The following is a 144,179-nucleotide window of genomic DNA, read 5'->3' as shown; positions in this document are numbered from 1 at the left end:
TGATGCAGCTGAGAGAGAAAGGAAAAGGTGATTCAAGTAAATGTGGGGAATGAACTTGCAACGCAAGAGGCAAAGTACACCCCCCCCCCCCCCCCCCCCCATTTTGGAAAATTACATTCAGGCACTCTCTTGAGTCCACATGTTTAAAGAAAATAATACCTCCATGGAATTTTGGCTCAAGAAATCCCATTTTATAGGGTATCGTCAGAACATCGTTATCTGGATATTTCAAAGAATTAGAGATATTTGATTTCGTCCATATCACACATTCTGAATCTATGGAGACGTGAGGAAACGGGATGTTGTGCCGTCCCTTGTGAACACTTACTTGGAGTTTCCCATGCTGTCCATCACCACTTTACCGCCACGACAAGAAGGGTAGCGGTTGTAGAAGAACTCATAGAGCATACCATCATCCACCTCTGGAGTCAGATCTCCCACAAACAGAGAGTACATCTGCCTGCAACACAAGTGAGAGGCTGCTGTCACCACACCGGAACCACTGACATCTATCCCGGAGCCTCTGACGCTACTGGACAAACAAACTGTCATTTAGAGTCCAATTAATACATGAGATGTGAGGGACAGTACAAAAAAAAGAAAGAAAGAAAGAAAACTGAACCAGAGAGTCGCAGCTGAAAACACCTCTTTTCATAAGTGTATTAAAGATGAAGAGAGCAGACCTCCTGTCCCTGAAAAGACATGACAGAGGAAACTGCTGCTTCAAAACCATGAAGCTCGATGGCGGGGCATCACGGGCTGCTCAGGACATCCTGCAGCACAATCACTGTGTTTGTCCACCAGGTCAGGTCAGGAGTTGTCGGACCAGCCAGATGCAATATGAACGAGCTAAATCCATTTCCTTATGGACGACTGCTGGATGACGTTGCTTCACCATGCTAATCTAAGGTTAAACTCTTTTTTTCCAGCATGACCCCAAATGTTTAATAAAGACATGAAAAGATGTTTGAGTGGTTTAAATGTTCCCACTCACCCTGTTTCCTGTTTTCCAAACGTGGCTCGGTTTATCTTGAATCTTGTGGGCTGTGAGGGAGACAGACGTTGTGTTATAGAATGACATCAAGAAGGATGTAGGGCTGGGCAAAAAAAATCCATTTAATTCATTTATTGAATTTGTAGCCAAAGCAGATTTTCATTTTGCAAATTCAAGCAAACCCCCCCCCACCCAGTTTTTCGGAATGTTTTGCATTCTGTTCTACCAATCCTTGTGAGTTTCCGTTGTTGCTGTTGCACTTTTGCCTAAACCTGGATTAAAGCTTGAATCTTTAATTCTTTAATTGACACAAATCCACCACCAATGCAAGTCTCCACCTTCACAACAGTCCAACAGGGGGATGGGGGGTGGGGGTGGGGCTCGGTGGAACAGACTGAACACAGGCAATATTTTTGCTGCTCAAACCAATTTAAGTAGCAGCAGCAGCTCCATTTCACGGCACTTTAAAGCAGCTGGCCTCCAGACGTCATTTGGACGGTTAAGCTTCGAGAAAGGCAGCCAACAAAACATCGTACACCTTGCTGAAAGCCGTCTAACTTGTGTGTACAGTAAAACCTCAGACGAGGGACCTGGTAAGAGCAGACAAATAGTCGAGCACGGACAGCTTTTAACTGTTAACGCACCTTAAACAGTGGACAGCCTCCAGCAGGGGGCGCTACTGTGAAGTTTACTTCAGTCAAACATGAGGGCCATGGACCAAGACAGGCCGCTAAAAGCTCCAATCAGCCCTACAAACCACCAAGCAAGTGGTTATATAGGATTTTTTTTAAACATTTCAATGGATTTTGCAGCAGACTGTTTCATTAAAATTGACTATGTTGAGATTGCTATTTTTAGTACCAATTGTGATCTGGAAAAACTCGTCCTGTACACTCTGGCCACAACAGAGAAACACTTTCAAGTGTAAATTCAAAGGTTATCGCATTATTTTACCAGCCCAGCCCACTGAAGATGAAATTGGACTGTATCTGGCTCATGAAGTTGCATTTCTTTTTGTATTTATTTTGTATACTGGCAAGTATGTTTCTTCCATAACGTATGATTTGGTGTTTGGTTTGTTCAATATCAACTAGTTCTACAATTTCTCACACTACAGTGTAGTATTTAATAGTACAGAATGCACCATTTAACAATAGTGCCCCCCCCCTCCCCCACCCCCGAGGCCAAATCGCCCAGCCCTTGAAGAAATAGAGAAGAGTATGACATGCTCTGTGTACCGGGTTGGCTCCAGGTAAGGATTTTCCATTGACTTTACGGAGACACCTCTCAGCTGTGGCCTCATCCGTCATCTCCACAAAACAGTAACCAAGAGCCCCCCTGGGTGAAGACGCACCGTTTAGTGTTACCACGCAAAGTTCACAAAAGTCTAGTAGGTGTTTTCAGGAGGAAGCTCTCACCCTGTCATCTTGTTGCGAATGATGCGCACACTCACCACCTGCTCCCCCATGGTGGAGAAGGCCCGAGTGATGAATTTTTCATCCATGTAGGTCTCCAGCTGCAAAGAAACATAGCTTCAGGCCGGAGCAGGAGGACAGTGTGTGAAGCGTGTGTGTGACAGATGAATGCTTAATTCCTTTAATCTCACACACACAGCAGATCAAACTCGAGAACCCAAAATTCAACATCAATTAACGGTAAACGGTTTGAGAACAAAATGGACTCAAAGTATCCGGATGAGGGCTGAAACAGGGTGCGAACTACGGGGAGCCGTAGCCCCTTTTAATGACACCTGAGCCCCCCCTGAAAACATGTTTGTGAAATTTTGTGGGATTCTCTAAAATATTGGCAAAATACTGTATTTTCCCATGCATTTCCTTTTTGTTTTGTCAAGATCATGAGTAAAATTACATCCGTTTTAACATACGATTTGCGCAAGAGGGTGAGTCATCGCTTTCACTTTAATAAAGTTGCTGGCCTGCATGCAATTCTTGTCCTCACCTTTGAAGCTTTGGGGCACTAGTCTTAAACAAACATTTAAATCGGACACCTGCTCAATTTCAAATGGGGAAACTCAGGGTACGTCCGAAAAGTCCCTATCGACTCTACTTAAACCCTGGAAGTGTTTTGTGTCGTGGCCATGATAAGGACTGTCCAAATTCTCAATAAGCAAAGAAATGGAGGCTCATTGCTTCCTTTAGATCTTCCTTTAGCATAGGAACCACTGATGCATCCTTTCACAAAGGAGATAAGCTCATGCTGCCCCACAAGTCCTTGTGGCGACAACATTTAAAAAGGGACCCACTCATCCGAGCAGCTCAGGCAGCAAAACACAAGGGATGGGTATCGTTAGGAGTTTTATGAATTAGATTCCGGTGCCGTCTATTGATTCCTTGCTTCGATTAAAAAAAACAATGAAAAAATAGGTCAATTGCTTATTTAACAAAACTAGCTTTATTCCTTTACGGTTGAAGAAACTGGTGAACAAAAGTAAAATCCTGTCTGAGCAGCATTAGTGCTAAAATACTAAAGTGCATTGTATTCACAGTAAAACAGCAATTAAATATCAAGAATTAACGTGCATTCGGTATATAACAGCTGCCTACAATCAGTAGATATCCCTGAGAAATAAGCTGAAATAAAATTATGTGTACCCATAAGTCATTTTTTATGGGTACGCGGTACCAGCTGTTTTTGAATTGGTTCCGACTCGGAATCGAATTTCGGTACCCAGCCCTACCAAGGACATGGCCCGGCTTTTCACCCATGTGGCCCGCTTGGGTCTAAGGGTGAACATGAAGAAGAGCTGTCTGGATCCCTCCCAGTGGGTTACATATCTGGGTATCGACCTGAATGCCGTCACCATGACAGCAAGCTTGGCAGCTGGATGGATGGACGACCTGCTCTCCCCCGGTCCCATTTCAGGATAGGCAGGATATTTCCTTATGGTCAGTTCCTGCGCCTCTCAGGCAAACTGACAGCGGCATCACAGGTTATCCCCCTGGGCCCGTTGGCTTGTTGGCCTTTCCAGATATGGATGAAAAGCCTCGACCTGGATGCCAGGTTACACAGACATTGGAGGGTCAGGGTTGCGCCCAACCTCCAACCCTGTGGAGAGGTTGTTTCTGGTTCAGATGCAGACTCTCGGGCCTCGTGGTCGGCCAGGGACAGCACCAGGCACATAAACGTGCTGGAGTTGCAGGCAGCTCACCTCGCCCTGGAATACTTTACACCCTTCATAATAGGAAGGCATGTCCTTGTCCGGTCGGACAACATGGCACAAATAAACCACCAGGGGGGCACCAGGTCACTGCAGTTACCGCGGGTGACAGGGTGCCTCCTAGGCTGGATGGGTCCCTGGCTGGCCAGCCAGTGAACAGTGCATCTGCTGGGGAGACAGAACCAGGTGGCAGATTTCCTTTCTCGACGGGGACCACCGCCTCGTGAATGGAGGCTTCACCCGGTGGTGGAAAACCTCTGGGAACTTTTTGAGAAGGCAGAGGTAGCCCCCTTCGCCTCGGAGGAGTGAACCCACTGCCCCATCTGGTTCTCTTGGACAGAGACCTCCAGCCCCCTCGGGCAAGACTGGCCACGGGGGTTGCTCTACGCGTTCCCCCCTCTGCCCTTGATCATACCAACACTACACAGGGTCTCCGAGCAGGGCCACAGCCTGCTGCTGGTGGCTCCTCAGTGGTCGGGGAGGACCTGGTTTCCCCTGCTGTGCAGGCTGTGTCAACACCAGCTATGACGCCTCCCCAACAGGAGAGATCTCCTCTCTCAATTGGGGGGTCAGATCTTCCACCCAGACCCTGGGCGTCTCCAGCTTTGGGCCTGGCCATTGCAAGGGCCAACCTGCTGCTGAATGACAGTAATGATGCTGTAAGAGCCACCACCCTGAATGTGGCGCCATCCACCCAAACTCAATATGAGAACAAGTTAAATGGTTCTCCGTCTGGTGTGCGGACAGGTGGCTGGACCCAGTCCACTGCTCAGTGAACGCCATCCTGGATTTTCTCCAGTCCCTTCTGGATAGTGGCTGCTCACAATCCACACTGAAGGTCTTTGTTGCCGCTACTTCCAGCAGATATGCCCAGGTGAACTTGGCCAGGGTGGGCTTCCACTAGTTGGTGACCCGCTTTCTAAAAGGGGTCTCAAGGCTCCGGCCTCCAAGGATTCAGAGATCTCCGGCATGGGATCTGCCCTTGGAACCATGTGAAAGTGTTGAAAATGTTGTGCAATATGTCCCTTTCAACAAACAGACCAATTGCATGCGAGTTTAGCCGTGACACATCATATAGCAATGGGGCCGATCCGAGCCAGTTCCGATTGGGTTCTGATATCAATGTATTTCAGGGATCGGAAATTTCAGACCCATGAGCCTCGTCTGTGCTTTACTGCTGCTGAAATGACTCTGCAAGTGTTTCCTTGCACTGCTCTGCTGACTGGCTGCAAACGGAGGCAGGCTTCAATGACACGCGGAGTAATGAGTCAGGAAATCCACAGATCGTGTAGTAGCACGATCTGTTTTTAAAGCGCCACTTTGCTGCTATTTTAAAACACCAGCTGGCTGAGAACAGCACTGACCGTGGCATCAAAACAATCAAAAGCTCACTCCTCTGGAGCAGCAGGCGATTCACGCCTCTTTGAAGGTGCGTCCTACTTAGTGTTGTCACGATACCAACATTTTGGTATTGATACAGATACCACCATGTATTTCAATACTTCTTAGAACTATATACATTAGTAAATAAAACACCACAAAGACAGGCTTTTAACACAAGACTTTTAACCGTGACACCGTGCTCATCTGTTTTGAAGCTAGACTACCTCCATATAGCACTTTGCGCACCTGTTTTTTTCTACAAGTAAGGGCCCTGTAGATGTAGCAGCAGCTATTATTTCCCTTCTGTCTCTCTCTCTTTTGCCAGACTCTTGCTCTTTGCTGCTCCGTTAGTGATGCACTCAATTTCTTTTCACAGAGTCTCAACAGGTAGTTTGAATCAGTAATGCACGCGCACACTCACATGGACGCGAACGCCATGTCATTTACGCATGCGCCTCCGGTAAAGTACAAGCTCGGTTGGGAGAAGATTGTTTTGAAAATATATTTTGAAATTGTGTCCAGGAATTTTGTTGGTAAATAGGGTCGATAAGAAGCACCTATTTAGATATGGATCTCGGGTCGGAGTAGAGGAGCATGCGCGCACCCCGTCTCAGCCAATTTTTCCACACTTCTGGGAAACGGGAGTGCAAAGAAAAATTAAAATTAAAAAAGAAACCGGAGCATTGTTTTCCGCACTTCTGATTGTCCAAAACATCTCATAACCACCCGCCGCACCCAGATCACATTAAGAGCTGTCAATATCTCGCGCGCACCCTCCTTCTCCGCTCTCCTAGAGGCATCCCCCGGTCATTCCCAACGCTCCCCCAGCTACAACATCTTAAGTGAATGAAAGAAAGCGGAGCAGCCAGCCGACGCCCACAGAGAGACGGATGACTCTCCGTGGTGCAAATGACAACACCGTGGCGCTATATGGTGACGTAAAAAGAAAAAAGAAAATACCGGTACCAGCCGTCAGTACCGCGATACCAATCCAGTACTGGTATACCCAACAACCCTAGTCCTACTCCACACAAAACTCCCTGAAAATAATCCCAATGGTTTGTGCTGCATTAGAGGTGGAAACATTGCAGTTTGTGCTGCGTTGATAAAAACATTTCCGCAGGGATTAATACAGTGATTGTGATATTTTAAGTACACAACTATTTTGAGATGATGTCACACAGATCCCTCACATTGTCCAAATTGAACAAAAATAGTTTGTACTGCTTCCTTTTCTGACCTATACTAACCTCAAGTTGCCTTTTGAGAGAGTTCATGCAAACATTTGTATATTTCATACTTGCCTGTAAAGAGGAGTTTATTACAGCCTCATAAAATCAACAATGATGATGATAACAACATTTAAAGCAAAGAAAGCTTTAGTATCGGAACAGTATCGGCAGATACGCAAATTCGGGTATCGAGATCGGATCAGAAGTGAAAAAAATCATGGACCGTGCATCTCCAACATGAGATCATGCAGCCAATGGGATCTGTGTATTCATATGTCATGACTGTGTATCGTGACAAATGAAAACTGTCGTTCCCTAGAAATGAACAAACTTTCTGTGGCCAACAATGTGGTCAACCATTTGAAGCTACTGGTAAGAATCTTTTTCTTTTCCTTCCATAAATTTATTGAGAAATTATTTTAAATTATTCTGTTTTCCAAGTTCATACACAGGTCACTTGAAAAAGTGTTTGTAATGGATCCACTTGCACTTGAGGAGATCAGAGAGTCAACAGTCGCTGAAGACAGAATTCAGTAAGGCAATGGTGAGCAGGTCGATCTAAATAGAAAGAGTTCTCATATATATATATATATATATATAGAACAGTTTTGAAACTAATGATTTTTAAATGCAATTTGTTATACTCAGAACTTTGTCAAACAAATAAGTGTTGTAAAGTCCTACAAACCAGGTTTCATTTATATGTTATTAATATGAATCAATATTTTGTGCTGCTGATTTCCTCATTCACAGGTTATTTGGAAGCAACAACCAAATGATCACAGGAGACAGATGCCATTATTGCCAAAAAGCATTATGTGAATTTTGTAAAGATTAACAATTGCAACATATGGTTGGATTGAGATTTTATTCATGTAAAATTAAAAGATCCGTTTTTATTTCAATACAGTCAGTACTTCAAAATGCGACAAAAGCCTGAAAAAGAAGGCGTGGACCAGTGTGAAGTGGCCGGCAGGGATGGTGAACCACAGCACACTAGACAGTTGTAGCTGTGAGGTATTTGTGATGCAGGTAAATGTCCTCAAGTTAATAAAACACTCATCTCAGTCAACCTACATGCCCCTCACTGTTTTTTCTACAGGGAAAAACTTGAGGGTATCAACCAAGTTATAGATTTATATGCATTTGTGATATTTTTCATTGAACGTGGTAGATGGCGATCAACAGCGCCAGGCAAAACATGAAGCGGCTCAGGGAGAACTCATCCTGCAATGCTCTGCTATGTTGCAAAAACTCTGTTTTCTCAAGAGCACAAACCATGTCCTGATCACGAGTTTACCATTTCAAATCGAACTGTGTTTTCAGTTTTACGTCCAAAAGACCCTTGTTCCAGCTGTGGTGAAGGAAGCACAGCTGGAACAAGCAAGGAGACCAAATGGGTAAGAGGCTATGACGAATACATATCAAAATGCATGTATGGAGGCTTTGCCTTGAGTGTTGATGTTCAAAGTGAAGAACGTTGTAGTACTCCAAAAAGCTATTGTGTATAATAATATTTGCGTTTACATTATTTCAGATAGAATGCACAAAGTGCAAGATGTGTTTCTGCTCCCAATGTGTCGATCAGGGCTGAAGAGTGGGCCATGGAAACGGAACTTTTAGTTCTTAACCTGAGACCAAAATCTTGTTTTCTGTTATTGTTTAATAGGTTTGTCTTTCTTTGTTAAGATAGATAGATAGATAGATAAATACTTTAATGATCTCCAAGAGAAATTCACAATGATGAAGTATTCCGGAATCTGACAAGAGTTCTTCATCCTTTTTCAGAAATCTTGAGTGATAATCATGGTAAGTCTGAGGTGATGCATGTAAGTAAGGCTGTGTGTTCACCTTGCATGTGAAGGATAAGACAAAAGATCACTTTACTGATCCCCTAAGGAGAAATCCAGGCATGGCGGCAGCAAGAGCAAGAAGTAGGTAATATGAAAATTAAAAGCATTAAGTATGAAGACTTTTTATTATTGCAATTTTTTATATATTTGCTCCAAGTTTAACAGCAGTTTACTCCAAATGTCTTAAGTAATTTTCTTTCATATTACTTGTAGTAATAAAGGAGTACGTCTAGTATTGCACTGAAGTGAAATTAGGCATAAACGTCTGAAAAATTATTTTTTATTTCAATTTGAAAACAGGTGAGAGACCATTATTTTCGATCAACAGATTCAAGTTTAACAGCAGTTTGCTCCAAATGTCTACAGTAATTTTCTTTCACATTACTTGTAGTAATAAAGGAGTATATCTAGTATTGCACTGAGGTGAAATTAGGCATAAACCTATGAAGGATTCTTATTTATTGCAATTTGAAAACAGTTGAGAGACCACGAGTTTTGAAGGCCAGATCCAAGTTTCACAGTACTTTACTGCAAATTTCTATAGTAATTTCTTTTCATATTACTTGTAGGAATGAAGGACTATGTCTAGTATTGCAGTGAGGTGAAATTAGGCATGAACCTATGAAGAATTCTTTTTTATTGTAATTTGAAAGCAGGTGAGAGCCCATTATTTGCGATCATTCAAGTTTAACAGCAGTTTACTCCAAATGTCTACAGTCATTTTCTTTCATATTACTTGTAGTACTAAAGGAGTATGTCTAGTATTGCACTGAAGTGAAGTCAGGCATCAACCTATGAAGGATTGTTTTTTATTGCAATTTTAAAATTGCCGAGAGACCACTAGTTTTGAAGGTCAGATCCAAGTTTAACAGTACTTTACTCCATGTCCGTCCCGAGTCACGTCTCTCACGCAGTACGCCTCGTAAAGAGACAGGCTACCTACACACACTAAAAACCAACGGTTTTTCCTTTTTTTTTTTAAAAAAACACAGAATATTCCGACATGGGCAAAATGACGTCTGCAATTTTCGGAAATTGCAGTATCTGTAAATTTTTGATTTATTGTCCAGGCCTAGGGCTGAGGTTATGCATGTAAATAAGACTGTTCACCTTGCATGTGAAAGATAAAACAATATATCACTTTATTGATCCCCTCAGGGGAAATTCAGGAATGACGGCAACAAGAGCAAGAAGTAGGCAATATGAAAATCAAGAGTATTAAGATCCAGTGACATTAGGAGCAAACCTATGAACACTTTTCTTTTTATGGCCAATTGAAAACAGGGGCAAGACCATTGTATTCGGTAATTTGCTCATTGCAAGTTTAACTGCACTTTACTCCAAATTTCTACAGTAATTTTTTCATATTGCTTGTAGTAATAGTATGTAGTATGTCTAGTATTGTACTGAAATGAAATTAGGCGTAAACCTATGAATACTTTTTTTCGTGACAAATTGAAACATACTATCTGTCTGTCGTTGCTTTCAGGGTTTTTATTTTGAAGGGTTTCCTTCCAGCGTTGCGGCCGTACGCTCTCTTATGTTTTACTGCAGGCGTTAATAAAAGGGCAGTTAAAATGAAGTGCTGGGCAGTGGATGTGCAGGACTGGAGGTGAAGCCAAAAGACAAATGTTTTCCGTTTTCAGACCGAGGCATGTTTATGTCCGTATGTGGAGAGATGGTCAGGTGATGTGATGATCAATAACCTATATCTTTGATATATATACATCTACGTCGAGACTCCTGGCCAGCTTTCTGGACGGGGCAAAGACACTGCTGGATTTCCTTTATCTTCGAAAAGGCAAAAGCCTATAACTTATTTGATACCAGTGTAATCCAGCAACGTGCTCCCTTGATTGGGAAGGTATATCTCAACAGTTTTACTCACACCAGGCTTCCAAGGTAACTAAAACATCGCTGATACTTTTCTGAACTGATGGGACTTCAGACTAATTCAATGGATTTCCCATTTTCTGTGTCTTCATCATGTTACGTTTGAACAATAGCTACCAGTTTAGCTTCTTCTCTAGCATCCGATGCTCGCTCAGGCTTTAGAATAAATATACTCACGTTTCCCATCCACAGCGTGCTCATCGTGCCAGGATCGGATGAACCGCGGAGACTTTCGGGATAAACGTGCCACAAAATATAAAAACCCTAGAAAACAAACAAAAACTCCCTAAACAATCATAGCAGTTAGCATAGTAGCAAAGAGATGCTAACCGGACGTCCTGCGTTGCCAAACGTACAGCTTGGCGCAATGACGTATTCGGCTTCTTCTTCTTCGTTCATTTATTGGCGGACTGCAAACTGCTTTCAGGTGTATACCGCCACCTACTGTACATGAGTGTGCAGCGTCACATACCCACCTTTATAGTCTACTGCAAACTGCTTTCAGGTGTATACCGCCACCTACTGTACATGAGTGTGTAGCGTCACATACCCACCTTTATAGTCTGCCTATCAGAGGACCCATATTTGTCTATATCTCATGTTCCAGTCCCTCCTCTGCTCATGAGGATAATAATGTGGCTGATCCAGTAGAAACACTCAAAACTTGTGAAATTCTAGTTATTTCTTGGACTGAGCTGAGGTCACCTCTCATGATGGTGGTTCTCAGCTCCTCCACCTCCTCCACCCTCACGGAGACTGCAGCCCAGCCCACAGCCGCCTCCTCCACCCCCTGGGTGACGTAGCCAGCAGCTCAGCTGGTAGTTGTAGTAATGTACTGACACATCTCGGCCCTCGTTAGTCTTTTATTGTGGGAATAGCAGCAGGTTTCAAGAGGAGCTTCTGAGGAAGTCCAGTTTCAAAGTACCGTAGTTCTGGAAGCTTCTTTGGTGAAGAGTCGCTCACAAACAAACATTGTTTGTGGAGAACAACAACAAGTCCAGACACATTGGCCACTGGGCTTCTTCTTCCACAAGACAAATAGTGAGGAACCATACTGGTACCTGAAAACACATTTTCTCCAGTGGACATGAAGGTGAAAACACATTTTCTCCAGTGGACATGAAGGTGAAAACACATTTTCTCCAGTGGACATGAAGGTGAAAACACATTTTGTCCAGTGGACATGAAGGTGAAAACACATTTTCTCCAGTGGACATGAAGGTGAAAACACATTTTGTCCAGTGGACATGAAGGTGAAAACACATTTTGTCCAGTGGACATGAAGGTGAAAACACATTTTGTCCAGTGGACATGATGGTGAAAACACATTTTCTCCAGTGGACGTGAAGGTGAAAACATATGTTCTCCAGTGGACATGAAGGTGAAAACACATTTTCTCCAGTGGACATGAAGGTGAAAACACATTTTCTCCAGTGGACATGAAGGTGAAAACACATTTTCTCCAGTGGACATGAAGGTGAAAACACATTTTCTCCAGTGGACATGAAGGTGAAAACACATTTTGTCCAGTGGACATGATGGTGAAAACACATTTTCTCCAGTGGACGTGAAGGTGAAAACATATGTTCTCCAGTGGACGTGAAGGTGAAAACATATGTTCTCCAGTGGACATGAAGGTGAAAACACATTTTCTCCAGTGGACATGAAGGTGAAAACACATTTTCTCCAGTGGACATGAAGGTGAAAACACATTTTCTCCAGTGGACATGAAGGTGAAAACACATTTTGTCCAGTGGACATGATGGTGAAAACACATTTTCTCCAGTGGACGTGAAGGTGAAAACATATGTTCTCCAGTGGACGTGAAGGTGAAAACATATGTTCTCCAGTGGACATGAAGGTGAAAACACATTTTCTCCAGTGGACATGATGGTGAAAACACATTTTCTCCAGTGGACGTGAAGGTGAAAACATATGTTCTCCAGTGGACGTGAAGGTGAAAACATATGTTCTCCAGTGGACATGAAGGTGAAAACACATTTTCTCCAGTGGACGTGAAGGTGAAAACACATTTTCTCCAGTGGACGTGAAGGTGAAAACACATTTTCTCCAGTGGACGTGAAAACACATTTTCTCCAGTGGACATGATGGTGAAAACACATTTTCTCCAGTGGACATGAAGGTGAAAACACATTTTCTCCAGTGGACATGATGGTGAAAACACATTTTCTCCAGTGGACATGAAGGTGAAAACACATTTTGTCCAGTGGACATGATGGTGAAAACACATTTTCTCCAGTGGACATGACAGTGAAAACACATTTTCTCCAGTGGACATGACGGTGAAAACACATTTTCTCCAGTGGACATGACAGTGAAAACACATTTTCTCCAGTGGACATGAAGGTGAAAACACATTTTCTCCAGTGGACGTGAAGGTGAAAACACATTTTCTCCAGTGGACATGATGGTGAAAACACATTTTGTCCAGTGGACATGATGGTGAAAACACATTTTCTCCAGTGGATGTGAAGGTGAAAACATATTTTCTCCAGTGGACATGAAGGTGAAAACACATTTTCTCCAGTGGACGTGAAGGTGAAAACACATTTTCTCCAGTGGACATGATGGTGAAAACATATTTTGTCCAGTGGACATGATGTTAAAAACACATTTTCTCCAGTGGACATGAAGGTGAAAACACATTTTGTCCAGTGGACATGATGGTGAAAACACATTTTCTCCAGTGGACATGAAGGTGAAAACACATTTTCTCCAGTGGACATGAAGGTGAAAACACATTTTCTCCAGTGGACATGAAGGTGAAAACACATTTTCTCCAGTGGACATGAAGGTGAAAACACATTTTCTCCAGTGGACATGATGGTGAAAACACATTTTGTCCAGTGGACATGAAGGTGAAAACACATTTTGTCCAGTGGACATGAAGGTGAAAACACATTTTGTCCAGTGGACATGAAGGTGAAAACACATTTTCTCCAGTGGACGTGAAGGTGAAAACACATTTTGTCCAGTGGACGTGATGGTGAAAACACATTTTCTCCAGTGGACGTGAAGGTGAAAACACATTTTCTCCAGTGGACGTGAAGGTGAAAACACATTTTCTCCAGTGGACGTGAAGGTGAAAACACATTTTCTCCAGTGGACGTGAAGGTGAAAACACATTTTCTCCAGTGGACGTGAAGGTGAAAACACATTTTCTCCAGTGGACGTGAAGGTGAAAACACATTTTCTCCAGTGGACGTGAAGGTGAAAACACATTTTCTCCAGTGGACGTGAAGGTGAAAACACATTTTCTCCAGTGGACGTGAAGGTGAAAACACATTTTCTCCAGTGGACGTGAAGCTGAAAACACATTTTCTCCAGTGGACGTGAAGGTGAAAACACATTTTCTCCAGTGGACGTGAAGGTGAAAACACATTTTCTCTAGTGGACGTGAAGGTGAAAACACATTTTCTCCAGTGGACGTGAAGGTGAAAACACATTTTCTCCAGTGGACGTGAAGGTGAAAACACATTTTCTCCAGTGGACGTGAAGGTGAAAACACATTTTCTCCAGTGGACGTGAAGGTGAAAACACATTTTCTCCAGTGGACATGAAGGTGAAAACACATTTTGTCCAGTGGACGTGAAGGTGAAAACACATTTTGTCCAGTGGACATGATGGTGAAAACACATTTTCTCCAGTGGACGTGAAGGTGAAAACATATGTTCTCCAGTGGACATGAAGGTGAAAACACATTTTCTCCAGTGGACATGAAGGTGAAAACACATTTTCTCCAGTGGACATGAAGGTGAAAACACATTTTCTCCAGTGGACATGAAGGTGAAAACACATTTTGTCCAGTGGACATGATGGTGAAAACACATTTTCTCCAGTGGACGTGAAGGTGAAAACATATGTTCTCCAGTGGACATGAAGGTGAAAACACATTTTCTCCAGTGGACGTGAAGGTGAAAACACATTTTCTCCAGTGGACGTGAAGGTGAAAACACATTTTCTCCAGTGGACGTGAAAACACATTTTCTCCAGTGGACATGATGGTGAAAACACATTTTCTCCAGTGGACATGAAGGTGAAAACACATTTTCTCCAGTGGACATGATGGTGAAAACACATTTTCTCCAGTGGACATGAAGGTGAAAACATATTTTGTCCAGTGGACATGATGGTGAAAACACATTTTCTCCAGTGGACATGACAGTGAAAACACATTTTCTCCAGTGGACATGACAGTGAAAACACATTTTCTCCAGTGGACATGAAGGTGAAAACACATTTTCTCCAGTGGACGTGAAGGTGAAAACACATTTTCTCCAGTGGACATGATGGTGAAAACACATTTTGTCCAGTGCACATGATGGTGAAAACACATTTTCTCCAGTGGACGTGAAGGTGAAAACATATTTTCTCCAGTGGACATGAAGGTGAAAACACATTTTCTCCAGTGGACGTGAAGGTGAAAACACATTTTCTCCAGTGGACATGATGGTGAAAACACATTTTGTCCAGTGGACATGATGTTGAAAACACATTTTCTCCAGTGGACATGAAGGTGAAAACACATTTTGTCCAGTGGACATGATGGTGAAAACACATTTTCTCCAGTGGACATGAAGGTGAAAACACATTTTCTCCAGTGGACATGAAGGTGAAAACACATTTTCTCCAGTGGACATGAAGGTGAAAACACATTTTCTCCAGTGGACATGAAGGTGAAAACACATTTTCTCCAGTGGACATGATGGTGAAAACACATTTTGTCCAGTGGACATGAAGGTGAAAACACATTTTCTCCAGTGGACATGAAGGTGAAAACACATTTTGTCCAGTGGACATGAAGGTGAAAACACATTTTCTCCAGTGGACATGAAGGTGAAAACACATTTTCTCCAGTGGACGTGAAGGTGAAAACACATTTTGTCCAGTGGACGTGATGGTGAAAACACATTTTCTCCAGTGGACGTGAAGGTGAAAACACATTTTCTCCAATGGACGTGAAGGTGAAAACACATTTTCTCCAGTGGACGTGAAGGTGAAAACACATTTTCTCCAGTGGACGTGAAGGTGAAAACACATTTTCTCCAGTGGACGTGAAGGTGAAAACACATTTTCTCCAGTGGACGTGAAGGTGAAAACACATTTTCTCCAGTGGACGTGAAGCTGACAACACATTTTCTCCAGTGGACGTGAAGGTTAAAACACATTTTCTCCAGTGGACGTGAAGGTGAAAACACATTTTCTCCAGTGGACGTGAAGGTGAAAACGCATTTTCTCCAGTGGACGTGAAGGTGAAAACACATTTTCTCCAGTGGACGTGACAGTGAAAACACATTTTCTCCAGTGGACATGACAGTGAAAACACATTTTCTCCAGTGGACATGAAGGTGAAAACACATTTTCTCCAGTGGACATGAAGGTGAAAACACATTTTCTCCAGTGGACATGATGGTGAAAACACATTTTCTCCAGTGGACATGAAGGTGAAAACACATTTTCTCCACTGGACATGAAGGTGAAAACAGATGTGGAACAACAAAAACAGCAGTTCAATGTGAAGCAGCAGAGACTGAGAGAGCAGAGAAGAGGCTCCTTGGCACATTGGTGGACGTGTCTTGTTTTGGTTTCTCCTCATGTCAATCTTCCTGGAGGCGGGGCTTCTCCAGCTCTGTGAGGTCATCAAATAGAATCAAGGTGTTGAGCTCCCCCACCAGGTAGAACAGAGAAAGATCACTGTGAACTCAAGCTGGAGGGAATCAATGAAAAACCACTGTGGGGATTATATGAACCCCAAATAGCACTTTGATCATGTTTAAAGACCAGAAAAGTCCATTTTGTAGAATATGGGTCCTTTAAACGAGCCTCTCAGAAAATTGAATAGTGTTTTCCTGACATTAGATACTTTTTCTGTCTCCCCTTCTGTTCCAATAATGCCAGCCACCTACCAGTCCCTAGTCCCAGTCAGGCTCCAGTCCCTAGTCCCAGCCAGGCTCCAGTCCCTAGTCCTAGCCAGGCTCTAGTCCCTAGTCCCAGCCAGGTTCTCGTCCCAGCCAGGCTCCAGCCCCTAGTCCCAGCCAGGCTCTAGTCCACAGTCCCAGCCAGGCTCCCGTCCCTAGTCCTAGCCAGGCTCTAGTCCCAGCCAGGCTCTAGTCCCTAGTCCCAGCCAGGTTCCAGTCCCTAGTCCCAGCCAGGCTCTAGTCCCTAGTCCCCTTCAGGCTCCAGTCCCTAGTCCCAGCCAGGCTCCAGTCCCTAGTCCTAGCCAGGCTCTAGTCCCTAGTCCCAGCCAGGTTCTCGTCCCAGCCAGGCTCCAGCCCCTAGTCCCAGCCAGGCTCTAGTCCACAGTCCCAGCCAGGCTCCCGTCCCTAGTCCTAGCCAGGCTCTAGTCCCAGCCAGGCTCTAGTCCCTAGTCCCAGCCAGGTTCCAGTCCCTAGTCCCAGCCAGGCTCTAGTCCCTAGTCCCCTTCAGGCTCCAGTCCCTAGTCCCAGCCAGGCTCCAGTCCCTAGTCCTAGCCAGGCTCTAGTCCCAGCCAGGCTCTAGTCCCTAGTCCCAGCCAGGTTCCAGTCCCTTGTCCCAGCCAGGCTCTAGTCCCTAGTCCCAGCCAGGCTCTAGTCCCAGCCAGGCTCTAGTCCCTAGTCCCAGCCAGGTTCCAGTCCCTTGTCCCAGTCAGGCTCCAGTCCCTAGTCCCAGCCAGGCTCCAGTCCCTAGTCCTAGCCAGGCTCTAGTCCCTAGTCCCAGCCAGGTTCTCGTCCCAGCCAGGCTCCAGTCCCTAGTCCCAGCCAGGCTCTAGTCCACAGTCCCAGCCAGGCTCCCGTCCCTAGTCCTAGCCAGGCTCTAGTCCCAGCCAGGCTCTAGTCCCTAGTCCCAGCCAGGTTCCAGTCCCTAGTCCCAGCCAGGCTCTAGTCCCTAGTCCCCTTCAGGCTCCAGTCCCTAGTCCCAGCCAGGCTCCAGTCCCTAGTCCAAGCCAGGCTTTAGTCCCCAGTCCCAGCCAGGCTCCAGTCCCTAGTCCCAGCCAGGCTCTAGTCCCTAGTCCCCTTCAGGCTCCAGTCCCTAGTCCCAGCCAGGCTCTAGTCCCCAGTCCCAGCCAGGCTCTAGTCCCTAGTCCCAGCCAGGCTTGAGTCCCTTGTCCCAGCCAGGCTCTAGTCCCTAGTCCCAGCCAGGCTCTTGTCCCTAGTCCCAGCAAGGCTCCAGTCCCTAGTCCTAGCCAGGTCCAGTCCCTAGTCCCAGCCAGGCTATAGTCCCTAGTCCCAGTCAGGCTCCAGACCCCAGTCCCAGCCAGGTCCCAGGCTCTAGTCCCAGCCAGGTTCTAGTCCCTAGTCCCAGCCAGGCTCTAGTCCCAGCCAGGTTCTAGTCCCTAGTCCCAGCCAGACTCTAGTCCCCAGTCCCAGCAAGGCTCCAGTCCCTAGTCCCAGCCAGGCTCCAGTCCCTAGTCCCAGCCAGGCTCTAGTCCCTAGTCCAGCCAGACTCCAGTCCCCAGTCCCAGCCAGACTCCAGTCCCTAGTCCCAGCCAGGCTCTAGTCCCTAGTCCCAGCCAGGCTCCAGTCCCTAGTCCCAGCCAGACTCCAGTCCCTAGTCCAGCCAGACTCCAGTCCCTAGTCCCAGCCAGACTCCAGTCCCTAGTCCCAGCCAGACTCCAGTCCCTAGTCCCAGCCAGGCTCTAGTCCCTAGTCCCAGCCAGACTCCAGTCCCTAGTCCCAGCCAGGCTCTAGTCCCTAGTCCCAGCCAGGCTCCAGTCCCTAGTCCCAGCCAGGCTCCAGTCCCTAGTCCCAGCCAGGCTCAAGTCCCTTGTCCCAGCCAGGCTCTAGTCCCTAGTCCCAGCCAGGCTCTAGTCCCAGCCAGGTTCTAGTCCCTAGTCCCAGCCAGGCTCTAGTCCCCAGTCCCAGCAAGGCTCCAGTCCCTAGTCCCAGCCAGGCTCCAGTCCCTAGTCCCAGCCAGGCTCTAGTCCCTAGTCCCAGCCAGGCTCAAGTCCCTTGTCCCAGCCAGGCTCTAGTCCCTAGTCCCAGCCAGGCTCCAGTCCCTAGTCCCAGCCAGGCTCTAGTCCCTAGTCCCAGCCAGGCTCCAGTCCCTAGTCCAGCCAGGCTCCAGTCCCTAGTCCAGCCAGACTCCAGTCCCTAGTCCCAGCCAGGCTCCAGTCCCTAGTCCCAGCCAGGCTCCAGTCCCTAGTCCAGCCAGGCTCCAGTCCCTAGTCCCAGCCAGACTCCAGTCCCTAGTCCAGCCAGACTCCAGTCCCTAGTCCCAGCCAGACTCCAGTCCCTAGTCCCAGCCAGGCTCTAGTCCCTAGTCCCAGCCAGACTCCAGTCCCTAGTCCCAGCCAGACTCCAGTCCCTAGTCCCAGCCAGGCTCTAGTCCCTAGTCCCAGCCAGACTCCAGTCCCTAGTCCCAGCCAGACTCCAGTCCCTAGTCCCAGCCAGGCTCTAGTCCCTAGTCCCAGCCAGGCTCCAGTCCCTAGTCCCAGCCAGGCTCCAGTTCCTAGTCCAGCCAGGCTCCAGTCCCTAGTCCAGCCAGAATCCAGTCCCTAGTCCCAGCCAGGCTCTAGTCCCTAGTCCCAGCCAGGCTCTAGTCCCTAGTCCCAGCCAGGCTCCAGTCCCTAGTCCAGCCAGGCTCCAGTCCCTAGTCCCAGCCAGACTCCAGTCCCTAGTCCAGCCAGACTCCAGTCCCTAGTCCCAGCCAGACTCCAGTCCCTAGTCCCAGCCAGACTCCAGTCCCTAGTCCCAGCCAGGCTCTAGTCCCTAGTCCCAGCCAGACTCCAGTCCCTAGTCCCAGCCAGACTCCAGTCCCTAGTCCCAGCCAGGCTCTAGTCCCTAGTCCCAGCCAGACTCCAGTCCCTAGTCCCAGCCAGGCTCTAGTCCCTAGTCCCAGCCAGGCTCCAGTCCCTAGTCCCACCCAGGCTCTAGTCCCTAGTCCCAGCCAGGCTCAAGTCCCTTGTCCCAGCCAGGCTCTAGTCCCTAGTCCCAGCCAGGCTCTAGTCCCAGCCAGGTTCTAGTCCCTAGTCCCAGCCAGGCTCCAGTCCCTAGTCCCAGCCAGGCTCTAGTCCCTAGTCCAGCCAGACTCCAGTCCCCAGTCCCAGCCAGGCTCCAGTCCCTAGTCCCAGCCAGGCTCTAGTCCCTAGTCCCAGCCAGACTCCAGTCCCTAGTCCCAGCCAGGCTCTAGTCCCTAGTCCCAGCCAGGCTCCAGTCCCTAGTCCCAGCCAGACTCCAGTCCCTAGTCCAGCCAGACTCCAGTCCCTAGTCCCAGCCAGACTCCAGTCCCTAGTCCCAGCCAGACTCCAGTCCCTAGTCCCAGCCAGGCTCTAGTCCCTAGTCCCAGCCAGACTCCAGTCCCTAGTCCCAGCCAGGCTCTAGTCCCTAGTCCCAGCCAGGCTCCAGTCCCTAGTCCCAGCCAGGCTCTAGTCCCTAGTCCCAGCCAGGCTCAAGTCCCTTGTCCCAGCCAGGCTCTAGTCCCTAGTCCCAGCCAGGCTCTAGTCCCAGCCAGGTTCTAGTCCCTAGTCCCAGCCAGGCTCTAGTCCCCAGTCCCAGCAAGGCTCCAGTCCCTAGTCCCAGCCCGGGTCCAGTCCCTAGTCCCAGCCAGGCTCTAGTCCCTAGTCCCAGCCAGGCTCAAGTCCCTTGTCCCAGCCAGGCTCTAGTCCCTAGTCCCAGCCAGGCTCCAGTCACTAGTCCCAGCCAGGCTCTAGTCCCAGCCAGGTTCTAGTCCCTAGTCCCAGCCAGGCTCTAGTCCCAGCCAGGTTCTAGTCCCCAGTCCCAGCAAGGCTCCAGTCCCTAGTCCCGGCCAGGCTCCAGTCCCTAGTCCCAGCCAGGCTCTAGTCCCTAGTCCCAGCCAGACTCCAGTCCCTAGTCCCAGCCAGGCTCTAGTCCCTAGTCCCAGCCAGGCTCCAGTCCCTAGTCCCAGCCAGGCTCTAGTCCCTAGTCCCAGCCAGGCTCCAGTCCCTAGTCCAGCCAGGCTCCAGTCCCTAGTCCAGCCAGACTCCAGTCCCTAGTCCCAGCCAGGCTCCAGTCCCTAGTCCCAGCCAGGCTCCAGTCCCTAGTCCAGCCAGGCTCCAGTCCCTAGTCCCAGCCAGACTCCAGTCCCTAGTCCAGCCAGACTCCAGTCCCTAGTCCCAGCCAGACTCCAGTCCCTAGTCCCAGCCAGGCTCTAGTCCCTAGTCCCAGCCAGACTCCAGTCCCTAGTCCCAGCCAGACTCCAGTCCCTAGTCCCAGCCAGGCTCTAGTCCCTAGTCCCAGCCAGACTCCAGTCCCTAGTCCCAGCCAGACTCCAGTCCCTAGTCCCAGCCAGGCTCTAGTCCCTAGTCCCAGCCAGGCTCCAGTCCCTAGTCCCAGCCAGGCTCCAGTTCCTAGTCCAGCCAGGCTCCAGTCCCTAGTCCAGCCAGACTCCAGTCCCTAGTCCCAGCCAGACTCCAGTCCCTAGTCCCAGCCAGGCTCTAGTCCCTAGTCCCAGCCAGGCTCTAGTCCCTAGTCCCAGCCAGGCTCCAGTCCCTAGTCCCAGCCAGGCTCCAGTCCCTAGTCCAGCCAGGCTCCAGTCCCTAGTCCAGCCAGACTCCAGTCCCTAGTCCCAGCCAGACTCCAGTCCCTAGTCCCAGCCAGACTCCAGTCCCTAGTCCCAGCCAGGCTCTAGTCCCTAGTCCCAGCCAGACTCCAGTCCCTAGTCCCAGCCAGACTCCAGTCCCTAGTCCCAGCCAGGCTCTAGTCCCTAGTCCCAGCCAGACTCCAGTCCCTAGTCCCAGCCAGGCTCTAGTCCCTAGTCCCAGCCAGGCTCCAGTCCCTAGTCCCAGCCAGGCTCTAGTCCCTAGTCCCAGCCAGGCTCAAGTCCCTTGTCCCAGCCAGGCTCTAGTCCCTAGTCCCAGCCAGGCTCTAGTCCCAGCCAGGTTCTAGTCCCTAGTCCCAGCCAGGCTCTAGTCCCCAGTCCCAGCAAGGCTCCAGTCCCTAGTCCCAGCCAGGCTCCAGTCCCTAGTCCCAGCCAGGCTCTAGTCCCTAGTCCCAGCCAGGCTCAAGTCCCTTGTCCCAGCCAGGCTCTAGTCCCTAGTCCCAGCCAGACTCCAGTCCCTAGTCCCAGCCAGGCTCTAGTCCCTAGTCCCAGCCAGGCTCCAGTCCCTAGTCCCAGCCAGGCTCTAGTCCCTAGTCCCAGCCAGGCTCCAGTCCCTAGTCCCAGCCAGGCTCCAGTCCCTAGTCCAGCCAGGCTCCAGTCCCTAGTCCAGCCAGACTCCAGTCCCTAGTCCCAGCCAGGCTCCAGTCCCTAGTCCCAGCCAGACTCCAGTCCCTAGTCCCAGCCAGGCTCTAGTCCCTAGTCCCAGCCAGGCTCTAGTCCCTAGTCTCAGCCAGACTCCAGTCCCTAGTCCCAGCCAGGTTTCAGTCCCTAGTCCAGCCAGGCTCCAGTCCCTAGTCCCAGCCAGACTCCAGTCCCTAGTCCAGCCAGACTCCAGTCCCTAGTCCCAGCCAGACTCCAGTCCCTAGTCCCAGCCAGGCTCTAGTCCCTAGTCCCAGCCAGACTCCAGTCCCTAGTCCCAGCCAGACTCCAGTCCCTAGTCCCAGCCAGGCTCTAGTCCCTAGTCCCAGCCAGACTCCAGTCCCTAGTCCCAGCCAGACTCCAGTCCCTAGTCCCAGCCAGGTTCTAGTCCCCAGTCCCAGCAAGGCTCCAGTCCCTAGTCCCGGCCAGGCTCCAGTCCCTAGTCCCAGCCAGGCTCTAGTCCCTAGTCCCAGCCAGACTCCAGTCCCTAGTCCCAGCCAGGCTCTAGTACCTAGTCCCAGCCAGGCTCCAGTTCCTAGTCCCAGCCAGGCTCCAGTCCCTAGTCCAGCCAGACTCCAGTCCCTAGTCCCAGCCAGACTCCAGTCCCTAGTCCCAGCCAGGCTCTAGTCCCTAGTCCAGCCAGACTCCAGTCCCTAGTCCCAGCCAGACTCCAGTCCCTAGTCCCAGCCAGGCTCTAGTCCCTAGTCCCAGCCAGGCTCTAGTCCCTAGTCCCAGCCAGACTCCAGTCCCTAGTCCCAGCCAGGCTCCAGTCCCTAGTCCAGCCAGGCTCCAGTCCCTAGTCCAGCCAGACTCCAGTCCCTAGTCCCAGCCAGACTCCAGTCCCTAGTCCCAGCCAGGCTCTAGTCCCTAGTCCCAGCCAGGCTCTAGTCCCTAGTCCCAGCCAGACTCCAGTCCCTAGTCCCAGCCAGGCTCCAGTCCCTAGTCCAGCCAGGCTCCAGTCCCTAGTCCCAGCCAGACTCCAGTCCCTAGTCCAGCCAGACTCCAGTCCCTAGTCCCAGCCAGACTCTAGTCCCTAGTCCCAGCCAGACTCCAGTCCCTAGTCCCAGCCAGACTCCAGTCCCTAGTCCCAGCCAGGCTCTAGTCCCTAGTTCTGCTCTCACTTCCCCTTCCAGCTTCTTTCCTGCTTCTATATATTTTACACAGTACATTAATATATGTTCCACATCGTCTTTCACACCACATCTCTCACTTGTCAGTATTATTTTTACCCTTAATATTCATTGTGTCATTCAGACCAGGACGTCCTACCCTCAGTCTCATCATGATCATGTCTTCTCATCTGTTCCTTTCTTTAAAAATGTTTGTTCCTACTGATTTTTGTATGTTGTAATATTTCCTTCCTTTATTATCTTTTTCCCATCTCTCCCATATTTTCATCCCCATTTCCCTCATCAACGTTTTACCCTCTCCTTTTCTATAGGGTATTGCAACTGTTCTATTCCTATCCAGAGGCTTGGTTTTCTGCCACCTCATTGCCCTTCAGCCCTGTGTGACCTGGCACCCAGCAGAACTGGACCTCAATGCCCCCCCTCCCCCCCCCCCCCTGTGAAGTCTGTGTAGATTGTGCTGCATTTCAATGAGCAAGAGGGGGATTTTTTTTTCTTCAAAATTGTAAAAGATTTGTTTTCGAGCTTTTATTGCTTTACAACATTCATTTGCCCACCATGGTGCTTGTCTCTCACTTAAGTTGTGGAGGCGGAGAAAGAGGAGTTGAGTCGCTTTTCTATATTTCCTCCAACAGCAACGACAGTTCACCGGTCAAACCAACCCCCTTGTGTCACTGCACCTCCCCTTATAACCCCTCCCACTACATCACCGACACACCCACTCCATTCTGTTTGGTATGGGGTTATATTTGTGCCAAAATTCTGAGCGAGCGATGGGAAAATTTGAGCGCAAAAAAATGTATTGTGCAGCACACTAATAACATTTTGAGGAAATATTTAAATTGCGCAAAGACAAACTTGAGATTGCGCGCTCAAAAATCATTTCTGCGCTCAGATTCTTCCTCTGTGCTCAACCTCTCTCTCTCTCGCGCTCAACCTCTCTCTCTCTCGCGCTCAACCTCTCTCTCTCTCGCTCGCTCAAATCTCTCCACCTCCGCTCAAGTTCTGCTGTGCGCTCGCTCAAAATGTGCAAAGCCCAAATGTGACAGACACGGTTGTCCACCAATCACAGAAATCTGGGGCGGGCGTTGAATTCTGATTGGTTACTTCGGTTTCTGGAAGTGCCTCATAACCAACAAAGAAGAAGTAGAGGGAAAAACAAACTGCGAGGGGAAACATGTTGTAATCCAGGATCGTTATCTTTAGTTTTCCTTATTTCTGTTTTCCTTCACAGTTTGTTTTTCCCTCTTCTTCTTCGTCGGTTATGAGGCACTTCCAGAATCCGAAGCAACCAATCAGAGTTCAACGCCCGCCCCAGATTTCTGTGATTGGTGGACAACTGTGTCTGTCACATTTGGGCTTTGCACATTTTGAGCGAGCGCACAGCAGGACTTGAGCGGAGGTGGAGAGATTTGAGCGAGCGAGAGAGAGAGGTTGAGCGCGAGAGAGAGAGAGGTTGAGCGCGAGAGAGAGAGAGGTTGAGCGCGAGAGAGAGAGGGGTTGAGCGAGAGAGAGAGAGGGGTTGAGCGAGAGAGAGAGAGGTTGAGCGCGAGAGAGAGAGGGGTTGAGCGAGAGAGAGAGAGGTTGAGTGCGAGAGAGAGAGGGGTTGAGCGAGAGAGAGAGAGAGGTTGAGCGCGAGAGAGAGAGGGGTTGAGCGAGCGAGAGAGAGAGAGGTTGAGCGCGAGAGAGAGAGGGGTTGAGCGAGAGAGAGAGAGAGGTTGAGCGCGCGAGAGAGAGAGGTTGAGCGCGAGAGAGAGAGAGGTTGAGCGAGCGAGAGAGAGAGAGAGAGGTTGAGCACGCAGAGGAAGAATCTGAGCGCAGAAATGATTTTTGAGCGCAATCTCAAGTTTGTCTTTGCGCAATTAAAATATTTCCTCAAAATGTTATTAGTGTGCTGCACAATTAATTTTTTTGCGCTCAAATTTTCCCATCGCTCGCTCAGAATTTTGGCACAAATAGAACCCCATACCAGCTCACCCAAGCACTGCTCTCTTCTCTGTGCGGCTGCTACTGATGGGTCAATTCCAAAAGGAATTTCCCCTCTGGGGATTAATACAGTGCTATAGAAAAATGATTCATATATTGAATTTAATTATTTATGTATGTACCTTTTACTAATTCAGACATTTCTCTTATTGATATCTACTTCATATTTTTGTTGAAATTTGGTTCATCGATTATTATGTTTTATTTGAATCAACTGAATCTACAGTAACTGTTATTGTCATCCTGTAGGAACTGATTTGAGTTATATTAACTCAACTTTTAATATAGCTGGATTTAATTAACAATACTGCATGCAAACACTGGCCTTAATTTTTTTTTTTTTTTAAACAAGGTTTGTTTATTCAAGATTCAGTTAAACAATGTTACATTGGAAATCACCTATAATTCTTCCCTCTTTTCTTCCCTCCCCAAACCCGTCAATACTTGCCTTCATTTTATTGAGTAGTTAATGTGTCTCTCTTTCTCCAGTGTAGCTGATGGTAGAATAACTGGAGCGTGTGTGAAGTCGTATATACAGACACATATTTAACTGGTAACGCACGTTAATGAGCGACAACCTGCCAAGTGTGGACAACGAAGAGGTTTTCCTGACAAATCTTCAGCTAAACAGATACCAAAATACTCTGGCTGCACCCGACTATTGGACCATGCAGACATTGTGGGGTCAGATTAGTTTTCAGATCTGAATTATTGCCGCTTCGCCGCAGCACGATGCTGCTCTGCTTTCCTCATTTCATGTCCGCAGACTGTGTGCATGACACTCTGGGCTCACTTCAGTGGGCGTCCCGTAACGTAACGGAACGATCCATAACATTCCATAACGTAACATAACGATCCTGAAAAGATCTCCACTTCTGCTGCCTGATGTTGTCCACATTTCCTCAAGTAGTTTATGTTTTACTTCAGGAATTCTGAGCCTCTGGCTCTTTATTTGCTTTTAAATTGTGATTGTTCAAGTCGCGGTATTGGTGGGAAACCTTGAAAACACAGGTCTGCAACTCTGAAATGACTTCCAGGGCAGCAAAGCGGCAACGTCATGAGGATTCTCTGCCCAAGGAAGGCCCAACGGATAGCAGGGCTAACATGGCAGCACTGACTAGCTTACTGAGTTCACGGTATATAACATTTGGCTCTATATTGAAAACACAATCAAGGTGAAGACTGGGGTGGTGAGATCAAAACATTTAATGAGGCAGCTGTCATCCTGTGCTCATACTTTCACTGTTCTACAGCTTGAACATGAATCCAGCAGATTGTAAAATTTCTGATTCCCTGGAATGTTTTTCCTTCAATGACTTCAAATTGCCATTAGTAGAAAAGTAGAAATGTGAAACATTTGCACTCTAAGAATGATTATATTCACATTTTTAGGAAACATAACAGGTTGCAAAAGTAATTCCAACTCAACTATCATCCAGGAACTCTATTGATAATTAAATACAATCAGCAGGAACACTTTATAAAATACATTCTAAAACTGAAACGCTAATAGTTGAATGGATTCAAAACTAAAATCCTAAAGGTTTGGTACAAAAAGGCTCCGTGTGCTGAGATTCATATATCTAAACAATATTTCTGACTTCATTGAACCAAAAATGCTGATGCAATTTTTAACTCCATTTAGGGAAAAACAATGTTTTACTCTAAAACTTGTCATGCACGTGAGAGTAAACCGCCACATGTTCATGATGAAGAAGACGTGTGTTTTCAGACTGCATGCAAACCATTGAGTCAACAGAATCCTTGTTAAAGTGAGTAGAAACACTCACAATTCCAGTCACGCTCAGTGAAATAATCACAAACACAGACCAAGAAAGAAAGAAAGAAAGAAAGAAAGAAGTCAAGTAAGTTCACATCAGACTCAGCAGTCCCAACCAACGTCTGTTTCAGTGACAGAACAAGGAAAACAAGCAGTGACGGCTCAACAAATACATTTTCAATAAGGTCAAAGGAAAAATGTGGTCAAATCAATTTTTTTTTGTACATAAATTGAAAAAAAAACTAAACTTTTTTCACATTGAGAGCGAAATAAAATATATACTGTACAAACAAAGACACAAAACACATGCTTTGATTTGAGAGTGATCTCTGAGTCTCAACATGGACAACCCCAAGACACACCACCCTTTGTCCACACTGTTTAAAACACTTGACTTCCAAGTTACGGAAAACCAATTCTGATGTAAGAAAAGCTGTAGAAAAATAAAGTACTAGTAATCTCCTGACTAAAAGACCAATTCTTAAAATCTCCACACAAATTGGAGGGGAATAAATCCACAATGTTTACTTTGTGTTCTTTCTTTTTTTTTTTTTTAATAGAGCAGTAGCTCGTTTAGCAGCCAGTGGAACAAGAGGGGGTTGTGGGGAATACTGAGAAGGATGTTGGGAGTCTTCTGGTGAGTCAGTGTCCTTGAGGAGGGTCAAAGTTCATGAAGCTGCAGGTGGTGTCCTGAGGTGGAGGTGGTGCATGTGGAGGGCAGGGCTTCTGGTACGACGGCTTGGTGCGCTGAGGTAACGGTGCGATGGACACACAAAGAGGAGGGAGGGGGAAGCTGAGAGGCCTGCACACACACACACACACACACACACAGAGGAAGGAGAAAGATCAATCTTCAGAACACAAATGCTGTTATTCAACGACACAAGTCCGGCTGTAAGTTTAACGTGGTATTATATTAGCCTTCTGAACAGAAGCCGTGGTCCTGCCCCACTGGTGGACTGCCAAACTACTGGTGTGGAATTCCAAACTACTGGGGTAGAATTCCAACTGGTGTGGAATTCCAAACTACTGGGGTAGAATTCCAACTGGTGTGGAATTCCAAACTACTGGTGTGGAATTCCAAACTACTGGTGCAGAATTCCAACTGGTGTGGAATTCCAAACTACTGGTGTGGAATTCCAAACTACTGGTGTGGAATTCCAAACTACTGGTGCAGAATTCCAACTGGTGCGGAATTCCAAACTACTGGTGTGGAATTCCAAACTACTGGTGTGGAATTCCAAACTACTGGTGTGGAATTCCAAACTACTGGTGCAGAATTCCAACTGGTGTGGAATTCCAAACTACTGGTGTGGAATTCCAAACTACTGGTGCAGAATTCCAACTGGTGTGGAATTCCAAACTACTGGTGTGGAATTCCAAACTACTGGTGTGGAATTCCAAACTACTGGTGCAGAATTCGAACTGGTGTGGAATTCCAAACTACTGGTGCAGAATTCCATCTGGTGTGGAATTCCAAACTACTGGTGTGGAATTCCAAACTACTGGTGCAGAATTCCAACTGGTGTGGAATTCCAAACTACTGGGGTAGAATTCCAACTGGTGTGGAATTCCAAACTACTGGTGTGGAATTCCTAACTACTGGTGCAGAATTCCAACTGGTGTGGAATTCCAAACTACTGGTGTGGAATTCCAAACTACTGGTGTGGAATTCCAAACTACTGGTGCAGAATTCCAACTGGTGTTGAATTCCAAACTGCTGGTGCAGAATTCCAACTGGTGTGGAATTCCAAACTACTGGTGTGGAATTCCAAACGACTGGTGCAGAATTCCAACTGGTGTGGAATTCCAAACTACTGGGGTAGAATTCCAACTGGTGTGGAATTCCAAACTACTGGTGTGGAATTCCTAACTACTGGTGCAGAATTCCAACTGGTGTGGAATTCCAAACTACTGGTGTGGAATTCCAAACTACTGGTGTGGAATTCCAAACTACTGGTGCAGAATTCCAACTGGTGTGGAATTTCAAACTACTGGTGCAGAATTCCAACTGGTGTGGAATTCCAAACTACTGGTGTGGAATTCCAAACTACTGGTGCAGAATTCCAACTGGTGTGGAATTCCAAACTGCTGGTGCAGAATTCCAACTGGTGTGGAATTCCAAACTACTGGTGTGGAATTCCAAACTACTGGGGTAGAATTCCAACTGGTGTGGAATTCCAAACTACTGGGGTAGAATTCCAACTGGTGTGGAATTCCAAACTACTGGTGTGGAATTCCAAACTACTGGTGCAGAATTCCAACTGGTGTGGAATTCCAAACTACTGGTGTGGAATTCCAAACTACTGGTGTGGAATTCCAAACTACTGGTGCAGAATTCCAACTGGTGTGGAATTCCAAACTACTGGTGTGGAATTCCAAACTACTGGTGTGGAATTCCAAACTACTGGTGTGGAATTCCAAACTACTGGTGCAGAATTCCAACTGGTGTGGAATTCCAAACTACTGGTGTGGAATTCCAAACTACTGGTGCAGAATTCCAACTGGTGTGGAATTCCAAACTACTGGTGTGGAATTCCAAACTACTGGTGTGGAATTCCAAACTACTGGTGCAGAATTCGAACTGGTGTGGAATTCCAAACTACTGGTGCAGAATTCCATCTGGTGTGGAATTCCAAACTACTGGTGTGGAATTCCAAACTACTGGTGCAGAATTCCAACTGGTGTGGAATTCCAAACTACTGGGGTAGAATTCCAACTGGTGTGGAATTCCAAACTACTGGTGTGGAATTCCTAATTACTGGTGCAGAATTCCAACTGGTGTGGAATTCCAAACTACTGGTGTGGAATTCCAAACTACTGGAGTGGAATTCCAAACTACTGGTGCAGAATTCCAACTGGTGTTGAATTCCAAACTGCTGGTGCAGAATTCCAACTGGTGTGGAATTCCAAACTACTGGTGTGGAATTCCAAACGACTGGTGCAGAATTCCAACTGGTGTGGAATTCCAAACTACTGGGGTAGAATTCCAACTGGTGTGGAATTCCAAACTACTGGTGTGGAATTCCTAACTACTGGTGCAGAATTCCAACTGGTGTGGAATTCCAAACTACTGGTGTGGAATTCCAAACTACTGGTGTGGAATTCCAAACTACTGGTGCAGAATTCCAACTGGTGTGGAATTTCAAACTACTGGTGCAGAATTCCAACTGGTGTGGAATTCCAAACTACTGGTGTGGAATTCCAAACTACTGGTGCAGAATTCCAACTGGTGTGGAATTCCAAACTGCTGGTGCAGAATTCCAACTGGTGTGGAATTCCAAACTACTGGTGTGGAATTCCAAACGACTGGTGTAGAATTCCAACTGGTGTGGAATTCCAAACTACTGGTGCAGAATTCCAACTGGTGTGGAATTCCAAACTACTGGGGTAGAATTCCAACTGATGTGGAATTCCAAACTACTGGGGTAGAATTCCAACTGGTGTGGAATTCCAAACTACTGGTGCAGAATTCCAACTGGTGTGGAATTCCAAACTACGAGTGCAGAATTCCAAACTTCTGATGTGGACATCCAAACCTCTGACGTGTCTTCTGGAACACTTCCGGTTGATAGATGAGGTGGAAGAGAAGATGAGAAAATGAACCGACATGATGGAGTGTTGACGAAGCCGCGGAGGAGAAAGAGGACACGTCAGAAAAATTCCTTGTTGGCTCGGCGGCGGCCGATCATCAGCACGTCATCCTGAGGCTCACTGCAATGACATTCCACTTCCTGTCTTTGGAGAACTTCCGGACATCAGTGAGGAAGACTTCTCCGGTGAACAAGTAATTGAGGAAGAAAAATTGATTCTCAACGATGATGCTCCACATCCTTTCTCCCAAAAAGAGTAAATGATCTCGTTTGCGGTCTCATCTTGTCAAAGTCCTCTGCTCGCATCACATTTGACCACAACAGGCATCAAGAGTACCTCCGTTTTTTTCCCCATGAATAGAAAGACTTTGTACTGTACAGCTACTGCTCAGCTTCTGCACAACCTTGGAGTGTCACTGTACCAACGCAGAGATTGGAGACAGGTCGTTCCAAAGGCGAGGGCCGGAATACTGGAAAGACGCCGGAAATACTGGAAAGATTTTTGCATCATACAAAGCAAACATGCAAACACAAACGTCAAAAAACATGTAACTGGCGGAGTTAAAAAGTTGACCTGATTGAGCGAACCAGACAGTCCAGACCAACTGATGTGTCGTTTTCATTACGCATTTTTTAACCGATGTGATAAATACATTTCTGGGAATTACTATTCATCCCAGGTCACTGAAATGTTATAAATAATTCACATAACATGCTTTTTTATTTTTACTTCCACGCGATTTTAAACCAAGTCGTCTCAATGGCAATCGTCTATCTGGGATAACACTGTTAAAAACTCAGCCCTACAGTGTGTTCTCATACTGGATGACATTGTGGACACAGTTTTTATAATGGCATCGGGGATACCATGTCCTCAGTTTGGGGCAACGGTGACATATTTCATAGAAATATTAGCTTCACGGGTTAGTAGAATTGTTTGCATCAGGTAATGCAAAGGATGCTAACCCTGGTGTATCGCAACTTGATGGCCAGGCGTCAGGGACTCTGGGTAATTCCAAGAATTACAAGGGCATGGTTTTTATAAATGTGTAAAAGTATGTTGTAGTTTAGGTTAGTAGTTGTCAGGCGATGTAAAAGACGCTTACCCGGGTTTATGGTGAATTGATCACAGGCCTCCGGGACACTGGGCCCACAGGTTGGGGGATCTCTGATGTAATTCCCCCAAAAATTACAGAGACGCTTTTTAGAGTATTAAGCATTTAACTTTTGCGCTTGGGCTGTGGAATCAGAACGTTTTTGAGACTAATAGATAAATAATAATACTGGTACTAAATAGAGATGCAGGCATGGTTCTGGAGTCAGCTTGGAGGTCAACTGTGTTGATTTGTTGCATGTGTGATGGTTTTATGTGGATGTGTTGCTGCAACTTATTGTCCCGAGTGATTAGATCACTCTGTTGTGTGAGTGTGAACGTTTTGTGTTGGCTAGCTGCATCGCTGCAACTTGCTGAGAGTGGTGGTGTTTGTGTGAATCAGTGTTTAGAAACAGGATTTGTTTCTTTAAGATGGCTGCAATGGTGAGAAAACGACAGTGCTGGGACAACTCGTCCACGGACAACATGTCCACGGACAACATGTCCACGGACAACTCGTCCACAGACAACTCGTCCACGGACAACATGTCCGCGGACAACTCGTCCACGGACAATTCCTCCACGGACAACTCGTCCACGGACAATTCGTCCACGGACAATTCGTCCACGGACAACTCGTCCACGGACAACTCGTCCACGGACAACTCGTCCACGGACAATTCCTCCACGGACAACTCGTCCACGGACAACTCGTCCACGGACAACTCGTCCACGAACAACATGTCCACGGACAACTCGTCCACAGACAACTCGTCCACGGACAACATGTCCGCGGACAACTCGTCCACGGACAACTCGTCCACGGACAACTCGTCCACAGACAACTCGTCCACGGACAATTCGTCCACAGACAACTCGTCCACAGACAACTCGTCCACGGACAACTCGTCCACGGACAACTCGTCCACGGACAATTCCTCCACGGACAACTCGTCCACGGACAATTCGTCCACGGACAACTCGTCCACGGACAATTCCTCCACGGACAACTCGTCCACGGACAACTCGTCCACGGACAACTCGTCCACGGACAACTCGTCCACGGACAACTCGTCCACGAACAACATGTCCACGGACAACTCGTCCACAGACAATTCGTCCACAGACAACTCGTCCACGGACAATTCGTCCACGGACAATTCGTCCACGGACAACTCGTCCACGGACAACTCGTCCACGGACAACTCGTCCACGGACAACTCGTCCACAGACAACTCGTCCACAGACAACTCGTCCACGGACAATTCGTCCACGGACAACTCGTCCACGGACAACTCGTCCACGGACAACTCGTCCACGGACAACTCGTCCACGGACAACTCGTCCACGGACAACTCGTCCACAGACAACTCGTCCACAGACAATTCGTCCACGGACAATTCGTCCACGGACAATTCGTCCACGGACAACTCGTCCACGGACAACTCGTCCACGGACAACTCGTCCACGGACAACTCGTCCACGGACAACTCGTCCACAGACAACTCGTCCACAGACAATTCGTCCAGGGACAACATGTCGTCCACGCAATTTCTGACAACTCGTCCATGACACTTTTCATGTTCAGCATTATTGATTTGAAGGATTGGATACCTTGAATTTCAAGGTATATTTGACACATTTGGAAGGATTATTAAGTGTATTTTACACGAAAACACAAGACATATCAATATATTTGACAGAATAATAAGCTGTAAAACGCTGCTTCATAGATGACGGCTTTGAGTGATGCGTTCAGGTGCTCGTTAACGTGTTGAAGCTGCAGGGCTCATACAGCAGCGACATTACATACTTTTTCAGCATTATTGATATCACTTCCATAAAGGCAGATTTTTGATGGCTTATTAAAGGTTTATGTCATGTTTTCCTCCTCTGAACTGCCATAAGATCTATTGTGGTCGCCACCATCTTGGATGTTTTGCGCGCTCCCATTGGACCAGCAGCTAACATGTGACTCAAACACGTCACGCATGACAACAACATCAGCTAGTAAAAATATTCCCGACTTTAAACAGTGGTTTAAAAATAAAACTGCGGGGTTACAAATTGAGGACTTTTGACATCTAGCTCAGGACTAATATATCTTTCTAATGGTGTAAAGACTTTGTAGTGTCCCGATGTCGTAACAGGACAACACGTCTTCGTAGTTGATTGCTGCGAGTGATACGTTCAGGTGCATCACGTAAGAGCAGCTTCCGACATGTTAACGGACGGCTCATTCAGTTGCGACATTACTTGATAAACATGATTAAATTATGACTGATAGTCATTAGTGAGCTGGATCATGCAGCACAGCACAGCAGTGCTTCAGTTCTGGGTGGGGTGGGGGGGGGGGGGCGTCATGTGCAAAGACAACAATTCTTCGTGAGAATAAATAGCCATATGATATCATGCTAAATATATATGGACATATACTAGCTATATGAAACATAAAATATCAATTGCAATAATATGTAAAAGTACATTGTACAGGATTTATTTTTTCCCCAAAATTGTGAAATCTTCTCCGTGGACAAGTTGTCCACTGAGGGTGTGTCCGGGGTTGTAGTTTTGTGGACGAGTTGTTCGTGGACAAGTTATCTATGAACGAGATGTCATAGAATCATTGGTTACTCAGTGGTGACTTGGTGCAAAAGTAAACGTTCTCTACACTGAGCACCATGCTGCCTGGAATTCATTGTGGCTTGAATTCCAGGCAGCAGGCGATGGCGAGAAAAATGAAGAAAAAGAAATGAATGGAATGTGTAAATCTTCAACAGGAGGCATTTTGGTATGAGGACTGAGGGAAAGAAAACCTTTTTTTTTTTAACTTTCTTACATAATGGAAATAAGTTTATTTAAGACGTTTTGCACAGATGGGACATAGACGGGGCCCATTCAGTGTGAAGAGGGTTCCAACACTGTTTTTGTGTAAATGAAGTGTTTTTGTGTCATTCTAAAAAAGTGCCATTTTTTTCAGTGATCATTGGGAGTTCAGTACGACATACGATGATCAAGTGAAAACTACAGCCTACAAAAGCTTGTTGAAAATTTAAAGAACTGTAAACTGTGAAATTAATCTTTGAAAATAGTGTTAAAGTTTTGCAAACTGAGTGGTTAACTTGGTAAACTTGGTAACTCATGGTAATCTCAGCAAATTATTCGATTTTTTAACTGGGATGAAATAAAAATGGTTAAAATAAGAATTGGATGACATAATTACAGTAAAATTGGATTTTTGTTTTGTTTTTGTTTGTTTGCAGATTCAAAAGTATGAGTTCACTTTGCAGCTCTCCGTGTGAAGCCGCTGAGGTGATAAAGAGGCTGAAACAACTGTTCTGATATACAGTCTAAAGCCCCATTCCCACCACACAAAAAGAGCGGGAATGGACTGGTATTGTCCTTTCAGGTTCAGGTTTCCACCGCAACAATTTGGGACGTTCTGGAAATAACTGCTCCAAAGGTTGACGCTTTTCTGTCGCCCTTCTGTTGAGGTACTTGGACCATAGAACGGGTCTGGTGCTGAGGAAACCCACTTGGTCACTAATTGGTCAGTGATTTTCTACACGCTCTTAACATTTGAATATGTATGAATCCTCTGTTGTCAACATATTCAGCTTTCTACTGGGTGTTTAATTTTCTTTGCTGTGCAACATTCATTCTGGTCCCAAAGAGCAGATGCGAGGCCGGGGTGGAGACCGGGACCTGGGACCAGACGCTAGGGACACAACCAATACAAGGACAGAGCGCGGGGCTGTCCCCGCGCACCGTGTGTTACGTCTGAATCCACTCATCACGTCGCGTCGCCGACTGGAGCGCCAGTGCCACGTGATGCAACACGATGATGGTACTGGGACTGAGTCCACACATGGTGCGCCGGGACAGGGGCCGCCCCCAACCCCGAGATCTGTCCTCGCATCGCGTCCGAGCAGAAGTCGAGCCGGTCACATCCGGGGGCTTCACTTCACCGGTGTGACGTTGGCTCTCTCGGACCCGACACGGAGTTGTGACTGTCACGTCGCCAGTGACGCCGCATCTCGCACCGAGGCACCACAACCAACCGCACCAGCGTTCGCTCTCTCAGAACCAACACCAAGTTGCAGCTGCAGCTCTGTGGCTGTAAAAAAACAAGTTAACTAAACAACTACTGCAAAGCGAAAGATGTAAACAACAACAGAGGATTCATGAGGTCCAGATCTGCCGCCCTCAGACGAGATTACTGTTGCAACATCACATATCTGCAGCGCTCTCAACCCCACCTACAGTTGTACTTTGTTTTGCAGAGGAAACACGTTTGGGGAGTTCGCCTGGGGCGGTCCACCTGTCCAACGGTAACGCAGGTGTCCTAAGGCCAGCTCAGGGAGGACAGAAACCTCCCGTAGAGCAGAAGGGCAAAAGCTCGCTTGATCTTGATTTTCAGTATGAATACAGACCGTGAAAGCGGCGCCTCACCGTCCTTCTGACTTTGTGGGTTTTAAGCAGGAGGCGTCAGAAAAGTGACCACAGGGAGAACCGGCTTGTGGCGGCCAAGCGTTCATAGCGATGTCGCTGTTTGATCCTTCCATGTCGGCTCTTCCTCTCATTGTGAAGCAGAATTCACCAAGCGTTGGATTGTTCACCCACTAATAGGGAAGGTGAGCTGGTTAGACCGTCGTGAGACACGTTAGTTTTACCCTACTGATGATGTGTTGTTGCAAAGGTAATCCTATTGCAACAACACATCATCAGTTTCTGTCCTCCTTGAGCTCGCCGTAGGACACCTGCGTTACCGTTGCACAGGTGTACCGCCACAGTCAAATTTGGCTCCAGTTACGCTTTGCATTACTGCTCTGGAACGCTCTGTTCCATCACTGCACTGTCTGTGTGCTGGAATCAGGGCTAAAGTACAGACTGTGAGTAGTTCACAGATCACACCGTTAGTAGAGAAGAAAAAAAAGATTGACATTTTGTTTTTGGCCAGGGAGAAGCTGGCAGAGGGAAACTTGGTTCAACCATCGGGGCCGAAGTACTTGGGCACTGATGAACTGTATGAACACGTCGAAAGGATGAACTTACACTATTGATCCTGAAACGTTTTCAGGTGAATAAGTTAAGGGCATCCTCTCACAATGTACAATGATGTTCAGCCAAAGACCATCCCTATTCTCTTCCGGTTCCACTAACATGTTGAGGTTGCTAAGAGGCAGAGCACTGACTCTACTCTCCAACAATCCCATTCAGGAAATATCTTTTGCCGAGATTTTGCTCAAATATCTGACCACCCTGACGATACGGGATTTATTCTGACCCTCTCCTGACCTAAACCAATGGAACAAGTGTGTCCAAGACGACTTTGTGGAGTTCTGGTGCCTGGCAGCAATTGCTGGATAGAATGAGGAAACCAGTTCCTGGTCCATTCACTCTGGTCACCATCTGCTTCTACACAGGGACTCAACAAGGCAGGTCATGTTCAAATGACAATGAAGATATTGCATTTTGTGCCTTTTATTTAGTATGTTTACTTTTTATTCAGCAGATTATATGAGGTTCTGTTTCCAAACTTATTTTGACAACATTCAGAGGTTTCTTTATTTCATTTGTCTGCAGAGTAACTGATTTACCATTGTGTCAGAATAAATGAAAAAACGAGATGAAAAAGTAAAGGACATTTGATAGACACTCACCCTCCAGAGGATCAGCTGGGCTCACTCCGGGCTGATTTCTGTTTCCTGGTGCACAACCACTTTGGTAACAGACATGTCTGGGTGTTGCTCTTTTGCCTCTTTAATGGCCTGAGCCAAAGCCTGAGGAGAAACAAAGACAAACTCAGACCCTGTCGATGGGCTCAACTACAACGTGTCGTATACACAACATGATTAATTGCTCTATGGAGTCAATTCCAACAATAACTCCAGCCTAATGTATCTGAAATGTGCACATTGTTCCACTGACTGCTCTCATGTACTTGTTCTGTTTCTCCTCATGTTCACACACTGTGGTGTTTTGTTGTGTTACGTTCCATCTTCACACATCTGTCACTGTATGGAAATGCCACTGATCTTCTTCAGATAAAATGAGAAACTGTTCTGCAAAAAAAACAATAGATGTGACTCCACACATCGGTTATTCCTTCGTTCTTCACCTTGTCGTGATCAATTTCAGTGTCTCCAGTGATGACAATTCTCTTTTCAATGCGAGTCTCAGAGATCCCTCCTTTCACTGTCTGGAACACACACAAAACAAAATGCAGGCTCGAAAACACATCCAGAACCTGAAGCTGCCTCCTTATTCTGCTGCTAAACCAAAAATCTGTGAATATTGTAAGATTAACTCTTGGGGCAATATTAGCGTCAAAGTCCAACATGAGGTCTCTGTGTCTCACCTCATGTTTCCAATCAACCAATGACCTTCTCCCTCTGTATGTTCCCTTCGTTACGAGTTCCACCTGTGTCCACCCCTCCACCTCTGTTGTCTTTGTCAGATGGTCTTGTCAACATGTGCTCCTTGCCTACCTGTCGCCCGTGTGTCCCTGCACTGTTTCAACAAACCTGGCTTTTACGGAACTTCATGAGTCTAGTAATCATGCAGTTTTTACTGTGGTTCCCACCAGGCTTTAGATTCCCGTGTGCCTGACCCGTTGGTCCCTGTCCCGAGTTTCCTGGCAGGTGCCTCTGTTTAGAGCCCCCCCCCCCCCCCTCCTTGGCCCACGTGCCTTCCGCATTCCCCTCACCTTGTCTTTGGGCCACCAGGTGCCAGCCCTTGAAGGCAGTGATCGTGTAATACGTCGGACAGTCTGTCATTACCAATAAAAAGGCCCTTGGTCCAGTTAATACCCTCTCAAAACCGGCCTCATGTCTGAATTTTTCATTGATCACTCTCAGGGCTCGATATTTAGGCTTGTCTGAACGTCCCAGGATAGTAAAAGCTTTGCTCGGTCAAGTGAATCGTCTACCCTCCTTGCCCGAACAGTATAGCGAGGCGCTCTGCAGCCAGTTGTCACCGTTTTAAAACGCCAGCTCACCGAAGAGAACACGTCAAAAGACAAAGAACTGGTGCCAACTCTGGCCCTGGCTCCGAACTCGCCCCTGGTTCTTTCTGGATTGAAAAGCCCTCACTGGAAGCTTTCGTAAATAGAAACGTTTTGAGTCTGGTCTTAAAAGTAGAGACTGTCTCAGCCTCTCTAACTGAAACTGGGATCTGGTTCCACAAGACGGAGCTGGAGAGCTGAACGCTCCGCCTCCATTCTACTTTTAGAAACCCTAGGAACCTCCAGGGGGCAGTACTGAGAACCTAGAGTTCTGTAGAAACCCTAGGAACCTCCAGGGGGCAGTACTGAGAACCTAGAGTTCTTCTGGGGAGATACGGGACTAACAGTTCTTTAAGATATGATGGAGCCTGGTTGTTAAGAGCTTTATAAGTTAGGAGGATTTTAAATTCTATTCTAGATTTAACCCTCTGCGGCCGGCGGACGCACCGGTGCGTCCTAATCACATGACTGTTTTAAAAGGCAGTAGCGTCACAGCGCAGCGTCATCTGGTCCAGTGTTTCAATCTGTGTCGAAAGTGCAGATATACAACTACCAAATCGTTTAAAAATTATGTTGATAGCCCAAATACAAGTGCAGATATGAGGAAAACTGTGTCCGTGTTTTTCCGTAACATTGTAGGTAAGGTGCACCAAGAGCGCTTCCAAGACGAAGTGAAAGGAGCGCAGAAGCAAAAAGCAACGGTCGTAATATATCAGTATACCTTTCACTCATTGGTTGAGAAGAAGGGCCCATGTCCAATCAAAAGTTTTCACAGGTGGAGGTACCATTTCAAATTGTCCACCTGTGAAAAAGTAAGCAGAGAGCGGCGGCGAGAGAGAGACGGAGCTAGCGAGAGTGAGTTGTGATTTATATCAGAAAAATAGCGATTATTACCGTGATTTGACCGTGTAGTTAGCGTGTAGTGAGTGAGATTAGAGTGTTTTTTAGTTTCGAGTGAACTCTTTTTTTTTCTATCAAGACAATGAGGCGCCTCATGAACGTCAATCAGGTGCTCCGACTTTTTTCTTTGAAGGAGAAGAAGAGCACATCAAGTCTGACACTGAGTTTGAGACTGATTCTGATATTGAAGACCACAACTTGGTTTTGGAAGAGGGGAGAAAGGGACCAGCGGGAACAGAGGAGAGAGAGGATCCTTGGAGGAGCTCAGCTCAACGCAGCAGGTCCACATGGTCCAGATCTCCCAGAGGAGGCAGCAGGTCCACATGGTCCAGATCTCCCAGAGGAGGCAGCAGGTCCACATGGTCCAGATCTCCCAGAGGAGGCAGCAGGTCCACATGGTCCAGATCTCCCAGAGGAGGCAGCAGGTCCACATGGTCCAGATCTCCCAGAGGAGGCAGCAGGTCCACATGGTCCAGATCTCCCAGAGGAGGCAGCAGGTCCACATGGTCCAGATCTCCCAGAGGAGGCAGCAGGTCCACATGGTCCAGATCTCCCAGAGGAGGCAGCAGGTCCACATGGTCCAGATCTCCCAGAGGAGGCAGCAGGTCCACATGGTCCAGATCTCCCAGAGGAGGCAGCAGGTCCACGTGGTCCAGATCTCCCAGAGGAGGCAGCAGGTCAGACATGACGGAGCAGCCATGCTGCTCTGATGCCTGGAAGACTGAGGGATGTTGACTCTGGTCCTGAGGGAAGCAGATTTCAACCCAGGAGAACTCCAGGGGTCCAGTTGGACACTCACTCCACCCATACATCAAAGGACCTTTTCCTCTTGTTTTTTGGCACTGATTCAGTGAAAACTATCTGCAGAAATACCAATAAAAATGCTGCAAAAAACAAAATAGCTGGAAAGAAATATGCACGGACCGACATAGAACCAGAGCATTTGCAAAGGTTCTTGGGACTCCTGCTCTACATGTCGCTGGTGTCTCTTCCCAGTGCAAAAGACTTCTGGAAACAATCACATTCTGTCTGCACCTCTTCCCCCTAAAGTCATGCCCAGAGACAGATTCTTGTCCATTCTTTGGAATGTCCACCTGGAAAATGACAGAAAAAAAAGGAACACCAGCACATGACAAACTTTTTAGAGTCAAGCCTCTTTATGATGACCTCCACACTGCCTGCCAAGCTTACTACCCCCCAAAGAGGGAGCTGGCAGTGGATGAAAGGATGGTGGCAACAAAAGCCCAAACTGGCATGACTCAATATATCAAAGATCAGCCAACTAAATGGGGACTGAAACTCTTTGTTTTGGCTGAGTCATCCACTGGTTCGACATTTCCACTGGGAAGAGAACAACCTCCAGTGAACATGGGCTGTCTTATGATGTGGTGATGAACCTTTCTTGGCACTGGGTCCCACATCTACGTGGACAATTTCTATACAAGTCCCAAACTGTTCATGGAACTGGAGAAAATGAAGTTTGGAGCATGTGGGACGTACAGGGAGAAGTGGAAAGGCTGCCCCAGAGGCAAGGAAAATGCGCTCACCAAAAAAAAGTGAGAGAGGATCTGTGAGGTGGATCCGTGAGGCAGCTGGTGTTTGTAAAGTGGATGGACACTCGGGAGGTGGCTGTGTGCTCCACCATTCATCCTGCAGTGGTACAACAGACTGCACGGAGGAGAGTGAAGGACAGAGATGGACACTGGACGGTGAGAAACATCCCCTGCCCCAAACCAATATTGGAATACAACAAACACATGGGTGGGGTTGATTTGTCAGACTGCAGTACTGCAGGACTACTCAGCTCATCGTAAAACTGCCCGGTGGGACAAGACTGTTTGACTCCACTTCCTCGACATCGCAACGACGAATGATTACATTCTTCATCCAGAGTTGTGCCGTGTGAAGGAGGGCAGCCAACGTCCCACGAAAACCTCCTGTGGAGCTGCTCTGTCAGCTTAGTGACACAGATGCAGCAGGTGTCCCCCAGACCAGGACAGCTGTCCCCCAGACCAGGACAGGTGTCCCCCAGACAAGGACAGCTGTCCCCCAGACCAGGACAGGTGTCCCCCAGACAAGGACAGCTGTCCCCCAGACCAGGACAGGTGTCCCCCAGACAAGGACAGCTGTCCCCCAGACCAGGACAGCTGTCCCCCAGACCAGGACAGGTGTCCCCCAGACAAGGACAGCTGTCCCCCAGACCAGGACAGGTGTCCCCCAGACAAGGACAGCTGTCCCCCAGACCAGGACAGGTGTCCCCCAGACCAGGACAGCTGTCCCCCAGACCAGGACAGGTGTCCCCCAGACAAGGACAGCTGTCCCCCAGACCAGGACAGGTGTCCCCCAGACCAGGACAGGTGTCCCCCCAGACAAGGACAGGTGTCTCCCAGACCAGGACAGATGTCCCCCCAGACCAGGACAGGTGTCCCCCAGACCAGGACAGGTGTCCCCCAGACAAGGACAGGTGTCTCCCAGACCAGGACAGGTGTCCCCCCAGACCAGGACAGGTGTCCCCCAGACCAGGACAGCTGTCCCCCCAGACCAGGACAGGTGTCCCCCAGACCAGGACAGCTGTCCCCCCAGACCAGGACAGGTGTCTCCCAGACAAGGACAGGTGTCCCCCCCAGACCAGGACAGGTGTCCCCCCAGACCAGGACAGGTGTCTCCCAGACCAGGACAGGTGTCCCCCAGACCAGGACAGGTGTCTCCCAGACCAGGACAGGTGTCCCCCCAGACCAGGACAGGTGTCCCCCCAGACCAGGACAGGTGTCTCCCAGACCAGGACAGGTGTCCCCCCAGAGAAGGACAGGTGTCTCCCAGACCAGGACAGGTGTCCCCCCAGACAAGGACAGGTGTCTCCCAGACCAGGACAGGTGTCTCCCCAGACCAGGACAGGTGTCCCCCAGACCAGGACAGCTGTCCCCCCCTGTCCCCATCATTCCAGCTCCACCACAACAGCCAAAGGCTCAAATGTAAACATTGCCTGCAGGAACACAAGAAAAGAAAAGACACTTCATGGAAATGTCCTCCCTGTGACGTGTCCCTCTGTGTTGTGTTGGACACAATCAGTTTTTTTGAGTGGCACAAATCATTTTTCTTCACCTGATATTGTATGTGTGACCTTTTGTAAATTGTTGTGCAAAAAACGCCTGAGGAATTGCTTCTTATTTCACTGTAAATATTTGTATGTAGCTGGTTTTTGAGTCCTGTTTTGATAAATCTTTGAAAAATATAGTTCATATTTACTTCACAAGTAAACCAGCAAGTTGTTGTTTATCTGTTCGCCAGGCAACTGCCACACTTCCAGAAAGAGCGAGTCCAACAACTCTTGTGGTTTGCGTGGGTCATCGCAATCTCTCTTTACACCCACCTGGTGGTCACATGGAGTCACTGCGCTCTCTTTACACCCGCCTGGTGGTCACATGGAGTCACTGCGCTCTCTTTACACCCACCTGGTGGTCACATCGAGTCACTGCGCTCTCTTTACACCCACCTGGTGGTCACATGGAGTCACTGCGCTCTCTTTACACCCACCTGGTGGTCACATGGAGTCACTGCGCTCTCTTTACACCCACCTGGTGGTCACATGGAGTCACTGCGCTCTCTTTACACCCACCTGGTGGTCACATGGAGTCACTGCGCTCTCTTTACACCCACCTGGTGGTCACATGGAGTCACTGCGCTCTCTTTACACCCACCTGGTGGTCACATCGAGTCACTGCGCTCTCTTTACACCCACCTGGTGGTCACATCGAGTCACTGCGCTCTCTTTACACCCACCTGGTGGTCACATCGAGTCACTGCGCTCTCTTTACACCCACCTGGTGGTCACATGGAGTCACTGCGCTCTCTTTACACCCACCTGGTGGTCACATCGAGTCACTGCGCTCTCCCTCCACACCCCACCGCCCCTAGTGGTCACCCCGACCAGACGCCTGCCTCCCTCTGCCTGGTGGACAGTCGTGGTCATTACATCCCCACTGAGACTCTACACGCACACACACACACACACACACACACACACACACACACACACACACACACACACACACACACACACACACACACACACACACACACACACACACACACACACACACACACACACACACACACACACACACACTCTCTTTGTACATAGTGTTTACTGTTTAGTCGATTAGATCTCTGTGTTAGATGACATTTGCTACTTGAATGTGTTGATTTATGATATAATTTCTGAATTAATACACTTTTGTAATAAACGTCTGTTAGCTGAATCGATTCCTAGTAATTATTGTGTATTTATTGTTGACAATTCACTGGTTTGTAACAGCCTGTGCTCAAATCTCGCACCTTCCTGGTTATTTAATTTATTCAAATTAATAATTTTTCATTAAACCATTTTTGATCATTTATTAACTTCTAAGTAATTACTCAATTACTCTTGGAGTTGTTGATGAATAAATGAGTTTATTTCCATTAATAATTAACATTTTTCATGAATTACTTTCAGTGATTTATTACTTTCAGTAATATTACTTACATTAATTTTAACACTAATAACCAACCATAAATCCCGACAAATGCGTGGATTAGTTTTCCGTGTGTAGTAAATCATTGACCAATCAGCAGACGGCTCCTCAAACTCAGACCCGTTCCATGGTCCTGGTACCCTGATGGAGGGGGGGCGGAGAAGTGGCCGCCATTGGAGCGGTTGTTTCCACATTCCTGCGGTGAAAACGCGAACCTTAACGGACTAAACCCGTCTATCCCTGCACTCTTTGTGTGGTGGACACGGCCTTATGACAAGTAGACCCGGCTGCTGGGTTTTCACCTCAGAATGCAGAAGATTTAAAGTGAGATTTTCAAAGGATTTCTGGTTAGTTTTAGGTCTGTGATCGATAAGAAGGCTAGAGGTATAAACTCCTCCTCCTCCAGTTTCTCCAGGAAGATGGTGATGAACATGATGGGAGGAGTTTCTTCATTGAGGCTGAGATATTCATCTCTTTTTAACCAGGTTTCAATGAGGGGCAATAAATCACATTTGTGATCCGTTATTAAATCACTTACAAGTAAAGATTTAGACGATAGTGAGCGAATATTTAACAGTCCACGTTTGATGATTGTGGGATTTTTTTTTTTAACCAATGGAGGCAGTGTTGATTATGATCAAATTCCTATGATTAACGGCTCTCCTGTGGGATTCACCTGGTCTTGGATAGAGTGTAGGGTGTTGATCGTTAGATGAAGGGTTTGATTGTTAGAGGGTGAAGGGGGCCGCAGGAAGAACGTCATCAAGAGTAAATCCCCCTCCTTCAGTGAGTGACTGGACCAGTCACCTGCCCAGTTGTGCTCACCTTGGTGATCTGGGTGGTGGTGGTGGTGCTGATGGTCTCGGAGGTGATGGTCTGGGCACTCATCAACACTCCTGAGTCCCGCTCGGCCACGCTGTCCACTGGCTGTGGGAAACACACCTTTTGAGAGTTAAACAAGAAAGTAATGATCAAATAAAATACTATCAAGTTAGTCACAGTACAAACAGATTCATATTTAGATTTATACAACATTCACAAATAAATCTTGAATTGTTTTATGCATCAAGTTGGAGCCATATAAAGAGCAGCCACGCAGAAACCTGCTCCACAGTGGAGTGACTAAAACATTGACAGCGTCCCAGTCACTTAACAGAGAGCCTAGAAAAATGTGCAACTTTTAGAGACTGAAGGCTACAACTTATATCATTTGATTATATTTTCCCATATTGTTTTTTGTATTGTACATGATGTTCCATTGCAAATACAATTATTATGGTTTGACGATAATAATTAAGACTATTCTCTGATGTTTTAAGATTGATGCTTTGTCATTTTTTGGGAAATTTGAAAATGTGTTAAGCCCCGGTGACAACCCACTCTGCATGTTTTTAGTCCGTACGGTTTTTGGGGAGGCCACGGCCGCCACATTTTTCTGAGGAGTGGCAAGAGCAGGGAGGGAGTACGTCAACGCACGTCACTCGCACGGTTGCACAAGGTGAAAGCACGTGGCCCGCACGCCACATCTGGCCATGAGCGGTTGCGTGCATCGTACGTTGAACACACGGTAAGTGAGTTGTACGTCCTTACAACATGCTTACAGCGTACGATCTCCGTGTCATTACCACGTTATCCTATGGAGGTCGTACCTACACGTGCTGCTCACGTACGGTGTCCTTACTCACTTGCAGGTTGTAAGTGCGTGCAAGTGCGATGAACCAGAGTTTTTCTGCCCGATGTCCCAGCTGCTGCCGCCTCCAGATTCCACCGCAGAGACTCCGGGTTCTGATGCTGCAAGAGCAGCTTCAAGTGGCAGCGCATGAGCATGACGTGGTATTACTTGCTTTGATACGGGAGAGGGGAAAAAAACACGGGACAGACAACGAGGACTCTGACACAGGAGATGGTGGTTTTCCATGCAGAAATCAGTCCACACGCCGTGCGTTGTAACTGCGGAGCAAGTGTTTACTCAGTCTGCGTGCTCATTGGACAGTAGAACTGGGGAAGGGCCAAGCACGCAGACGACACACCTACATGCGCAGCAGAGAGTCAGTGCGTTGTGCGCTCAGTGGCCGTAGAAGGCACGTGTGTCACCTGTACTGGGGTTACTCCATAGCCGAACGCAGCGAAAGTTCCACATGCACAAAAAATGCTATGGCGTGTCTGTGTGCTCCACCGGCTCTCACCAGCAACCGATCCACAAATTTTGCCCACGTTTTTGTACGTATAGGCGGCACGCACGGGTTGAGACCGGGGCTTTAGTCCTTCATTTAGGTAGAGTTGGATTTTAAACATGTTACAAACACAATGTATTAATTTATTATAGTCCCATTCTGACTTACTCAAAGGTTCAAAGGTGACTACAATGATACCCGCAAGTAGATTTTTATGCAGCAGGAGAGAGCATCTGGTAGTACATACAGATACATTAGAAATGCAGGACAGTAAAAAACAGTAAGGGCACAGACATAGATTGGTCACTCACAGGCTCACAGGTTTAAAAGTGAATAAATAAATAAATAGAAGGAACCACTAAAATGTCCCCAAGAAGACTCGGGACAAAAAGTAGATACAAATCCAGTTGAACTTCCTTACATAACAAAACCTAAGAACAAGGTGCATTTAGGACTCATTTAGAAAGGAAATAGCAGCAGGAACTCCCTGGCCAGTGGTTAGGAGTCATCTCCAGAAATGGAGCTGGCCAGTCACTGTAGCTGCCTGTTGCAGCTAACATAGAAAGTAGGATTCCCCAATTCCAGGCCTTGAGGTCTGGTGTCATGCATGTTTTAGGTTGATCCAAGTTGCGACACACCTGAATGCAATAAGGGCCTCGTTACTTGGCTTGTTTGCAAGCTTGATGATGACGTTAACATCAGATTGAGGGGTGCTGAAGCTGGGAGAACATAAAAGGAATACAAACAGCAAATGTAACCCATGAAATATGTCTTTATGCAGATTATGTATTACTTTTCCTACAAAACGCACAGACCTCTCTTCCAGAAACAATAGAACTAATAGAGAGATTCTCTGCAATTTCAGAATATTCTATAAATTGGAATAAATCAGTTGTCTTACCTATTAACTCTATTTTTCAGCACAAATCAAATACCCCACTAAAACCAGGGAACATCAAATACCTCAGCATTAATATCTCAGCCAAGCTGTCAGACTTGGTGCACTTAAACTACACCCCCCTTATTAAAACAATAGAAGAGGACCTCACTCGATGGAGGACACTTCCTATATCACTTATAGGGAGAGTAGCAGCAATTAAAATGATGGTCCTGCCTAAAATTAACTACATCTTTTCAATGATCCCAACAAAACCACCAAAAACATGGTTTCATACGTTGGATTCCCATATCTCAAAATTCTTATGGAAAAATAAACCATCACGTATAAGTTTAAAAACACTACAGAACACCAAGGACCAAGGAGGCTTAGAACTTCCAAACTTTTCTAATTATTATCTTGCCAATAAATGACTTTATGTTGTAAAATGGATTAATCAGAAACTTAGATGAAGGCTGGCTGGACATTGAAAAAACCTTCTGTGAAGATCTCCACATCAGAGACCTTCCTTTCTTCAGTCCTGTCATCAAAAAACACAACTGCTTTAAAAGCATCAATATAAACAATCTCTGACAGCTTGGTGGGAATTTCTTCAAATGAATGGATCGTCACTCATTCCCTGCAAACTCACACCTTCTGGAACAATCCTGACATCCTGCAAAGGAAGAAACCAAGAAACTTCACAAGATGGCAGAACAAGGGAAGAAGAACCTTGGAACACCTTCTCTTCAATAACTCTTCTATTCCATTTAAAGATCTAATAGAAACTTATGGTATCAGTCAAAATAACTATCTGGAACATCTTCAGCTCCAGTCAATAATACAAACAAAGTTCAAACTAGAAGAGATGAACCTAAACTGACCTCAGACAAACCTCCTGACGATCTCAGCACCAAAACCACTTTCTAAAATCCTTTAATCCTGTCTTGTTCCAAAACCACAATATCCCTTCAAGCTCCACATGTGAAGAAGATCTCAACATCAACACAGACCCAACGCTTTGGTCACTAATCTGTAGAAACACATTCACAATGAGCAGAAACACCAATATACAGCTCAGACAATAACCCTACCCTGTGATCTCCCTGATACCTGTCTACACTGTGATCTCCTTGATACCTGTCTACACTGTGATCTCCCTGATACATGTCTACATTGTGATCTCCTTGATACCTGTCTACACTGTGATCTCCCTGATACCTGTCTACACTGTGATCTCCCTGATACCTGTCTACACTGTGATCTCCTTGATACCTGTCTACACTGTGATCTCCCTGATACATGTCTACACTGTGATCTCCTTGATACCTGTCTACACTGTGATCTCCCTGATACCTGTCTACACTGTGATCTCCCTGATACCCATCTACACTGTGATCTCCCTGATACCTGTCTACACTGTGATCTCCCTGATACCCGTCTACACTGTGATCTCCTTGATACCTGTCTACACTGTGATCTCCTTGATACCTGTCTACACTGTGATCTCCCTGATACCCGTCTACACTGTGATCTCCCTGATACATGTCTACATTGTGATCTCCTTGATACCTGTCTACACTGTGATCTCCCTGATACCTGTCTACACTGTGATCTCCCTGATACCTGTCTACACTGTGATCTCCTTGATACCTGTATACACTGTGATCTCCCTGATACCTGTCTACACTGTGATCTCCCTGATACCTGTCTACACTGTGACCTCCCTGATACCTGTCTACACTGTGATCTCCCTGATACCTGTCTACACTGTGATCTCCCTGATACCTGTCTACACTGTGACCTCCCTGATACCTGTCTACACTGTGATCTCCCTGATACCTGTCTACACTGTGATCTCCCTGATACCTGTATACACTGTGATCTCCCTGATACATGTCTACACTGTGATCTCCTTGATGCCTGTCTACACTGTGATCTCATTGATGCCTGTCTACACTGTGATCTCCCTGATGCCTGTCTACACTGTGATCTCCCTGATGCCTGTCTACACTGTGATCTCATTGATGCCTGTCTACACTGTGATCTCCCTGATGCCTGTCTACACTGTGATCTCCTTGATGCCTGTCTACACTGTGATCTCATTGATGCCTGTCTACACTGTGATCTCCCTGATACCTGTCTACACTGTGATCTCCTTGATACCTGGCTACACTGTGATCTCCCTGATACCTGTCTACACTGTGATCTCCCTGATACCTGTCTACACTGTGATCTCCCTGATACCTGTCTACCCTGTGATCTCCCTGATACCCGTCTACACTGTGATCTCCTTGATACCCGTCTACACACACTCTGGCAATGTACACCAGTCCAAACATTCTGGTAAAAGATCTGTGAAGACTTATCGTTATACCTGGACCCCCCCATTCCAGTCTCACCTGCACTTTGCCTGTTAGGTGATCTCACAGAAATTATAAGAGAGAAAAACGAGTCCTTCACACTCCTGGTCTCCTGAAGCATCGCTAAAAAGTTGATCCTCATGAACTGGAAATCCAAAAGTAATCTGAATATAAAGTTATTTAAAAACTTACTCCTAGACCACATCACATTGGAGAGAATGTTTGTTTGTAGGAAAAATCATTTGGCACAATTTGAATTGACATGGTCCCCAATAATTAAATACACCATGTAGCCCTGTGGGGGGGTGCTCTGGGCCGTGGGTGGACACGCACACACACACACACACACACACACACACACACACACACACACACACACACACACACACACACACACACACACACACACACACACACACACACACACACACACACACACACACACACACACAAAACCAATGGAGGCAGCAAAGCAAAGCACTCAGCACATCCATTGTAAGCAATTTGGGGTTCAGTGTCTTGCTCAAGGACACTATGACATGTGGACATTGTTCTCATGTAAACACCCAGCTGGAGTAATCTCCAAGTACACAGTGGTGTTTTGAGAGTGCACTGGTTGGAGATGGTAGTCAGACCATGGTGTCCTGCTGAAAGACTTTCAGTGTGTCTACAGGATGACATCAGACTGAGAGGCCGGACTAGATAATTAGTGAAAAAACTTCTTGGAACTTTGCTTATTTATTGTGTTGCAGTAAGGACTTTAATTACTGATAAAATCCATATATTCACACTTTGATATGGATCTCAGAGTAACACCTGCAATAATACTGAACAATGTGCCTGTATACATGCATGCATGTACATCTGTACATATGCAAGTATCTACATGCAGGGTGGCTTAGCCAAGGTCCAAACAAATTGTCAGACTGGCTTTGCTCTCCACAGAGAAAAAGACAAACACACATACAAATCAAATCAAACAAATCTCTGTCAAGGGGACCTATTGTACTTTTCCATATGTTCTGTTATTCATATGACGATACGACATTTGAATTAAATTTAATGTGCATAGTTGATGTCGGGACTCAAAAATGCATGCACACAGGTTCAAATATACAGTAAAACCTCTGATGTAGGGATGCTCTAAACCAGGGGTGGGCAACCCTGGTCCTGGAGGGCCGCAGCCCTGCACGGTTTAGACGTCTCCTCACATCAATACAGCAATTAGTGGCTCCTTGCCCAGCTTTCTGCAGAGCCTCATCATGATAACAGGTGTGTTTGAGCAGGGAAACATCTAAAACATGCAGGGCTGCGGCCCTCGAGGACCAGGATTGCCCCCCCTGGTCTAAACCCAGGGACAGGTGTTCTGAAGGCAGGCGTCTCCTCATCGGAGGGACGGGTCAAGATGACAAATTGTAGGACCAGTTGATATTGAATGAACCGAACAAGAAATATGTTATGGTTTCTCTCTCTCTCTCTCTCTCTCTCTCTCTCTCTCTCTCTCTCTCTCTCTCTCTCTCTCTCTCTCTCTCTCTCTCCTCTCTCTCTCTCTCTCTCTCTCTCTCTCTCTCTCTCTCTCTCTCTCTCTCTCTCTCTCTCTCTCTCTCTCTCTCTCTCTCTCTCTCTCTCTCTCTCTCTCTCTCTATATATATATATATATATATTAAGATGTATACAAGAGATATAAGATGTATACAACCATTCAAAAAATTGAATTTTGCTATAATAACCTTTAAATTTACATTTCAGTTTTTCTTTGTTGTGGCCAAAATGTATGTAATTAAATCACCTATATGTTTGCAAGATCAAAAAGTTAGTACTTAAAATTATTACAATCTCAACATAGTCCATTTTAATAAAAGTTTCTCGCGCAAAATACAATGAAATGTCAAAAAAAGCCCAAACTTGTATAAATCCTCTATAAGCACTTTGCTTGGTGGGACCAGAACGGAGCCTCTTGGTTGGTTTTGGCCCACGGCCCTTCAGTTTTCTTCTCTCAAATGAAAGTGAAACTTAAGTACGCATGATGTCAAACTCGTCATTCAACCTGTGCGCTAGGCTCCGACCCTCTGTTGGAAATTTCGGGATTGTTACGTTATGGAACGTTAAAAAGTGAACAAGGAGTGTAGTATGGAGGCAATTGTGGAGCCTTTTTTTTTTTGAATATTCCAGTAATTGGGTCCAGCCCAATTATTTTGGCAGTTTCAGTGTCACTCAGCTTTAGACTTGTCAAGAAATCCTGTCTGTTGTCCACATTTGGCAGGTTGTCCCATGATCACAGTGTGTTAACAGTGAAATATGTGTCGTGCACAGCCATGTGTCTGCCCCAGTACAGGTTGTCGCTTTTAGCGCGTCCGCTCCTCAGAGGTTCTACTGTATTGAAAGAAAAAGATTTCCAAAAGCTGAAGAACTGAGTTTTCAATCGAGGGGGTCAGTTAAAAAGAACGTCTATATTTTAATGAAGGTCTTTCTAACGGACCAGTACAGATATTACGAAGAAACTTATTCATGAGTCAAAATGTACATCTCGCAGAGTTTCCAGACTTTTGAAAACATTGGAATTGGGCATAATAGGTCCTCTTTTAGCAAAACTGTCATTGTTTTACGTTGTATGCAGTTCCCTGAATCCCCCTCACCTGTGCTGACTCGTATGTGATGGTCTTGGTTTCAGTATGAACTAAGGGGACATCCTTGTCGGTGATAGTTCCTCTTACAGAGTTGGTGACATCTGAGATAGTGATTGTCTGGGTCTTTAGCAGAGGAGACTGCAGGGATCAGACAAAAAGCAACAAACTTTAAGTTGAAGTCACGGCAAGTTGTCACAAATGAACCATCAACCAACCAAGTGGAAATAGTGTGAACATCTTCACAGACTGCAAGCTCTGAAGACGAGGCGGGACTTCGAGGCGTGAGCTTACCAACATCTAATCATGGGAAATATGCACCAATCAGCCACCACTCTAAACATTGCCTAAAATTATTAGATTTCTTTTGTATGTTTAGTTTCTTTATGGCACACTAATATATACTCATGAACCAGTTTATTAGGTACACCTATTGAATGAACACATATTTCTGTTCCTCCAGTCTGATGTGAGCTGCTCAATGTTTCTCACATAAACATGATGATGATGATGATGATGATGATGTAGGCAAACTGATGAAGAAAGGTGATTAAAGTGGATCTGAGCCTCCTTGGTTGTTGGTCTGAGTATTTGAAAAACTGCTGATCTGCTGGATCTTGACACCAACCCTCACCAGGACGTCCAGAGAATGGGAACACAAGATCTGCAGTGACCAGCAGTTCTCGGACAAAAAGAGGTGACGGGAGTATTAACAGACTAGTTGGAGATGACATAAACAAAACAGGAAGTCAAACAACGTCTGGTTCCAACCTACGATGTGCAGATGAATGTCTGTGATGTTTTCCAACAGAGTGATGCTTGTAGCTGATAAAGACCACACTGCTATCATCTACGATCAAGAAACTGAGGCTACACTTCATCTATCTATCTCAATTTGTTTCACTCTCTACGAATACAACACCATACATTACAGGTGCAAAGATCCTGTTTTACAATTGACAGATTAAAAAACGGACACACTCAAATTTTTCCAACAATTGTTGCAGTAAATTTGGTGAAAAACAGATTTGTGCACCTCCAGAGCTTATCTGAGATTGAATGATTTCACAGCCCATCAGAGGAGAAGTAATTCTGTCCCATAGCCAATCTGGAGAAGGGATTTTGTTCCAGTCAACCAGAGGAGAGGAGCTTGTGTCTGTATTGAGGCTGAGAAGATGAGCTCCCGCTGCTTGGAATCTAAATCATCATTCACCATTGATTGACTCAGCAGCAGCAGTGACGATATTTCAGAAACTTTCAAGGTATGTTGTCTTTTTATCCACATTAATACATATACTCTAATCTGAATTCGCGAAATTTAGCATCCTGTCAAAACCATTTCTTTATTCCTCCGTTTTGCAAATCCTCACCCTGCTGTAGGGATTTTTACCTCACAAAGATCAGTAGGTACCATTTATGTTGTGTCTGGCTATTGATAATGACTAATAATTATCAAAGGTAGTTATTAATAATGTTATTGAAATGTAATCTTAATGTGTATCAGAACCTCGGAGCTCCACCTGTCTTAACATGAAATGATAGTCAATTCAGTTCTATCAGTCTCATAAGATATACTAAACAGTTCATCAGGAATTTGAATTAATAGTTAAATTAATTACAATTACCAGAATTAACAGTAAAGATTGTAGGATTTTAGAGTTCTTGACACAGAAGAGTCGACATTTCATTCACCTTTGTGCTCATTAATAACACAACAAGTATGATTCCAAACATTATATTTATTAACAATGAAAACAAATAAAACACAGATTCTAACTACCTATATACAGCTTGGTGTGTGTAGGTGTGTGTGTGGGGAGAGAGAAAGAGAGAGAGAGAGAAAGAGGTGGAGGGAGTGTGTGTGTGAGACGTGTGATGAACTACAAAACAAGATGGCGGATCACAAGAAACTCCATTCCAATGGAGGTTATCAGAGAGCAGGAAGTCTGTCCTGGGTCTCCACCATGTGCTGGAGAACAATGGAACATGGAAGCTAGTCTTTAGCGTCTGCTTCCTGTGTGTCTCTGCTAAAGGACCATTTCTAGAATGACTTGATGTGAATGAGATTTGTTTTGTAAAACGTCAGGAATCGTCAGATGGTGTTCAGTTACTGTGTGATGTTGTCTTTGATGTGATATGTGTAGGATTGTGAGTTAACTAGTTAGTAAAGCAAAGATTAGCATGCAGACCCTGTGTCTGTGGCAGAGCTAACGTTGATTTACAGGTTGATAACTGCTCCTAATATCATTATCTATAGAACTCAATCACTGTAACAGAACCAACACATCTTCATAAAGTTAAACAGTTCTATCATAGCATCAGGTTTAACTAATCTCAGGTAAAGCCCAGTTGTTGTTCCCACTTCCTTGAAGGAGTTCAGTTGTTGTCCTGCTGGAGGGAAGCTGGTGTCTTCTCCTGTAGTTAGCACCTCCTGCTAACTGTGGTTGCTGGTTCTGCAGGCTGAGGAGAAGAAGATGAAGTTGATGTTTCAGGAGTCCTTCTTTGCAGCTCCTGGTTGTTCCTTTTGTCCAGACTGAGGAGCTGGTCGCTCAGGTCTGTGATGGTTTTCCTGCTGGGTGAGGAAAACACAAAGAAGTTCTGTGAGGCGTCGTTTCCCTGGTCCGTCCTGGAGGAACTGCTTGGTTTTCCTGGTTGATGGGAGATCAGACTCTGGGTGCTGGTCTCTGGACCAGGGGAAGGTCTGACCCTCGTGGTGGGTCAGCAGAGGAGTTGAGGAGTGAAGGCCCTGGTTGCAGGCCTCTGGTGTTAGCTGGATGCTAACGCTGGGTGAGTGTTAGCTGGATGCTAACACTGGGTGAGTGTTAGCTGTATGCTAACGCTGGGTGAGTGTTAGCTGTATGCTAACGCTGGGTGAGTGTTAGCTGTATGCTAACGCTGGGTGAGTGTTAGCTGTATGCTAACGCTGGGTGAGTGTTAGCTGTATGCTAACGCTGGGTGAGTGTTAGCTGTATGCTAATGCTGGGTGAGTGTTCGCTGTATGCTAACACTGGGTGAGCTCCTCCAGCAACCTCCTCCTCCATTGAAGAACAGCAGCAAAAGCCTTCTGGAGAGAATCTCTCCAAATGTTTTGGTGAAGGTTGGGGGATTCGAAGGTGTGAAATCCTGAGAGCTTCACCCAATTGGTGACTGGCTGAGTGCATGGGGGAAGAGACTTTTGAGCAGAAAGCGGGGGAGGGTCTGTCGTGGCAAAAGGTCCTCCTGCTGTGAGTGATGCTCAGTCACATTCCTGAGTCAGAATTCACGTCATGATAGTTGTATCATAACAAATGAAAATTGTCTTATGAGATCCCGACACTGCTATGTGCAGTTGTTAGTTGTAGAGAAATCAGTTCGTAGTGCGGTGGATTATGTAGAAGTTACGAACTGTGTATTCTTGTAGTCTTGCCTGTCATAAACTGTTAAAGAGATTACAGGATGCCTGTGTTTCATGGTTGTGGTACGACAGAGGACAGCTGTGACCCCAGGTCAGATAGGCTCATGCAAGTTTAGATTTCAGGCAAGTCACGCAGAAGGAAGAGAGTTGGATTCATATAACGTATATTAGTGATGAGAAACCCGACTCCTCGAACGGACTCACGGGTTTTTGAGTCGTTCATCCAAGTGAACCGGTTGTCTGAGTCGTTTGATTCAGTTGCGCATGCGCACTATTTCCGCCACTCCAGGACCTGGAGGCTCAGCTGAACATGAACCAGGGGGAGAATCATGTATTCATAGTAACATGCCGAAACACTTCTGAGGAAAATAAACAATAAGTACACATTAGTTTTTAGTGATCCTGGTCTCCTTATTCTAGATTATGTGTGTTGTTTCTGAGGTTTAGTTGAAGCAGAAAATAAATTAGATAAATGATTAAACTGAATAAATACCTGGCATCCAGAATGGCAGATATACAGTATATATTAATGTATACATATGTTTTTATAGTTTTTTTTCTTCCAACATTCTGATTTTCTTTTTTTTACTAGTATCTAATAAATACTCTAATAATAAATAATGTTATGTTCATAGGGCAGAACTAATTATAGGGGACAATATTAAATGTAACACAATACACGCTACAGTGGTATTTTAACATTGTTTATTGTGTATTTGGCCATGTATTATTCATGTATTAATCTCTACAAGCTTTGTGAAACAAACAATGTATTATTTTTTTCTCCGCCGTCACTCTGAGATTTTCAGGTGAGGGAGGGGCGGAGCCTCACCGCTCATGAGGTGAACGACACAGCGGAAGTGCTACTGACCGATTCAGTGAACGACTCTTTCGAGTTTCGAGGGGAGTCGGTCATGTGAGCTGAACGATTGAAACGAGGCGAGTCAGTCATTCGTGCTGAACTTCACCTACAAGCTGACTCGAGTGTGCTGAAAGCCTCATGTGACTGTAAGGAGCCGGAAGCTGCTGTGCTTAGCGGCCCAGCTACAAGGAGGCTGTAGCAAAAATGACTCAGTGAACGAGTTAATGAACGTGAAAACTCGTGAGTCATCGTTCAGTAAAGTGACTCGCGGGTTTTGAACGATTCGTTCAAATTTGATCATCACTAACGTATATGCTGTTTTACAAGATAATGTGTTGTAGGTTATACAACAAGGTTCTATGAACATACTAGTCAATATCTATACTTGAAAGATGGCAAGATGGCAAATTGTTAATTACTCATATTCTCCTCTCTCTTCTCGAGAAATGGTGGGCAATGGTGGTTCAACCCAGGTGAGTGTCATATGGGTCATGGGACCTCAAACAAATTATCATGCTATTTGTTTTATTTTTATAAAATACATATATGACAAACTATTGCTTAGGACATTGTTTCCAATTTTCCAATCATTGTTATTACATTGGAATTTTAGAATTTTTTCCAAGTCTGCATGCTTTTGCGCTGCATAGCAAATGAGACCGAAGCAAGGACAAGAGCTGGCAATGCCTCTATGACAGGAGCGGTGACAGCACCAGGTACATTGGATGTGACAGGACCTGTGACAGCACCAGGTACACTGGATGTGACAGGAGCTGTGACAGCACCAGGTACACTGGATTCACAGGAGATGTGACAGCACCAGGTACACTGGATGTGACAGGAGCTCAAACTACACGGATTGGATCTGTGACTACAGCTGGCAGACCAGCATCTGTGCAACAAGACATGTAGAGGTAAGTGATTGTGCCTTGCATTGAATTGTAAGAAAGTCCGAGGTGACGGGCCAGACTAAAAGCAGTTCAAAACACCCCTACGGACAGACACCAAAAGAGAAGAGAGACATCGCCCGGTGAGGCGTCGCCGGAGCCCCACCCTGGAGCCAGGCCTTGTGGCTGGGCTCTTGCTCGCGGGACCCGGCCGGGCTCAGCCCGAAGGGACTACATGGGCCCCTCCTCCTCGTCCTCCTGTGAGCCCACCACCCACAGAGGCTGCCGTAGGGGTCGGGTGCAGTGTGGATTGGGTGGCAGTCGACGGCAGGGGCCTCGACGAACTGATCCCCAGACACAGAATCTGGTTTTCGGGACATGGAATGTGACCTCGCTGGGGGGGAAGGAGCCCGAGCTTGTAGGGGAGGTTGAGAGATACCCTCTAGATATAGTCGGGCTCACCTCCACTCACAGCTTGGACTCTGGAACCCAGCTCCTCCACAGGGGCTGGATACTCCACTTCTCTGGAGTTGCCTGCAGTGAGAGGCGGCGGGCCGGCGTGGGCTTGCTTATTGCCCCACAGCTCAGCCGCCATGTGTTGGAGTTCACCCCGGTGAACAAGACGGTCGCGTCCCTACGCCTTCGAGTAGAGCACAGATCTCTGACTGTTGTCTCGGCCTATGCACCGAACAGCAGTTCAGAGTACCCAACCTTCTTGGAGTCCCTGGGAGGGGTGCTGGATAGTGCTCCAACTGGGGACTCCATTGTTCTCCTGGGGGACTTCAACGCCCACGTGGGCAATGACAGTGAGACCTGGAAGGGGGTGATTGGGAGGAACGGCCTCCCCGATCTGAACCTGAGTGGTGTTCTGTTATTGGACTTCTGTGCCAGTCACAGCTTGTCCATAACGAACACCATGTTCAAGCACAGGGGTGTCCATAAGTGCACCTGGCACCAGGACACCCTAGGCCAGAGGTCAATGGTAGACTATGTGGTCGTGTCATCTGATCTCCGGTCACGTGTCTTGGACACTCGGGTAAAGAGAGGGGCAGAGCTGTCAACTGATCACCACCTGGTGGTGAGTTGGATGCGCTGGACCGGGAGGAGGCCGGAGAGACTCGGCAGGCCCAACCGTGTTGAGAGTCTGCGGGGAACGCTTGGCTGAGCCCTCTGTTTTCCACTCCCACCTCCAGGAGAGCTTCTCACAGATCCCGAGGGAGGCTGGAGACCTTGAGTCTGAGTGGACCATGTTCTCCAGTTCCATTGTCGAAGCTGCTGCTCGAAGCTGTGGCTACAGGGTCTCTGGCACCTGTCATGGCAGCAATCCCCAAACCCGGTGGTGGAAACCGGGAGTAAGGGATGCCGTCAAGCTGAAGAAGGAGCCCTATCCGGCACTGTTAGCTCATAGGACTCCCGAGGCAATCGACAGGTACCGGCAGGCCAAGCGAGCCGCAGCCCGGGCTGTGGTGGAGGCAAAAACTCGGGTCTGGGAGGAGTTCGGAGAGGCCATGGAGGAGGACTTTCGGTCGGCCTTGAGGATATTCTGGCAAACCGTCCGGCGCCTCAGGCGGGGGAAGCAGTTCTCCACCAACACTGTTTACAGTGGAAGTGGGGAGCTGTTGACCTCAACTGGGGATATCGTTGGGCGGTGGAAGGAATACTTCGAGGACCTCCTCAATCTCACCACCACGTCTTCCATTGAGGAAGCAGAGGCTGGGTTCTCAGAGGTGGACTCGTCCATTACCCAAGCTGAAGTCACCGAGGTAGTTGTGAAGCTCCTCGGTGGCAAGGCACCGGGAGTGGATGAGATTCACCCAGAGTTCCTTAAGTCTCTGGATGTGCAGGGACTATCATGGCTGACTCGTCTCTGCAACATCGCGTGGCGGGCGGGGACAGTACCTCTGGACTGGCAGACCGGGGTGGTGGTCCCTCTCTTCAAGAAGGGGGATCAGAGGGTGTGTTCCAACTACAGAGGGATCACACTCCTCAGCCTCCCTGGGAAAGTCTATTCCAGGGTACTGGAGAGGAGGGTCCGGCTGTTAGTTGAACCTCAGATCCAATAGCAACAAAGCGGTTTTCGTCCTGGTCGTGGAACACTGGACCAGCTCTATACCCTCTACCAGGTTCTCCTGATGGTGGAACACTGGACCAGCTCTATACTCTCCACCAGGTTCTCCTGATGGTGGAACACTGGACCAGCTCTAGACCCTCCACCAGGTTCTCCTGATGGTGGAACACTGGACCAGCTCTAGACCCTCCACCAGGTTCTCCTGATGGTGGAACACTGGACCAGCTCTATACCCTCCACCAGGTTCTCCTGATGGTGGAACACTGGACCAGCTCTATACCCTCCACCAGGTTCTCCTGATGGTGGAACACTGGACCAGCTCTATACCCTCCACCAGGTTCTCCTGATGGTGGAACACTGGACCAGCTCTATACCCTCCACCAGGTCCTTGAGGGTTCATGGGAGTTCGCCCAACCAGTCCACACGTGTTTTGTGGATCTGGAGAAGGCGTTCGACCGCGTCCCTTGGGATATCCTATGGGGGGTGCTCTGGGAGCATGGAGTACGGGGCCCTATGTTAAGGGCTGTTCGGTCCCTGTAAGCCCGGAGCAGGAGTTTGGTTCGCATTGCCGGCAGTAAGTCGGACCTGTTCCCAGTGCACGTTGGCCTCCAGCAGGACTGTCCTTTATCACCGGTTCTGTCACATTCCATCACATACATGGACAGAAATCTCTAGGCACAGCCAGGGGCCAAGATTGGGGACCGCAGGATTTCATCTCTGCTTTTTGCAGATCATGTGGTTCTGTGGCTTCATCAAACCTGGACCTTCAGTGTGCACTGACACGGTTCGCAGCCGAGTGTGAAGCAGCTGGGATGAGGATCAGCACCTCTAAATCCGAGGCCATGGTTCTCAACCGGAAAAAGGTGTCTTGCCCCCTCCAGGTCGGTGGAGTGCCCTTGTCCCAGGTGGAGGAGTTCAAGTATCTTGGGGTCTTGTTCACGAGTGGGGGAAAGATGGAGCGTGAGATCGACAGGCGGATCGGTGCAGCGTCTGCAGTTATGCGGACGTTGTATCGGTCCGTCGTGGTGAAGAAGGAGCTGAGCCAAAAGACCAAGCTCTCGATTTACCGGTCGATCTTCGTTCCTACCCTCACCTATGGTCATGAACTATGGGTCATGACCGAAAGAACCAGATCCCGGATACAAGCGGCTGAAATGAGCTTCCTCCGTAGGGTGGCTGGGCGTCACCCTTAGAGATAGGGTGAGGAGCTCAGTCACCCTTAGAGATAGGGTGAGGAGCTCAGTCACCCTTAGAGATAGGGGGAGGAGCTCAGTCACCCTTAGAGATAGGGGGAGGAGCTCAGAGATAGGGTGAGGAGCTCAGTCACCCTTAGAGATAGGGTGAGGAGCTCAGTCACCCTTAGAGATAGGTTGAGGAGCTCAGTCACCCTTAGAGATAGGGTGAGGAGCTCAGTCACCCTTAGAGATAGGGGGAGGAGCTCAGTCACCCTTAGAGATAGGGGGAGGAGCTCAGTCACCCTTAGAGATAGGGGGAGGAGGTCAGTCACCCTTAGAGATAGGGGGAGGAGGTCAGTCACCCTTAGAGATAGGGGGAGGAGCTCAGTCACCCTTAGAGATAGGGGGAGGAGCTCAGTCACCAGGGAGGAGCTCGGAGTAGAGCCGCTGCTCCTGCACATCGAGAGGAGCCAGCTGAGGTGGCTCAGGCATCTGTTTGAGATGCCCCCCCGGACGCCTCCCTAGGGAGGTGTTCCGGGCATGTCACTCCGGTAGGAGGCCTCGGGGCAGACCCAGGACACGCTGGAGGGACTATGTCTCTCTGGTAGGAGGCCTCGGGGCAGACCTAGGACACGCTGGAGGGACTATGTCTCTCTGGTAGGAGGCCTCGGGGCAGACCCAGGACACGCTGGAGGGACTATGTCTCTCTGGTAGGAGGCCTCAGGGCAGACCTAGGACACGGCTGGAGGGACTATGTCTCTTAGCTGGCCTAGGAACTTGCCTTCCACGGCAGCACAACTGTGATGCACGAGCAGCTGAAAAGGAGGCACGTTGTGGCTTGTGACGAAGATGAAGACCATTGTCTCGGTAAGCTAACTGGCTAGTTAGCTGCTAATATTAGCATAAACAAAGCGCTAACTTACTACTGAACTTAGCACACATATTTCATGTTTTTTTCTGTAACGTTACAACAGTCTGTGTTTGAATTGGAAATATGGTTGTTGGGCCCTGTGCATCCATAGTTCACTCATGTTCAGGAAGAAGGGGGGTGAACCATGTTTCTTTGAGGACAAAGAGACTGCATGGTCAGCCCTGGAAAATTCGCCATTGGTCATGTGACAAGTCACCACGGCGACACACACACTGCACCGCCCACGAACGGTGCTGAACAACCACATGCCACGAACACTAAGTGAGCTTTTGTCTGGGCAGCATTGTTAGATTAGCCTGAAGCTAACACATGCAATGTGTTTATTTTCTGTGTTTTTCTGATAAAGCCGCATCTGTTTGTGTACACACGTCGCTCCCGTCCGAAACCCAGGTTTCCACCTCAGACACCGAAGCTAACTTCCATCCCTGTGTGGAGAACCGAGTTTCGGACCCAAAACCTCGCCAGAACTTTTACTCCTCTATTTTCTCTCTCTTCACTAACCTGACCTTGTGAGCGCACATCCACCGTCCGCTCGTGGTATCTAATCTCAGTTAGATAAATACACACATAACCACATTTAGCATCCAAACCGCTAACTTGTGCCGCTAAACCACCTCCGCGCGACCACCAGATCACCTCATCCTGTTGGATGACGACCCAACTCGCTCATTATCCGGTGGACGTTCGAGGTCATTACACCCACTCACACTGACCCTCCAAGGTCCGCCGCCAACTGGTGGTCATCACACACACACACACACACACACACACACACTTTCTTTGTACATAGTGTTTAGTAGATTAGATGTCTTTGTTAGATGACATTTGTTACTTGATTGAGTTGGTTTAATAAATAATTTATGAATTATTGATGAATTAATGCATTTGTGTAAATAAACACCTGTTAGCTGAATTAATGGATTCCTGGTAATCATTGTGTATTTATTGTTGACAATTCACTGGTTTGTAACAGTCTGTGCACAAATCTCACACCTTCCTGTTACTTAAGATTGTTATGCTTTGCACAAGAATATGAACTAACTTAAATAACCTTTTGACAAACGAGACTGATATTTGTTATTAGCTATTTCCAGTTTAGCTGGTGGTGCCCCAATTTCATTATTATTTGATAAAAAAATTATTTATTCAAACTAATAATTTTTCATTAATAAATTATTTTTGATAATTTATTAACTTTTAAGTAATTACTCAATTACTTAGGAGTTGTTAATGAGTGAATGACAGCTTACTTACATTAATAATTTTAATATTTCATAAATTACTTCCAGTGATTTTATTACTTTCAGTAACCTATTACTTACAGTCTATGACTTATGCACACCTCAGCAAGCAAATGTCCTGACTGAACATGTTAATGACAGACATGAGACCCCTGTCCATGGTGGACGATAAAGGGTTTAAAGAGATGATTAAACAGTTAAACCCAAATTATCATGACAATTACCAACCAGGCATAATCTTCACTACCTTTAAGAAGGTCAGTCTCGCTTTCTCTCTCAATTTCATTTTGATTTATTGGCATAAATGTATTAAGACAGAGCAACAATAACACAGTAAAATAAATAAATGATTAAATTATTTAATAAACAAACAACATTCAAAGACATAAGAATTTAAAGATCATAGATCTCTCGCTCACACTCTGAATATGAAGGAAAATGTCTTCAGCATCAAAAATGCAATTATGACAGCAGGTCATCAAGACGTGGAGAACGGTACCACCGAACGTCAATATATTCATCATCAATTCTGCAAGAATCTAGCTTCATGCACAGCACGATGAACCTTGAAGACAGATGAGACCTGGTAACTAACAATAAATCATCAATGTTTCACCAATCTAATTTATTGTAATCTATCCTGGACAATATCAGTGTGGCTGCATGTTAACTCACACTTCAAAGCACAAGTTATAGACATGTTCTCCAAAACCCAATGAATCACTGATTACTATATAGCAGATCATTGATTCTTCTGTTAGTCCTGCTGTGGTACCAAGTTTGAGCAAACAAACACCAAATCAGCGACGAAAGCAGGTTTTCTGGAGCCGATATACAGAAAATGACCATTTAAAAGTCTCCATTCTTTGACGATGTGACACTGTGTGCTTTTCATGTCACCTCCTGTGCAGGTTTCACCTGACACCTTTACACAGACATGGACTGGATTCCAAATGCTGTTGCAGTGATTGGGCTCGTTGAGTTCAACAGGTTCAACAAGTTCCCCTCAACCGGACTCTGAGAGCCGTTTCCCACATTTTTGTAAATCAAAGATGGAATTACATTTCGTTAAGTAGCTTGAATTACTTCGACTCTCCTTATCTTGATTGACAAACGTCAGTAGGGTAACGAAGCTCAGAATTTGCCAGCAGAGCTGCGTCATTTTAAAAAGCAAACCATTGTGCAGATGGGAAGCTTTGAAGAGAGTGAGTCTCTATGCAGGAGCATTCTGCAGATGCAGTGTTGTTCTTACCGCTGGTTGGGGCTGGCCGTTGATGCTGGTCGTGCGGAATGGCGAGTTGGTGGACAGACGCTTGTCCCATTCACTGGGCTGTGGCTCTGGGACCGACTCCATGAAACTCCTCTTCAGCTCGCTGATGCTCGTGTGGTGACGCATGATCTCAGTTTGGGTTTTATCCAAGTCCTTCAAGAGGAGCAGAACAGTGAGAGGACGGCAGAGTGAAGGTGAAGGGTACACAGAGAAGGGAACAAAGACGACAGATAACTAAGAAAGATGTAAAGGAAAAATGGGAAAAAGTGAAAGCTTCTGAAACAATAAAGCTGAAGGGGTTAATGGATGAATGACATAAATCAGTCCCATCTAAAAAGTCTCAAACGCGAAACACATAAATCAAGAAACACCCAATTATAATATTTAATGTTTCAAAAACTACCAAATAGCCAAAAATCGAAGGTTTTTCTGAGGCAAATTAAGAACTTCCACCTAACTGTGGTACACTTATTGATTCCGTTCATTGTTTGTTTGCAGAAATAAGAATATCAAAGCATGTCTCAAATTAAAGTTTCTGAGATTTAATTGACTCTTCCAATGTGCCATGCTCAAGTTCTGCTGCAGTTTGCAGAAGAGTTTTTATGAAAACTTATTCTGGAGCCATGATAATCTTTCATTGTTACGTTATCCTGTCCCAGAGACGGCAGAGCATCACGCTGTGTGATACTCCCGTTCATCGGCTCCACGCCTTTATCAAAGTATTTATGTTGGACTTATTTATTGAAGTATATCTATCTCTTATTGTATTTTATTTGTTTCTTGTTTTCAAAAGATTGAGTGCAGCACAACAGTTTGTTTTTTACTACTACATTACAAGATATTTTTATATATTTTACAGGAGAGTCTGTTTTGTAAACATGTTCAATAAATGCTGTTCCAAAGTCAAAGACATAATCGTGTAAATAATCGTGATTTCAATAGTGCCCAAAATAATCACAATTATGATTTTTTTCCCATAATCGGGCAGCCCTACATAAGCATCCCAGTTTCAACAGAGCTTTTGAGAGCATCACTGTTATAAAAAAAAAAAAAAAAGACACTTTCATAAGATATTCAGCTCAGACCCTTAAAGCTCCGTTTCAACACTGTCCTGGTATTTCTTACAGTATTGAACAGTATTGAGATGCTTCCTGAACTTAATCAGGACCATGAAACCAAAGTAGAAACCCTACAGCACGGCGGAGGTGTGGTGAGGCTGTGGGCTGGCTCTGGTACTGGGGTATCAAGGAATTATGACATTTAAAGCAAATGAAGGTGTGAAGAAGAAACATGTCAGCCAGTGGATTTGAGGAGAAGATTGGAAAAACTTGGGGAGGACAGGCCCCGTGTAGACGACAACAGAACAAGGGGTGTATCCGCAAACTTCCTTCACTGTTGGGGGGGTTCGTTTACACCACACCCCTGTGCAGATGCACTGTATCTGTAAAGTTTTTAATCGGCTCCCAACGTGGAAAGACTCTTTCACGGTCGCTGTTCCTTCCTGCAGAGACGGCTGGAGGCTACAGAGCCTGTCACTGCACATAGTCACCTCCCCCCTCCCTCCTGCTCATCCACTTGCAAACAAACATGCAGTGGTTTGACTCACTGGTATTCTAGTTTTATCCTCCATATCAGTAGTTTACAGTTGAGACTCTCCCCTGATAGCATCCGATGCCTCATCAGTCCATGCGGATGTCAAGTTCTCTCCACTTTCTTCATGTTTAAACCGTATTCTTTTCTGCACACGTCTGTGTAGTTTCATTACAAAATCAAGCAACAGCGCCCTCCCGTGGCCCGGCAGACCAACTACATCACTGTCTCGGTGTCGGCTGCAGTGGAAACTCACACTGGAAGAGTGTCAAAGGCGGTGAAAGGAGCTTCTACCGGGGATGGATTTCAAGCCTTTTCATTTTACTGCATGTATGGATGCCATTAATTAATTCTGTTAATTCATAAACCTTAATGTGTATGACTGTTCAACATTAAACAACAGTTGAAGCCATGGAGCTCAGGAGAGCTGCAGATTAGTCTTCGTGGAGCTTTTGTGATGAAGTTGCTATTCAGCACTGCGAGGACAGTGATCCAGACTGAATGAGTTCACAGACACATAACGATGGTGCACACATGAGGAGTGGAGAGTTTCAGATGTGCTGATTGCTTCAGAAGAACGTACATGACTGGAAAACATGTTTGTTTTGTTAGCATTGGTGCAAAATGCACCAGAGCAGGAGGAGCAGCTTCGGGGATTTTAAACATACTTTCACAGCTCTGCTTTCTGACAGGGATGCTGGCTTTTGGTGCATGTTTCTTGTGTGTATATTTGTGACCTGCATCAGACACATTTCTTTCTGTGTGGGATGGAGTGAACCTGTGTTAATGTGCTGCAAACCCTGATGTAGGAAGACATGAATCTGCCTGATACTGCAAGTTCCCCAATCATATAGAGTTCCTCACATGAAAATGACATGAAAAATAATAGAAAACTACTTGCATGAGAGTCAGAGAGGAAAAGAGTGCATGCAAACCCTTTAGGGCTGAGCTAGAACACAAGGCATAACACAAAGAGAAACACATGGATGTGTTAAAGCCAAACAAAACTATCACAATGTTCATGCAAGCACAAAGACTGGATAAAAACAAGCACAACAGATACAAACCTCCAACATTAAATTGCTATGTCTGATATAAATAGTTTCACCCTCAAGTTTCTTAGATCTCTTCTGTGGAAAATTAGAAAGGAAGAGCTGATTGTAAAGAAGCACAATTGATTTGAACATTTCATAAATCATAAAACTGAACACATGGGTGTGAATTATAAAATAAAAAAAAAAAAAAAAAAGATAAAATGTTTGCAGAAACAAAGCGTGACAGTAGTTCTTTTCACTTTTCAGAAGAAAAGCCCGGCTGCATTAGGTTGAGTGTGAGTGAGAGAAGGCAGCAGAGGACACCACATGCACGTCTGCATGATTATGAATTTATGGTAATCGCTCTCCTCAAAAGCTGACATATCATATCACAAATTTAAACAACTGAGAATGTTTTTGTACTGAAAACAACACAAAAAATCTGATTTGATCATGATCAATTTGACCAAAAAGCATCTGACCAAACCAAGAAAGTTGTGTAACGCTGAAAGAAAAGGGGCTGGTTAAAGAAAAGGTCAGGAGGAATGACCCCAACAGGCACAAACACGTCCTTCCTCAGATTGAACGATTGAACTTAATAACAGTTATTTTACCGTTTATTAAAATTGAATTTTACATTACATTCATCTGGCACAGAATAATGGAACACAGACATAATTTCAGGAAAGTAGTAAGTTACCACTGAAAAATAGCATTAATTTGTTTGGTTTATCTCATTAAATAAAATCACACAAACCACGTGTAGTTTTTTTTACAGCATCGTATAAATTATAATACAAATATGATCACATTCTATAGATTCAGTTATGTTTTGAAAATCAAAGAGAGACATTATTTAAGTGTATTTTTGGTCAAATACACAACTGTAGTTTTAAGAGCCATGACGCAACATCAACTTCTTTTCTGGTCCGTTGTTAATAAGAATATCAATCTGTAACATTGACATTGCAACTGCATAAAAAATAGGTTTGTTACGGAGCCCCCGAAGGGACGTGGAGAAAAAGAAGGAAGAGGGAAAAGAAAAAAGAAAAAAGAAAAGCTATCTTGAGATCTCGCAAAACAATATTGTTATATATGCGCATTGTGATTCTAGATGGCCTCAGTTTGTCCTTTCAGGGACACCGTACCCCCCACTGTTGTAGAGAAAAGCTAAAGCTAATGGAGGACACCCACCCCTACGAGAGTTTTATTTTGAAATCTGCCTAAAATATTAAGTCATTCAAGCAGTGCTTAGCGAAAGGACAATGCTTTTGCATAGATAGTTTTTTTTCTTCTCCATGTCCCGTCGGGGGTTCCGTAGTTTGTTGAGAAAGCTGAAGGAATGCACGTGGAAATGGAAAAAGTATGTATCATATACACAAATGGAATGGACACCATGCTAATTAATTGTGCATTAGTTGCTCGAAAAGATATCAAATAAACCTAAAGCCACAATCTATCGTACGATATTGCCATTTCAACCAAAAACAGAAGGGATGCCCGCCATGTTTACTCTTCCTGTCGGGAGTAACTCGGCAGTCATGTGACCTGAAATTTCCTTGCAGAAATGAACATACCCATGTTGTGTTTTGGGAGCTTTTTGTGCAATTTTGTTAAGTCTACGATGAGATGTTTAAGGTTGGACACACGCAGGTATTATGCAGTTTGCAGTGAGACGCCGTTAGTTCCAGCAGTGACGGACTGAATCAAAGCTTGCAGAGGAAAGTGATGGCTGACAGGACGTTTGTGGACAGAGCACGCACAGGGTGAGAAACTAGACGCAAGCAGTGAAACATGGCAGTGTTAGTGAAGGAGCTCTTGAGGTGTGAAGGATGTGAGGTGGCTAACCTTCCTCACTCGAGCCACGTCTGTCTTTTTGTCCTGAAGAGCGAGCTGTTCCCACCACAGGAAACACAAGGTCACGTCTCAGGCACAGAACAACACTGACACAACAACAGTTCACACAGGGCACTTTCTCAATCACTTCTGTACTTCTTGACACGTCTCCATTTAGAATAAAGCAGCTTTCCCTCTTAACGCTATATGGGAAAGTTACAACACGTCTTCTTATTCCTTCTTAACTAACAACTGTAAACATGTGAGGATCATAGAATATTACATTACATCTCCACATAGGAGTTGCTGTCATGTTGTAAAAGATATCTTCCTCTCCGGTGACATCATAGCTGCTTAATATTGTTCATCAGAGATGCTATTCATTCTGTCCTTCCAGAACCAAGCTTGTTGGTACCTGGTGAAGCTGCCGTGACATGGATTTGTTTTAAAGGTACATTTAACTAGATGTCTAAAGCTGAACTCGGTGTTTGCCAAACTGGTCTTGGAGCTGTTCCCACATGCACTGTGAGCATGCATGAAGCAGACAGACAGACAGACCTGGCTTTTCCTGTCTCTCTCCCCGTTGGTGACGTGTCCAGAAGGGAAGCGCCTTCGCTCTTTCCTGGACACTGTCTGCAGCACACATGAACTCAAAACAGGCTCTACAATCACATCATCATTCCCGCTGCTGCTCATGGTTCTGTGCTCATTTTCTCCCAGCAGGTTTATAGAAAGTTTACGTTTTGGTGAAGATCATTTCAGTGGTGTTATTGTCGCTGCTCCCTTGATAACCGAGTGAAAATAGAAAGAGTAGAGTGTTTCTCCCTACCTTGACCTCTGGAGTGAGCCCTGGCTTGGGGCTGTGGCTCTTGGTGGCCGGAGAAGCCGGCTGACCTTCAGCCTTCAGCTCCGCCTTCCTGTGAGCAGAGCGGTGGCTTTTGGGTGTGGAGCTGCCGTGGCGGTCCGAACAGTGCAGGCTGGCGAGCAGCGGCGAGGGCGTGGCCTCCCCGGGAGACACTGGAGACATGATGGGGGCGCTGACCGGGCGACTGGACCGATTGTCGGGGGTGGACGCCATGGCTGACGACGGAGGACAGACGAGGGCTTTACTGAACAACCTTGTCACTCAGTTGAACGTTACAAAACTCAAACTGGCAAACAAGCAGTGCTGTAAAACCTGGCTGAAAGTCACGCTCGAGTAAAAGATACTTTGCTTGAAATCTACTTAGGTCAAAGTAAAAGTCACCCATTAAATAATCACTTGAGTAAAAGCCTTAAAGTAGGTCATATGAAACACACTTAAGTATCAAAAGCAAGAGACAAAGAGACAAAACAGCTAGAAACATTTTTTTCTCTCACAGGCTTTATTCAGCTCAATTCTCCCTCCCTCCCTCCCTCCCTCCCTCCATCCCATCTTGTTCCCTCCCTCCCTCCATCCCATCTTGTTCCCTCCCTCCCTCCATCCCATCTTGTTCCCTCCCTCCCTCCATCCCATCTTGTTCCCTCCCTCCTTCCTGAATGTCTTATATCAATGATTTAACAAAATGTTCACATCTCCAATATTATAGAAAACAAATTGAAATGGTTCAAAAAGTGATTCATTTTCTGACTCGTCCAGGATTAAATCTTTACTGCAGACCAACGTCGGCCTGTTCCTCCATGTCCAGTACTGAAGGGCCTGGTCCTCCATGTCCAGTACTGAAGAACCTGTTCCTCCATGTCCAGTACTGAAGGACCTGTTCCTCCATGTCCAGTACTGAAGGACCTGTTCCTCCATGTCCAGTACTGAAGAACCTGTTCCTCCATGTCCAGTACTGAAGGACCTGTTCCTCCATGTCCAGTACTGAAGAACCTGTTCCTCCATGTCCAGTACTGAAGAACCTGTTCCTCCATGTCCAGTACTGAAGGACCTGTTCCTCCATGTCCAGTACTGAAGGACCTGTTCCTCCATGTCCAGTACTGAAGGACCTGTTCCTCCATGTCCAGTACTGAAGAACCTGTTCCTCCATGTCCAGTACTGAAGGACCTGTTCCTCCATGTCCAGTACTGAAGGACCTGTTCCTCCATGTCCAGTACTGAAGAACCTGTTCCTCCATGTCCAGTACTGAAGAACCTGTTCCTCCATGTCCAGTACTGAAGGACCTGTTCCTCTATGTCCAGTACTGAAGAACCTGTTCCTCCATGTCCAGTACTGAAGGACCTGTTCCTCCATGTCCAGTACTGAAGGACCTGTTCCTCCATGTCCAGTACTGAAGGACCTGTTCCTCCATGTCCAGTACTGAAGAACCTGTTCCTCCATGTCCAGTACTGAAGAACCTGTTCCTCCATGTCCAGTACTGAAGAACCTGTTCCTCCATGTCCAGTACTGAAGAACCTGTTCCTCCATGTCCAGTACTGAAGAACCTGTTCCTCCATGTCCAGTACTGAAGAACCTGTTCCTCCATGTCCAGTACTGAAGGGCCTGTTCCTCCATGTCCAGTACTGAAGAACCTGTTCCTCCATGTCCAGTACTGAAGAACCTGTTCCTCCATGTCCAGTACTGAAGAACCTGTTCCTCCATGTCCACTACTGAAGAACCTGTTCCTGTTCCTCCATGTCCAGTACTGAAGGACCTGTTCCTCCATGTCCAGTACTGAAGGACCTGTTCCTCCATGTCCAGTACTGAAGAACCTGTTCCTCCATGTCCAGTACTGAAGAACCTGTTCCTCCATGTCCAGTACTGAAGAACCTGTTCCTCCATGTCCAGTACTGAAGAACCTGTTCCTCCATGTCCAGTACTGAAGAACCTGTTCCTCCATGTCCAGTACTGAAGAACCTGTTCCTCCATGTCCAGTACTGAAGGGCCTGTTCCTCCATGTCCAGTACTGAAGAACCTGTTCCTCCATGTCCAGTACTGAAGAACCTGTTCCTCCATGTCCAGTACTGAAGAACCTGTTCCTCCATGTCCAGTACTGAAGAACCTGTTCCTCCATGTCCACTACTGAAGAACCTGTTCCTGTTCCTCCATGTCCAGTACTGAAGGACCTGTTCCTCCATGTCCAGTACTGAAGGACCTGTTCCTCCATGTCCAGTACTGAAGAACCTGTTCCTCCATGTCCAGTACTGAAGAACCTGTTCCTCCATGTCCAGTACTGAAGAACCTGTTCCTCCATGTCCAGTACTGAAGAACCTGTTCCTCCATGTCCACTACTGAAGAACCTGTTCCTGTTCCTCCATGTCCAGTACTGAAGGACCTGTTCCTCCATGTCCAGTACTGAAGGACCTGTTCCTCCATGTCCAGTACTGAAGAACCTGGTCCTCCATGTCCAGTACTGAAGAACCTGGTCCTCCATGTCCAGTACTGAAGGACCTGTTCCTCCATGTCCAGTACTGAAGGACCTGTTCCTCCATGTCCAGTACTGAAGGACCTGTTCCTCCATGTCCAGTACTGAAGGACCTGTTCCTCCATGTCCAGTACTGAAGGACCTGGTCCTCCATGTCCAGTACTGAAGAACCTGGTCCTCCATGTCCAGTACTGAAGAACCTGGTCCTCCATGTCCAGTACTGAAGGACCTGTTCCTCCATGTCCAGTACTGAAGGACCTGTTCCTCCATGTCCAGTACTGAAGAACCTGTTCCTCCATGTCCAGTACTGAAGGACCTGTTCCTGTTCCTCCATGTCCAGTACTGAAGGACCTGTTCCTCCATGTCCAGTACTGAAGAACCTGTTCCTCCATGTCCAGTACTGAAGGACCTGTTCCTGTTCCTCCATGTCCAGTACTGAAGGACCTGTTCCTCTATGTCCAGTACTGAAGGACCTGTTCCTCCATGTCCAGTACTGAAGAACCTGTTCCTCCATGTCCAGTACTGAAGAACCTGTTCCTCCATGTCCAGTACTGAAGACCCTGTTCCTCCATGTCCAGTACTGAAGGACCTGTTCCTCCATGTCCAGTACTGAAGAACCTGTTCCTCCATGTCCAGTACTGAAGGACCTGTTCCTGTTCCTCCATGTCCAGTACTGAAGGACCTGTTCCTCTATGTCCAGTACTGAAGGACCTGTTCCTCCATGTCCAGTACTGAAGAACCTGTTCCTCCATGTCCAGTACTGAAGGACCTGTTCCTCCATGTCCAGTACTGAAGAACCTGTTCCTTCATGTCCAGTACTGAAGGGCCTGTTCCTTCATGTCCAGTACTGAAGGACCTGTTCCTCCATGTCCAGTACTGAAGGACCTGTTCCTCCATGTCCAGTACTGAAGGACCTGTTCCTCCATGTCCAGTACTGAAGAACCTGTTCCTCCATGTCCAGTACTGAAGGACCTGTTCCTCCATGTCCAGTACTGAAGAACCTGTTCCTTCATGTCCAGTACTGAAGAACCTGTTCCTTCATGTCCAGTACTGAAGGGCCTGTTCCTCCATGTCCAGTACTGAAGGACCTGTTCCTCCATGTCCAGTACTGAAGGGCCTGTTCCTCCATGTCCAGTACTGAAGAACCTGTTCCTCCATGTCCAGTACTGAAGGACCTGTTCCTCCAAGTCCAGTACTGAAGGACCTGTTCCTCCAAGTCCAGTACTGAAGGACCTGTTCCTCCAAGTCCAGTACTGAAGGACCTGTTCCTCCATGTCCAGTACTGAAGAACCTGTTCCTCCATGTCCAGTACTGAAGGGCCTGTTCCTCCATGTCCAGTACTGAAGGGCCTGTTCCTCCATGTCCAGTACTGAAGGGCCTGTTCCTCCATGTCCAGTACTGAAGGGCCTGCTCCTCCATGTCCAGTGCTGAAGGGCCTGTTCCTGCTCCCCCCATACACACAGTCTGGATACTCCAAACGTGATGAGACAATTATATTCACATTTTGTTTGTGTATCGAGTAACGACAGTGTCCAGTATAAATGTAGCAGAGTAAAAACAAAAGTATCAATTAATATAAAACCTCAAGTAAAAGGAGTCACGTGGCACAGGAGCTGCTGCTTTCCGACATTGAATGTTGCACACTACTCATAGCGTGGGGCTTCCATTCCATGCAGTTCTCCTTCAACGGTACTGTGTAGGAACCTCTGCCTTTCCCCCCAAGGAAAGTAAGGAATCTCGTGGTGTAATGGCCACCTCCAGGCCCCTCCAGGCACTCCAGGCCCCTCCAGGAACCTCCAGGCACCTCCAGGCCCTCCACATGGGGATGAGCATGAAGCAACATCTCCTAACCTGGCATATTGTTTACCGAAGTTGTCAAAATGAGCTATCGATGAGATATCAAAGTGTAGCTATCGATGTGCTATCCTCCCAGTGATCAATTTCATTTTGTAATAAATTCAGTTACATATCTGGCTACAAAATAAATGCTAGTACATCTGAAGCAATACCCCTGGGAAATAATTAAACATTACAGATGTCCAGGAGAACTTTCCCAACAGAGACCGAGCTCTGGCTCCTCAGACCTCGGAGAGCTCCAAAAACTAAATTCTGTCCCAATCTGTCCCTCAGTCCAAAGAGCCTTGAAGAACCTGCCCTCGTCTCTGTTTGGCTCATTGAGATGAACGTGCTCCCTCCACTCTTCTACCAGCTGCTAATGCTTCCTTTATCACAGAAAACAAACTGAGACTGAGAAAAGACTTTTCTCAAATGGATTTGGCAAGGCAGAAATCCAAGCAGGGGCTTAAGATGTAGTGCAATTCCCTGCAGACATGGACGGTCTTTCTTTGCCTAATATGCTAGTTTAGAACTGGGCCTGTCATGCACCCAACCTCTTCTTTTGATTACAATCATACATGAAGAAAGAGGCCTATGTTGATTCTTGGGCTTGTCACAGTCATTCCCCCTGTAGCTTAGTCTCAAATGAAGCCAATACAATCAATCCAGAATTAAAGCGCAATATTATTTGCAAGAGCTTAAGGGTATGGCGTGATATAGCGACATACCTCGGAAGGACCTTCTTTCTCCTATAATCCAAAATCCTGACTTTCCTGCAGCGGTGGGCTCATCCACATTCCTCTTGTTGAGGGACAAGGGAATTCATGTAATTGGAATTTATTGAAAGATAATAACTTGTCTTTCCAACCACTGCAGGATACTTTCAATATTCCCCAAGACAATTACTTGGTGTCTCTACAGACGAGGCATTTTGTGGCTTCACAGATCACTTCCTTTGCAGAAGTCTCTTCCAGCGATGCTGAGAGGTTTCTTCTGAAGTGTAGAAACAAAACATTATCTTATGCACTTCTTGGCTCTTCTATTACATTTCGTGGACCAGACAGCTCTCATAAATGGGAAAAAGACTTAAACAATCAATATACTGAGAATATACTGACTGTGAACCGCGTCACTGCACTCTGAAGGTCCAGTCTAGTCTAGTTTTTGCTTTTGTAAATTAATCTCTCTAACTATTGTTGGGCCACTCAACCTCATGGAAGGGGGGAGGGGGGACCACGTTTTGAGAACAAAGAGACCACATGTTCAGAAGTGGAAAAATTTGCCATTGGTCATGTGACACCCCCCCCCCTTTTTCAAGGTGCAACACTGGAGGCCAACAGCAGAGGAGCCCAAGAGCTCCCTCACCAGCTGGAATGTCCTTCAGGATTGGTCCATATGGCCCTGGGCACAGCGGAAACCCGGAACCAAAACAAGAGGTATAAAAACCCGACGAAGGTAACCTCTGCCTCTTCCAAGTCGAAAGTGCGTCGAGAAGGACACACCTCTTCGCACGGAGAGAAAGTACTGCATGTGTTAACGCTGACCGGCCCGGAGCTTCTTCACCTCGCTGGACGAGCCGAGAACCACCGTGGAATTACTTTTGTTTTTCTTTTTTTTTCCTTTTTTCTCTTCTTCACCGGATCCCGGGTGTGCAGTGGCAGCACACACTCCTCACGCATGCAGACCTGAAGCCGCTTCTCCTCCCCCTCCTCACAAGAAGCTTGATCCTCCTCGGATCATCCTGTGGACTTTTCATTGTCCACAGACCAGTTGAGCTTGTTTCCCTGGGACGCCAGAGAAACCAGCCCGCAGCCGGGAAATCAACGGACTTTCCCCGCCAGCATGTTCACCCTCGTCAAACTGAGTAAGGCTTAGAGTCTGGGCAGGCAATGAGAATAACCTGACTGTAATATTGCTGTGTGTTTATTATTGTGTTGAAGTCAGGGACGCCGATCCCTGTTTCCAACCAATCTGTGTCTGAGCGTCGGATTTACATCCACGCGAACCTCCGCACTGTGCAGCCCGCTCTCCCTCAGTCTGCCCCTCTGTGCCTGGAGTCTAGATCTTGTCTCACTCTCATTTTTAGACTCCGTGTGCAGACTGAGAGTGTGCAGAGCTGGACACACAGTAGGATCTGTCCTCCTTTCTCCCCCTCCTTTCTCTCTTCTCCTCTCCTCACAAACAATCGCGCAATTCAGCAACAGCTGTCCTCCATGTCTGAGACTGTGTGTAGTTCACTGACCCTGGGATTTCTCGAGACCCCAGGCGCGCTCCAAGCAGGCTCACGAGCCGTGCACGAGCACAGTGACGTCACGCCGTCCAGAAAGAGTGCGCCGAGCGCCTCTGGTGGCCGCGTGGGTGATTGCAATCTCTTGAGAGGTCGCCACTTAGTGGACACATCGAGTCATTGCATTCTCCCTCCGTGCGCCGCCGCGCCCCTAGTGGTCGTTACGGTCACTGCCTCGAACCAGATGCCTGCCGCCACCTGGTGTCTGTTCGAGGTCATTACACCCACACACGCTTCCACACACACACACACACACACACACACACACACACACACACACACACACACACACACACACACACACACACACACACACACACACACACACACACACACACACACACACACACACACCCTCTCTCTATGTACATAGTGTTTGCTGTTTAATAGATTAGATCTCCGTGTTTGATGTTTATTACTTGATTGTGTTGTTTTAATAAATAATTTATGAATTATTTTTTAATAAATACATTTGTTTAATAAACGCATTTTAACTGAATTGATCAATTCTTGGTAATTATTGTGTATTTATTGTTGACAATTCACTGGTTTGTAACAGTCTGTGCTCGAATCTCACACCTTCCTTGTTATTTAATATTGTTATATTTACACAGAAATATTAACTTACTTAAATAACCTTTTGACAAACGAGACTGAAATTTGGTATTAGCTATTTCCAGCTTAGCTGGTGGTGCCCCGATTCATTATTATTTGATAAATAATCAATTTATTCAAATTAATAATTCTTCATTAATACATTATTTTTGATAATTTATTAACTTTTGAGTAATTACTCAATTACTCTCGGAGTTGCTGATGAGTAACTAACCGTTTACTTCATTAGTAATTCCAATTTTTCCCAAATTACTTTCAGTAATCAATTACTTTCAGTAATCCATTACTTACAGTAATTATTAATGCTAATTACCAACCATAAATCCCAACACTATCTTCAACGATACTGTATTAGTACTACTTTTCTGATTATTAATATTAAGTATTTTGTCATCATTTCTGTTCTGGTGAATTTGACGATATTTTGCATTTCTTGTTTCAATGGATATCTTGCCGTCTGTTTGGTTGGGGTGAGGGGCTTTGTTTCTGTGTGTTGTATTTTCTGTTTGCATAAAAACAATACAATGTGTTCAACAAAATCAATAAAGTATGAAATCCTCTCCTGTGCTTTGTGGAACTGATCCACCTCACTGTGAAGTGACCAAAGGCTGAAGAATCTGCTGCTGGTGTGAGTGTGTGTGTGTGGAGGACTCCCATGACATACCTCCATCCAGACTGTGGGAGTTCCTCTTGCTGGACGACCTCTGGAACAGTGGAGCTGGTCTATCGATCAGAGAGCTGGCCTGCCGGGTCTGAGCCTGAGTCCGCCCGCTGTATCGGAACTTTGAGCCCAGAGCCAGGAACTTCCTGGGAGTGGTGGCCATCTCAGTGGAGGTCAGCCTGCACACAGAGAGCATTCACACTCACACTTCATGTCACACACAAAGCAAATATCAGATCTGAAGACAAGAACCCACCTGAAGAAGGTGTGATGCTCCACACACACTTTCCACAGCTTCTTGGCTGCCTTGTAATTAGGCAGCTTGAACCCAATAGCACTTTCATAATGCTCCACCTGCAGGCAGAGGAAATCAATCTGAAGGAGAACAGAGGTTCTGAGCAGTGTCAGACAGAGAGGATGGACCTGAAGGAGAACAGAGGTTCTGAGCAGTGTCAGACAGAGAGGATGGACCTGAAGGAGAACAGAGGTTCTGAGCAGTGTCAGACAGAGAGGATGGACCTGAAGGAGAACAGAGGTTCTGAGCAGTGTCAGACAGAGAGAGGATGGACCTGAAGGAGAACAGAGGTTCTGAGCAGTGTCAGACAGAGAGGATGAACCTGAAGGAGAACAGAGGTTCTGAGCAGTGTCAGACAGAGAGAGGATGAACCTGAAGGAGAACAGAGGTTCTGAGCAGTGTCAGACAGAGAGGATGGACCTGAAGGAGAACAGAGGTTCTGAGCAGTGTCAGACAGAGAGAGGATGAACCTGAAGGAGAACAGAGGTTCTGAGCAGTGTCAGACAGAGAGAGGGTGAACCTGAAGGAGAACAGAGGTTCTGAGCAGTGTCAGACAGAGAGAGGGTGAACCTGAAGGAGAACAGAGGTTCTGAGCAGTGTCAGACAGAGAGAGGATGAACCTGAAGGAGAACAGAGGTTCTGAGCAGTGTCAGACAGAGAGGATGGACCTGAAGGAGAACAGAGGTTCTGAGCAGTGTCAGACAGAGAGGATGGACCTGAAGGAGAACAGAGGTTCTGAGCAGTGTCAGACAGAGAGGATGAACCTGAAGGAGAACAGAGGTTCTGAGCAGTGTCAGACAGAGAGAGGATGAACCTGAAGGAGAACAGAGGTTCTGAGCAGTGTCAGACAGAGAGAGGGTGAACCTGAAGGAGAACAGAGGTTCTGAGCAGTGTCAGACAGAGAGAGGGTGAACCTGAAGGAGAACAGAGGTTCTGAGCAGTGTCAGACAGAGAGAGGGTGAACCTGAAGGAGAACAGAGGTTCTGAGCAGTGTCAGACAGAGAGAGGGTGAACCTGAAGGAGAACAGAGGTTCTGAGCAGTGTCAGACAGAGAGAGGGTGAACCTGAAGTAGAACAGAGGTTCTGAGCAGTGTCAGACAGAGAGGATGAACCTGAAGGAGAACAGAGGTTCTGAGCAGTGTCAGACAGAGAGAGGGTGAACCTGAAGGAGAACAGAGGTTCTGAGCAGTGTCAGACAGAGAGAGGGTGAACCTGAAGGAGAACAGAGGTTCTGAGCAGTGTCAGACAGAGAGAGGGTGAACCTGAAGGAGAACAGAGGTTCTGAGCAGTGTCAGACAGAGAGAGGGTGAACCTGAAGGAGAACAGAGGTTCTGAGCAGTGTCAGACAGAGAGAGGATGGACCTGAAGGAGAACAGAGGTTCTGAGCAGTGTCAGACAGAGAGGATGAACCTGAAGGAGAACAGAGGTTCTGAGCAGTGTCAGACAGAGAGAGGATGAACCTGAAGGAGAACAGAGGTTCTGAGCAGTGTCAGACAGAGAGGATGGACCTGAAGGAGAACAGAGGTTCTGAGCAGTGTCAGACAGAGAGGATGGACCTGAAGGAGAACAGAGGTTCTGAGCAGTGTCAGACAGAGAGAGGGTGAACCTGAAGGAGAACAGAGTTTCTGAGCAGTGTCAGACAGAGAGAGGGTGAACCTGAAGGAGAACAGAGGTTCTGAGCAGTGTCAGACAGAGAGAGGGTGAACCTGAAGGAGAACAGAGGTTCTGAGCAGTGTCAGACAGAGAGAGGGTGAACCTGAAGGAGAACAGAGGTTCTGAGCAGTGTCAGACAGAGAGAGGATGGACCTGAAGGAGAACAGAGGTTCTGAGCAGTGTCAGACAGAGAGAGGGTGAACCTGAAGGAGAACAGAGGTTCTGAGCAGTGTCAGACAGAGAGAGGGTGAACCTGAAGGAGAACAGAGGTTCTGAGCAGTGTCAGACAGAGAGAGGGTGAACCTGAAGGAGAACAGAGGTTCTGAGCAGTGTCAGACAGAGAGGATGAACCTGAAGGAGAACAGAGGTTCTGAGCAGTGTCAGACAGAGAGAGGATGGACCTGAAGGAGAACAGAGGTTCTGAGCAGTGTCAGACAGAGAGAGGATGAACCTGAAGGAGAACAGAGGTTCTGAGCAGTGTCAGACAGAGAGAGGATGAACCTGAAGGAGAACAGAGGTTCTGAGCAGTGTCAGACAGAGAGGGTGAACCTGAAGGAGAACAGAGGTTCTGAGCAGTGTCAGACAGAGAGGATGGACCTGAAGGAGAACAGAGGTTCTGAGCAGTGTCAGACAGAGAGAGGGTGAACCTGAAGGAGAACAGAGGTTCTGAGCAGTGTCAGACAGAGAGAGGGTGAACCTGAAGGAGAACAGAGGTTCTGAGCAGTGTCAGACAGAGAGAGGGTGAACCTGAAGGAGAACAGAGGTTCTGAGCAGTGTCAGACAGAGAGAGGGTGAACCTGAAGGAGAACAGAGGTTCTGAGCAGTGTCAGACAGAGAGAGGATGGACCTGAAGGAGAACAGAGGTTCTGAGCAGTGTCAGACAGAGAGAGGGTGAACCTGAAGGAGAACAGAGGTTCTGAGCAGTGTCAGACAGAGAGAGGATGGACCTGAAGGAGAACAGAGGTTCTGAGCAGTGTCAGACAGAGAGGATGAACCTGAAGGAGAACAGAGGTTCTGAGCAGTGTCAGACAGAGAGAGGATGAACCTGAAGGAGAACAGAGGTTCTGAGCAGTGTCAGACAGAGAGGGTGAACCTGAAGGAGAACAGAGGTTCTGAGCAGTGTCAGACAGAGAGGATGGACCTGAAGGAGAACAGAGGTTCTGAGCAGTGTCAGACAGAGAGAGGGTGAACCTGAAGGAGAACAGAGGTTCTGAGCAGTGTCAGACAGAGAGAGGGTGAACCTGAAGGAGAACAGAGGTTCTGAGCAGTGTCAGACAGAGAGGATGAACCTGAAGGAGAACAGAGGTTCTGAGCAGTGTCAGACAGAGAGGATGAACCTGAAGGAGAACAGAGGTTCTGAGCAGTGTCAGACAGAGAGAGGATGAACCTGAAGGAGAACAGAGGTTCTGAGCAGTGTCAGACAGAGAGGGTGAACCTGAAGGAGAACAGAGGTTCTGAGCAGTGTCAGACAGAGAGGATGGACCTGAAGGAGAACAGAGGTTCTGAGCAGTGTCAGACAGAGAGAGGGTGAACCTGAAGGAGAACAGAGGTTCTGAGCAGTGTCAGACAGAGAGAGGGTGAACCTGAAGGAGAACAGAGGTTCTGAGCAGTGTCAGACAGAGAGGATGGACCTGAAGGAGAACAGAGGTTCTGAGCAGTGTCAGACAGAGAGAGGGTGAACCTGAAGGAGAACAGAGGTTCTGAGCAGTGTCAGACAGAGAGGATGGACCTGAAGGAGAACAGAGGTTCTGAGCAGTGTCAGACAGAGAGAGGATGAACCTGAAGGAGAACAGAGGTTCTGAGCAGTGTCAGACAGAGAGAGGATGAACCTGAAGGAGAACAGAGGTTCTGAGCAGTGTCAGACAGAGAGAGGATGGACCTGAAGGAGAACTGTGGACAAAGTGAGCCGAGAGCAGCACTTTACCTCGGACGGTCGGATCTTAATAAAGAAGCTGCTGCGCTTGTAGGACACCTTCAGGACTTTGGGCCAGGGGAACCGGTTGATCCTCAGTTTGTCTTTATAAACCATCAGACCACTGGAGCAAACTCCAAGCATGATGTCCACACCATCCAGATCCTGCAAGAGACATTTACAGCTAATAGCAGACTCCAGAACAGCCTTGAGAGACTCACTGTGCTGGAACAAAGGAATGAATCTTTCATGTGGACCAAAAGCAACAACTATCAACACACCTTCAAAGAAATTCACGTCTGACCAAAAATCTATGTTCCAGTGGGTTTTATTGAGCAGTTCATAATGACAAAGGCTATAAAGGGTCTGTTCACATTTGATCTAAAACAAATGGAATTCATAAGGGAGGGGACTCAATCATAGAAACTTAATTCAAATCAAAACCGCCTCTGTAGCAGAACAAAAACTCACAATAATCAAATGTGGACTGTTAAATATCCAATCTTTTTCATGCAAATGTTAACAAGTAAAGTGATTAAAGCAATAACTGAGAAGAGGATAGCTCCATGATAGACCCAACAACTACCAGCATTAAAGAAGTCAGCACCAAAGCTGGAGAGCTTGTTCATCTATAAAACTGAACTTCCTACGATACTGTGTCATAGAAGAAAACAAGAACAACCCTAGATTTCTCTTCACTACTATAGCCAGGCGAACGAAAAGCCACCGCTCTGTCAACCCTCATTTCCCTTCAACTTTGTAAACTTCTTCAATGACAAAGTTCTAACTATTAGGAATCAAATGAAGATGGTATAGCAGAGCTTCTGCTTAGAATAACACACCACTGTCCCAGTAATGCAGAACAACACAATCAATTTCTAATTTCTTCTGAAAACATTATCTCATAAAAGAAAAACAGAGCCATTTTTTAATTATGAGATAATTATATCATTGATTCAGGAAAAATACAGTATTTTTTTCATGTGAATGCCATACTCTTCCATACAAGTCAGCTGTGTGACTATTTATTCACAAACAATCTATATGATTTTGCTATAATTAAAAAGCCCACCTTTAAGGTGTTTTAACAAGTTACAGGTCAACATCCAACCTTCAGTTCATTTCTAATACCCTGGAAAAAGTTGTTGCAAGTCAGATATTTGACTATTTTACTGAAAAACGATCTGAGTGTTTCCAGTCAGGTTCTAGAGTTCCTCGTAGCACAGAGGCGCTCTGGTCAAAGCTACTAATGGTTTTCTCATGGCCTCAGACAAAGACCTGGTCTCTGTTCTGGTCCTGTTAGATCTCAGTGCTGCTTTCCATACTATTGATCAGAACATCTACAGGGATTGAAGGTTTTCAATCAGACAGCAGCCACTTCCTTCATGCTGATGGCGACTCTTCAGCTCACACTAAAGTTAAACATGGCGTTCAGTCTCAGGACCAAAACATTCACATGATCATGCTTCCTGTAGGGAATGTGATCAGGACACACTCTATTAACGTCCATTGCGATGCACAAATCCATTTCCCATGAAACCAGGTGATACTGAGCAACTTGTCAAATTACAAGCTTATTGATTTCTATCTATCTTATGAATTAAATCATCTTGAATTCTTTGATTTATTGTCTATATACAGGTCAAAACAAACATATACACAGTTGACAAAAATGATAAAAATGAACTGATTTTGCAACATTTTAAATATCAGTAATTCTACATGTGACAAAGTCTACAGTCTGTCCTAACCAGTCTTCTAACGTGTTGGAAAACATTTCTGTCAAGTTTCTGGGACCTGGTCTGGTTGTGATCACATGGTGAGTTGCATCAGGGATATGAGGCACCGTACACCTCCTTCTCTACACAGTATTACTGTATTGTGTTGTGCATTTGATGATCAAGGCTGTTTTATGCTTGATGTGTCTGCGAGCTCTGCACAGCTCTGTGCAGACGGATTATGTCATTTCAGCAACCACACCTCTCTGTGCAGACCTTTTCACGTGGACGTCACCGCTCCATGCACCTCCAAACTGTTCTGACTATACAGACGGAGATGTGCGGAGAAAAAGGCGGAGCTGAAGAGGAGGAGGACTGAAAACTTGGCTTTAAAGACACAGAAAGCATCAAGCTGCACATCCACACTGGAAACACAAGATTTGACTCAAAGACGTCAGTTTGCTTCAGTGTCAGACTTCAACAGACGGAACCTTTCATTTGAAACGATAGTTGATGCTCCGCTCCGTTTTCCACTGCAGGACCACCTGCTGGTGTCACAGAGAAGAAGTCTACTTCTACTGCTCTAATTCAATACTGTGGTGGAAGTGTGTTTGCGATGCACTGCCCCCTGCAGGCTGGGAGCCTTGCAGTATAAGTGGCACACGTTCGCTCATGCTGATTCCACACGTAAGTTCCCCACGTCACGCCAGTGCATGAAGCATAAAACAGCTTTCAGAATGAAGGTCCACTATGGGCAGTTGTCCACAGGGGGGCAGTAGAGTCTTCAGGACGCTTCTCCCGCTGTATTTATACAAATCCCTGCTCTGATTAAAACAGATTGACCTGATTTCTGACCAGGAGCCAAATCTCTTTATCTCAAAAACCCTCTGCACATGTGACTGTTTTGTGTTTTGCAGTCACATTGTGTGGAATAGATGAAGCTGACAGGAAGGTGGAGAGGAACTTACTTTGGCTTGGTGGAGGTCCACTCCGTACATCGACAGCTTCTTGGCATTCTCCAGGAACATCAGGTCGGCCTGGGCTGGAGCCATGGACCTGACAACACCAGCACACCGTCCAACATGAGCGTTTACACAGAAAACAGCTCTCTCTGGTCATCCTCCAGAAAATGCAGTTTATTTATAAAGTGCAGTAACCTGTTTCTATGATTAAGTAGGATGAACTAATATGAAATGTTCTGGACAGAAACATTCAATTATAAACTGTTTTCATACCGAGCAACCGTTCAGGTGCAAATTGTTCCCGCTTTCACTATTTTCTCCATCAACACAAAGAAATGATAGATTTAACTAAATCTAAGTCCGTAGAGCAAAATGTCTTTAATATTTTGGCTATCCCAGTGTTGGGATCTCACAAGACCACAGAAAGTTGGTTAATTTCTAAGAAAAGACATCATCATTTGTCATGACATGTGAAATCTGATTGAGGAATCTGCCTGAGCTTCACACCCAGCAGGGGGCCCTGCAGACACTGCAGTCCCATGGAAGTCCTCCCCCTTTGATCCTCAGTGACACTTTGATCCCCCCATGCACTCAGCCAGTCACCGACTGGGTGAAGCCCCAGGACACCTTGGAATTCCTCCACCTTACCAAAAGCATTTTGAGAGATTCTCTCCAAAAAGCGTCTTTGACAGAGGGGCTGAGTTGTGAGAAGCAGCTCACGCAGTGTTAGCATCCTGCTACATCAGAGGCCTGCAATTGGCAGTTTGGCTATCGATAATGATTAATAATTATCAAAGATAGTTATTAATAATATTATTGAAATGTAATCTGATGTGTATCAGAACCTCGGAGCTCCACCTGTCTTAACAGGAAATGATAGTCAATTCAGTTCTATCAGTCTCATAAGATATACTAAACAGTTCATCAGGAATTTGAATTAATAGTTAAATTAATTACAATTACCAGAATTAACAGTAAAGCTTGAAGGATTTTGGAGTTCTTGACACAGAAGAGTCGACATTTCATTCTCCTTTGTGCTCATTAATAAAACAACAAGTATGATTCCAAACATTATATTTATTTACAATGAAAACAAATAAAACACAGATTCTAACTACCTATATACAGCTGGGTGTGTGTGGAGAGAGAGAGAGAGAGAGAGAGAGAGAGAGAGAGAGAGAGAGAGAGTTGGAGGGAGTGTGTGTGACCTGGGACTGAACTACAAAACAAGATGGCGGATCACAAGAAACAAGAAACACAAGAATTGTCTATCACTTCCTGTTAAACAGATGGCTCCCAAGGTATCTGATACAGATAAGATTAAAATGACACAACATAATTAATAACCGTCTTTGATCAATGTTAATCATTATCGATAGCCAACCTGCCAAAACGCAACATTAATAGTACCCTGTGCCCAAACTCACTGCACAAATGGTCCTTAGTGATCCTTATGAGGTCACAAATCTCTGCACCGGTTTAATGTGGCGTCTTCACACTGGGAGGATTTTGCCTGTTGAATGTTTCTGACCTGTATGTGTGGTGCAGCTCCATCATCTTGTCTTCCAGCTCCTTGGTCTGGCCCTGAGCCATCTTCAACTCCTTGGCGTACTCGCTGCCGTGCAACTCCGGGTCGTATTCCCCGAGCTCCGACTGCAGAGCGTAGGAGCCGAGCAGAGCCAGGGTCACAAAGGAGCATGGTAGACGTCCCTGCAGGATGTCCTTCCTCAGCTGCAGACACAGGTAGTACCTGCAACACACACCACATGGCCACTGAGGACAAATACAACGTCCAACAGACGGTGTATCTGAGAAGGAACAGTCCAAACGGAGGCTGCTTCACCATGTTGATCAGGTCTCAGACCACCGTAAGGAGACGCTGCTTTCATTTTCAACCTTTTCTTCAGTGCACAGACGGTTAGAATTGCATGGTTAGGACATTTAATGGACAACCCCTGGCAAGAATTATGGCATCGCCAGTTTTGGAGGTTGTTCATTCAGTTGTTTAGCAGATCACCGACATGCCACAAAACTACAATCATTTAAAAGGGAAACTTTCTGGATTTAAGAAACACAACAAAAAAGAAATCAAGAAGAAAAATTGTGGGAGTCGATGATAACTGATGTTTTAGATCAAATAGAGGGAAAAAAATATTGAATCATTCAATTCTGAGTAAATAAATATGGAATCATAGATAATCAAAGAAACAAAAAACACTCCAACACACCACTACTACTTTGTTGCACCACCTCTGGCTTTTCTAACATCTGACAGTCCCTGAGGGCTGAACAAGTGACAAACAGTTCTCTTCATCAATCTGCCTCCAACTTTCTCTGGTTGCTGTTCCCAGATCAGGACCATTTTCTGTCATTTCCACCACAGATTTTCAGTTAGATTGACTTCCAGACTATTTGCAGGCTTTATGTGTCTTTCTTCAAGGAAAGTTTTCACAGTTTTTGCATCATCATCTTGAAAAATGATGTCATCGTCCTCCAACATCCTTTCAATTGATGGAATAAGAAAAACGACTGCATTTATTAAAGATGTAATGACCGCCATCTCCCCAGTGCCTCTACCTGACAGGCAGCCTCATATCATCAATGACTGTGGAAATGTGCATGTTTCCTTCAGGCAGTCGGCTTCATAACTCTCATTGGAAACAAACAAAAGTTCCAGAATCACCACCTCGCCCAGTGCAGATTGACTGTCCATCACAGAATGTGACTTTCACCCAGTCATCCACAGTCCATCATTGCTGTGCTTTAGCCCATTTTAACCTGGCTTTTTTCTGTTTCGGTGTTAATGATGACTTTTGTTGAGCTTTTCTGGATGTAAATCTCATTTCTTTTAGGCGGTTTCTTACAGTTCGATCACAGACATCGACTCCAGTATGCTGGTCTTTTGAAGCCTTCCCATGTTGTTTGTACTTGGGCCAGATTTACACATAGCTGACTGTGAACAACCAACATCTTTTGCAACATTCCGAGATGATTTCCCTTCTTTAAGAAGTTTGATAATCCTCTCCTTTGTTTCAACTGACATCTCTGGTGTTGGAGCCATGATTCATGTCAACAGACTTGGTGCAACAGTTCTCCAGGGTGTGAATTCTCCTTTTTAAGTGCAGACGAATGAGCACGTTTAATCTGATGCAGGTGTTGGTTTTGACAACGGAAATTTACAGAGTGATTCCGTATTTTTTTTCCCTCTGCTTGATCTAAAAAAAGCAATTGTTATTGACTATTACACAACTGAATGAACAACCTCCAAGACTGCTTATTCCATCATTATGGCCAGGGGTTGTATGAGCTGAAGGACACTGTCCATACAAGCAGGGCCTCCAAAAGACAGGTCCACAGCACTTCAGCTACCGTGTACCGATGTAAGGACGTCAGTCAAGCATCTATCCTATTATACCACTCGATGAAGTTCACAAACTATACTGGGTATATAGAACCCAACTGATTGGACCAAGAAATAACTAAATCAATTCTATGACTCATAGCACAGACAACAGCCACCAGAGTACTTATGGGAGCTTTTCCAGGTCTGATTCCAGGTATTTTTACAAGCTGAGGTCCTCCTGTACTGTTGGTGCGTTGACGGACGGGACGAGTGCCGATGGTAGGGTGTTGAATTGAAGCCAGATTTATCTCAAATGTTTAATGTCATCACATATCAGATATCCAGATATCCAAGCCTCCAGTGTTATAGATGTGTTTGTTTGATGAGACATTAGGCCGAATACTGAATGTACAGCAGTACATTCATATGTCATACGTTCATCTTCAAATGACACAGAGCTGGGGATAGCACTAGTTGATTATCAATTGTGACAATGTGTGTACCAATAAGTGTCATTTGTGAGTGAGCCTATGAATAGTGAAGGCAGACGACCTCCACATACACCACTCACCTCCTCCAACTCGAGAGACACAGGACAAAGTCCACTGAGCATTTTCACCGTCCATGTTGAAATATTAAATTTATACATTTAACCAACAGTCTGTACTATATTGGTCTCGTCTTTGCTGTGATGCCTACCAATCTGTGTCTCCTTCCCTCTCTGACACTCTGACAGAATGGAGGCTCTGGTCCAGCGGTGTGGACTCAGGTGTCACTGGCCACAATGACGGAGCCATTTTACTCTCCGGCCTCCACCTTCAGCTCAGACCTCAGTGACCACTTGTGGCCACTCACTGGCTTTTTTCTTTTATTCGTGATTTCACTACTGTGACCACCAAATGATTTCATTTTCCCGAACCTCCACCTTCCCCATGACTAATTCACTCTCTGCTAAAATTCCCAACACTTCCCAATAGAGACACACACCCCAATCTAAATAACACTTCCCAATAGAGACACACACCCCAATCTAAATAACACTTCCCAATAGAAACACACACCCCAATCCAAATAACACTTCCCAATAGAGACACACACCCCAATCCAAACAACACTTCCCAATAGAGACACACACCCCAATCTAAATAACACTTCCCAATAGAGACACACACCCAAATCCAAACAACACTTCCCAATAGAGACACACACCCCAATCTAAATAACACTTCCCAATAGAGACACACACCCCAATCTAAATAACACTTCCCAATAGAGACACACACCCCAATCTAAATAACACTTCCCAATAGAGACACACACCCCAATCTAAATAACACTTCCCAATAGAGACACACACCCCAATCCAAATAACACTTCCCAATAGAGACACACACCCCAATCCAAATAACACTTCCCAATAGAGACACACACCCCAATCCAAACAACACTTCCCAATAGAGACACACACCCCAATCCAAACAACACTTCCCAATAGAGACACACACCCAAATCCAAACAACACTTCCCAATAGAGACACACACCCCAATCTAAATAACACTTCCCAATAGAGACACACACCCCAATCTAAATAACACTTCCCAATAGAGACACACACCCCAATCTAAATAACACTTCCCAATAGAGACACACACCCCAATCTAAATAACACTTCCCAATAGAGACACACACCCCAATCCAAATAACACTTCCCAATAGAGACACACACCCCAATCCAAATAACACTTCCCAATAGAGACACACACCCCAATCTAAATAACACTTCCCAATAGAGACACACACCCCAATCTAAATAACACTTCCAAATAGAGAAAACACCTCCCAATCAAAAAAACAAACATTTCCAAATAGAGAGAACACCTCCCAATCAAAAAAACAAACATTTCCAAATAGAGAAAACACCTCTCAATCCAGAAAACACTTCCCAATTCACCTCAAGACAAGGGACACGTGTGGTACCTGCTAATTGGATTGCTACCAATGACTCATTATTATTGTATCCACAACAAACCACACAATCATTTAGTGCAGTTGAACGGGGATGTGCATGTTAAACCAAATCCAAAGCAATCTATGAACCCGTCAACAACATTCATTGCACTTAATTTCATTGACCACTGGACGTCCTTGTCAAGCACTGTGTGTCACTGAAGCCTCCAATAATGACCACGATTCAAATGAACTGTCAAAGCTTCAATAAAGCCTCAACCAGCCGTCATTACCTGGAGGCCACATTGAGGAAGAAAGATCTTGTCTCTTAACGATGGAGACAGTCTTTAATCAAAGTACAGAGATGACTGTGCTTCTGTCCAATCAGCAGTGACGTGTCATTGGCAACGTGTCCAATCAGCAGGTACCACACGTTCCCATTGTGGTGTTGGGCCACTCAACCTCATGGAAGGGGGGAGGGGGACCACGTTTTGAGAACAAAGAGATCACATGTTCAGGCCAAGAAAATTCGCCATTGGTCATGTGATCACCCCCCGGATCCCCCCCCTCCAAGGTGCAACACTGGAGGCCAACAGCAGGGGAGCCCGAGAGCTCCCTCACCAGCTGGAATGTCCGGGTAGGCCCTCCTTCAGGATTGGTCCATATGGCCCTGACCCCAGCGAGAACCCGGAACCAAAACAAGAGGTATAAAACCCCCGCAAAGGTAAAAACTGCCTCTTGCATGTCGAAAGTGCTCCGAGCCGGACGCACCTCTTCGCACGGAGAGAAAGTACCGCAGTGAGTGTGCAGTGGCAGCACACACTCCTCACGCATGCAGACCTGAAGCCGCTTCTTTCCCTCCTCACAAGAAGCGCTCCTGGGATCATCCTGTGGACTTTTCATTGTCCACAGACAGTTCAGCTTGTTTCCCTGGACGCCAGAGAAACCAGCCCGCAGCCGGGAAATCAACGGACTTTCCCCGGCCACGAAGCACGTTCACCCTCGTCAAACTGAGTAAGGCTTAGAGTCTGGGCAGGCAATGAGAATAACGTGACTGTAATATTGCTGTGTGTTTATTATTGTGTTGAAGTCAGGGACGCCGATCCCTGTTTCCAACCAATCTGTGTCTGCGCGTTGGATTTACATCAGCGCGAACCTCCGCACTGTGTAGCTCTCTCTCCCTCAGTCTGCCCCTCTGTGCCTGGAGTCCAATATTGCCACAGTCTCACTTTTAGACTCCGTGTGCAGACTGAGAGTGTGCAGAGCTGGACACACAGTAGATTCTGTCCTCCTTTCTCCCCCTCCTTTCTCTCTTCTCCTCTCCTCACAAACAATCGCAGCTCAGAAACAGCTCTCCTCCATGCGCATCTGAGACCATGTGTAGTTCACTGTCCCTGGGAATTCTCGGCCACGAGCCCCCAGGCGCGCTCCAAGCAGGCTCACGAGCCGTGCACGAGCACAGTGACGTCACGCCGTCCAGAAAGAGTGCGCCGAGCGCCTCTGGTGGCCGCGTGGGTGATTGCAATCTCTTGAGAGGTCGCCACTTAGTGGACACATCGAGTCATTGCATTCTCCCTTCGTGCGCCGCCGCGCCCCTAGTGGTTGTTACGGTTACTGCCTCGAACTAGACGCCTGCCGCCACCTGGTGTCCGTTCGAGGTCATTACATCCACTGACACTGACCCTTTCTTTGTACATAGTGTTTGCTGTTTAATAGATTAGATCTTCGTGTTTGATGTTTATTACTTAATTGTGTTGTTTTAATATATAATTTCTGAATTATTATTTAATAAATACATTTTTGTTAATAAACGCATTTTAACTGAATTGATCGATTCTTGGTTATCATTGTGTATTTATTGTTGACAATTCACTGGTTTGTAACAGTCTGTGCTCGAATCTCACACCTTCCTTGTTATTTAATATTGTTATATTTACACAGAAATATTAACTTACTTAAATAACCCTTTTTGACAAACGAGACTGAAATTTGGTATTAGCTATTTCCAGCTTAGCTGGTGGTGCCCCGATTCATTATTATTTGATAAATAATCAATGTATTCAAATTAATAATTCTTCATTAATAAATTATTTTTGATAATTTAACTTTTGAGTAATTACTCAATTACTCTAGGAGTTGCTGATGAGTAACTAACCGTTTACTTTATTAGTAATTCCAATTTTTCCCAAATTAGTTTCAGTAATCTATTACTTTCAGTAATCCATTACTTTCAGTAATTATTAATGCTAATTACCAACCATAAATCCCAACAGTGGTGTGGGGAATTGGGAAATGTTTTTTGGATTGGGAAATGTTTTTTGGATTGGGAAATGTTTTTTGGATTGGGAAATGTTTTTTGAATTGGGAAATGTTTTTTGGATTGGGAAATGTTTTTTGAATTGGGAAATGTTTTTTGAATTGGGAAGTGTTTCTTGGATTCAGGAGTGTTTGTGTGTTATGGACTCTTTTTCATTGACAGGTAAATGCAGGAAAAGTTTTTTTTACCTTGCTGATATGTTTCAGCTACATCTGCAGCCTTTCTCAGCGCATCAGATGATGAAGCATGTCAGCAAGGAAAAAACCTTTCCTGCATTTACCTGTCATTAAAAAAGAGCCCATAACATGTGTATTGAGAATGACAAGTTGAATACACTTCAAGTATTTGGAAGTGTTTTCTGAAGTTTGAAGCGTTTTGCAAATCCAGGCCATCGTGGTTTCTCTAAGTTGCAGACACTCTTAAGAGTGTGAGAATGTGGAGTGAGAGGTAGGAGCATAGCTGGCTGTTGTGGGTACATGGACAAACAGATACAGACAAACTTCTTTGTTTTTGTTACTTCTGGTAATGCCAGATTTTCAAGTCAGAAAGAGAGGCTAGCAAATGTGAAGGTTGTAGCTCCTCTGGACGTGGCTGGACTCCTGCACAAGTTCATAGCATTCATAGTGGACCATGTGACTATTCTAATAAATGGTCAATAATCTCAAGTCAGTCTCGGCATTTTCTCTTCTATAACCAAGTAAAATGACAGTCCTAACCCACCATGTGTTTTTAGTCCGTACGTTTTTTTGGGAAGGCCACAGCCGCCACGTTTTTCTAAAACCATGGGGAGGAAGTGACAAGAGCAGGGAGGAAGTACAGCAATGCAAGGTGTAAGTATGTGGCCCGCACGCCCGTGAGTGGTTGAGTGCATCGTGCGTTGCACACGTGGTGAGTTACAGCGTACGATCTCCGTGTCATTACCACGTTATCCTATGGAGGTCGTACCTACACGTGCTGCTCACGTACGGTGTCCTTACTCACTTGCATGTTGTAAGTGCGTGCAAATACAATGAAGGTGAGTTTTTGTGCCCGATGTCCCAGCTGCTGCCGCCTCCAGAGTCCACCGCAGAGACTCCAGGTTCTGATGCTGCAAGAGCAGCTTCAAGTGGCAGCGCATGAGCATGACGTGGTATTACTTGCTTTGACACCGGAGAAGGGAAAATATAAATAAAAAAAGATACGGAACAAACAATGAGGATGCAGAGGCAGGAGACGGCGATTTCATCCATGCAGAAATCAGTGCGCACAATATGCGTTGTAACTGCGGAGCAAGTGTTGACTCGGTGCGGTCCATGTGAGTTCTGCGTGCTCATTGGACAGTAGAACTGGGGAAGTGCTGAGTACGCACAGACCATGCACTAATCATGTACGCAGCACTTAGTCAGTGCGTTGTGCGCTCATTGGCTGTCGAAGGCAGCGCGTCACCTGTACTGGGGTGAATCCAGAGCCCGAGAGCAGGGAAAGTTCCTCGTGCACGTAAAGTGCTATGGCGTGTCTCCGTGCTCCAAATCCGTACGGAGATGGATTTCACCACGTACAGTTCCCCAAATTTTGCTCACATTTTTGCACGTATAGACAGCACGTACTTGCAAATATGGTGGGATGGGACTGTTTCCTAAAGTATTAAAGAACTGGGAGGAGCTCTGTGAATTCCAACACGATGAAGCATTGACTGAATTAAATGTAAATAACCTGCAGGCTCTCTTTCTGAAGGACTTGTCTCTGCCAGTCAAAGCTCCAGATGTTCCATTTAAAGTAAAGAAAAGTTGAATAGTCCATCTAGGAAATCTGAGTGTCCTGCAATCTCCCTTCCACTGCAGCTGAGAAATACTGAGTTTCCAAAGGCTCCCCTTGGCAAGATAACCAGGATGGAATCCAAATAAGGAAAACTAAAACTTAAACTTCATTTAATTTCACTGTCAAGCTGCTGCTTTACCTGGAGCTCTGACGTGAGTACAGAAACTAGTGAGGAGTTATGGTGAAGATCTGAAAAGATACAACAGCTCAAAGTGGAGAAATAGCACATTTGGAAAAAAAATTGCTAAAAATTGCAAAAAGAAAAATTGCTAAAATAAAATGCTAAAAATCAATTAAGCTAAAATGTCTGGAACATCCAAAGTTCTAGTTAATACAGTCTTCAGGTTCATTTTAGTGGTAAAAACATCTCATTTAAACACAAAAGTTCAAAGTTATAAACGACCCAGTGACTGAATAAAACTACTACACACACAACAATTCCAATAATTAAAGTTCAACTGTCTAGTAAATTATTCACAGGACATTTAAAATGAAAAACAGAACAGAAACATGCAATTCTTCGTTAAATGAAGATAAACCAAGTCATGAGGTTTATCTTGTGCTCAGTACCTCGTGATGTCCTCGGAGAGCTGCGCCGGGTCCGGAGGATAAAACTTCACATTGAATGTGAAATTGTAGTTGGTCCCTTGAAGAAGAGAAGAGTAGGACAAATAAAGACACAACACTACAGACGTGTGGAGGAGGAAAAGTGACTCAGAGAAGGTAAACTGACCTTGCACCTGCCTGCGGATCTCTTTGGTTAGGTCCATCCAGGTCTGATCAGTAAGACAAGGAACATACAAACACAGATCGTATTACTGAAGCATCATGAAACAAACATCAAACAGAGCATCTATAAATCAACCAGTGACTTCCTTGATTCTCTGAAAGCAGTGGGGGGGGGGGGGGGGGGGGGGGGGGCGTGCATTTCAGACCAAGGACTTTACGAGTGCTGGTCTGAGTCAATCCACCCCTCAATAACTTTTTCATGGCTACAAAAACCATGTTCCCATGCAGAAATGCAGTATAAAAAGCCTTTGCATCACAGATGGTATGCAGCCAGATACTCGTGTTGCCAAAATAAATACTACCTCAGAGCACAGTCCCACTACAAAGAGTGGTAAAATGTAGGGTTGTGAACGAGCAGCGACGTAACGTCATTACAACAATAAAGGATGAAGAAGGTAGAATCGCGGCTGCAGGTCATGACAGCGGCTCAACTGGTGTCTGAAGCTGGGAGCTTCCTGTACCTTTCACAGTAAAAGCCGACAGTTCCAGGAGGTTCATTACAGACTTGTTGAGAGTGACGGAACATTCTAGTGAATTACACAACAACTACAGGACATTAAAGCCACACCATCACACTCATGGTTCTAACAATCCACATCTCACACATTTATCTTCCATTTTAATAATGTGTAGCAATAAAGGAGCTGAGAGCTGCAATGCATTGTGGGAGTTTCTGTTTGTGGTGTTTTAAATGTAATTATTGGGGGTTATGTTAGGTTTGTAGTGTTGCTAATAATTGTGTTGTGTTGTGTTTTTGTTGCTTAGTTCATGTAGTTTAGTTTATTAGTTGTAAGTTGTCAACCAGCAGTGAAGAAGGTTTTGTGTGTCGTGTCCTCCTGGCATGGTCTTCCTGTGGGACTGTCAAAATAAAAGGCTGATGTGTAGTGTCCTCCTGGCATGGTCTGTCTGGGGGACTGTCAAAATTAAAGACTGATGTGTAGTGTTGTCCTAGCATGGTCTTCCTGGGGGACTGTCAAAATAAAAGACTGGTGTGTAGTGTCCTCCTGGCATGGTCTTCCTGGGGGACTGTCAAAATAAAAGACTGGTCTGTAGTGTCCACCTGGCATGGTCTTCCTGGGGGACTGTCAAAATAAAAGACTGGTGTGTAGTGTCCTCCTGGCATGGTCTTCCTGGGGGACTGTCAAAATAAAAGACTGGTGTGTAGTGTCCTCCTGGCATGGTCTTCCTGGGGGACTGTCAAAATAAAAGACTGATGTGTAGTGTCCTCCTAGCATGGGCTGCTGGTAGGACTGTCAAAATTAAAGACTGATGTGTAGTGTTGTCCTAGCATGGTCTTCCTGGGGGACTGTCAAAATAAAAGACTGGTGTGTAGTGTCCTCCTGGCATGGTCTTCCTGGGGGACTGTCAAAATAAAAGACTGGTCTGTAGTGTCCACCTGGCATGGTCTTCCTGGGGGACTGTCAAAATAAAAGACTGGTGTGTAGTGTCCTCCTGGCATGGTCTTCCTGGGGGACTGTCAAAATAAAAGACTGGTGTGTAGTGTCCTCCTGGCATGGTCTTCCTGGGGGACTGTCAAAATAAAAGACTGGTGTGTAGTGTCCTCCTGGCATGGTCTTCCTGGGGGACTGTCAAAATAAAAGACTGATGTGTAGTGTCCTCCTGGCATGGTCCGCCTGGGGGACTGTCAAAATAAAGTGTGTGTCTCTCTGGGTGTTGTGTTCAGTGGGAAACGGGCCCAAATGGCTCTTTGAGCACTAAAGGCTGCCGACCCCTGGGCTAGACCTTCTAGAAGGCCCTGAGTCGCCAATATCAAAATGTGATTGGTTGAAGCAGCAGGGTGACCAACAGCAGTTTTAAGGCCTCAGGCAGATTTCTTTACCCGGCAACAGGTGATGCTGAAATGTGATTGGTTAAAAGCTTTAATATGGAAGTAAGCGCAGCAGGGGAGCAGCTATGAGAGGAAGCAGACAGACCATTTGGAATTATGTTAGAAGCATTCAGGGACAAAAATTCAGACAGTTATCAGACAGTTTTTGTTTTCACAGTGCATGTTATGAAAATGTCTATCTTTTTACGAGATCATCCAGCGGTATGGAGCGGTACGGAGCAGTAAAGGTAAATCATAATCGGAGCCCAATCTGGTGCGTTTCCCTGCAGAAAATAGGTTAAATGTAGGCTTAGAGCTCCACAGATGTGACGTTACAACAGTAATCTCAGCCGGGCGGCGGACCTTGTGAATCCTCTGTTGTTGTTTACATCCTCCGCTTTGCACTGCTTGTTTTGTTTTGTCTCCGCGCTCCGGCAGCGAGCCGGTTAGCTCCAGTGCCGCGCTGCAACTTTGATGTTACCGAGAGAGCGAATGCCGGCCGAGTGACACATAAATCACACAACACAAGGAATCGATAATGAAATTCGTTGCAAACACTTTTAATAATCGAATTTGGTCACATTTAATTGAATTTAATCGATTTTATTGATTCCTTGCTGCAGCCCCAGTGTGTTCCAGTATATTATTGCAACTTTAGTCATATAATGAGTTTACAACTTTGTTTCTAGAAATACCGAGATTCTCAAAGTGGTGTACCTGCACTTTAACAGGCAAGTCTGGGTTTTTGTCACATTATCTCTGTTAGTGGATAGATGTCTTTTTCTCTCTTTTTTGCTAAAATTGGAGAAGAACAAAGTTCACCCAAGTGGAAAGAAAGCTATGAAAATAGTCTTTCAATTCAAATATACTTTGTGTGTCGAGTCTACATTAACTCTTGTCACAAATGAATATCATTACAAGCTGTCAAAAACGTATGTGATTAATTGCGACTAATTACAGAAAAACCTCAAGATAAAACACCTAAATAATGAATTTATAAACCCTGCTAAAAATAAAACATGCAGCCTCCCCAGTTTGTCCCTCTGAACAGTCTTAGTCTATTACCTGCCAGAATCACTGACCTGAACACAGCAGAAGGGGAGTTAAACACTATCCCCTCACACACAAAACACTCCCATCAACATGTAGCCCACATTAAATAGTGGTGTTATTTGGTCTGCACTCAATGTACATAGTCACTTCAAATGTTTAAGTAGGTGTAAAAGGTTAAAAGGTGTCGAGACTAAGACTAAAAAGGTTTCAGATGACTAAACTAAGACTACATCAGAATTTGTTTTCAAAATGAACACTGAGACTCTGGATGGACATTAGAATGTGGACGTGTTTATGGCAGCCCTGTGACAATACATCTGGTTTCAGGCAGACAGTTACACATCACTTCCTGTTTTATGGCAAATGGTCAGACATTGACCACACCCTTTGAGGTGATCGTTACATTTTGGTACACTTTCATCTGGAAGGCCTGGAGTATAGACTGGACAGATTCCAGGCCTCCCGGCGTTACGTCCTCAGAGGATTGTGTTTCAGATGTTTAATGTACAACATACATTAAAATAGTGGACTTCCTATTGGGTTTGGAGTTGTGACGTGCGGTCTTATTCATCATGATGGCAGGTGAGGCATGGTAAAAAAAAGTATAGACAATAAATATTCATATTTTCGACTGATTTGTGTTAAAGATACATTTTCAGTATGACTCTACACATTTTTGACATTTTATTAAGCAAAAATAAGTTTGATTATTAGTTGATGAAATCCCGGGTAAGGCAGTGGAGATCTGAGCCTCATGTCTGACTGATCCAATATAAACTGGGTCACATGATGCTGCCTGTTTCTGTTCCTCAGCATATCAGCAATATGAACTTTACAGGAATATGTGTTACACAGCAGGACTCTCTACAGTCTCTGTAATGTCTACAATGTACATGTGAGTGAAGTGTCCCTGCTGATCCCTACAATAAAGTGCAGAGAGAAGTCAACAAGTGAGGCAGGCAGTACCCAGCCTCACCTCAAGGAGGCATACGTGAACTGAAAGGTGATTTCTCGCCGCACTGCTGGCTTCAACAGACGAAACTGAAAGTCGGCAGCAAACTAAAGCTAGTCGGTCAAGAACACATTTCCTTCAGGCTCTGTCTGATCCGACTCACTGTGGAGGATTGTATTTCAAGAATGAAGCCTTTCTAAAAACTGGGCTTCCAGTCCAAACAGAAGGTGATAAATGATGAAAGACTAAAGCTGGAGCTAAAAGGTTTGCATCAGAAGAGTGGTTCTTTTCAAACGGAGTGGTACAAACAAAAAGACTGGCCGTCCTGCAAGAAACTGCTTTTACTGTTTCCCGTGCCTTTTATTCTCATCTGGTGATAATGTCTGGACTAGCTTGGGATTCTGGGACCTGAAACATTTGCAAAGAAGCCTCAGCAAACATGAAAGATGAGACACACACATTCAAAGCTTGATTTCTCCAAAAACGTTTGGAAATTCAAGGATAGATTTGGCATTGGATGAGCAACGGAGACTAAACATTAGCATCCCCAATGCTAAGGTGTGGGAAAAAAGACCTTATTAATGCCACCTGTTTCCTAGCCAAACAGGAGCTAGCATTTCGTGGTACGATGAGAGGGCAAACTCCTCTAATCAGGCAACTATGTTGAACTGTTGCTTTTGCAGAGAGAGACGAGACATGAGTTGGACCTTTAGAAGGATCCGCTGTGTTTTCTGGCTGTCAAACAGGATACAGAATGACTTCACTGAAGCAGTTGCTGATGTGATCAGAAAGGATATTAAAAAGGAGATTGATGCCAGCTCATGTGTTGCAGTAGAAGTAGATGAGATTACTGATGTCACAAACAAAGGTCACATTTCTGTCATTTTGAGCGATGTGGCTTTAAAAAGTGATGCCTGTTAAGTGAAGGAGGCATTTTTGGGTTTCGATGACATAAGCGACGATAGACGAGCCCCCGCCATTGCTGCTTGCACACAAGCCAAACCTGCTGCTGACGCATTCAGCAAAGAGTGTGTCTGAAAGAAGAACTCTTTTCAAAACAGTAGGGACAAGGTACATTTTTCAGCAAGTCCATGAAACGTACGCACTTACAGGACGATGTTGTGAAGCGCCGGCTTCCAAGAGCAGCAGCCACACATGAAGCTCAAACTCTGCATGCTGCAGACAATTAGCATGTAGCTTCCAGATTTGCGTGTTGTATTCCGCATTATCAGTGAAGATCCTGACAGCTGACAATGAAACTGTAATGATGGCTGCCGGAGATGATCGGTGGCTGTCAAAAACATCCACGTACTTCTTCCCGACGGCATATGAGGGCGTTTTCATAGAAACTTGTGCCTTTTTTTAAAGTGCTGCAAAACAGAGTCATGAACATGGGATGTTGTTGTGCACAGAGTCGTGACACAGTTTCAGTTATTGAATGCATGAGACAGAAGTTGGACATTTTCCATGAGAAGTATGAGCAGAAGCGCACGGCGCTTGGCCTGCAGATAGTTGCAGCAAACAGTCAGAGATGAGAAGAAAAGAATATCTTGGACAATGTCGGTGTTTAAGTAAAAGCTGGGTTTGACCAGTTTGGTGAGCTGCTGTCCTTGGCCTGGTCGGCTGGACCACATTTCAGGAAACGTCACAGCGTTTTGATGACACCAAAGTGCAGAGCCTGTCAAAGTATAAAAGATTCTTTGACTCTGTCAGACTAAAAGCTGATCTTGTCGGACTGTACAGCTCACAAGCAGTAAGGAGTGGATGCTAATCACATGACAGTTTCTCAGAGTTTCGGCCCAGAAGGATCTAATCCAGATTGTTCCAGAGGTGACAGAGTGAATCCTGCTGGCTCTTCCAACAACAACAGTATCAGTGGAGGTCATTCTCTGCATTAGAAAGACTGAACATATACAGTCGCAACTTTAAGTAAAGGTAAGGCCAAAACGGTTTTAAGGCTTTTTTTTTTTGTTTGTTTGTTTTTTATAAAATGGGAGTAAGTAAAAAAAAATGTTTTAATTAAGCACGTGATATCTAAACTTTTGGCCAAAAAGAATTATTTTTCTTTTCTTATTTTGACAGGCAACCTTTATTAAAATTGACTAAAGCGCCAGAATTTAAAGTTTGAAAAATAACAGTATTTTTTATTGAAGGTAAAAGTTTAATGTGTGCCGCACACTCTATACTTTATTTTGTTTACAGTAAATATGAATTGCTTGGACACAAGAAGGGTGTTCTCTCCATCTCTATAAAATAAACTTTCTTTGTAGGACAAATATGTTCCGGTGTTGGTGTTGGTGTTGGTGTTGGTGTTGGTGTTGGTGTTGGTGTTGGTGTTGGTGTTGGTGTTGGTGTTGGTGTTGGTGTTGGTGTTGGTGTTGGTGTTGGTGTTGGTGTTGGTGTTGGTGTTGGTGTTTGTGTTGGTGTTGGTGTTGGTGTTTGTGTTTGTGTTTGTGTTTGTGTTGGTGTTGGTGTTGGTGTTGGTGTTGGTGTTGGTGTTGGTGTTGGTGTTGGTGTTGGTGTTGGTGTTGGTGTTGGTGTTGGTGTTGGTGTTGGTGTTGGTGTTGGTGTTGGTGTTGGTGTTGGTGTTGGTGTTGGTGTTGGTGTTGGTGTTGGTGTTGGTGTTTGTGTTTGTGTTTGTGTTGGTGTTGGTGTTGGTGTTGGTGTTGGTGTTGGTGTTGGTGTTGGTGTTGGTGTTGGTGTTGGTGTTTGTGTTTGTGTTTGTGTTGGTGTTGGTGTTGGTGTTGGTGTTGGTGTTGGTGTTGGTGTTGGTGTTGGTGTTGGTGTTGGTGTTGGTGTTGGTGTTGGTGTTGGTGTTGGTGTTGGTGTTGGTGTTGGTGTTGGTGTTGGTGTTGGTGTTGGTGTTGGTGTTGGTGTTGGTGTTGGTGTTGGTGTTGGTGTTGGTGTTGGTGTTGGTGTTGGTGTTTGTGTTGGTGTTGGTGTTGGTGTTGGTGTTGGTGTTGGTGTTGGTGTTGGTGTTTGTGTTGGTGTTGGTGTTGGTGTTGGTGTTGGTGTTGGTGTTGGTGTTGGTGTTGGTGTTGGTGTTGGTGTTGGTGTTGGTGTTGGTGTTGGTGTTGGTGTTGGTGTTGGTGTTGGTGTTGGTGTTGGTGTTGGTGTTGGTGTTGGTGTTTGTGTTTGTGTTTGTGTTTGTGTTGGTGTTGGTGTTGGTGTTGGTGTTTGTGTTTGTGTTGGTGTTGGTGTTGGTGTTGGTGTTGGTGTTGGTGTCAGTGTGACTGAAAGAGGAATACTGATGGGACATGAAGTTTCACCACTTCATGCTGTTGGATGAAGAGTGAAAGAAGAAGCTCTTTTCAGTTTTTACGATTGTAAATGTGACTCCAGAGGAGGCAGAGCCTCACCAGCCAGGAGCCTCACCAGCCAGGAACCTCACCAGGAGCCTCACCAGCCAGGAACCTCACCAGGAGCCTCACCAGCCAGGAGCCTCACCAGCCAGGAGCCTCACCAGGAGCCTCACCAGCCAGGAACCTCACCAGGAGCCTCACCAGCCAGGAGCCTCACCAGGAGCCTCACCAGCCAGGAGCCTCACCAGGAGCCTCACCAGCCAGGAACCTCACCACACCTCACTGGTTTTAATTATGGATGTCGGCAACATGTGTGCGGCTTGACCTGCTGCACATGTCCACTAATTTTCTTGGACGTAAGTGAAACGTATTGAACGTTTTTGTTGTTACAGATGTGAAAACAATGTCGAGGCCCATTTGGAGCCATTTTGACAAATGACAAATGAGTATAAAGTTTCAAATGGTTCGCCACTTCTGACTTGTGTGCAAATATTCATGAAGGTTTGATCATGTTTAGGCCGTCATGTGGCAGCAGTTTGGACAATAGATAAAGAAAGAATATTATTACTCCTACTACTACTACTACTACTAATAATAATAATTTCTTGCGTTCCAATAGGGTGTCGCCAAACTCTGCTCAGGCTCAGGCCATAATGATATTAACCTTGTGTTTTCTGTACTGTGACACTGGTTCATCGCTCACTGGGGTACTTCATCCTGGCAGCTCATGCTGAACCACTAATCTGCACGTTCTATTTTGGATAAGAGTTCAGAGAGTATCAAAACTACACCTCCTGACCAATTTGACCTCTTTGGAAAAAGACCTGGCCATTCTTAGAAGATGGTGATGGGTGTGCAGAGTTTCAGCAGAGACAAAGAGTGTTGCAATCGTTTTGACGCCTTGTCACCGAGCGCTTTGAAACATGCTTTTGTACTTGTCCTTCATTTGTTTTCAAGACTGTTTATCTCCACCAGCTTTGGTCTGAAGCAACAAGGTTAATGGTCATGCAGAAAGGTGGATTTATGGAGCTACCCTGCCAGCAAGGTGAGTAATTACAGCTAATTCAAAATGTGCTCACAAGGAGTTAAGGGTGCACCAGGAAGCACTGCCCAAAACATCTGTGTCGGGATAAAGTCAAACTGAGTGCTCACAGTGAGCCTGTCTATTTAGACTGTCCGTTGAATTAATATTAGATCATTCACAAAGTTAAGAATTAAGTTAATCATTTTTTACAGAATTCCTTACTGGCTTTTTGCTGCAGCAACAGTGCTGCTTTTGACCTGACTGATGTTTTGAATTCTTTATATTTTCTAAGTATAATTGCTCCTCCATTACATAGGGTGCTCTGCAGGATTTGTCCATGTTTACAGTTGGTGAGATGCTGCAGAATCCACCCCTCTTAAGTGTATGTGCACGGATCAAGACTGAAAAATGAACGAGTTGAATGGCTTCATGATTACCCTCATCAGGATCGCTATTGTCAGGGTAAGTCAATGCAGGCGATGGAGAGATACTCCAGGTATGTTGAGCCCACTTCTTAGCAGAGGCCTCTGCTTCATGCTCCAACCAGAGACAACATGTCAGCTGTTTACATTTAAACACGGATGGATGGTCTCCTGTAAGTTCAGGGGTTGACCGCATGACGAAAGAGTCCCTCTGCTGCGGATCCTTGAGCCTCGGTCCCACTGCCGTACGTCCTGAATCGGGTGGGGCGGTAGGGTACGGTAAGGCAAAGCGCACCCAAAGCCAACTGTGTTGCACAATCCCACCACAGAGAGTGCGGCAAAATGAGGGCGGGGTTGTGAACGTCACGCAACGACACCGGCACGTAATGTCAGTATGCAACCATGGTGGTGCAAAGAACGTGGAAGTTGCAGCTGCAACTCACTGCCGCTGCAGCTCACTGCTTCAGATGACTGTGGAGCTGCCGCTGCAGCTCCACAGTCATCTGAAGCAGTGAGCTGCAGCGGCAGTGAGCTGCAGCGGCAGTGAGCTGCAGCGGCAGTGAGCTGCAGCGGCAGTGAGCTGCAGCGGCAGTGAGCTGCAGCGGCAGTGAGCTGCAGCTCCACAGTCATCTGAAGCAGTGAGCTGCAGCGGCAGTGAGCTGCAGCGGCAGTGAGCTGCAGCTCCACAGTCATCTGAAGCACTGAGCTGCAGCGGCAGTGAGCTGCAGCGGCAGTGAGCTGCCGATGCAGCTCCACAGTCATCTGAAGCAGTGAGCTGCAGCGGCAGTGAGCTGCAGCGGCAGTGAGCTGCAGCTCCACAGTCATCTGAAGCAGTGAGCTGCAGCGGCAGTGAGCTGCAGCGGCAGTGAGCTGCAGCGGCAGTGAGCTGCAGCGGCAGTGAGCTGCAGCTCCACAGTCATCCGAAGCAGTGAGCTGCAGCGGCAGTGAGCTGCAGCGGCAGTGAGCTGCAGCTCCACAGTCATCCGAAGCACTGAGCTTCCTTTACATGTGACACAGCAGAAACACTTTCTTAATCCGAACGGCAGCATCCATCTTCCACTGGATCTCCTCTCATGTCACTGAGACGAGTGCCTGAACGTCGTCACAAGACACCGGTGTTCATGACCAGTGTGTGTAAAGTGGCACATGTGATTAATAATGAGAGGGTTTACGGCAGATGAGATATTTCAATATTGCGGACCTGTTGAGAGCGACAATCGTCATTACCAATCAGCAGACACGTGGAGGAATGATGCTTCCTGCACAGCCACACATGGAGGAAATGAGTCACTTAATGTTCAATAACCAGGATGTACACAACAGTTGAACGACATTGAGTGCCAACCAGTCATACCCAGTGTGTTCTGTTCAGTGGGAAACGAGTCCGAATGGCTCTTTGAGTGTTGAAGGTTGCTGACCGGACTCCTGTGTTACTTCAACAATCTACAATTCTTCTAGAAGAGCCGGTGCACAACGTGGTTGAACAACAATAATTCAATTGTCATTTTCAATAGTTCTATGCAGACTGTGTTTGGTGTAAAGGAGCTAGAAGTTGTTGACTCTTACCTTCCTGGCCGGCGTGTCCCAGATACCCAGACCATAATAATCCTTCTCCAGCAGGTTGAGGTGATCACACACCCTCATGAACAGCTCCTGGCCTTTGGCATGTTTCTGAGACACACACACACACACACACACACACACATTGTGATGTGCTGAGAACTCACTGGAAGCCTCTAGACCAGGGGTGTCTGAACCACAGCCCACGGCCAGATTCCAGTAAAATACTAGACTGTGGCTGCACATGAAACATGAAACGTGATTTGGTGGTAGTGAATTTATTTTGTGTGAACTCTTGGGGGAGCCGACTTGAATAAGGCAGTTCCTTCATCTCCAAAACTAAATTAAGGAAAAGGAATTTTGCGACAGCAGGCCAAAAATGGTCCAACCAAAGAAACGCAAGGTTAGAAAGTGTCCCAGACACAGTGGGGAAATCAATCAAGTAGAACCTGTGAGGAGCGACCCGGTAGGACCGACAACCTGCAGTGGGCGGATACGTCACATGTTTGACTGTGAACACACCGTGGTGAGGGAACAACCTGCCAAACCAGGACAACGGACAGCTTTTCCTGGAAAATTTCAAGCTGAGCAACACTAAGGTGGCAAAAACACTTGGGCTGGGCCGGATTGATTGAATATTCAGGCCGTGGATGTCACATGATTGCATCCTGGTTCACTTCCATAACGTAACGTAATGATCCCGAATAGATCTCCACTTCCGCTGCCCGGCGTTCTCCACCTTTCCTCAAGTAGTTTATGTTTCACTTCAGGAGTTCTGAGCCTCTGGCTCTTTATTTGCTATTAAATTGTGATTGTTCAGACGGGGAGATAATAATAATGCATTGGTTTTATATCGTGCTTTACGGGACACTCAAACACACTTTGCATTGCATTATTCATTTATTCCATACTGGGTGGTGGTGAACTACGTCTGTAGCCACAGCTGCCCTGGGGAGACTGACGGCTGCCACTTTGCACCATCAGCCCCTCACACCACCACCAACCACTCTCTCTCTCACTGCACTCACGCAGGCAGTTCAGGGTTCAGGGTCTTGCCCAAGGACACTTGGGCATGTGGGCAGGCAGAGACGTCGCTATGAACGCTTGAAGCCAGTTCTCCCTGTGGTACATTTTCTGACACTCCTGCTTAAAACCCCAAAAGCCCCAGATTGTGCTTTCAATCTCAGAGTGTTGGAGCAGACCCCAGCACACAGGGTGGATGATGATTTTGACGTCACACGTACTCTGCATACACCAAAGTTTCACTTTCCCTTAACAGCAGAGAACATAAGACCCGTTTGACCAAACTGACTAAGAGGCTCCAATCTGGTCACGCCAAGAAAGGTGCTTATATAGGATTTATACAAGTTTCTTTTTGACATTTCACTGTATTTTGCACCATAATGTTTCATTAAAATTGACTATATGTTGAAAATGTAATCATTTTCAGTACTAACTGTTTGATCTTGCAAAAATATAGACAATTTCATTACATACTCTGTGAAAACAACAAAGAAGTGTAAATTTATAGGTTATTATAGCAATATTTTACCAGTCTAGTCCACTTATGATGAAACTGGACTGTATGTGGTCTCTGAAGTCCATTAAATCTTATTTAATAATTATTTATGATTCATCTTATATAAATGTGTATATATGTATTTACATTGTATACAACTTTGTATTGGTTCAGTTATGTGCTTTTAAATAACCATAACATAGTTGGTGTTTGTTCAACATCAACTGGTCCGCCAATTTGTCCTTGTGACCCGTCCCTCCAAAGAGAGGACAACTGTCTTCAGGGGACACCTGCCCATAGATTTTAGGGTGTCCCTACATCAGAGGTCTTACTCTACCTTTTCATGGAAGTCAAGGGGAAGTGTGTGTGTTTGATGTGTAATGAAAGTGTCGATGAAAGAGTACAATGTACGACGACAATATGACGCCAAAAATCCGACTTGCATATCCTACACTATGTGCCAAGACAGTCCAGCTGAACCATGTGATGAGCACTGTTGTGAAAACGGTGAACAGAATTCCAGCACGAGGACTCTGCCACAGACGATTTCAGACTTCTCCACAAAGTGGAAGAGTCTGCAATTAGAAGTTATAGAAATGCAGTGTGATGATTCTCTGAACAATCTTTCACCGGCGCTTGGAAGAAGTCAAGTTTCCTCTGATGAGACGCCGCGTGAAAAGAATGAGTCTGTTTGGCTCAACATACATATGAGAACAAATGTTTTCTCTGACGGCTCTGAACAAAAGCAGACTGAGAACTAAACTGACCAACGACCACCGGTGGAACATCCTTCGGATCTCAACCAGCAACCTGACTCCAGACCTGCCAGCCACCCTGCAGGCAAAGCACATCTGCATTGTTCCCACTGAGCGCAACAATGGACCCGTAAGTTCAAAATATGTTCCACCTTCCGTGTGTTATTAAGCCCTATTACGTAATAAATGCAATCATTTTATGTTGATTGCACTTTTAAAACAAATATCAGCTGATCTGTTAACAAGCCAAACTTATTTGCATAACAAGCTTGAAATACAAAAAAATATAATTAATTTTGTATCCACACCCTCTTCTCATACAGGTGAAAGAAGATCCGCATGCAGAAGCAATCAGAGGAGCTGTTTTGGGAATGAACTGCAACCCTCTTCTGTTCTAGAACACTAGAAATCCCATTCATGAAAAGCAGTGTTGTAGGCTCACTGATGTATGTTCCTTAAATAGACGAGGTGAGGCAATACGTTCCTCACATCAAGTGAGTGGCCCAGCTATTTGTGTATTTTTCCATATGTGGCCCGTTGTGAGAAAGGTTTGGACACCCCTGCTCTAAACGGAATACAAGCACCAAAGAAACACAGTAATCAAAACCAACTGTGCTTGTCTTACATCCAGCTCGCACTCGAACATGGTGTCGTCCAGGAGGGTGACTTGGATCTGCATGGTCTTGGGTCTGCGTGGAGCTCGGGGGGCTTTGGTTTCTTCTGTGGTCTTCTCCTCTTTCTCCTCCTCCCCTTCTTCAACAGCACCCCCCTTCTCCTCCTGCTTCTCTACCTTCTCCTCGTCCTCCTCCTTCACCACGACGGCCTCCTCTTCCTTCTCCTCCTTGGCAGGCATCTCCTCCTCACACTCCTTCTCCACCTGGAGGACCTGACAAAGACACTGTGATGAGACTCTGCTAGTAGCCAGCTCAACAAGAAGTGACCAGGTCATGTCTGGAAGTGGTTATTCGCTGACACAAACTTTGAAACAGGACAACAAGGTGGCGGTCTAGGTGGAGCTGGCTCCTGGTAAGTCAATGAATGGTTTAGCTCCTCCCTGACACTCTTTCTGCGAGGTCCAGTACCTGCCCAGTAGACACTTCAAAAGCCTGTGGGCTGCCAGTGGCACACTGCTGTCCCAGCTATGAAAGCTGATGACTACTCTGTGATGACGTCCAAATGTTTACTCGTAAGTGATTTGATGGTCAGCTTTGATTTATTAAAGCTCAGTGTTCTCACCAGTGTATTTCATATGAAGCTGACGCTATCCAGTTTGCGTGGCGGTGGTTACGTAGTGTTATCTGGCCTTTGACCATGCATACGGTGTTAAAGACTGATTCACATCCCTGTACCCTCCAACCTCAACGCGAAATATTATTATAGTTATGTCGGTTTCAAAGCGTGTCATTAACAATGACAACCGTCCGAGCTGAAATATCTTCTGCTGTGTGCTCCACAAACTCTTGTGTGATTGGTCAGATGTACTTTTTTTCTGTTCCACATTCCAGTAGCGGCACCAGGATTGTGTTTGTGGGTGGGCCTCCAGAAAACTGGATGGGCCAGTTAAAATAAGCCCCCAGAAAACAAGGGGTTCCACTTCATCTCTGTTTCAGTGCTTTCCGGCAGCACTGAGGACAGTGACTCAGTAGAGTTGTGGCGACGGCGTACCTGTGTAGCTTCACATGCTCTACACAAGGCTGGTCTGCAGACCTTGTGCAGGTCGCGCTGGTACATGATTGTATTCATGCTTCACTCTGGACTCACTTCCGTAATGTAATGGAACCAGGGCCAAGTGGGGGCCCGAAGCAGGATTTTATTTTGGGGCCCCCCTTCCGATAACATAATAATAATAATAATAATAATAATAAATTACAATTACTAATGAATCAAATGAACAGCCTCTATCAACAGTGGAACAAGAACTTTACAGATGCACACGTCTGAAAAAACTTTGTGGCATAAACAGTTTATGCCACAAAGTTTTTTCTTTTTTATGTCAACAACATCCCACCTTCAAGTGAAGCACCAGCCTCTGACTGTTTGGACTTTTTCTTTGATGTTTGGAAACCATCTCTCTCTCCCTCTCTCTCTCTGTTTCTCCCTCTCTCTCTCTCTCTCTCTCTCTCTCTCTCTGTCTCTCCCTCTGTCTCTCTCTCTCCCTCTCCCTCCCTCCCTCTCTCTCTCTCTCTCTCTCTCGGTGGCGGTGTTCTACGCGCCTCTCGGCAAAATGCAGCGCATCCTTTGCGCATTTGCAGAGAATGATGATACTTTATTGATCCCGAGGGAAATTCAATTCACTTGCGCAAAATGGGGCCCCCCATGGATCGCGGGGCCCTACGCACAGCGCGTGTTCTGCGTGTAGGGAGGGGCGGGCCTGAATGTAACGATCCCGAAAAAATATCTCCACTTCTGCTGCCCAGCGTTCTCCACCTTTCCTAAAGTCGTTCAGGGTTCATTTCAGGAGTTCTGAGGCGTGTGTCTATCTTTATTGCTTTTAATTTGTGGTTGTTCAGACGGGAGACGGAGGATCTGGAGCTCCAGGACGCAGTGGGGCTGCAGAGCCGACCCTGCGTCAAGGGGCGGACGACGATATTGACGTCACTGCGCGTGGGGTAGAAGCTGCTGATTGGCTGAGGAGCTTTCACTCAAAGCTTTCCTCAGGCTGCTTATTGGATGAACTGCTAGAATGTAAACCACTCACTGCAGGGTCAAAAGCAGGGTCACAACAGGTGGGCAGGACCTAAATCGCTCATCTGACATTGATGAGGAAATCTTTGCACAAAGTAATAATAACTGTGAGGTGTTTGATTCAGGAAGGAAAAAGAAAATGTACTGATCCATGGAAACATTAACAAACTTACATGATGAAGTACAGAATAAAAGATATGGAAATATATGGATAAGGAAATGGAAAATAACTTGATTATACCTGTAAATACAAATGAGTATCATTTTGAGGAACAATTTAATAATAATGTAAGGTTGAAAGTTACACTATCTGTTATTCATTTCAACAGCAGGAGTCTAAAGTGTAATCTATATTAAAAAAAAGATTATTTAAAAGAGATCAGAAAAAGCTTTAGTATAATAGCAGTTACTGAAAGATGGCTGAAGCATGGTGATATAGATGGAGCTCAAATTGATGGATATGAGATGGAGGGGTCGCTCTATATATAAACACAGCTCTGAAGTGCAATATTGTTGGTAATAGGACAAATAGTATAAACAATATTCTGGAAATTATTACTGTGGAAATAATATGTGTGTATAGAACTCCGGGTTCATGTGTAGAATCATTCACTAACAAAATAACAGCTGTTTGACAAAATCAATAATAAGAGTGTGTTTCTATGTGGCGACTTCAACATTGATTTGGGCAATGAGACATCAAGTGATTTCGTTATTACGATGTATGGTTTAAGTATGTATTCCGTTGATAAATAAAGCCCAGCCAGGCCCACTCTTCCTGGTCTGGGACGGCTGGGCCCCCCCAGGGGGGTGGCTGGCTTCACCGCTGGGAACGGGGGGGGCTGCCGGTCCCGGCTTGGGTTGGGGCCTGGCGCTCTGCGCCCGTTATGCTTCTTTTGTGGGACCCTCTTGTCTTACCCTCCGGGGTGGTTCGCTGGGGCCTCCCCGGGTCTGGGGGTCCGCCCGTGCCGGTGTCCAGGCCCAATGTTCTCGGGCCCCGAGGTGGCGCTGCAGGCCCCCCCACAATAGCTCCAACCCCACCCAGTGGACAAACCACACACACATACACGCACATTCCCACTCCTCATCGATGAGATTTTCTGCTGATTTTTCTTGTATTCTGCTATTGTTCTTTCAATTATCACAATCATGTTTATGTTTCTTCTTGTTTTTGTTTTGTTACATTGCCTACCTGCTAATCTATACTCCTGCTAGAAAATGATGTTACTGTCTAGATAGAGCTGCTTAGGCTGGTTTAATCTAGAAAATGATGTTACTGTCTAGATAGAGCTGCTTAGGCTGGTTTAATCTAGAAAATCATGTTACTGTCTAGATAGAGCTGCTTAGGCTGGTTTAATCTAGAAAATCATGTTACTGTCTAGATAGAGCTGCTCAGGCTGGTTTAATCTAGAAAATCATGTTACTGTCTAGATAGAGCTGCTCAGGCTGGTTTAATCTAGAAAATCATGTTACTGTCTAGATAGAGCTGCTCAGGTTGGTTTAATCTAGAAAATTATGTTACTGTCTAGATAGAGCTGCTCAGGCTGGTTTAATCTAGAAAATGATGTTACTGTCTAGATAGAGCTGCTCAGGCTGGTTTAATCTAGAAAATCATGGTACTGTCTAGATAGAGCTGCTCAGGCTGGTTTAATCTAGAAAATCATGTTACTGTCTAGATAGAGCTGCTCAGGTTGGTTTAATCTAGAAAATATTAGATTAAAGGATATAATAGAGTAAAGGATATAAAACTTCTCGGTGTTATTCTTGATGATAATCTGACTTGGAAATCACAGATTAATGGAATAAAAACTGAAAATGGCAAAAGCAATTGGTTTGTTAAATAAAGTAAAGGAGTACTTAGATGATAAAGCTTTGTGCCTCTTGTATAATTCAATGATTGTTCCATATCTGACTTACTGCATCGAAGTTATTTAAAAGAATTTAAAAGGATTCAAAATATTTAAAAAGCCAAAATTCAGAACTAAACTTGCGGAGCGACGTGTTACAGTGAGAGGAACCAGTTTATGGAATAATCTGAACAAAGAAACTAAAGAATCTCAATCACATTTTATCTTCAAAAAAAGTATCAAAGCCAGTATGTGGAGTAAATACAGGGACATACCTTAATCTAAGTTTTGGCATGTTTGTTTTGTGGAAAAATGTGAATTGACATGTGGTCATTCTGTTTGTTTTGAAATTTTGAAATAAGAAATAATGAAATGTAAAAAGGCATGTTGGCCTGCAGCTTTGGTTTAATTGTATTATGTGTTTAGTTGATTAATATCTTATGAAAGATGGGCAGAGCCTATGATTACTCTAAGATTTTTTCTTCTTTCTGATCCGTTGCATTCACATGTACAACATGTATTTTGTCCTTGATGTTATTGAATGTTTTACATATAAATAGAATGGAAAAAAAATTGAGAAAACAAATGGGTGGGCCTGGGCCCAGTACCAGCGCCAGGGGGGCCGCGGTCCTCCACAGGGCTTTGTACACACTGAGGTGTGCTGGGCACTATTGACTGTATGAGTCAGACTTTAATCATGTTCAGCACCTAGCCTCGCTACTGTGTGCGCTCCGGAGCTCATTAACATATCGCACAGTTCAGAGTTACATGATATACTTGAACGCATGACTCAGACTCAAACCTGCACTTCTTGTGGCTCAGATACAAACTTTCTCTTTTACTACTGAAACAGTTCAGCGAAATGTATTTCTGGAAGCACGACAGAGAAATAAGCTGTGCAGTTGAAAAGTTAAAATGCTTAGCTCTTTTACAGAACTGTGCCTGCTGTAAGGCGGCGTGGCCTGCAAGTTCGCCCAACTTCTTCTCGTAGGATACGTCCTGATGAAAACAATTGTGTTTCTGCGGCTGCCTGGTGTGAGCAAACAAACTTTCTTCTTGTTCTTTTATGAGTATGCAGCAGTCTTTAGCCTGTGCCTTTATTTGCCTCGGTATATGCAATCAGAAGTGGAAAGTAACAAATTGCAATTACTCACATTGCTGTAGTTAGGTAGTTTGTTGTGTACTTTTTTAAGTACATGTACATGTTAAACTTAGTTCTTTTACTTTTACTTGACTATGTTTTTATACAAGTACTGTACTGTGTTATATTTTCAATCATGTCCATTACTGAGTACATATTTAATCAATAAACAAAAAGATTAAGAGAATTGTGCTCTGGATACACATACCGTATAGTTTCCACTAGAAGCTCACCTCCACTCACAGCGTGGACTCTGGAGCCCAGCTCCTCGTCAGGGGCTGGACTCTCCACCTTTCTGGAGTTGCCCACAGTGAGAGGCGGCGGGCCGGCGTGGGCTTGCTTATTGCCCCACAGCTCAGCCGCCATGTGTTAGAGTTCACCCCGGTGAACCAGAGGGTCTCATCCCTACACCTGGGGGTAAGAAAGAGATCTCACTGTTGTTTTCACCAACACCATTTACAGTGGAGGTGGGGAGCTGCTGGCCTGAACTGGAGATGTCATCGGGTGGTGAATACTTCGAGGACCTCCTCAATCCCACCACCACGTCTTCCATTGAGGAAGCAGAGACTGGGTTCTCAGAGGTGGACTCGTCCATTTTCCAAGCTGAAGTCACCGAGGTTGTTGTGAAGCTCCTCGGTGGCAAGGCACCGGGAGTGGATGAGATTCACCCAGAGTTCCTTAAGTCTCTGGATGTGCAGGGACTGTCGTGGCTGACTCGTCTCTGCAACATCGGTCGGGGACAGTACCTCTGGACTGGCAGACCGGGGTGGTGGTCCCTCTTTTTAGGAAGGGGATCGGCGGGTGTGTTCCAACTACAGAGGGATCACACTCCTCAGCCTCCCGGGAAAGTCTATTCCAGGGTACTGGAGAGGAGGGTCCGGCTGTTAGTTGAACCTCGGATCCAAGAGGAACAATGTGGTTTTCGTCCTGGTCGTGGAACACTGGACCAGCTCTATACCCTCCACCAGGTTCTCCTGATGGTGGAACACTGGACCAGCTCTATACCCTCCACCAGGTTCTCCTGATGGTGGAACACTGGACCAGCTCTATACCCTCCACCAGGTGCTTGAGGGTTCGTGGGAGTTCGCCCAACCAGTCCACATGTGTTTTGTGGATGGAGAGAAGGTGTTTGACCGTGTCCATTGGAACATCATGTGGGGGGTGCTCTGGGAGTACGGAGTCCGGGGCCCTTTGTTAAGGGCTATCCGGTTCCTGTACACCCGGAGCAGGAGCTTGGTTCTCATTGCCGACAGTAAGTCGGACCTGTTTCCAGTGCACGTTGGATTCCAGCAGGACTGTCCTTTGTCAGTTTGTTTCTGTACATAACGTTAATGGACAGAATTTCTATGCACAGCTTGGGACCAGAGGGGGCCCAGTTTGGTGACCACAGGATCTCTTCTCTGCTTTTTGCAGATCATGTAGTTCTGTTGGCTTCATCAAAACTGGACCTTCAGCGTGCCCTTGATACACTGGAGGGACTATGTCTCTCTATGGCCTGGGAACGCCTTGGGGTCCCACCAGAAGAGCTGGAGGAAGAGTCTGGGGCAAGGGGAGTCTGGGTATCCCTGCTTAGACTGCTGCCTCTGTGACCCGGCCTGGATAAACGGTGGACAGTGGATGGATGGATGGATGGATGGATGGATGGATGGACGGATGGATGGATGGATGGATGGATGTCATCTTTGACTCTCCTGTAAAGCTCTGGTATTGCAAATGGTGACACACATTTTCTAACAGGCATTCCGTACTTTGTCAAATCGTTGCAGCATTTCTTGAAATGCTGGCTTTTCAACTCAAAGGACCGAACTTCTTTGGCGGTGTAGCGAATTACACTTTCTGCTATTCCATTTGTATCTACTTTGTCGACCAAGCACCCCAGTGAGTGTTGACTGTAGGGAGCAAGGCTCTGCATCTCCAGGTGCAGTTTATTTTCCCAAATTGGGAAAACCTGGCTGTTTCACGTGAGCATGCCAGACTGTTGTATTGGGTTTTTTTTCAATGCCACCACTTTTAAGCAAATCTGTCGTACTGGCTTGTCTGTGTTGGTGGGCTCACTTTGGTCATTTGGTTTAAAGTTGAAATATTCCCACACTGGGGCTGTGACATTTGGTCGTGCTATCAACTTGGTGCCGAGACTGATGTGCAGAGCGAACCCTCTTGTCATGCAGCCTGTTTGGAGGTGAGAGACGAGGAAAGCAAACAGGCTGCATGCATGTTTGTTTTCCTCTTGGTAATATGGTGATATATCGAGGCCGGCAAAATTATCGAGGTCATTCAGTATGTCAAATGTTTTAGGCCTCTCCCATTGCAACCCACCTGAATGCAATAGGGGCTCATTACTGGGCTTGTCTACAAGTGTGATGATGACATCGACATTTGAGGTGTGTTGAAGATGGGAGGCATCCAAAACGTGCGGGACACCGACTCCAGTGGCCAAGAACGGAGAACCCCTGGTTTACAGTAAATTCTCTCTCTCAGGGGGGCATGGCTTGACCACAATGGAGTGAGCTGTGTTTAGCCAGAGTATTTCTGTGTATACAGCAACTACAACTTTGTTAATATAGAGATAAGTGTGAGGACATGGAAGGAAGAATGAGGAGGTGCAATCTAAGCATCATTGGCATCCTCGAAACACCCAACGGTGTTGAAGCTACTACCAGAGGTGCTGCAGCTGGACAAAGAACTGCTCGCTGACTGCTCACGTTCGACTCCCGAGGCAGCAGAGATCTGATGGAAAACCACGTGCAATTATCGCTAAAGTTCATTTCTACCAAGACTGTGCCGTGCTGGCACCCACGGACCAATACGTGTTCTTCCCCAACGACACCCCGGCGGTGGCCAAGGCTCAGGCCACGTTCACGGAGGTGAGAAAGCTCCGCTCCGGGACGGAATGATGCTTCCAGCCCGCCTCAAAATCAATTACAAAGGAGAAGCCGTGGAGTTTATGGATCCGAGCAAGGCTATGACGTATGTGAAGACGAGCATAATTCCAGGTATGGAGGCATTTAAAATGGGTACGAGTGCCTGTTCTGACTTGCTTAATCTGTGATAATGCGCGAGTCTAATTCCTGAAAGATTACTTATTTTACACATGTAAATTCATGTCATATTCATTGGTATATTAATGTTTCTATGTAATTACAAGTTAGAGAAAATCCTGATTCGCACATCCATAAATATTTATAGTTTATTTTGTGTTTATTAAGGGTTGTGATACCAATGTTTGTTTAGTCACTCAATATTTTCTTTCATAATTATGACTGTGATACACTGTACAATATAGTTTATATATAGTAACACACCTTGCCACACATTGGCTTGGCGGGCGAAGCGTTGAGCTTTATACTGTAGTTCCCCGAGACAAGCACAATGTGTGTGGATTTCTGTTCAAGGGAAGTTGTAATCACCTTGTCTGTGTAGGTGAGGGGGGTGGGGGGGGGTGGGAGGTAACTGGACCATTTTACAAGCTGAAATTATTTCATTGCACCTTTTTCTTTAAATATATTGATTACTGTACTTTACTGTCCTTGGGTTTCATGAATATTTAATAAGACTGTGGAATCACTGAAGATGAGTCCAGGTTGATCCCACTGGTCCACTTGATCGTCTACTAGCCACTCGAGCTAACGGCTAGCCGCTACCGCCGCCCGTGCTCCTTTTCTCCTCCCTCTGGTCTCTTCCAGGCTCAATCTTTCATCAAGGCTCATAAAACGCCGACTATAACTTCAAAACACTGTAAAAACTTGGATATTTAAGAGGAAACAAGCCGATATAAACACAACAGATGGAGATCTGCACAACTCTTGACGTCACGCCCACGAAGAAGGATTCCCCCGACTTCCTCGGCTGGAGATTCAAAATTCAAATAACTTTGTTACGCGACAGCAGTGGTGGGGCAGAGTCGGAGGAACCTACACTACTTTTGCAAAGTAGTGTAGAGCTGCAGCTGCAACTTGCATGCTGGTTCCGAGAGCGAACGTCACCCCAGCAAAGTGACACTTCAGCGGCACAGAGCCAGTCGGTGCCAGTGTTGCGCTGCTGGATGTGACGACGGTAGCTTCCGCATTGGGGCCACGATGGCGGACGTGATGCGAAGACGGGGCTCAGGGCTTGGGGCTCGGTGCAGCTCCGTGTGTGGACGCTGTCCGAGTGCATTCCTCACGTTGCATTACATTGTGTCTCGAGCCGTTGGCAGGCGCACCATCGCCATCGGGGAGCCAGAGCTCCAGATGGAGCAGCAGTCAGCGACGCAACGTGTGGCGACACAACGAGCAGACTCGGTAGTCCACAGGAGCTGCATGATGTACGGCTGCTTCCGAGCTCCCAATTTGGTCATGGCTGTAGCTCCCCCCCCCCCCCCCAGTCCCGGTCTCCGTCTCGCATCTGCTCATGTGGGACCAACGTGAAAGTTGCGCAGCAAAACACAAAAGAAAAACAAAAAAACAAACGGTGCAAAGCAGAATATGTCGACAACAGAGGATTCATACAGCAGACATTAAAATATTGAGGGAGGGTAGTAAATCTCCTCAAACTCAGAACCGGTCTATGGTCCTGGTACCCCAACGGAAAGAGCAAACCTTTGGAGTGGTCATTTCCGGAAAATCCACAGGTTTTGCAGTGGAAACCTGAAACCGTTCCATCCCCGCACGTTTCATACGGTGGAAACGGGGCTTTTGTGGCCCCTGGAGTAAAATTCTATGAACTATTTATTTTGTATACATCTCTGTATATATTATATTAATGTACATATATTGTATACATCTTTATATTGGTTCAGTTATCTGCTTTTAAATAAGTACGTTTCTTCCATAACATTATTTGGCATTTGGTTGGTTCAACATCAGCTGATCCTACAATTTATCACGTCACAATGTAGTATTTCGTACTCCACAATGCAATCGAATGCACCATTTAAGATCGAGTTTTTTAAACCAACTGCCATCAGTCTGCTCAACAACTACATGTAGATTCGTCTTATTAGTTTATTCCTTATGCGTGTTTCAATACTGGCTGCATCACAAACTGCCCACCAGGGGTAATCAAGTTCATCTTCACGCACACGCACACGCACACGCACACACACACACACACACACACACACACACACACACACACACACACACACACACACACACACACACACACACACACACACACACACACACACACACACACACACACACACACACACACACAGCTTCTGACACGTTTACATTTTGCACATCTCACTTTCTTACTAATATTTTTGCACTGCTCTGTTATTTTATTTTATTTTATATTTTATTTATATTTTATTTAATTCTATTTTTGTATATACTTACTTATTTATGTACATCGGCTCCAGGGTAGACGGCAAAATAAGAATTTTAGAAAATAAGAAACCTGGATTTTAATGGTGATATGACAATAAAACACCTTGAACCTTGAAACACACGCACGCGCGCGCGCACGCACGCACGCACGCACGCACGCACGCACGCACGCACGCACGCACGCACACACGCACACACACACACACACACACACACACACACACACACACAGCTTACAGAGTGCTGGTCCACAGCGAGGTCTCCCTCCGTCCTCAGCTCAGGCTCGGGGTCAGCAATTGGGGCTTTGGCCTCCTCCTCCTCCTCCTCCCGCTCCCCCCGCTCCCCCCCCTCCCCGCCCTCCCCGTCACACTGTGAGCGCGTCTTCATGAAGGAGGAGAAGAGGCGGGACAAGCCGCGTCCCGCAGAGCTGCGGTTCCGAGGCCGGAGCTGCTCGTCCTCGGGGGACGGCAGCCGGACGTCCTGTCCCGTCTCCTCCTGCTGCCTCGGCTTCTTCTGTTGACTCTCGGCCTCGTCTGTCGTCATGGCAACCGCTGCATGGGGACAAGACCACAATGAGTTAAAAAAAAAAAAAAAAAAAAAGTGATACTTTATTGCGTAGATGTTTTTATGGGACAGGTTATACATTTCTTTGAAACCCTTCTTGAAACCCCCACTTTGTCCCTTCACAGTACACAATATGTATGATAACATTCTGATTAGGTGAAGAGACATGGGGGGCCGTGTGAAGGAAAAATGACATTTAATCTTCCATTAGGTGTAAAAAGTCTGCATTATGTTGATGTGAATGAAAAGAGGTTTGGTCAGATTTCTTTCCCTGTATATGAAAAAAAGACCCCCCATTTCAGAGGGGTAGGGGTGACATGAAGGGCTAAGGGGGAGAAATGAGGCGCAGCTTTAGTAATAATTTAAGCCTGGGATTTTCAAGACTTGTGTTGAGGGTCACATGAAAAGCACTCTTGAAAAAAGTAAGTGTGAAACCAACAATATAATTGTTTCCACACAGAGACAGAGACAGAAATACAGGGAGAGATGTACAGTTCAGTAAATCCTCCACTCTTCTTGTCACAGTCGAGGCAGTAGAGTCGTTTGGCACCGACGTCACACTTCCCATGATCCTCTCTGATTCGGGGTCCACCATGTTTAATGTATACAGCTGCATAACAAGGATTTTTTTTTTTTTTATCCTGTGTTTTTCCGTGATAACGAGATAATTTCAGTGGTTTTCTGGAGATTTCGAGTTCTTTTTCCCCGAGATAACGAGAAAAAGCTACAACATAAGTTTTTAGTTTTTTTACTGGCGCTTTTCAGCCAGTCCAAGACGTGACAAGCTGCCACTGCTGAGTTCAGCGTAGTTCTGTGTTTCTTTTCATGTTTGCACCTTTCCAGTTGGCTTTCTGGTTAGAAGACATGAATGCTTTGGAATCAAGACGTATTTGTGCAGTGACTGTACTGTAGGGTTGTGAGAACTAGTCTCCTGCAGGTTCCTGCGCCCCTCGTAGACGGACTCACTGTGTGTTTTGGAGCAGCCAGGAGTAGCTGTGGTCGGGCGTGACTGTGTTGATCAACCTAGAGAGCCGTGAAGCCCGGTTCACAAAGCAGGATTATACAATTGTGGGCAGATTTCCCAAACCTGAGAGACCACACACGGCGATAAATAATCTCAGGTTGAACACTTTTGGTCATACAGTGTGTGTTGTGCAGCCACTTGGAAACATCAACACACCACACATGAACCATTTCACATCCCCAGGTCAGACGGGAAATGTCGCAAAATCTCAGAGTCAACCAACCCGCCGGACAAAGAGGATGCAATGGCCATCGTCTTTGGTGCATTTGTTTTGGGGGGGTGGGGACCTGAAGAGGTGTTGGTTGCTCAACACAACGGTTCTGATTTTTGGATTCCCCGCCCGTTTTTCCGGTCCGGCGCCACTCCGTCACCTGGCTTTCTGATTGGCTGCAGTCACAGTCAACAGGCTGCTGCTCGGAGGAAACCACACGGTGAGAACTCGGGCCAGAACAATCCAACATGTTGAATATCCCCCATCTCAGAGGGGAGCGGTCCCAACATCCTTCCGAGGAGACGAGAGCAGTCTGAACACACCACACACACGGCAGGAATGTCTGATTATCTGAAGATGATCTGAGCGTCTTTAGAGAGTCTGGAGGAGAGAATCTGGACACAACCGGCCTCGTTGTCCTGCCGTGTGAAGCGGCTTTATTGTGCTTCTGGGACAGTTTACTTTAGGATCTATGTATCATGCTATTGATGTAGCGTCGCTGACATGGGGCTTCATGGTGCATTCAAGTACAGCTCCGTTGCTTTTTCTATATTTACATTTTTTTAACTACATGAACTGTTATTGCCGTCTGTTTGCCACTGTATTATCCATAGCTCTACGCTCATTACAGTAAATGATGTAAAATTCATTGTTTCAAATGAGCCAGTAGCCAATTCTGTGACAGAACCTTCACATCAGGAACAGGCTGCTGCGTCTCCATCTCAGTTCTTTGGTGGCTCATATGGCCAGACTGGATTTTTCAGGGATGCGGACAACCTAAACCTTAGACCTGCTATACCCCTCATTTTGTCAATATGTTATTATTTGCTGAACCTCACAGAACTAACATTCATTTCATTTATCCGGCTGCCTGCACAACAATAGACGACCCCGTCCTTGCTGCCTTCATTCTACAGCTTTACGAGGAAATAAAAGAGGGCCACATATAACAAACGTTACAGCTTTAGCAGGTGTTATTCTGTTGATGACGAGAAACGCAGCCATGACAACCTCTGCTATATATTATGCTCTTTTCATTTGATCTGTTTTTGTTTTAACCATGGCAGGCTGCCAGGACGGTGGACGTGAATATACGACAACAAAAAACCACACTATGGAGCTCACATGGGTGACGTGTGCACCAACATCAGTCAGTTTAGTATTGAGAAGAAGCCAGACACCTGAGTGTCTAAGAGGAAGCCTCCTGTTGACGGGGTGAGGAGGAATTAAAGTATACGTAGCATCGGTGCACCCTGTTAGCCCCATTACAACACCACCCAGGAGCCTGCAGAGAAGAAAAAAGCCGGCGAAGCAGCATGGAGAGACTGACCCTCAGGGGTCTGAACACGTTTTACAACATCCATCTTCCATTTGAGGTGAATCACAATAAAAACTTTTAAAGAACAATCCTTTCTGTACAGTGCCTTGATGTAGAAGTCAAAAGATCTACAAATACATTTGAACATATAGGGAGTTTTTGAGAGTGACATGTTATTTTATTGAATGCATGCGACACAAAATGACCTGATGATAGTTTTACCTTCATAAATAAACTAAAGCATTGATTAATGTAATTTGCAACCATTAAGCATGTTTAATGTAGAATTTCTTGAACAAAACAAGAAGGCGGTTGCTGGGCTAATCCCCCGCCGGAGGGCTTTCTATTTTCTCACAAAGCAGCTCTAAGGCAGCACACTTGGTACACTAGAGGGTGTTCCATGGGTTCTAGTAGATAATTATGTAGAATCTGAAAGGTCTTCTTCATAAGCTATGTCAAAATACGTCTCCAGAGCCCAAAAGGTGTTTTTATGCACTTAGTGACCCTGTGACCTGATATGCAAATGAGGTCATGGTCACCATGGTGCCCCTTCTCCCCAGGTGGAGTGTCCATGTGTGAAGTTTGGTGACTGTGGGCCCAGGAACTGCTGAGAAACGAGGAGAAATGTTTATATGAAAATACATGTATTGTGCAACCATGACGAGCAAACTTCAGACCCTACCAATCTTCAAGGTCAAGGTCAGGTCACTTGGTGTACTGGAGGTTATCCCTGGAGTGTGTATCATGTGTGTATAAAATTTCAGAGCCCGAGCTCAAAAACCTAGGCCTCCAAAGCCCCAAATGTGTTTCTAAGCACTTCATGACCCTGTGACCTACTTAATATGCAAATTAGGTCAAGGTCACCATAGTATCCCTTCCCCCTCTGAGATGTATCCACATGTGAAGTTTGGTCACTGTGGGCCCAGGGGTTGCCGAGATATAGGTAGAAACGTTCGAACATACGGACGGACGGAGACTGTTTCAAGATCCCCCTTCGGGGCCTATCAGCCACGGCGGGGGATAATGAAGATATTTGTGAAGCACATTTGGATTTAAAGGACATGAAAACAACACAAATTTAACACGTTTATTGTGTTATGATGCATCACCTGTATGCTTGGTAAAGTTCTGCTAAATCAGGGGTCGGCAACCCGCGGCTCTGTGGTCCCTCCACTCCTTGAGCCTCTGTCATCCCGGAGCGGGGTGGTATGGAAGGTAAGGCAAAGGGTGGTATGGGAGGTAAGGCAAAGGGTGGTATGGGAGGTAAGGCAAAGGGTGGTATGGAAGGTAAGGCAAAGGGTGGTATGGAAGGTAAGGCAAAGGGTGGTATGGGAGGTAAGGCAAAGGGTGGTATGGGAGGTAAGGCAAAGGGTGGTATGGGAGGAAAGGCAAAGGGTGGTATGGGAGGTAAGGCAAAGGGTGGTATGGGAGGAAAGGCAAAGGGTGGTATGGGAGTTAAGGCAAAGGGTGGTATGGGAGGTAAGGCAAAGGGTGGTATGGGAGGTAAGGCAAAGGGTGGTATGGGAGGTAAGGCAAAGGGTGGTATGGGAGGAAAGGCAAAGGGTGGTATGGGAGGTAAGGCAAAGGGTGGTATGGGAGGTAAGGCAAAGGGTGGTATGGGAGGAAAGGCAAAGGGTGGTATGGGAGGTAAGGCAAAGGGTGGTATGGGAGGAAAGGCAAAGGGTGGTATGGGAGGTAAGGCAAAGGGTGGTATGGGAGGAAAGGCAAAGGGTGGTATGGGAGGTAAGGCAAAGGGTGGTATGGGAGGTAAGGCAAAGGGTGGTATGGGAGGTAAGGCAAGGCCACCCAGAGCACAGTCCCACTACAAAGAGTGGTAAAATGTAGGGTCGTGAACGAGCAGCGACGTAACGTCATTACAACAATAATGGATGAAGAAGGTAGAATTGCGGCTGCAGGTCATGACAGCGGCTCAACTGGTGTCTGAAGCTGGGAGCTTCCTGTACCTTTCACAGTAAAAGCCCACAGTTCCAGGAGGTTCATTACAGACTTGTTGAGAGTGACGGAACATTCTAGTGAATCACACAACAACTACAGGACATTAAAGACACACCATCACACTCATGGTTCTAACAATCCACATCTCACACATTTATCTTCCATTTTAATAATGTGGAGCGATAAAGGAGCTGAGAGCTGCAATGCATTATGGGAGTTTCTGTTTGTCGTGTTTTAAATGTAATTATTGAGGGTTATGTTAGGTTTGTAGTGTCGGTAATGATTGTGTTGTGTTGTGTTTTTGTTGCTCAGTTCATGTAGTTTAGTTTATTAGTTGTAAGTTGTCAACCAGCAGTGAAGAAGGTTTTGTGTGTCGTGTCGTCCTGGCATGGTCTGTCTGGGGGACTGTCAAAATAAAAGACTGATGTGTAGTGTCCTCCTGGCATGGTTTGTCTGGGGGACTGTCAAAATAAAAGACTGATGTGTAGTGTCCTCCTGACATGGTCTGTCTGGGGGACTGTCAAAATAAAAGACTGGTGTGTAGTGTCCTCCTGGCATGGTCGGCCTGTGGGACTGTCAAAATAAAAGACTGATGTGTAGTGTCCTCCTGGCATGGTCTTCCTGTGGGACTGTCAAAATAAAAGACTGGTGTGTAGTGTCCTCCTGGCATGGTCTGCCTGTGGGACTGTCAAAATAAAAGACTGATGTGTAGTGTCCTCCTGGCATGGTCTTCCTGGGGGACTGTCAAAATAAAAGACTGATGTGCATGTCTGTTGTAAAGTATAATCTTTTTCTGTAGCGTGCTTCTTTGACATTACTCATCATAACATCAGTGATATTGTGAGTGACCATGTAGGCATGTGTGAACATGGGTGAGTTGGAGTTTGTGTGTGCGTGCATGCGCGTGCGTGCGCGTGTGTGTGTCTCTGGGTGTTGTGTTCAGGGGAAACGGGACCAACTGGCTCTTTGAGCATTAAAGGTCGCGACCCCTGGTCTAGATGAAGCGTGGGGAAAAGGTTTTCCATGGTACAAATCACATCCAATGTCCAGGTCCTTCTGTAAAATATAAATAAACATAAGTCTGAAATTGATATGATTGATCAGAAGTTGCTTTATTTATTGTTTATTTAAAAACTATTTACAGAACCTCAGAACAGAGATTCAATGTTTTATATATAAAACCACTATATACCATATACAGTATATAAAGCTTAATTTGTAACATTTATAATATATTTATGTTATAAACAGCCATATACAATGAAGATATTAATATAGGCTACTTTGTGTGTTCAGCTATATGTGTGTAAGTGTTCTGTAAGACTGTTTATTTTGTAATGATGTGTGAACCTGGTGATTCATGTAAACATCCAGTGGAGACAAACCTTGTTCACTGTATTCTTCTCAAAAGCACCACGTTCAGTACCAGCAACGTTTTCAACTGACTTTACACCACCAGCCACACTAAGAGCAAGTAGATGGTTAAAAAAAACCTTTTTATATCCACTGTAAATGGTTTATTTATGTGTTGTTTGGATAAATAAATCTGCTCTGTGTATGTACATATACATATAATGAGTAATGTATTAATAAAGTAAATTGTACATATGGTAAATTATACTCAACTAAAATGTACTTTAAATGATGTTATGTATATTTGATCATATTCTATAGTGCTTGATACATTATATACCATCATGTTTCTTTAGAATGAATGATTCATTTGGAAATGGTTAATAATTTGACTCAAATAGTTTCTATTCTAATGTAAATGTATTTAATATATTAAATAGTACTTGCTAAATTGACCATTTCCTATAATTGTGATACATTTCTACAACCTGTTATTGATTGATGTGTTGATTATATCTCATGTTGTACAGTGACACTTGTGTTGGTTTGTTGGTTTAAAGGTTTCCCACCTGCATAAAACACATGGACCGTCCCCCTCCCAGAGACGAGAGTGGAGAACAGACTATCTGACCGGCAGACTGGGGGTCAGCAGCACCGGAGCACCACAGGGGACTGTGCTTTCTCCGGTCCTATTCACCCTTTACACATCCCACTTCAAATACAACTCAGAGTCGTGCCACGACACTCGTGGGATGTGTCAGTGTTCCGTCCGGCATTCTCCACCTTTCCTAAAGTACTTTATCTTTCACTTCAGGAGTTTTGAGCCATGTGGCTCGCTTTATTTGCTTTGAAATTGGGATTGTTCAGAATCAGACTCAGAATCGTCTCTATTGTCATTGTAACAGGCACAACGAAAATGCATAGAAAGTTTGGAGGAAAGAAGGACAACAAGAGGAGAGGAGAGGAGGGGAAAAGATGGGTTACAGACTGCTCTCAGGAGCTCTAAGGAGACAGTCTGTAATTGTGAAAAAACCCCACCTCATCCACATTTAAGCGTCAAACACAGACAGATTACAACATTTTCTCTAGACAGCACTTAGGATATGTGAAGGCTAGTTGTGCAGCCCGCCGCTAGGAGGAGGTGTCTCGGCGCACAGCCCATCAGGCAGGCAGCCATGGAGGGGGGGGGAGCCTTCGTTCCACGCTCACATCCAGGAGAGTTGAAGACAAAACACCAGCATCGACAACTGGGTGTCTGGGAATCCAAATGTAGATTAGGTTTGTTTTCATTCAGGCGATTCATCTTCATCTGTCGACCTCCAGTGTCTCTGGTCTTCCTGTAAGATGGTTCCAATCTAAACGTTCAAGAGTCGTGACTTGTGTACTCTTGAGTTGGTTTATCACGAGTCTGAGCAATCAGAGCTCGACACAGTCCTTCAGTGACGATAGGCAGCCTTCCCAATGCAGCTGCTAGCGTCTTCTACACTTTGATAGATCAGAAAGCCTCCAGCTCCAATCAGCATCATGAATCCCAACATGTAGAGGTCCTCCACATCCTCCATGGAAACAATGGCCAAACACAGGGACCTCCAGGAACCTCCAGGAACCTCCAGGACCTCCAGGAACCTCCAGGGACCTCCATGGACCTCCATGGACCTCCAGGAACCTCAGGAACCTCCAGGACCTCCAGGAACCTCCAGAGACCTCCAGGGACCTCCAGGGACCTCCAGGGACCTCCAGGAACCCCAGGAACCTCCAGGACCTCCAGGAACCCCAGGAACCCCAGGAATCCAGCATGTATCCGGCTGCAAACATCCCATCAGGACATGCAGACTCTCCTTTGCTGATCGTCGTGTCGTAAACATTTGGTCGATCACACTGAGAGACCAGATGATCAATTCCATGGTTCTGGTTAAATTCTGATGAGGGTCTGAAGAGATTCTCTTGATAGATCTGACATGAGACGGTACAGGACGGGAGCAGCAAGCAGGGAAGACGAGGGGGAGAGGAGAGAGAAGAGGGGAGGAGAGGGGGAGAGGAGAGAAGAGGGGAGGAGAGGGGGAGAGGAGAGGAGAGAGAAGAGGGGGAGAGGAGAGGAGAGAGAAGAGGGGAGGAGAGGGGGAGAGGAGAGGAGAGAGAAGAGGGGAGGAGAGGAGAGAGAAGAGGGGAGGAGAGAGAAGCGTCCGCCTTCGCCGAGAGCCGGAAGAAGAAAGCGTTCAGACAGTGTGGACGACGATTTTGACGTCATGTGTTCCACGCATACTCGCGGACATCAGGACCATGAAGGTCCTTCACCAGGTACACCATCAGGACCATGAAGGTGCCTTCACCAGGTACACCATCAGGACCATGAAGGTGTCTTCACCAGGTACACCATCAGGACCATGAAGGTGCCTTCACCAGGTACACCATCAGGACCATGAAGGTGCCTTCACCAGGTACACCATCAGGACCATGAAGGTGTCTTCACCAGGTACACCATCAGGACCATGAAGGTGCCTTCACCAGGTACACCATCAGGACCATGAAGGTGTCTTCACCAGGTGCACCATCAGGACCATGAAGGTGCCTTCACCAGGTACACCATCAGGACCATGAAGGTCCTTCACCAGGTACACCATCAGGACCATGAAGGTGTCTTCACCAGGTGCACCATCAGGACCATGAAGGTGTCTTCACCAGGTACACCATCAGGACCATGAAGGTGTCTTCACCAGGTGCACCATCAGGACCATGAAGGTGCCTTCACCAGGTACACCATCAGGACCATGAAGGTGTCTTCACCAGGTGCACCATCAGGACCATGAAGGTGTCTTCACCAGGTGCACCATCAGGACCATGAAGGTGTCTTCACCAGGTGCACCATCAGGACCATGAAGGTCCTTCACCAGGTACACCATCAGGACCATGAAGGTGCCTTCACCAGGTACACCATCAGGACCATGAAGGTGTCTTCACCAGGTGCACCATCAGGACCATGAAGGTGCCTTCACCAGGTACACCATCAGGACCATGAAGGTCCTTCACCAGGTACACCATCAGGACCATGAAGGTGTCTTCACCAGGTGCACCATCAGGACCATGAAGGTGTCTTCACCAGGTACACCATCAGGACCATGAAGGTCCTTCACCAGGTACACCATCAGGACCATGAAGGTGCCTTCACCAGGTACACCATCAGGACCATGAAGGTGTCTTCACCAGGTACACCATCAGGACCATGAAGGTGCCTTCACCAGGTACACCATCAGGACCATGAAGGTGTCTTCACCAGGTACACCATCAGGACCATGAAGGTGCCTTCACCAGGTACACCATCAGGACCATGAAGGTGTCTTCACCAGGTGCACCATCAGGACCATGAAGGTGCCTTCACCAGGTACACCATCAGGACCATGAAGGTCCTTCACCAGGTACACCATCAGGACCATGAAGGTGTCTTCACCAGGTGCACCATCAGGACCATGAAGGTGTCTTCACCAGGTACACCATCAGGACCATGAAGGTGTCTTCACCAGGTGCACCATCAGGACCATGAAGGTGCCTTCACCAGGTACACCATCAGGACCATGAAGGTGTCTTCACCAGGTGCACCATCAGGACCATGAAGGTGTCTTCACCAGGTGCACCATCAGGACCATGAAGGTGTCTTCACCAGGTGCACCATCAGGACCATGAAGGTCCTTCACCAGGTACACCATCAGGACCATGAAGGTGCCTTCACCAGGTACACCATCAGGACCATGAAGGTGTCTTCACCAGGTGCACCATCAGGACCATGAAGGTGCCTTCACCAGGTACACCATCAGGACCATGAAGGTCCTTCACCAGGTACACCATCAGGACCATGAAGGTGTCTTCACCAGGTGCACCATCAGGACCATGAAGGTGTCTTCACCAGGTACACCATCAGGACCATGAAGGTCCTTCACCAGGTACACCATCAGGACCATGAAGGTGCCTTCACCAGGTACACCATCAGGACCATGAAGGTGTCTTCACCAGGTACACCATCAGGACCATGAAGGTGCCTTCACCAGGTACACCATCAGGACCATGAAGGTGTCTTCACCAGGTACACCATCAGGACCATGAAGGTGCCTTCACCAGGTACACCATCAGGACCATGAAGGTGTCTTCACCAGGTGCACCATCAGGACCATGAAGGTGCCTTCACCAGGTACACCATCAGGACCATGAAGGTCCTTCACCAGGTACACCATCAGGACCATGAAGGTGTCTTCACCAGGTGCACCATCAGGACCATGAAGGTGTCTTCACCAGGTACACCATCAGGACCATGAAGGTGTCTTCACCAGGTACACCATCAGGACCATGAAGGTGTCTTCACCAGGTGCACCATCAGGACCATGAAGGTGTCTTCACCAGGTACACCATCAGGACCATGAAGGTGTCTTCACCAGGTGCACCATCAGGACCATGAAGGTGTCTTCACCAGGTACACCATCAGGACCATGAAGGTGTCTTCACCAGGTGCACCATCAGGACCATGAAGGTGTCTTCACCAGGTGCACCATCAGGACCATGAAGGTCCTTCACCAGGTACACCATCAGGACCATGAAGGTGTCTTCACCAGGTACACCATCAGGACCATGAAGGTCCTTCACCAGGTACACCATCAGGACCATGAAGGTGTCTTCACCAGGTACACCATCAGGACCATGAAGGTGTCTTCACCAGGTACACCATCAGGACCATGAAGGTGTCTTCACCAGGTGCACCATCAGGACCATGAAGGTGTCTTCACCAGGTGCACCATCAGGACCATGAAGGTGTCTTCACCAGGTACACCATCGGGACCATGAAGGTGTCTTCACCAGGTACACCATCGGGACCATGAAGGTGTCTTCACCAGGTACACCATCGGGACCATGAAGGTGTCTTCACCAGGTACACCATCAGGACCATGAAGGTCCTTCACCAGGTACACCATCAGGACCATGAAGGTGTCTTCACCAGGTACACCATCAGGACCATGAAGGTGTCTTCACCAGGTACACCATCAGGACCATGAAGGTGTCTTCACCAGGTACACCATCAGGACCATGAAGGTGTCTTCACCAGGTACACCATCGGGACCATGAAGGTGTCTTCACCAGGTGCACCATCAGGACCATGAAGGTGTCTTCACCAGGTACACCATCGGGACCATGAAGGTGTCTTCACCAGGTACACCATCGGGACCATGAAGGTGCCTTCACCAGGTGCACCATCAGGACCATGAAGGTGTCTTCACCAGGTACACCATCAGGACCATGAAGGTGTCTTCACCAGGTACACCATCAGGACCATGAAGGTGTCTTCACCAGGTGCACCATCAGGACCATGAAGGTGCCTTCACCAGGTACACCATCAGGACCATGAAGGTGTCTTCACCAGGTACACCATCAGGACCATGAAGGTGTCTTCACCAGGTGCACCATCAGGACCATGAAGGTGTCTTCACCAGGTACACCATCAGGACCATGAAGGTGCCTTCACCAGGTACACCATCAGGACCATGAAGGTGTCTTCACCAGGTACACCATCAGGACCATGAAGGTGTCTTCACCAGGTACACCATCAGGACCATGAAGGTGTCTTCACCAGGTGCACCATCAGGACCATGAAGGTGCCTTCACCAGGTACACCATCAGGACCATGAAGGTGTCTTCACCAGGTACACCATCAGGACCATGAAGGTGTCTTCACCAGGTGCACCATCAGGACCATGAAGGTGTCTTCACCAGGTACACCATCAGGACCATGAAGGTGCCTTCACCAGGTACACCATCAGGACCATGAAGGTGTCTTCACCAGGTACACCATCAGGACCATGAAGGTGTCTTCACCAGGTACACCATCAGGACCATGAAGGTGTCTTCACCAGGTGCACCATCAGGACCATGAAGGTGTCTTCACCAGGTACACCATCAGGACCAGCAGCTTTCCTGGGGTTGACCTGAGTTCATGCCAGAATGACCAAAAGAACAACAGAACAAACATCATAACACTGCTTTCCCCAAATAACTTTACTTACTGATCATAAAATGACCAAGTTCCTCTGTTGTCACGGCAACCTAAAGACTCTTAAACAACATCAGTGAAGCTGTGTTGGTCTACATTCTCATGGAGGTCTTAAATGTCATCAGGCCAGTTACTGTTCAAAATAGATTCATTTGATTTGTTCATATTCAGACAGTCACCTAACCGTCAATCTGGAATATCACTGCAGGCTCATGTAAAGGGAACCAAGTAGTTTTGTATTCAAATACAACATTTTGTATAATAACTTTAAGATTTCTGAAAGGTTTCTAAATTTAACACTCCATGTAATGTTTAAAAAGTAAGTATTGTGAAAAGTAAAAACATACTTAAGCATATCTGCCTTTCTGACTATGTGGAAGCTGTCAGAGTGCTGAACGTGAGCTTAAGCACTGAAAGCGGCTTTAAAAATAATCTGGCCCTCTGTGGGATTAAAGGTTGTTGTGTGTTGACGTGGAAGCTGGAGGCAGCTTCCCAAAGATGCCACTGCCTCCCTGCACAGCCCTACTGCCTCTCTCCACAGCCCTACTGCCTCCCTGCACAGCCCTACTGCCTCCCTGCACAGCCCTACTGCCTCCCTCCACAGCCCTACTGCCTCCCTGCACAGCCCTACTGCCTCCCTGCACAGCCCTACCCCCACTTCCTCTGATGACAGCTGTGAGCCGGAGCCGCATTTCAAATTAAATCAAAACCTTAGAAATGAGCTGACCCACAGTGATTCAAGGCAATCAGAGTGGTTGTGACTGAAGACTCTTAGAGGCCACTCCCTCAGGGTAGAAGACTCTTACAGGCCACTCCCTCAGGGTAGAAGACTCTTAGAGGCCACTCCCTCAGGGTTGAAGACTCTTAGAGGCCACTCCCTCAGGGTAGAAGACTCTTAGAGGCCACTCCCTCAGGGTTGAAGACTCTTACAGGCCACTCCCTCAGGGTTGAAGACTCTTACAGGCCACTCCCTCAGGGTTGAAGACTCTTAGAGGCCACTCCCTCAGGGTTGAAGACTCTTAGAGGCCACTCCCTCAGGGTTGAAGACTCTTAGAGGCCACTCCTTCAGGGTTGAAGACTCTTAGAGGCCACTCCCTCAGGGTTGACGACTCTTAGAGGCCACTCCCTCAGGGTTGACGACTCTTAGAGGCCACTCCCTCAGGGTTGACGACTCTTAGAGGCCACTCCCTCAGGGTTGAAGACTCTTAGAGGCCACTCCCTCAGGGTTGAAGACTCTTAGAGGCCACTCCCTCAGGGTAGAAGACTCTTAGAGGCCACTCCCTCAGGGTTGAAGACTCTTAGAGGCCACTCCCTCAGGGTAGAAGACTCTTAGAGGCCACTCCCTCAGGGAAGAAGACTCTTAGAGGCCACTCCCTCAGGGAAGAAGACTCTTAGAGGCCACTCCCTCAGGGTTGAAGACTCTTAGAGGCCACTCCCTCAGGGAAGAAGACTCTTAGAGGCCACTCCCTCAGGGAAGAAGACTCTTAGAGGCCACTCCCTCAGGGAAGAAGACTCTTAGAGGCCACTCCCTCAGGGTTGAAGACTCTTAGAGGCCACTCCCTCAGGGTTGAAGACTCTTACAGGCCACTCCCTCAGGGTTGAAGACTCTTAGAGGCCACTCCCTCAGGGTAGAAGACTCTTAGAGGCCACTCCCTCAGGGTAGAAGACTCTTAGAGGCCACTCCCTCAGGGTAGAAGACTCTTAGAGGCCACTCCCTCAGGGTTGAAGACTCTTAGAGGCCACTCCCTCAGGGTTGAAGACTCTTAGAGGCCACTCCCTCAGGGTAGAAGACTCTTAGAGGCCACTCCCTCAGGGTAGAAGACTCTTAGAGGCCACTCCCTCAGGGTAGAAGACTCTTAGAGGCCACTCCCTCAGGGTTGAAGACTCTTAGAGGCCACTCCCTCAGGGTTGAAGACTCTTAGAGGCCACTCCCTCAGGGTTGAAGACTCTTAGAGGCCACTCCCTCAGGGTAGAAGACTCTTAGAGGCCACTCCCTCAGGGTAGAAGACTCTTAGAGGCCACTCCCTCAGGGTAGAAGACTCTTAGAGGCCACTCCCTCAGGGTAGAAGACTCTTAGAGGCCACTCCCTCAGGGTTGAAGACTCTTAGAGGCCACTCCCTCAGGGTAGAAGACTCTTAGAGGCCACTCCCTCAGGGTTGAAGACTCTTAGAGGCCACTCCCTCAGGGTAGAAGACTCTTAGAGGCCACTCCCTCAGGGAAGAAGACTCTTAGAGGCCACTCCCTCAGGGTTGAAGACTCTTAGAGGCCACTCCCTCAGGGTTGAAGACTCTTAGAGGCCACTCCCTCAGGGTTGAAGACTCTTAGAGGCCACTCCCTCAGGGTTGAAGACTCTTAGAGGCCACTCCCTCAGGGTAGAAGACTCTTAGAGGCCACTCCCTCAGGGAAGAAGACTCTTAGAGGCCACTCCCTCAGGGTTGAAGACTCTTAGAGGCCACTCCCTCAGGGTTGAAGACTCTTAGAGGCCACTCCCTCAGGGTTGAAACTCTTAGAGGCCACTCCCTCAGGGTTGAAGACTCTTACAGGCCACTCCCTCAGGGTTGAAGACTCTTAGAGGCCACTCCCTCAGGGTTGAAGACTCTTAGAGGCCACTCCCTCAGGGTAGAAGACTCTTAGAGGCCACTCCCTCAGGGTAGAAGACTCTTAGAGGCCACTCCCTCAGGGTTGAAGACTCTTAGAGGCCACTCCCTCAGGGTTGAAGACTCTTAGAGGCCACTCCCTCAGGGTTGAAGACTCTTACAGGCCACTCCCTCAGGGAAGAAGACTCTTAGAGGCCACTCCCTCAGGGTTGAAGACTCTTAGAGGCCACTCCCTCAGGGTTGCAGACGCTGGACTGACAAGTAAATACCAAGAAAACACTCATCAATTCCAACGTAGCATAGAGAACAAAGTTATTTCTGCTGCTCCAATGAAAGAAGGTAATTTTCATGGAAATGAGCTTGCAGGACGTTGTCTACCTCACACCGATGGGAAAGAAGCGTTGCTTGTGCCTTGAGGAATTTTCGTACGAGTGATTGATGGCCAAAGTAGGAATCCATCTAACTCGACCATGTGATTTTGCAGAAGAGAGTTCCGTTGGTGTTGCACACAGATTACACTTCACTATTCTTGTCCTTTCCTCTCACCAACTGAAAATAATGTGAGTTTGTCCATCTGACAAATGTACCATCCGTGTCTGTTAGTAAATTCTAGCAGCAGGAAACAACTCTTACTTACAAATCGTTTTTTTCAGTCTGTGTTGTTTTCTTAAATTAAAACTCAAGACCTAATCGTGTTCAAATGCTCCGTAACGCATGTTACTGAGATTGGAACGTGTAATATTACCTACATTTTAAAAGTAATGCGTCATTATTACAGCTTTGCAGGAAATAATCAAGTAATAAATGACTGTAACTGTGTTACTTGTGTGACTGTGGCACAGCTCAGGTAATGACAGAGGGCTGAACATGACCAATCAGACGACTCGGGGCTCTGGCTCACAACTTGTGCTTTAGCAGAAGTATGTTCTTAGAAAAGCTCTGCTGAAGAGGGCTGACAATAACGCAGGACTTTATTGAATTTGTCATTCCACACTGTGTTTTTAATGCCGGTAGCGTCGTAGAACAAGTCACAAGTTGTCAGAAACTGTGACAAATACATTTAACATCAAGAAAAGAATGTAGAAATGTCTTGGATCTCTCCGTCATTTATAAAGGAGACATCAACTCCCATACATCTGGCTGAACAGCCTCATAAAGCAACGGCCTTCTTTGTTTTGGTCTGGAGTTTTTCCAACACGTCAGCAACAACACAATCAAATCACAGGCGCTGAAATGTACCATCATCCACTGGGGGGGCAGCTGCTCAAATCAAAGAACATATTTAAATGAATTCTTGAAAGATCACCTTGATCCCGAATCAAACCAGGACCTACCAACACATTCCACTACCAGACCTGGGGAGGCCAACCCGTCAGAGACCTAGAGGCACCAGAAGTGTGGTGGTACTACGAAGAACCACATCATACACATGCGGTCTTACAAATAAAGTCCAACTCTCACACACACCCAAAATGCACTATAGTGAAAATACACAGATAATGTAGGATATGCAAATACAAAAGTTAGACAACAGTCGGAAAGGTGTGGATTTACAGCATTGACAGGAATAATTCAGCCCCCTCAGTCTGCTAATGGCAAAACTGCAAAACTGCCACAACAGCAAACACAAACACGACAAACTAAATCAAATCAAGTGTTGTAGTGTGGTCAAGTGAAAGCTGCAGTGATGTTTGGTGGCAATGAATACCAGTCACATTATTAGGGATTTCCCTGGCATCTGTTGTCACTTTTGCAGCACTTTGTGATTGGCAGGCGGTCTCTGCACTCAAACAGGAGTTAGTCCGTATTGTAGTTTGGTAAGCGATATTGGTAGTTTTGTAGTTCAGCCTAGGGATGTGCAATGTTGCGATATTACACCATGAAGGATTAGAATGTGTTGCCAATGCAGAGACGTCACACAACCAAGTGGAGGCGCTGCCCAGGCCTTCACTGGAAATAACTTAAGAACTCTGTAGGACTACAAAAACCATGTTCCCATGCAGAAATGCAGCATAAAAAGCCTCTTCATCACAGATGCTATGTAGCCAGATACTCGTGAAGCTAGAATAAATACCTTTACGGATGAAAAAATCTGAGTTCCCGTCCCTGCTGCTGCTGCAGCAGAATGAAAAAGCGGTTGCTATTCCTGAAAGTTGTGTGGTGGAGGAGGGCGACTCGGCCTGGAGCCACAACGGCCACTACTCCGTTCTAAATGGTCGCGGACGTCAAATCCAGAAGTCGACGCGTTGCAATGTCTACTTGCCACACACACACACACGTGTGACCAAACCAAACCATGATGGAGGACCAGGCCGGCCTCCAGCAGCTCTCAGGCTCCTCAGCAACCCGCCGCCGGCAGCACCGCGCTGGGACGACGCAGCAACCCTCCGCCGGCAGCACCGCGCTGGGACGACGCAGCAACCCTCCGCCGGCAGCACCGCGCTGGGACGACGCAGCAACCCGCCGCCGGCAGCACCGCGCTGGGACGACGCAGCAACCCGCCGCCGGCAGCACCGCGCTGGGACGACGCAGCAACCCGCCGCCGGCAGCACCGCGCTGGGACGACGCAGCAACCCTCTGCCGGCAGCACCGCGCTGGGACGACGCAGCAACCCTCCGCCGGCAGCACCGCGCTGGGACGACGCAGCAACCCTCCGCCGGCAGCACCGCGCTGGGACGACGCAGCAACCCGCCGCCGGCAGCACCGCGCTGGGACGACGCAGCAACCCGCCGCCGGCAGCACCGCGCTGGGACGACGCAGCAACCCTCCGCCGGCAGCACCGCGCTGGGACGACGCAGCAACCCTCTGCCGGCAGCACCGCGCTGGGACGACGCAGCAACCCGCCGCCGGCAGCACCGCGCTGGGACGACGCAGCAACCCTCCGCCGGCAGCACCGCGCTGGGACGACGCAGCAACCCTCCGCCGGCAGCACCGCGCTGGGACGACGCAGCAACCCGCCGCCGGCAGCACCGCGCTGGGACGACGCAGCAACCCGCCGCCGGCAGCACCGCGCTGGGACGACGCAGCAACCCGCCGCCGGCAGCACCGCGCTGGGACGACGCAGCAACCCGCCGCCGGCAGCACCGCGCTGGGACGACGCAGCAACGGAGCCACAAGTGTCAAGGTACAGTTATTTGCAGTCTTTGTACCATGGAGCAGGCAGATCACATGAGCACAACTTTGCTGGTCTATTTGCTGTTAAAACAGCACATTTCGGTGCGGCTGACGAACATATTGAGACAATAAGTTCCACTAACATCCTGAAACCTCACAACTTGTTCAGCAGCTTCTTCTGGGTCACATTCTGCTTCTTATTGGTTTGGTTGAACTGCGTTTCTCCATCATGTAGTGACAGCTACAATGTAAACAATGGCACATGGCATGAGGAGAGGAAGCACTTCCTCCTCTTCCCAATGTGGGCGGAGCCAGTCCAGCTCCTGAACCCTGCAGGTTCTGAATGAGGCTCAATGAACGAAAATCAAGGACAAGCTGGATTTGGGGCAAAACACTTTGAATAGAAAGTTTGTGGACCAGGAAGAAGCAGGTGAAAGTGTTGAAAAGTTGTGTGATATGACTCCTTTAACATAATAATGCTACTGGGAGCGTGTCCAGGTGAACCCTGGCCCCCCACGCAGGAGGCTCTGGCACCACGGGAAGATGGATGGTAGGATGGATAATAGTGTGAACACTTATTATTTATGTACCAAGAAGAGGTGATATTTAATAATAGTGATACTCCTTCCCATTCCTTTTTGGACATGCAAAATTATTCTATTTTACTGCAACTAAGTCAATGTTTGTTTGATTAAATATCTTTGGTTTATTGGCACCATTGATTTTGATATTTCAATTTGACCATGTTCAAAATAAAACATGTAATGAACTGAAATAACCACAGTTACTCAAGTTTGTGTCTTTATTGGACTCTTTTCTCTAAGTTATTTTGTGTTGGGAGGCTTCAATCCTGTTAAAATGACATTTAGCAGAATTGCCTTAGTTTATAGCTGTTGATATGTACAGTTCACCAATTTGAAATAAGTCTCAAGTACTATTTGAATTGTTTGATATTTGTGTTGTATTTTTGATTTCACTTCTCATGGTCATGTTTTATTGTTCATATGGAAATTAACTCAAAAGCCGCAGTGAAGGCGCAGTTAAGTTTTTATATTGCAAGAGTACACTTGTGTTATTTACCTTATACTATGTTTACGTTACTTGCACATTGGCAACATTGCTCAAATTATATACCGTATTTTCCACACTATAAGGCGCACCTACATTGATTGACATAATCTACAACTTTGTTCATATATAAGGCGCACCGCATTATAAGGCACATGGAATAGACCAGTGGTCAGTAACCTTTATAGCTCAAAGCCATTAGGTTACATTTTCCAGTGATTCTAACACCCAGAGAGGTGCACACACTTTATTTTGATAGTCCTACCTGCAGCCTATGCCAGGAGGACACTACACACAAAACCTTCTTCACTGCTGGTTGACAACTTACAACTACCGTAATAAACTAAACTACATGAACTAAGCAACAAAAACACAACACAACACAATTATTACCGACACCACAAACCAAATAGAACCCCCAATAATTGCATTTAAAACACCACAAACAGAAACTCCCATAATTCATTGCAGCTATCGGCTCCTTTATGCATTTGCACAGAGGTGGTCGCTGCAAGGCATGATGGGAATTCATGTTTAGTGTTGTTGGAGGTTATTGTGGGTTGTTGTTGGGCTTGGTGTTGTGTTGATTGTGTTTATGTGTTTTTGTTCCCCAGTTTAGGGAGTCATTATTTCATCTAGTTTATTTTGGTTTGTTAGAATGTTGGTGTGCAACCATGAGTGATGAAGGTGTTGTGTGGAGTGTCGTCCGCTCTGAAGATCCGGTTGAGAAGTTAGAGTTGTCAAAATAAAAGCTTCTGGTTGTTCAGCTGTCAAATAGCAGTCTGGAGTAGAGCAATTCTTCCATATATAAGGCGCACCGGGTTATAAGGTGCACTGGCAGCTTTTGAGAACATTTGAGATATTTAGGTGCCTTATAGTGCAGAAAATACGGTATATTAAAATATGTTCAGAAAGGTTCTTTGGCCTAAATAGTTTTTTATTTTTGTCTGCTGGGGCCATGTTTTACATCCGGAAATGAATTGGTTGCACTGTTCAGAAACTTGCAAATTAAACTAAAAAATCAATGTAAAAAAGGAATTGTGATCAAATCGTGATCATGATTTAATTTCTTATTTTGATTGTGATACGATACATTTGCTAAATCACCCACCCCGAGTTGAGACTCAGCCAGATATCATTCAATTCCTCATCTGCCCACACAGATACTCTCCAACGTTTTATAGGTTATGTTATGTTTATATGTTCATGTTCTCTGCATCATGTATGTGTGGTTTCATTCAAAACAACACAGCGACAGTGCCCTCCTGTGGCCTGGCATAATAACTACATCATTATGAGTGTGTGCTGCAACACAATGTTCTTTAACGGACAAGGTGTTGTGACTTGTTGTGTAAAAGAGGCCTCACACTCACATAGGGGGAATTATTACTATGGGACAAAAACAAACATAATGTTTTTTATGACCTTTATTCTGAGAATGTTGAAAAGAGAAAACAAGTCATTATAAAATCGTTTGTTTACAATTTGTGTATACAATATAATGAAAACAGGCGATAGATAGATAGATGATAGATAGATGATAGATAGATGATAGATAGATGATAGATAGATGATAGATAGATGATAGATAGATGATAGATAGATAGATAGATAGATAGATAGATAGATAGATAGATAGATAGATAGATGATAGATAGATGAATAGATAGATAGATAGATAGATAGATGATAGATAGATGAATAGATAGATAGATAGATAGATAGATAGATAGATAGATGATAGATAGATGATAGATAGATGATAGATAGATGATAGATAGATGATAGATGATAGATAGATGATAGATAGATAGATAGATAGATAGATAGATAGATAGATAGATGATAGATAGATGATAGATGATAGATGATAGATAGATGATAGATAGATGATAGATAGATAGATAGATAGATAGATAGATAGATAGATAGATGATAGATAGATGATAGATAGATAGATAGATGATAGATAGATGATAGATAGATGATAGATAGATGATAGATAGATGATAGATAGATGATAGATAGATGGATAGATAGATAGATAGATAGAAAACATGCATAAAATAAATCGTAACATGTTCCACTGATTTGTGTTAAAGATGCATTTTTAATATGACGCTCCACATTTTTGACATTTTATGAAGTAAAAATCCGTGAGTTTGAGTATTAGTGGATGAAATCCAGGTGAGGTGAGCCTCATGTCTGCCTCATCAATACTAACTGGGTCACATGACCTTTCTGTTCCTCAGCAGCTCAACAATATGAACTTTACACTAATGTTTGTTATACAACATGAGTCTCTACAGGCTGTCATGTATTTAATGTATGTGTGAGAGAATTGTTCCTCCCTACAATAAAGCACAGAGAAAAGTAAAGGCAGTGAGGTACGCAGTACCCAGCCTCACCTCAAGGGGGCGTGGTGAACTGAACGTTGGCCAGAATCTACATTGAGAAGGAAATTTCGTTTTATTAAAAGGAAAAGAGATATGAGTAAGAACAAAAATAATATGTGATAACTAAACCTTTGGCCTAAAATAATATTTTTTTCTTATCATGTTGATAGCTAACCTTTATTATAATTGATTAAAGCACCAGAATTTAAAAAATACCAGAAATGTTTACTGAAGGTCAAAGTTAAATTAGTGCTGCACACGTTTCTATACTTTAATTTGTTTAGAGTAAATATGAATTGCTTGGACACAAGAAGAGTTTCTCCGTCCATTTCTATTGTAGTAAGAAACTTTCTTTGTAGGACAAACATGTTCCTGTGTTTATGTTGGTGTTTGTGTTGATGTTGGTGTTGGTGTTGGTGTTGGTGTCAGTGTGACTGAAAGAGGAATACTGATGGGACATGAAGTTTCACCACTTCATGCTGTTGGATGAAGAGTGAAAGAAGCTCTTCATTAGTTCTTACATTGTAAATGTGACTCCAGAGGAGGCAGAGCCTCACCAGCCAGGAACCTCACCAGGAGCCTCACCATGAACCTCACCAGGAGCCTCACCAGCCATGAGCCTCACCATGAACCTCACCAGGAGCCTCACCAGCCATGAGCCTCACCATGAACCTCACCATGAACCTCACCACGAGCCTCACCAGGAGCCTCACCAACCACGAGCCTCACCACGAGCCTCACCAACCACGAGCCTCATCATGAGCCTCACCAGCCATGAACCTCACCATGAACCTCACCAGGAGCCTCACCAGGAGACTCACCAGCCATGAGCCTCACCAGGAGCCTCACCAGCCAGGAACCTCACCATGAACCTCACCACGAGCCTCACCACAAGCCTCACTAGGAGCCTCACCAGGAGCCTCACCAACCACGAGCCTCATCATGAGCCTCACCAGCCATGAGCCTCACCAGGAGCCTCACCAGCCATGAACCTCATCATGAACCTCACCACGAGCCTCACCAGGAGCCTCACCAACCACGAGCCTCACCAACCACGAGCCTCATCATGAGCCTCACCAGCCATAAACCTCACCATGAACCTCACCAGGAGCCTCACCAATCACGAGCCTCATCATGAGCCTCACCAGCCATGAGCCTCACCAGGAGCCTCACCAGCCATGAACCTCACCACGAGCCTCACCAGCCATGAACCTCACCAGGAGCCTCACCAGCCATGAACCTCACCAGGAGCCTCACCAGGAGCCTCACCAGCCAGGAGCCTCACCACCCGTCACTGATAGAGAGTGTAAATGCTGCCACACTGATGTGGAGGTGTTGGTGAAAACAGCAGTTTGAACCGTTTCAGAGAGTTGATGATGAGGTCCAGACGCTCCTTCTGCCCTCAGTCACCAGAGGAGCAGGGACACGGTGGGACACGGTGGGACACGGTGAGACACGGTGAGACACTGTGAGACACGGTGAGACACGGTGGGACACTGTGGGACACGGTGGGACACGGTGAGACACGGTGAGACACGGTGAGACACGGTGGGACACGGTGAGACATGGTGAGACACTGTGGGACACGGTGAGACACGGTGGGACACTGTGGGACACGGTGGGACACGGTGAGACACGGTGGGACACGGTGGGACACGGTGGGACACGGTGGGACACGGTGAGACACGGTGAGACACGGTGGGACACTGTGGGACACTGTGAGACACGGTGAGACACGGTGAGACACGGTGGGACACGGTGGGACACGGTGAGACACGGTGAGACACGGTGGGACACGGTGAGACACGGTGCTGAAGTGAGGTGAATCTGTGTAAGTTTGGCTGTCGCTACAGGACACCAACCAGCCTCCACCAACCTCCTCCACCAGCCTCCACCACCAGCCTCAGTCTCCATCAGCCTCCACCACCAGCCTCCACCACCAGCCTCAGTCTCCATCAGCCTCCACCACCAGTCTCCAGCAGCCTCCACCAGCAGCCTCCTCCAGCCTCCACCAGCCTCCACCAGCAGCCTCCTCGAGCCTCCACCACCAGTCTCCACCAGCCTCCACCAGCCTCCACCACCAGCCTCCTCCAGCCTCCACCACCAGCCTCCACGGTGACGTGTGGGCGGTCGCCGCTGGAGCCCCCCTGGCCGGAGTCGCAGCGCAGCGCAGCAGGCCGACGCTCCTCACAGCGCGGCGCTGTTTATTCCCACGCATCCAACCATATCCAACATTATCCAACCATATCCAGCATTATCCAACATGATCCACACAAACACACAGTCCATCTTCGTGTCTCATTCTACAGTAGCAAGAGTCTTTCTGTGGTGATGTTCTCCCTCTGCGTTCATTCATTTCATCATCACATCGTTTTAACACCACCAGAGGTACAAATGGAGAAATGTGTTTTTCCCAGCAGGGATGTTTGGTATCACACTAGAAGTGTCGGACAATAAAGGAGCGGTGGATGCACCTGTCTGCAAATGGCGCTCAATGTGAACATTGACAACAAATCGTGTGATGTGCGCTTCACCCACCTGCTCTCCTCCGCTCATCCACAACAAGAAGTCCCGATGAGAAAGCAGATCACTGGTCCGACTGAGCATCAGACACGGGGACGTAAATCCATCAGATTAATCCCGGAGGATTTTAACAATGTGTGTCGGTTGGAGGGAAGAACGGAGGGTTTGGAGCGATGAGCCCTGAGTGTGAACTGAAGGGCCGGTGTAGGGACCAGATCTGTCCCAGCGACCAGTCTGTCCGGGGCGGGGCTTGCGCCCGCGCTTACTGATGACGTTTCACATTGTGATTGGTTGGCTGTTATGATGTTGCATATTATTGCTGGCTGCAGTTTCTCCTGTCACAGTATGATAGTGATGAGAAACCCGACTCCTTGAACAGACTCACGGGTTTTTCAGTCGTTCATCCATGTGAATCGGTTGTCTGAGTCATTTGAGTCAATTGAGTCATTTGATTCAGTTGCGCATGCGCACTATATCCACCGCTCCAGGACCTGGAGGCTGAACTGCGACATGAACCACGGTGGAGAATCATGTATTCATAGTGAAATGATGAAACACTTCTGAGGAAAATAAACAATAATTTATTCTAGATTATGTGTGTTGTTTCTGAGGTTTAGTTGAATCAGAAAATAAATTAGATAAATGATTAAACTGAATGGCAGATATACAGTATATATTCATATATACATATGATTTTACAGTTTTTTTCCTTCCAACATTCTGATTTTCTTTTTTAACTAGTATCAATAAATAATGTTATGTTCATAAGGCAGAACTAATTATAGGGGACAATATTAAATGTAACACAATACACACTTCAGTCCTATTTTAACATTGTTTATTGTGTATTTATTCATGTATTATTCATGTATTTATCTCTACAAGCTTTGTGAAACAAACAACATGTGTTTTTTTTTCTCCGCCGTCACTCGGAGATTTTCAGGTGAGGGAGGGGCGGAGCCTCACCGCTCATGAGGTGAACGACACAGCGGAAGTGCTACTGACCGATTCAGTGAACGACTCTTTCGAGTTTGGAGCTGACTCGGGCATGTGAGCTGAACGACTGAAACGAGGCGAGTCGGTCATTCGTGCTGAACTTCACCTCCAAGCTGACTGGAGCTGCTGGAAGCCTCATGTGACTGTAAGGAGCCGGAAGCTGCTGTGCTTAGCAGCTAGCGTTAGCGGCTCGGCTACAAGCTGCTTTTAGCAACTCTTTTAGCAACTCTTTTAGCATTATAGCTGCTTTGAGCAGTTCTTTTAGCAGCTCTTTTAGCAGCTCTTTTAGCATTACAGCTGCTTTGAGCAGTTCTTTTAGCAACTCTTTTAGCAGTTCTTTTAGCAGCTCTTTTAGCAGCTCTTTTAGCAACTCTTTTAGCAGCTCTTTTAGCAGCTCTTTTAGCAACTCTTTTAGCAGCTCTTTTAGCATTATAGCTGCTTTGAGCAGTTCTTTTAGCAGCTCTTTTAGCATTACAGCTGCTTTGAGCAGTTCTTTTAGCAACTCTTTTAGCAGTTCTTTTAGCAACTCTTTTAGCAGCTCTTTTAGCAACTCTTTTAGCAACTCTTTTAGCATTATAGCTGCTTTGAGCAGTTCTTTTAGCAGCTCTTTTAGCAGTTCTTTTAGCATTACAGCTGCTTTGAGCAGTTCTTTTAGCAACTCTTTTAGCAGTTCTTTTAGCAACTCTTTTAGCAGTTCTTTTAGCAACTCTTTTAGCAGCTCTTTTAGCAGCTCTTTTAGCATTACAGCTGCTTTGAGCAGTTCTTTTAGCAACTCTTAGCAGCTCTTTTAGCAACTCTTTTAGCAGCTCTTTTAGCAGCTCTTTTAGCAGCTCTTTTAGCAACTCTTTTAGCAGCTCTTTAAGCAGCTCTTTTAGCAGCTCTTTTAGCAACTCTTTTAGCAGCTCTTTAAGCAGCTCTTTTAGCAGCTCTTTTAGCAGCTCTTTTAGCATTACAGCTGCTTTTCTCACAGGGCGACTAAAGTGAGTAATGGAGTTAGACGAGCTGCAGAACAGTGACACTTATATTTTGCTCTCTGCAGCTGGAGGCTGTAACAAGAATGACTCAGTGAACCAGTTAATGAACGTGATAACTCGTGAGTCACCATTCAGTAAAGTGACTCGCGGGTTTTGAACGATTCTGTCAATTTCGATCATCACTATAGTATGAAGCTAATGTTAGCTTTCACAGTTAAGGCTGTTTTGTGCTTGAGATCAGCGTGAGAGAACGTGTATGCCATTTATACTGCAAGCGGCTCCCAACCTGCAGGGGGCAGTGCATCATAAAACACATTTTCCCACCACAACATTAAATTAGAGCAGAAGAAGTTGAGCGGAGCGTTCAACTGTCGTTTAGAATTAAATTTCCCATCTGTTGAAGTCTGGCACTGAAGCAAATCAGAGTCAAATCTTGTGTTTTGAGTGTGGATGTGCAGCTTTATCCTTTTTGTGTCTTTATAGCCAAGTCTTCAGTCCTCTTCAGCTCCGCCTTTTTCCCGTATGTCTCCGTCTGTCTCGTCAGAACGTTTTGGCGGCGCCCGGAGCAGTGGTCCGTGTGCCTTCTGGCCATTTGAGCCGTCTCCTGTTTTTCGTTTTAGAATTAAAAATCGAAAAACGGAAATCGGCTCGTTTCCCAATATGCCTTTCTGAAAAAAATCGGGAAATAAAATACGACCGTAATTCTATATTTCAAGTTTGAGTTGGCGGAAAACCGGAAGTGGAGCATCTTCTTCTGTTGCTGCTGCTGCTTCACCGTCCCGACTGTCTGGCGGCCTTTGGATGTCTTTGAACGGAATCGTGGCCATGAAGCTAACCGCATGACTGCCGGCTACATTTGAGTTTTCAGAGAGAAATGTGTGAAGACGGATCTCCAGCAGAACGAGGCTTCTCCACCTTCATGACGGACCATCACCTCCATCACCTCGTTCCCCTCCATCACCCCCATCACCTCCATCACCTCGTTCCCCTCCATCACCCCCATCACCTCCATCACCTCGTTCCCCTCCATCACCTCCATCACCCCCATCACCTCGTTCACCTCCATCACCCCATCACCTCCATCACCTCCATCACCTCTATCACCCCCATCACCTCCATCACCTCTATCACCCCATCACCTCCATCA

General features: G+C 46.3%; 2 protein-coding genes across 2 annotated transcripts in view; both read right to left on the bottom strand.

Annotated features, from left to right (window-relative positions):
- The window catches only part of LOC308145044 (tRNA selenocysteine 1-associated protein 1-like), a 16,412-nt gene extending 5,533 nt beyond the window's left edge, over window positions 1-10,879 (bottom strand). The window contains exons 1-5 of the mRNA XM_080516371.1: window positions 10,711-10,879; window positions 2,413-2,510; window positions 2,233-2,332; window positions 995-1,044; window positions 329-460 (exon numbers count right to left, since the gene is read on the bottom strand). Of these exons, the coding sequence (XP_080372497.1) occupies window positions 329-460; window positions 995-1,044; window positions 2,233-2,332; window positions 2,413-2,510; window positions 10,711-10,734 (404 nt within the window). The 5' untranslated portion in view covers window positions 10,735-10,879. The remainder of the gene's footprint in view (window positions 1-328; window positions 461-994; window positions 1,045-2,232; window positions 2,333-2,412; window positions 2,511-10,710) is intronic.
- Window positions 10,880-36,992: 26,113 nt separating this feature from the next.
- epb41a (erythrocyte membrane protein band 4.1a) lies at window positions 36,993-117,453 on the bottom strand (the record flags this gene model as incomplete). Its single annotated transcript, XM_080516462.1, has 19 exons — window positions 36,993-37,091; window positions 37,430-37,510; window positions 44,554-44,655; window positions 51,779-51,907; window positions 63,577-63,747; window positions 66,252-66,314; window positions 68,067-68,111; window positions 68,613-68,687; window positions 68,884-69,134; window positions 76,780-76,955; window positions 77,033-77,130; window positions 80,649-80,801; window positions 83,323-83,410; window positions 84,848-85,066; window positions 93,292-93,497; window positions 103,658-103,762; window positions 106,551-106,673; window positions 111,842-111,937; window positions 117,148-117,453. The coding sequence occupies 19 exons, from the start codon at window positions 117,451-117,453 to the stop codon at window positions 36,993-36,995; spliced, it is 2,586 nt and encodes an 861-aa protein (XP_080372588.1).
- Between the last annotated feature and the right edge of the window lie 26,726 nt (window positions 117,454-144,179).

This window comes from Blennius ocellaris (genome assembly GCF_963422515.1).
Source record: "Blennius ocellaris genome assembly, chromosome: 20".
Classification (NCBI taxonomy): domain Eukaryota; kingdom Metazoa; phylum Chordata; class Actinopteri; order Blenniiformes; family Blenniidae; genus Blennius; species Blennius ocellaris.
The sequence above is the reverse complement of the archived record's forward strand: the minus strand, read 5'-3'. Positions and strand labels throughout refer to the sequence as shown.